Source organism: Phascolarctos cinereus, unplaced genomic scaffold, assembly GCF_003287225.1.
Source record: "Phascolarctos cinereus isolate Bilbo 61053 unplaced genomic scaffold, phaCin_HiC Scaffold_4;HRSCAF=312, whole genome shotgun sequence".
Taxonomy (NCBI): domain Eukaryota; kingdom Metazoa; phylum Chordata; class Mammalia; order Diprotodontia; family Phascolarctidae; genus Phascolarctos; species Phascolarctos cinereus.
In genome coordinates this window covers 344,687,076-344,831,254 of record NW_027555847.1, presented here as the reverse complement: position 1 = coordinate 344,831,254, position 144,179 = coordinate 344,687,076, and the positions used below count along the sequence as shown (strand labels likewise).

The window sequence follows — 144,179 nt, the reverse complement described above, 5'->3', positions numbered from 1 at the left end:
CTTCCAAGCAATCTCTGTTCATTAGTAAATGTGCTCTTGGACACTACTATGGGAAACATTCACAATAATCTTTTCACATGTGGAGAGAGAGGCAGAGGCAGAGGTAGAGACAGACAGACACAGAGACACAGAATAAATCACTTAAAAGTGATCATGGAAGCAATTTTCCTTCTGAATTCAGATATATTCCCCTAGACCCATGATGCTAAAGACAGACAGACAGATAAATAGACATGTATATACATATACACATGCATACATACAGGCAGACATATTCAGAAGAAGAGACAAAATATTTATTAAGTACTGCCTCTATGCCAACTATTGAGTTAAATGATTGGGATACAATACAAGCAAGACAATACAAGAGGGTCCTGTGCCTCAAGAAGCTTCTAACAAGGAAGATCACACATAAAGTGGCATTGGAGACTATCAGAGTGAGGGGAAAAGTGGAAATGGCATGGCAGTGGCATGAAGGCCTGGTCCCCAGAAAGAGAAGGTGAAAACTCACCAGGGAGACCAGGCCGGGGGTAGTGAATTAGTGTGCAGTGGATGGGAGATGAACATGACAGCAAAAGGAATGATATAAGAAATATGAGGAAAGCTAGATTAATTCCCCTTAATAGCACCTCAGTCTCTGGAAAGGGGAGAGATATCAGGTTCACAGCTTAGCTAGGTTACTATATAGCTCAGTCCCACCAAAGCCCCTTTGAGGTTGAGTTCTGGGGACTGTGACATTTTAGGGCTTCCTTGTTTGGCTGGCTAAAATACCCAGGTTGGAATCCTGCCTCCAAGGTCACCATTGTTCAAGTCTGGGTCTGGGACCCTACCGCCTGTGCTTAGAACTGAAAAGCACAAAGAAAACAGCCCAGACCAAAACTCCAGGTAATTTTCTCAGGGCCATAGGGACTTATAAAAAACTGTAGTTCAGTTCACAGTACCCCCAGTGTGACTGTACAGCACCTTTATCACTACCACCATTCTCAACTATGCAGTCAATGAAAAGTGGCTGTTCCTACCTATGTGGTAAGGGAATACAGACTGTCTCCTGGAAGTAGGTTTTTATTATCGTTCATGTGGGTACTACTACGTTAGTTGATCTAGGCATGTACAAAAAAAAACCCCTATTACAAATGTAATGACAAGGGAAATTCTAGGAAGACGGCAGCATGAGGGGATAGCCCCACAAATAAACAAGAAATACAGTCCAAAATGAAACAAAAGCAGCAATGGCAAGAAGAAGAAAATTGAAAGAACCCACCACAAGATAAACCTAATAGAAAAGACCATTTTGGAAGCTCTAAAAGATTGCAGGTTCCCAGACTGTCCCTGAGGGCCTGGCATAAAAAGACATCCAATACTTCAAGAAAGCAGCAATAGATTAGCCAAGACCTTCTGTCTGGAAGTATGGCAGAGCCCAGTCCTAACAATAAGTCCAAAGTCTGAAAGTAGGCTGGAAGAATGAGTGAAAAAAAATTAAAAAGAACATGCCATAATGAGCTATTATAGTGTCAGAGACAATGCTCAGGACATAAATGCAGAAGAAAAGAACAACTCCAAAACATTTACAAGCAATGCCTTGAAGAATAACACAGCTGGGACACAAACTCAACTAGAATTCCCAGAAAAGAGGAAACAAGTGTCCATTAAAAAATAATTTGGGGGCGGAGCCAAAAGGGAGGAGTGAATGAAAGCAGCAACTTGCTTGAGCTCTCCCCCAAACCCCTCCAAAAACCTATAAAAATGGCTCTAAACAAATTCTAAGGCAGCTTAACCCACAAAAAGACAGAGTGAAACAAATTTCCAGCCCAAGACAACCTGGGAGCGGAGCGCAGTGCAGCGTGGGCATGCAGGCCGCAGCAAACCTGGAGCAGGCCTCAGAAGACTGAATCACGGGCAGCTGTGGCGGTTTCCAGACTCTTCAATCCACGAATGCCAAAGACAACTTAGAAGGTCACTGGGAAAAGTCTGTTCCTGTAGTGCTTAGAGAGGAAGGCAGGGTCTCAGATCCATTCCCCAAGAGCATGGCCCTGGGGTGGGCAGCTGCTTCCCGAGCTTCTGGCCCACAGACAGAGGGGGAATCGAGTGGCTGATCAGAGAGGGGTTGCAGGGATCTCTCTGCTGGTGCTGAGGCAGAAAGCTCTTGCTTTGCCTGTGCTTGGATCTGGGTCACAGTTCTGGATGGGGGTCCTGGGTTGAGGAGGAGCACTGGCATGGTGGAGCTTGTAGTGGCTGTGGACAAGAAACCTTCCTCACAGTTCCAGGGCAGAAAGGAGTGCTTATGGTCACTAATAGACCACAACACAGGCCAGGAAAGGAGTAAACACCTCGTCCCTTATCATACAACCTTGCAAGAACTGAAAATTTACGGGTCCCTACAAGTATCTCTGAAAACAGCTATATAAACCCCCGAAGCTTGGGACAGTACATTCTCCACATTAGAAGCAGACTCTTACCTTAACAAAGAGATTAAAACTCAAGTAATAGCCTAACCCAAATGGCAAAAGAGGTCCAAAAAGCCAATGAGGAGAAGAATGCCCTAAAAAGAAAAATTGGCCAAATGAAAAAAGAAATCCAAAAGATTACTGAAGAAAATACTTCCTTAAAAATTAGAATAGAGCAATTGGAAGCTAGTGACTTTATGAGAAATCAAGACACTGTAAAACAAATCCAAAAGAATGAAAAATTAGAAACAATGTGAAATATCTCATTGGAAAAACAACTGACCTGGAAAATAGATCCAGGAGAGAGAATTTAAAAATTATTGGACTATCTGAAAGCCATGATCAAAAAGAAAGCCTACACATCATCTTTCAAGAAATTCTCAAGGAAAACTGCCCTGATATAGTAGAACCAAAGGGCAAAATAGAAATGGAAAGAATCCACAGACCTCCTCCTGAAAGAGATCCCCAAAGGAAAACTTCTAGCAATATTGTAGCCAAATTGCAGGGTTCCCAGGTCAATGAGAAAATATTACAAGCTGCCAAAAAGAAACAATTCAAGTACTGTGGAAACACAATCAGGATAACACAAGATTTAGCAGCTTCTACATTAAAGGACTGCAGGGCATGGAATATAATATTCCAGAGGGCAAAGGAGATAGGATTACAACCAAGAATCACCTACCCAGCAAAACTGAGTATAATCCTTCAGGGGAAAAAATGGTCATTCAGTGAAATAGAGGACTTTCAAGCATTCTTGATGAAAAGACCAGAGCTGAATAGAAAATTTGACTTTCAAATACAAGACTCAAGTGGAACATGAAGAGGTAAACAGGAAAGAGAAATCAAAAGAGATTTATTAAGGTTGAACATTCCTGCATGAAAAGATAATATTTATAACTCATGAGACCTTTGTCAGTATTAGGGTAGTTGGAAGAAAAAAATTATATGTATATATAGGGAGAGAGAGAGAGAGAGAGAGAGAGGGCACAGGGTGAGTTGAAGATTAAGGGGTCATATCCGGAGAATAAAATTAAGGGATGAGAGAGGATTATATTTGAGAAGAAGAAAGGGAGAGGTAGAATGGGGTAAATTATCTCACAAAAAAAAACAGAAAAGAAAATGCTCTTACAGTGGAGGGGAAATGGGGGAAGGTGAGAGGGAATGAGTGAATCTTATTCTCATAGGATTTGGCTTAAGGAGGGAATAACATACACATTCAATTGGGTAGGAAATCTGTCTTACCCTAGGAAAATAGGGGGAGAAGGGACAAGAGACAGGGGGATGATAAGAGGAGGGCAGATTGGGAAAGGGGGTAATCAGAAGCAAATCTTCTGAAGAGGGAGAGAGTAAAAAGAAAGAATAGAATAAATGGGAGAGCAGGATAGGATTAAGGGAAATAAAGTTAGTTTTTCACAACATATCTACTATGGAAGTGTTTTGCATAACTACATGTATACCTATTGAGTTGCTTGCCTTTTCAATGAGGGTGGGTGGGGAGGAGGAAGGGAGAAATTTGAAACCTAAAGTTTTGAAAACATATGTTTAAAAAAAAAGTTTTCACATGCTACTGGGAAATAAGAAATACAGGAAATGGGGTACAGAAGTCTGTCCTGCCCTACAGGAAAATAGAAGGGGAAGGGGATAAGAGAAGGGGGAAAGAGATAGAAGAGAGGGCAGACTACGGGAAGGGATATTCAGAATGCATGCCATCTTGGGGTGGTGGGAGGGGTGAGATGGGGTGAAAATTTGGAACTCAAAATCTTGTGGAAGTAAATATTGAAAACTGAAAATAAGTAAATTTATTTTTAAAAAAAGAAAAGAAAATATGAAAATTTTTCCCAAAAAATAAAGAATTAAATTTTTTTAAATAAAGAGAATGAGAATGCTTGTAGGGGAAAATGGAAAAGAAATGAATTATGAAAGAAAAAATTCAAAAGGGAATTAACAGCTCAATACAATAAGTTCAAAAGATTGTCCAAGCAACAAACTCCCTGAAAATTAGAATGGACTAAAAGAAGCCAATTACTTCATAAGGTAAGAAGAAATATTGAAACAAAGTCAAATGGCTGGGGAAAATGGAGAAAATGTAAAATATCTAAAAAGATAACTGACTTGGAAAAGAAATCCAGGAAAAAAATTAAGAATCACTGGACTGTCTGAACACCATGGCCAAAAAATAAGAATAAAGAGCCTAGACATCCTATTTCTTTTTTATTGTGATTTTTAGGCAATTGAGATTAAGTGATTTGCCCAGGGTCACACAGCTAGTAAGTGTCAAGTGTTTGGTCTGAAGTGCGATTTGAACTCAGGTCCTCCTGACTTCAGAGCTGGTGCTCTTTCCACTGTACCACCTTGCTGCCCCTAATCATTCCATTCCAAGAATTGTTTAAACTACTCAAATCCTTTAGAGGGCAAAGTAGAATAGAAAGAATCCATCCATCACCTATTCAAAGAAACCCCAAGAAAAAGTAAAATATTATGTATTAACTTTTTTAAAAAAAGAAAGTAAGATGAGAGTTGAATTTAAAATTCATATAGTATGTTTCAGAGGACATTGTAATGAAAGACTATATTTAAATATTGTTAAATACTTTTAACGGATGTTGCCAAGAAACCAAGCACATCATTAACTAGAGGACATAATATGTAATTGCTATGACAAACTTTAAATTGCAATAGAAATATCTCTTTGATAGAGAACTCAAATTATTTACAATTATTTTCAATGTCAAATGTTGTAGATTGCAAGAAATTAAAATTTCATGATTTTGAGTATAAAAAAGAAACCTCAAAATGAACACTCCCAGGAAAATTATAGCCAAAATCCAGAATTTCTAGGTTAGAAAAAAAAAATCCTGCAAGCAGCCAGGAAGAAAGAATTCAAGTACTGAGGAACCATAGTTAGCATGACATGCTATTTAGCAGCTACCACTATAAAGCAACAGAGAGCTTGGAATAAAATATTACAGAAGAAATTAATATAGGCTTATAGTCAAGAATATCTTACCTAGCAAAACTGAGTGTAATACTACTACAGGGGGAAAATGGATTTTTAGTGAAACAGAGGCCTTCTAAGCATTCCTGATGAGAAGACTAGAGCTACAAAGAAACACTGACGTTCAAATCTCAGAGTGAAGAGCAACATAAAATTGTATACATTAATAAACAATGGTAAAGGACTAAAAAACAATAAAGTATAAATTCAAATATGGGGAGGTGATGCATGTATCCTGTCTGTATCCTGTCGTCATCCATATTTATTGAGGAAGTCCAATTAGACAATGACTGGGAGTGATTCTGTTATGTTTTGATGAACTTAAGAATGGAAAGAGGAGAAGAGGAATATACTGGGGGCAGGGAAGGAACATTAGGGGAAATTACCTCACATAATCAGAATACACAAGTAGATAGCTATACAAACAAGGATGAGGAGAGTGAGTGACACATTAACCTCACTGTCATGTGAACTAGTCAAAAGAAGGAAGAAAGCACACACACAAAGAGTTGGGTACAAAATCTATTTTATTCAATAGGAAACATGGGAAAGAAAGGGGTGAAGAAAGAAGAGAGAGATCAGAATGAGGGTAGATTAAGTGACAGATTAGTTGTAAGTAAAAAAACTCTAGGGTTGTACAAAAATATAATGTTTTCAGATAGCAAAGAGTAGGAATCTGAGAGAGTGCATGATGGGTTGGGAATAGATGAACAAGTTATGGTATATGAATGTGATGGAATACTAATGTGCCAAATTCTCATCCGTGCAATGACCAACTAGGATTACCAGAAGACTAGTGACGAAACATGCTACCAATCTCCTGATATAGAGGTGAAAGACTCAGAATGCCGAATGACAATTGTTTTTGGACATGGCCAACATGGACATTTGTTTTGATTGGCTATTCATGTTTGTGATGGGTTTTGTTTTTCTCATATTCTCAGTTTGAGGTGTGGGGTGGAAAATGAGAAGGCAGATCTTGACTGACTGAAACAAGTAAAATCCTTTTTAAAAACTTAAAAATTGAGAAAATAGGCAACAGGGTTATAAAGAAAGGGGACAGCCACACTTGGTCTACAGAAAGGAAAGATATATTGGCAAGATACACATTTACAAGGTGGATCTCGTAATAAAAAATCAAAATGTGTAATAAAGACAGATAAAAGCTGACTGAAGAATAATGAAAAATGAATAAAAGACCCATCTCAATGAATAAGTACTTTGCAACAAAGGAAACTTGAGTTAAAATCTCCTAAAGAAAGAGAAAGTAGTACAAAGGATTTGAAAAACCCTTTGAAATGATAATGGAGCTATTCCAAGGATATCTAGAATGGTTCAGAAGGGAAATTAAAGAATTATATGAAAATATTCCAATGGAGCCGTGTTCTCATTGAGCTTGAAGTTTTCTCTTTCAGGACAGGTCACAACCCATCCATGTCTATTTATCTGTGTGTCATTTCTCCATGTCCTCCCATGAATTTACCACAGAAGGACCACCCAACATTCTGGAGATCTTCATAACTTTCTCTTGAAATCTGAAGAGTACAAGTGGAGTACTCTGGTCATGTGACCAGCCCACCTAATCTTATAATTTAATTTTCTAATATCATTACTTCTGTTCTTCAGATTTTCTCATTTGTTAGATATTGAAGCTCCTCCTTGGCCACATGTTGCATCCTGATCACACACACTATGTCCCTCTCCAGTTTTCTCTGCATGATATTCATTTTTAATTCTTGGAAAATTGTTATATTCTGTGTCTTTCTATCATATAGCAATGCCAGTGGAACATTGGTTTTAAAAAAAATATGAGCGACTTCAAATTAACATGGCAGCATGAATAGGAGCAGAACAGTCTAGCATCCTTTCAAGTACTCCAGCAAAGATAAAAAAAAAAGTGCAAAGAGAAATAAAAGTAATTGCCTTCATCCAGCTGCTATCTACACAAGATGAAAGCCTGAAACCTACAAGAGAAGATAAAAAAATGTCTTTTTATGAGAAGCTAGACATCACTAAAGGAGCTTTACAATTTCCCAAAGTCAATTAACTCTCTTTACATCCTGCTCAAATCTAAGTCTATTTCATCATTTATTTGCGCTGTCTCTCTAAGATATTTATTCTGATTGATAAACCCCATAGTTTGTCTATCCAAATATATATCAGAACCTGGGCATTAAGCTTTTTCTATCTTTGTCTTCCCTCAATGCAAAGGAAAGCAAAATTCCAAGTGAAAATCTGATTGATTTTTAAATATTGTTCTTGAATATCTGCTTGTTCAGGCAAACTTCAGAAAAACCTGGACTTACATGAACTGATGCCAAGTGAAGTGAGTAGAATCAGGAGAACATTGCACACGGTAACAGCCATGCTGTGCTGACTTAGCTTTCCTCAGCAATACAAAGATCTAAGACAACTTCTAAAGACTCACAATGGAAAATGCTATTCACATCTAGAAAAAGAACTATGGAGTCTAAATGTAGATTAAACATACTATTTGCTCTCTCTCTTTTTTTTTTGTTTTGTTTCTTCCTTCTTGTGGTTCCTCCCATTGGTTCTAATTCTTCTGTACAACATGACTAATGTGAAAATTAAAAATAAATAAATAAAATAAAATCTGCTTGTTTCCTACCAATTCTTTTATCGTGGTTACCCTCGATTTCTGCATAAATGGCACTCATAAATAGGCTGTAAAGATGACAGAGTATTGATGTCCTGTCCTTATTCATTTTTTTTTTAGTGAGGCAATGGGGTTAAGTGACTTGCCCACAGTCACACAGCTAGTGAGTGCCATGTGTCTGAGACCAGATTTGAACTCAGGTCCTCCTGACTCCAGGGCCAGTGCTCTATCCACTGTGCCATCTAGCTGCCCCTAATGATTTTTTTTAATTAATAAAAAATCCAAGAATGTTTTTCCATGCCTTTGATGTTTTCCCCTCCTTCAAATATATTGATTCCTGAGTTCCCTCATAATTATGTTGCCTCTAGTACAAATCTCTACAGATACTCAGTTCAAATATAGCTGCTTTTCCTGTTCTTTTTAGTAAACCAATTGGACCAAGTCATAGTACCACCAACTTGTCCAGTTCCTATCTTCCCAGAGTGCCTTCATCATTGACCATTCCCAACTTTTGACATCTCAGAATTTCAGGAGCAAAAAATATAAGGACAAAAACAGAAGTAGAGCAACAGCAAGAAATGTATTATTATTTAAGGGAGAAAGATTCTCATTCTTTCATTAGTAAAATAATGTCATTAGTAATGGGATAATACAAGGATAATGAAGCATTTTGGAGACCAGTTTTTGCATGCAAAAGTAAAGTCTTTCAGAGCCTGTGTGCATGAGACTCTTAAAACAGTAATGCTGTTACTGGTCTATGGAAACAGCCCCTGAAAGAAGAAGAGTGATGAGCTCATAAGCTGACAGACGACTGAGGCAGCACTTGCAGATTTAAACTCAGAGGATCTGAAAGCAGGTGGGAAGTTCAACATAGCTTTCTGTTTTGTCCCATCAAGCAAGTGGGAAAGACATAGCACTATTGGAGAAATGAGAGATGTGGTGCCAAGGGAGTTGCAAGGTGCACAGGCAGTAGCTTGGGCTAAACAGCAACCTTGGTTTTGAGGAGCGTCTTCCACCATCTACTATCAAATGGGATATGACTGGGTGGGACCCAAGTGAGAGACACATCTGATTATGCTAAACCTATGCTTCCAAAAGAACTCATGTAAATGGTGAATGGTCTATCTCTCTCTCCTTCTCTCTAATGAAAGGGCAGAAATTAATTGCAAGGTTTTCTTGTTCCTTAAAGTTCATTTACATTTTCTGTTTCAATTAGTAACATTGTTGGCTTAAATAAACATTTGGTTGATTATAACTTTGCATTATTATTTCTGAATGGGAAATTGGAAGGAAAAATAGCTGGCGTCCATGAGAGAGAGACAGAGACAAAAAAAGAGAGACAAAGACAGACAGATGAAATGAAGGAAGAAGAAATATAGGAAGAAATGGACAGTAATAGACTTTACATGATCTAAGGTCTTTTCCAAGCCTAACAATGCTATGATTCTCATATGTGATAACCTTGTTTTAAGGTCCATGCCCGTGTAAAAAGATCATCCTAAATAAAGTGGTATTGGAAAATAAAGTTTGTTCTAGTAATAAAAATATAAAAACATCTAGAATTTAAAAGTTATTGTCCTCTTAGATAGTATCCATAATAAACCTGTATTATACTAAATTTTAATCTAGAAAGGATCATATTTTAGAAACAAGCCAGTGTACCATGATGGTGGATATGTGCATTTCTAGAGCATTCATTTACCAGCGAATTCTCAATCTCTCCACATTAAGACAAACCATTTCATTCTAAAGAATGAAACTGTCTAAAGACAATTTGTGGAAATTCAGTGGATCAAAAGGAGAGGTGTGCTGAACTATTAACACATATTAATGTTTCCACATCATAATATAGTCCTAAATAGTGAGACTTTAGGGGCAACATGTTGTGATATCAAGAGCATTGGACCTGGAAGCATTAGAACCTAGATCCATAGCCCCTGCTCCTCCACTAGGTGTGTGACAATTATGCATTAACCCTTTGTTTGCACATTTGCAAAATGAAAATAATATTAGTACCACCTCTCTTGGGGGCAGCAAGTTGGCACAGTAGATAGAGTGCTGGGCCTGGAGTCAGGAAAAATCATTGTCGTGAGTTTGAATCTGGCCTCAGACACTTACTAGTCTTGTGACCCTGGGCAAGTCACTTAACCCTGTTGCCTCAGTTTCCTCATTTGCAAACTGAGCTGGAGAAGGAAATGGCAAACCGCTCCAGTGTCTTTTCCAAGAAAATCCCAAATGGGGGTCACGAAAAGTCAGACACAACTGAAATGATTGAACAGCAAAACCTCCCATCTCATATCACAAGGTTTTTGTGAGTAAAGCACTTTGTAAACATTAAAACTGTACATGAAATTAAGTTATTCCACTAAATATGTTAGATTTCAAGGTCTATGACTTTCAATATGTCACTTCAGCTCTTGAGGCCTCTGTTCCTTCAACTGCAAAATGGAGGACTTAGGATTAGATGCTACGTTCCCTTGTCACTCTAAACCTATGATCTCAAAATTGTTAAGAAAGAATTAACATATTGAAAATCGATGAATTACACAGTTCTACACATGACATTTTAAAAAACACGTTTTGGAAGAAATAGAATTAATATCATACTTCTATGGTTGTTGAAGTCTTCATATATGCTATGGATATTTAGGGGGGAAGTATATTCAAAAATGCAGAAAAATGGTAATAACTAAGAAAGTTGACTTTTTTTAAACTAGTAGCTAGTGAGCTCCTCAAGGACAGAGACTGTAGCTTATCCACGCCTACCTCTCCTTCTATGCCTGGCACAGTGACTCACACATAGTAGGAGTTCAGTAAATATTTGAAAGAATGAGTGATTGGTTGAATGAATAAATGAATGAATGAAATATGAAATTGTCACAGAAAAAAATTAATATCTACAAAGGGCAAGATGAGCTTAGTAAGATAAACCTAACAAAAGTAGAATAAAATGAAATTCAATAAATACTTTTTGATGTTAAGCTCTTGGATAATGGGACAACATGAGTAAATGATGAGAAATTATGCCAGAGGAATTGGCAAAGGAAAAAAAATCTATTTGATTTTGAGATATCATTTGGTATTATAAGATCTAATCCACTTTGAAGGATTAAAAAAATGGTATATGTATTATGCCTAATTCTCTATCTTATCTTATGTTATAAAGCATGTTGCTGCAATCTCGCTTGATCTTCCCTCCGGGGGGGAAGGAGGCACTCCTGATCTGTGTTGAGATTTGACAGTGTTGTAAAATAATACAAGCCAAAAGGCAAACCCAATTGCTGAGTATCAAAAGGATCAGAGAATGTCAGAGCTAGAAGAGAACTTAGAATTCATGTAGTCAAACACACTTATTTTACAGAAAGGAAAACTGAGGTTCAGAAAAGGAACAAAACTGGTAAAAAATCATAGGTAGTTAAGTGGCAGAGTCAGAATACAAACCTAGATCCTTAATGGTTCTGTGCCATCCTAATTCAGGCAAAGTCAGAGCAGACACTAACAGCAGACTGCCTCTGATGAATTTCCAGGCCATTCAGTAATTACCACTTTGCTTTCTTCATGCTACAGTGTCTAGTAGCTCTCAAGGCTATCAGTATCTGGGAACCAATCATCCACATTAGTCCACTGGATACAATTATGTAGATTTCTAGAGAGTTCACCCTTTTCTTTGAAGTTGATTTACTGGTTTTGTGGTTTTGCAAAGCAAGGGTAATGTAAATCACATGATCTAATCTGATGGGCTTTGTTCCATTATGAGGCAGACAATAATTAAAGAAATTTATCAAGACCATTTCCCATACATCCTTAGACAATTTGGCTGCTAGTGAGAGGTGTTCCTGCCTCCTCAGTGACTGAAAAGACAACATTGTTACTGCTCAACTTTTTGAGAAGGACTAGAGATTTCTGGAACTTCACAGCATTACTAATCTGGGAACTGATTTTTTCTAGTGCTAGGGCTAGTTTAGTCAGGAGATCAACAAGAATGTAACATAAATCCACAGGCTAGGTAGGTGGATGTGTGGATAGAACTGACGAAAAGCATGCCCCATGGGAAAATCGATCAAAGTTACAGGTCATGGAAATTATTTTTTTCTTTTTTTTCTGAGTGTCCTCCTCAACAGCAGATAATAGTTTACCTTCAAGCAATCAACGAGTTATCTGTTTGATATCAATCCTGAGCAATTGTGGGAGATGTTTAAGATGTATATGCTTTTTTCCCCAACAAGGAGTGGTACTTACTATGATCCTAATACCCCATGTATCTACTATTCTTCCATTGACAAACCTGTAAATCTATCAAACACAATTTCATTTATTAAGTATTTACTGTGCACCAGGAACTGTTATGCTGGGGATAGAAAGGAATAGCCAAAACAATCCTTGCCTTCAAAGAGGTTACATTTAAATGGGCCAAACTACATCTACATAAATCAGTACATACAGATGCATTTCTACTGCAATCACTTACTTCTTTAGGTGAATATGCAAAAGATTGAGGGTTGCTATAACACAGGAAAACTCTAGGGTGGGTGCTGTCAACAGCAACAGAGCTTAAAACCTGTTTGTGATTTTGTAAACAAGTCCCAGGCAATTGCTTGAGATTTGTGGGAGATTCAATGATTTGCTCAGGGTCATGGAGCTAGTAATATTCAGAAGCAGGATTTTAATCCAGATTTTCTTGATACTGTTTCTTTATAGCATATTCCTTCTTCCCCTCCTCAGCACCCTTCAAGTTTGGCCTATATTTGCACTTTAGAAGTTCTCCAGTGAATCTGTGCCAAATCTGGTTGCCTTTTCTAGGTCATCTTTCTCTTAGCTGGGGCAGCTAGATGCCATAGTGAATAGAGTTCTGGGCTGGGAGTCAGGAAGACCTGAATTCAAATTATGTGACCATGAGCAAGTCACCTAATGTCTGTTTGCCTCAGTTTACTCATCTATATATATGGGGATAATAATAGGACCTACTTCCAAGGGTCTTTGTGAGAATAAAATGAGATGATAATTATTAAGTGTTTAGAACAGTACCTGGCACATAGTAAGCATTATAAAACTGTGAGCTATTGTTATTGTTAGCTAGCTGGAACAATGGATAGAGTGCTAGGCCTGGAATCAGAAAAAGTCATCTTCCTGAGTTCAAATCCAGCTGTAAACATTTACCAGCTGTGTGACCTTGACAAGTCACTTAACCCTGTTTGCCTCAGTTTCTTCATCTGTAAAGTGAGCTGGAGAAGGAAATGGTAAACCACTCCAATATCTTTGTCAAGAAAACACCAAATGGGGTCATGAAGAGTTGGACATGACTAAAAAATGACTGGACACACAAACATTATTATTATTACTTTGCTGTAACACATTGATTTCCTTCCAGAGTTTCTCCTCTCCCTTGATTTCTAAGGCCACATATCTTTGGTTTTATTGCTTATCTATTTGCAAAGAACACGTTTTTAGAATGTGAAGTTTTAGTAGGATATATATATTTGAGTCAATTTTTCTAGCAGTATGGACTGACTGGGCAGTAAACCACAGCTAGATTAAGAGAGAAATGTGGTGATCAGAGTTGTTCAACCATTCATGTTTTATTCACCCTTTACTATGAGGGTAGCTAGGTGATACTGGGGATAGAGTGCTGGATTTAAAGAAACCGACTTCAAATCTGGCCCCAAATACTTACTAGCTGGGAGACTCTGGGCTCTTAACTTCTCTTAGCCTCAGTTCCCTCACCTGTAAAATGGGGAGAATAATAGCACACAGCTAACAAGCTATTGTGACAATCAAATGAGTAAACACGTTTTCTCTTTTCAGAACTTAAAGTGCTATCTAGCTATTTAACTAACCATTTACTGATATTTTACCCCAACAGGTTTTCTAATATAAATGCTTCCTATTCACTCTGGGAAAGAAGAAAAAAGAATACATTATTTTCTTTACCTTTTTGTCAACTCTGAGAACCCTAGTCAGGAAAAGTATTTTTGACAAAAAAATACTTCATTGCTAGATCTATCTCCTTTTCCTTTTTGGGGGGGAGGGGTAGGTGGTGGTGGTGGTTATTTCACCCTCAATTGCCTCCTCCAAATTGTATTCCTAAGAAGTATATGCTAACTAGCAACGCTGGTGGTTAACACTCTTTATAAAGACAAAGTAAGCATTTAAAACAAAGAAAGATTAAACAGACTTCCCCCATACCCAGAGGAAAAGGCTGCTTGCTCACAAGAAGGATATCTAGGGAAGAAGGTAGATATAACAAACATTACAGCCTTGGGTTTGTGGTGGGATGAGATGGGGCTTTGGCTCCACCGCACTGTGTGTCTCATTGACTGGAGCAATCTTCCTTGTGGACTCTTCAGACCTTTGTTTGGGGAAGCCCATCCAGCAGTTCTACTCTCCCAGCTCTCTCACTTTTCAAACCTAGTGATTCTCCAGCTCCAGGCATTTCTAACTGTCCCCCTGTGAGTTGAATTCCTCTTGAAGTTTCTTTTTTTTCCCCCCTAAATTCAGTGAATTGCTTTTTAAAGGTCACCCTGAGGTTTGGCCTATCATTCATGGTCCTATCATGTTTCTTCCTTTCTGGGTCAGCCAAGTTACTGTGTGTCATAAATGTATCACTTGATATAGCAGCATCTTTCAATCAGTTTAAAATCTGGTTGTCCTTGTTTTTTCAATTAGCTCCTGGGCTTTCAATTTTACAAGATTAACAAGGCCATCTGACAGATTATAGGGCCTGTGGCACAAGCTTGCATTCCAAAGATAGCTAAACAGGGTTGGAACACTGACTGCTCTTTTCCAATCTTTTTTTGTTGGCTAATCTTCCTGGAGTTCCCTAATTATGAACATTCCACAAGTTTGAGTCTTTATTGCCTGATCTTTTCTTTCTCCACTTGTTGAATTAATTCTAACTTCCAGTTTTAACTAACACTGAATTGTAGAACTGATCCATAAAATTTAAAGTTAGTTTGTTGAGAAGACTAACAAAATTTGTGAAGTTTCATTGTTGTTTTTCGTAAGGTGCCCAACCCTTCGGGGCTCCATTTGGTGTTTTCTTGGCAAATGCACTGAAGTAGTTTGTCATTTCCTTCTTCAGCTCATTTTACAGATGAGGAACCTGAGACAAACAGGGTTAAGAGACCTGCCCAGGGTCACACAGCTAGTAAGTATTTGAGGCCTCATTTGAACTCAGGTTTTCCTGACTCCAGGCCCAGTGCTCTATCCACTGTGCCACCACAAACTGAATTTTTAAAAATCAGTGAAAAGAAAATTAACGGTGACATCACAATTGCAAAAACCAGAAGTAATAAAAAAGAAGTACCAGAACTATGTGCAGTTAACAAAACTTAGAACACAAAAAGAGATAAAAGGCAACCTCCAAAAAATATAAAATACCTACCCTAACACCAACTTAAGCTCACCAGAGTTCTTGAGTAATACAATCTTAGAAAAGGAAATAAAATTAGCTGTAAATGAACTATCTAAGGAAAAAAAATTAAGACAAAAATTTCCTGGTATAAATTCTATCAGACTTTTAAAGCATTATTAATACCCATTCAATTTAAATTTTCAATATTAAGAAAACACAGTGTCAAATTCCTTTTATGAGACAAATAAAGTTCTAATACCTAAACCAGGGGTGGACATGTGGCCTTCTAGGTCCTCAAGTGCATCCCTTTGACTGAATCCAAACTTTGAATCAGTCAAAGGGCTTCATTGAGGACCTACAGGGACACATGTGGCTTTGAGGCCGCAGGTTCCCAACCCCTAAGTCCTAAACCAAGGAAGGATAAAGCAAAGAAAGAGAAGTACAGACCATTCATAAGTTTCTGTTCAAAAAATTTTAAATCCTGCCCCCTCAATAAACTATTGCATCCATACTGGTTCTTTATATTGGGTCCCAATTTACTACTTAAGCTACAATATCACAACCTTAGATGCCTGATGGATAGCTCCTCCTGAATGTCCCACAGGCACTGCACTCTCAACATGTCTAAAACTGAAATTTTCCCCTTTCCAACCTCCCAGTTTTTGTTGGTGGCACCATCAGCCTCTTGGGCACTCAGGCTTCAAACCTCAGAAATTCTCATCCACCTTCCCATATCTAATCAGTTGCCTATTCTTGTTAATACTACCTCCTGCCATTTCTCTCTTTCTCTCTCTCTCTCTCTCTCTGTCTCTCCCCCCCCCCCCCCCCCCCCCCCCCGCCACACTGCAATGACTCATGTTCAAGCCAAAATTTGAACTCTTGTAATACAGTGATAACTATCCTCGCCATCTCTGGTGATCAAATGAGAAAATATTTGTAAAGCAGAACAGTGCCTGGCACAAAGTAGGTGCTATATAAATGCTTACTTCACTCCCTCCCAATCCAAACTATTCTTCACACAGCTATCAAAATAATCTCTGTAATGCACAGGTCTGTCCATTTCATTAACCCTTAACTCAAAAATCTTCAGGGGCTTTCTACAGTAGCAATGTTGTATACTGGGGAGAAAAAATCAAAACAAAAAAAAAAAAACAAGGGAAGATCTGGCTCAAATCCCACTATTGACAAATTCATTGGGTGACTGTAGGCAAATCAGGTTTCCTCAACTGTAAAACAGGAACAGGTGGAGCACTTACCTCTTGGGTTACTGTGAGGTTCAAGTGAAATAATATATTTAAAGCATTTTCAAATCATGAAGGGCTGTGTAACTACCAGATATTGTATAGAGGCCAATATACAAACTCCTTAGTCTGGCTTTTAAGGACCTCCATAATCTGACTCTTCTCCTGCATTTCCAGCTTCATTTCATACATTTGATATTATATCCAAAATGGACTACCAGGTCTTCCTGGGATTCATGCTCCTATTGCAGAGGTCTAGGACTTTTGCTAGAATCTCAAGATCACGGTACCGGGCTCTACCTGAAAAAATTCAACTCAAATCTCCTTCAGCCAGAGGAAATGTTTATTAGTGATAAAACACATAGGCCAGGTGACACTCGTAAGGACGAGTAGGCATGAGAGGTTCTCAGCCTTGTGGGCCTGAGATTCTCAGCCCTGAATGAGGGCTGGGGTAGATCTAATATACTCAAGTGACTAGGGAAGGGTCTGGGGAAAGGGTCTGGGTGAGAATTCCCAGAGATTGGAATGTCTAAGAGATTGAATAGACAATGGGAATAGATAATGAAGGAACTGAAAGATATCTGGATGAGATTAAAAGGTAGGCTAAGGCTTTCAAAGGGAGATGAGGGCTGGGGCCTGTAGACATTGGGCCACACCTCATCAGTATCTCCCATCTCCATATATTTACACAATGCTGCCCCTCATCTTTGTCATTTAAAATCATTATCTTTCTTTAAGCTCTAGTTCTGGTACTACCTCCTTCATTACAGTGGTCAAAGTGTTTTCCTAGGGAAAAATATTGTCTCATATCTCAAAATTTCCTAAATTACTCTGTTTGTACTGTAATGCAGAACATTATTTTACCATTTAGGTAGTAGAACACTTTAGGCCATGGAAAGCAGAAGTTGCTGCTTACTCTTGCCCCAGACCTCTTTCCTCCTAAATCTAAACAATAGTGAAATGTACTCTTGCATAGCTCAGGCTCCAGCCCTCAGATCATATCTATGGAAAACTCCAAATTCCTTAGAAAGACCCTTATCTGGCTGCTCAGGCCACAGCCCTCAGATCATATCTCTGGAAGCCTCCATTGTGAGAAAGTTTTTCCTTTGTTGCAGAGCATTATCATGTGTAGACAGAGGGAGAGGGGTGTCCTTGACCACCCCAAAAACTCTTCCTCTTGCCAGACCTCAAAGATCCATCCCCCTCCCTGTCCTGTATACTCCCTATACAAACCCTAGCTCGACCACTGATGGCTGCTGCTTGATTTGGATGTGAATACCCCTGGCAGCCGCGCGTTAATATAATAAAGTCCACAATTTAAATTAGTCTGGGTCAACTCACTAATTTTTCGGTATAACAGTACATTTCCTTTCTCTCTTCCTTCTACCCCTGTCTTGGATTATCTTTATTTCTGAATATTTTGTTCCCCATCCCTAATAGATATTAATTTCCTTGAGAACATGGACTATAATAATATTAATATATATCACAGGCAGATAGCACAAGCCTTGCAGAGATTAGTCAATTAATGAATGTTTGTAAATTAAAGCAAGTTGAATTAAAGTGTCACATCAATCCACTTACAATCTTCGACTTTAGCTACTCATAGATTCTCAGCACTAGAAGGAACCTCTGAGGCTATCTAGCCTAAATTATACCTGAACTAGCGGCAGCTAGGTAGTGCAGTGAATAGAACTCTGGTCTTGGAGTCAGGAGGACCTGAGTTCAAATGAGGTCTCAGATGCACAAAAAAACACACAACACTTACTAGCTGTGTGACCTTGGGCAAGTCACTTAATCTCTGACTGCCTAGCAAAAAAAATATATATATATATGTGTGTGTGTGTGTGTGTGTGTGTGTGTATACCTGAACTAGAATCCTTTCTGTGATATATCCTATAAATGATCATATGATTGCTCTTTATAAAGCTGTAGTGAGGGAGAATCCACTTTGATGAAGCTTAAATCAGGGACTCTAACTTCTGCTCATTGGACCTAGGTTTTCCCTCTTAGGCAGAGTACTATTTTTTTTATGCCTAATCTCTTGTCTAAATGACAATTCTTCACTTGCTTAAAGACAGCTATCATTCACTCTGAATCATATCTTTTCCTGATTAAACTTCACTGTTTCCTTTACCCAGTCCTGATTTGGCATACATATCCTCAAAACCCTTCTCTACACTGGTTACTCTTCTCTGGACGACTTCCATCTTATCAATTTACTTGTTACAGTGTGGCCCCCAGAAGTGATCCCAATACATCAGATGTAGTCAGAACTAGAGAAATTTCACTTCTCTAGTACTAGATGTTATGTTTCTTTTCATGTATCTTAGGATCACAGTAGCTTGGGGGGGCTCCACCTCACACTGTTGACTCATAATGAGCTTACAATCCACTAAGACCCACAGATTTTTTTTAAATTCACAATTTTGTAATCACATCCTTCCCCCTTATCCACAAATACATCCAATACACATCCACATTAGCCTACTATTGCCTCCAACTCAAAATGTCTCAGACTGAACAAATTACCCCCACACACGCCAAAAATTGTTTTCCATTTCTGAGTATTGTTTCACCATCCTTCTGAGCATTCAGGTCTCATCTTTGACTCTTGGTCTTTTCACCTCCAGTCTGACCATCCACTACAACCATTTGCCAATATTCTCTGCTCCATCTTCAGCCCCAGAACAGCACAATATCTCCAAACTGATACATGCTCCCAGTTCTTGAGGGAGCTGTTGCACTTAGTTTTATTACTCTCACCTTTGATTAGAGCTGCCTTGAATAGAGTCCAATATACAACCCTATCTAGCTGGAAAAGGTCATCAAAGGAAAGGGGATACTGTGGAGAAACTGGAGACAAAGAAGATGGGGGAAGGGAAGGTGATTATAGGAAGTGGCATTTGAATGGTGATTGGAAGAGATAGTATTGAGAAAGGAGAGTACCAACAGACTGCATATGCAGGAATGGAGGAGGGGAATGGAATGCTGTGTATGGGAAATATCAAGTATGCTGGTTTGCCTGAAATGTAGAAAGGGAAGCAACTTCTTTTTGTTTATTTCAGCTGCAAGTTAAAAAAAAAACCTAAAAGGATTGGCATTCAACTATGACTTCATTAGCATATTTGACTACTAGGTGAAGAAATCCTCTTTTCCAGTGCAGATGGGCACCTTCACCATTTATAAGCCTAGAGTGACAGTCTACAGCACGGATAAAATGAAGTGACTTGCCCAGGGTTATGTAGTATATATGCCAGTATATAAGGTAACCAGGTCTTCCTCTACATAGTAGACTATATATTTCACTCACCAATAAAAGCAGCTCCAACAAGGATGAGAGTTTCCCAAACTTCAGTGGATTAACCATCCATAGAAACTAGGGGGCATTTGTCAGTTTGGGCATACTCTTCCAAGTGGAGAGAAGTATGCATATCTGTTTGTTACAGTTAGTTTAAAATCTAGTCAGGCCACAGCTTATAAAAGACCGGGTCTCAGCATTGCTAGAAGGGCAGAAAATTCCTTATATAAACAACTAAAGTTCTAAATACTGCACATGATTTCCCCCTATATCGTTTACCACTCTTTGTTGACTTGTGATTAATAACAATGTGATATCCCTGAGAAATTTCAATAAGCAAAAGGATTATGACCTAACAAACAGGAAACCTGAAGGAGGTAATTTGGATTGATTTGAAATCCCTAGGTACAAAAAAAAAAACAACTTTACAATTGCAAGCAATTGTAACAATGAATTATTACTATCACATATCTTTTCTGGTGATTAATCTTATCTATTTTTAGGGAAAATATTCTTGAAAGCTCATTGACTGCTAATAATTATCTGACAATCAGTAACTTTTCCTACTAATTAAATGAGTTCTTTCATGAGTATAAATCTTTTTTTTCCCTAATCATACATCTTTGTGTTCAATTTTTTTTTTATTTTGGAGATTTGGGGTTGTATAGTAGGCAGAGAGACAGCCTTCAGTTAAGAAGACCTGGGTTCAAGACCAGCATATCGGCTGCATAACCCCAAGCTAGTCACCCTCTTGGTGAGGGACAACTCTCTTTAGGACTATAAATTGCTAGAAAAGGTGTCTAACTGCATTGATAAAGAATTTCTTCACCCAAGAGTTCCCTCTGCTAAAGAAACCCCAAGTCCAATGCTTATCCTTTTAGTTTTTTATAACTTGCAAGTGAAATAAAAAGAAGCTTCCCTTTCTACGTTCCAGCTAAACTGGCTTAATTGATGTTATGCATACACAATATTCCATTCCCTTCCTCCCTACCTTTGAATATACTGTTCCCCAGGGCTGAGTGCTACCCCTTTCAAGTCTAGCTTTGTCAACCTCACTTCAAATGCCATCTTCTTAATCTCTCTCTCTCCCCTCCCCCTTGTCTCTGGTTTCTCCTCTGCCATCCCCATTGTTCTGTTCACCTTTTCTACTTGTTCCTTCTTAGAAACCAGGTGTAAAGTCTAAACAATTGTTAAGGTTTTGGCATTCTATTTTAGTCTTTGATATAATCATAAGCATCACTTGAGTCAGAGCAGGCTTAATGATGGAGATTCAAAACCTAAGAGAGAACCTACTAAAACTGATGTCTGAGAACAGAATTTAGATTACTGGACCACAGTTTAATACTTAAGAATAATGGGTTACCATCCAAGGAAGTAGAACATGCAATAATAGCTGGTGAAAATGCACTTTCAGGGCAGCTAGGTAGTGCAAAGGAAAGATCACCGGCCCTGGATTCAGGAGGACCTGAGTTCAAATCTGACCTCAGATACATAACACTTACTAGCTGTGTGACCCTGGGCAAGTCACTTAACCCCATTGCCTAGCCCCCCCAAAAAATGCACTTTCAAATTTTGATCAAGATAACTACCAAAATGGAGGCAGATTGTCCAACTTCCACATAGCTATTCCAGTAAAATCCTGGAATTCTCACCAGATCAAATTATGATCAAGAATTTCAATGAGAAACTACAATCAGCCCAACTTGCAGCCCAACACTGCACTAAATATCAGCCAGAAGTCCACAGGTAATAGGAAAGAGGGCTATCAGCAACACCAGTACAAATTCAGCCAAACAATCCACTAGCCTCCTGGTGAAACAAGTGTCAGGGCAGCTATATCTAGCCTACAAGACTCTGTCTAGAGGCAGCAGGAATGGAGAGAACTCTAGTAAAATCCAAGGGAGGTTTAAAAGTTGCCATTATGGAGACCTTGGCAGCACAGGAAGAGGCAACAACAAGAGCAGCTCAGGAAACAAAGAGAAAGCCCAGGAACCTAGAGGTTTCAAAGTCTTTGGCACTTTAACCTGAAATATCATAGAGGCCTCTAGTGATCTATCACTCTGTGCCTCAAAAATCCAGGGAGGTATTTCACTGGGAAAAGCAAGGGAACCTAGATGACCCAGGATCAACCACCTTACCCAAAAGTGCAGCAGAGAGTAAAGTCTGATCAGGGCACAAAGCCCTAATTTACGAACTAAAGCTAGAGTACATTAAACAAAATACCAACTAGTGTAAAGTATTGACACAGATCTAGAAATCCCCCCCCCCAGATAAGGAGAGATTAATTGTAACAACTGCAAGTAATGATTGGAAGAAAGAAAAAGCAAAGGAAGAAAAGGAAAAAGGAAGGGAAGAAGGAAGGAAGGAAGGAAGGAAGGAAGGAAGGAAGGAAGGAAGGAAGGAAGGAAGGAAGGAAGGAAGGAAGGAAGGAAGGAAGGAAGGAAGGAAGGAAGGAAGGAAGGAAGGGAGGGAGGGAGGGAGGGAGAGAGGGAGGGAGGGAGGGAGGGAAGGAAGGAAGAGAAAACCTGGACTTGGTCTACAAAAGCTGGTAGGAGAAAGGAAGATATTTTTGTTTGTTTGTTTGTTTTAAATGTTTTGCATGATTTCACATGTATAAGGAAGATATTATTTTTAAATGAAATAAAAGTTCTGGAGGAAATAATGAGAAAGAGAAAAATAGGATAGAAAAGAAAGCAGTAAATTTGGTCCAACCAAGTAATAGACTCCCTGAAAATTAAATAGAGGCAAAGGAAATTAGTGACATAAGACAGCAAGAAATAATACGACAAAACCAAAAGATGGAGAAAATATAAGATACCTGATATAAAAAGCTGCTGACCCAAGGAAACAGATCATATTTTCATCTTCCCACCACTCCCCACCCTCATTGTTTTATCCTTAAGTATTCCCAATGCCAAGAGAGAGGTACCTGAGGAATAGTTCTGCTTATTCCCAGAAATGGAAAGGTATAGTCTAGGAAGAATAGCTATACCCCAAAATTTCAAAGGTGAAGCCCAGAAGGAGAAAATACTTCTTTTCACTTTCTTTTTCCACCTTAAATAACCAAAACTTGCCAGAAAGACCTGCTATTTACATTAGATTTGTATTTTCCTCCATTCACTCATTCATTCATTCATTCATTCATTCATTCATTCATTCATTCATTCATGTAGTGAATTAACTTTTTTGGCTGCTATATCACACAAGTGGTGTTTTTTTCCTCACTTCAATTTATTTTTCTTGGGGCAGAGATTACATGATCCTAAAATAAAGTTTTGTAAACTGACAACACAGTTGGATTGAATCTAGACTACTCCACCCAACTTTGAGTTGATTCATCTTCCTGTTAATTAGATATCACATTCTAACACCTGCCTCCAGGGTCTGCGTTTTCTTCATTTTGCAGCAATAGAGGATGTTTTTGCACTTTTGTATTGCCAGTACTTAGTGCAATATCATACACATAGTAGAATATAGGATGAATGTTATATAATGTATAGGTTTTCTCTCCTTTAATAATGCAGAGGTAACCTACATAAGTTCTAAGGTACTTCTGAGAGAGTAAATGACTTGCCCAAGGTCACAAACTCATCGTGTATTAAAGTTAGGACTTAAAGTCATGCTTCCTAACTCCAAACCCAGCTATTTAACTATTATACTGTGTTGTATTTTGAAGTATTAACCATGATGGAGTCAATAGAGGAAATCCAAAAGTCCTGTGTTCAAGTCCTGCCACCAACACATATCAGTGAGACCATCATCAAATCATTTAATCTCTAAGTGGCCCCAAGCAATTATCTAAGACTGTAAATTGTGGAAAAGTTGACAATAATCTTAAGTGGAGGGTTTCATACTAAGATTTTCCCCACACTTATTAAATCAAAGATCTGGATATATGAATCAAACAAAGTTGCAAGTATGGATTAACAGTAATCCATCAACATATTCTGACCAGTGCCAGATCATCCATGGTTGTATTGTCTCTTGCAAGACTCTGAGAAGTTCTCAAGAGTGAAGGACTGTTAAAGATATGAAAATCCAAACACTTTGTCCGTATGATTTTTAAAAACTTAATTGGCTGGTCTTTGTGATGTGTAAGCAGACATGGATAGCTTGCATCCTTCATAAACAAAAATATTACTGCATGTTACAGCAGAAAGAAGTCTAGATGTGATATTATGGGACCTGAGTTCAGATCCTAGTTGTGCTATCTATTATCTCTGTGATCTTGGTCAAATTACTCAATCCTTTTGAGCCTCTGTTTTCTCTTATGAAAACTGGAGTGGTTGGACTAGACAACATCTGATACAAAGATCTAAATCTTACCTATATGAAAACCGAAAATAATCTTTCAGACATTCAGATGCTTTAATGATGGTTAAGCATCTACATGAGATATTTGGAAGATTTGCATAATTGACTGAATTTTTCATTTCATCTGGATATTTGGTGTAATACAAATAGTCAATGAGTTGGTTGAACCCTACCCGTCTTTACTTTGTGTCATGTGAGACATTATATATATTCATTTATACACATTCACTCTAGGAAAATTTGTGGGTTAGACAAAATGAGCTCTAAGGTCCAACTCTACAACTCTGTGATTCTTAGTGGATGATGAAAATGCAATGGATTCATAGCACAATTCCAAGAGGAAAAAATTTAGGAAAAAATGAAGAGGTTATCCTTTCCAGAGTAGGTGTTTACTGTGAATGAAGAAGAAGAGATAGAGCATAGAAGGTAAAAAGTGAGCCATCAGACTGAGGACTTTTAAATCACAGCCAAAATCAATCATTGTTTCTGCGAATACAGTGGCACTTTCAAGAGGTGATTTTGATGGCCTTAATTAAGTAGACAAGACTAGTATGAAGGAGGCTTAAAATAAAAGTACATTTCACTTTTTTTAACTACCAAAGGTTTTTTTTCTTTTTTTCTTCTTTTCTTTTTTTAGGGATAGACATTTGTTTTATTACATCACAATCATATACAACAACTTGTTTAGCCATTCCTCAGTTGAGGACATCTCAATTTCCAATTCTTTGTCACTACTAAAAGAGCTGCTAAATATTTTTTTTGTTTACATTGGTCCCTTTCCTTTTTGGTTTTTATCTCTTTGGGATACATACCTAGTAGTGGCATTGCTAGGTCAAAGGGTATGCATGGCTTTATAGCCCTTTGGACATATTTCCAAATTGCTCTCCTTAATAGTTGGATCAGTATATAACTTCACTAATAGTACATTAGTGTTTTAATTTTCCCATGTCACCTCCAACATTTATCATTTTCCTTTTCTTTCATATTAACCAATCTTACAGGTTTAAGGTAGAAGTTCAGAATTGTCTTAATTCGCATTTCTCTCATCAATAGTGATTTAGAGCATTTTTATGTGACTATAGATAACTTTGATTACTTTGTCTGAAAACTGCCTGTTCATGTCTTTTGACCATTTATCAATTGAGGAATGGTTCTTATTTCTATAAATTTGACTCTGTTTTCTATATTTTTGAGAAATGAAGTTTTTATCACAGAAACTCGCTATAAATTTTTTTTCACAATAGTGATTACCAACTATTATTTCCCTCTATCATATGTTCCCCTTGTTTATCCTACTCTCTCTCTCTCTCTCCTTTTACCCTGTCCATTCTCAAAAGTGTTTTTTTTCTTTTACTCCCCCAAACTGCCCTCCTTTCTATCAGCTACCCCCCCCACCTTCTTTTATTCCCTTTCCCTTCCTACTATCTTATATGGTAAGAATAGATTTCTACACCCAACTGAGTATATATATTATTTCTTCTTTGAGCCAATTCTGATGAGAGTAAGGTTTGCATGCTCCCCTCCCTTATTTCCCCATTTTCCCCTCCACTGTAAAATCTCTTTCAGGACTCTTTTATGCCAGGTAATTTATCCCCTTCTACCTCTCCTTTCCCCTTCCCCTAGTGTATTCTTCTTTCTCATCCCTTAATTACACTTTTTACATAATCACACCATCACATTCAATTCATGCATCTGCTTTCTATCTATGTATACTCCTTCTAACTGCCCTAATAATGAGGAAATTTTAGGAGTTATAAATACAATTTTCCCATGTAGGAATATAAACAATTTTTTCGAATCCCTTCTGATTTCACTTTCCTGTTTACCTTTTATGTTTCTTTTGTATCTTATATTTGAAAGTCAAATTTTCTATTCAGCTCTGGACTTTTCATCAGGAATGCCTCAAAGTTCTCTATTTCATTGAATGTCATTTTTTTCCCCTGGGGCTTTGGATGCAGGAATTTTGACTTCGTAGTCTTCTGAGTGTGTGTTTTGATCTTCCTTGGCACCATAGTAACTTACTATGGTCAGAATGTTTTCTGTTGTTTGCTCATTTTCCTAGCTTATTTCTTGACTTTTAACTCTATACTAAATTAGGGCTCTGCTTCCCAAGTGGAGGGACTACTGTCTTAAGCTTCAAAATTTTTATACAGCCATTTTCAGAGGTAAATCTAGGGACCTGTAAGTTTTTGGCTCTTTCAAGGTGGTATGATCTAGGGAGAGATGTGTTTACTACTCTCCATACTGTGCACTGGCTTGTGAGCAACCACAAACACTCTTTTCACCCTGGAATTATGACCAGGGTTTCTGCTCCCCTATGGCTGCAAGCCCTGCTATGCTAGTACTCCTTGTGCTGGGACTAAGATTTAGGACTGTGACCCAGATCCAAGTACAGGCAATGCAACAGAGTCCTGCCTCTCCTGCCAACAAAGTGACCCCTGTAAATCTCCTTCTGACCCACTGTCTGATCCCCTCATTGTCTGGGCTGAGAGGTCTGGAAACCTCCACTGCTGCCACTGGTTCAGTCATCCCAATACCTACTCCTGGTTTTCTGGGGCCCTATCTGCACTGGCCACTGCATCATGCTCCTTTCTCACCCTGGTTGCAACAGACCTTTCCTGCCAACATTCTAAGCTGCCTTGAGCTGGAAAATTGTTTCACTCTGTCTTTTTGTGTGTTCTGCCACTCTAGAATTTGTTTAGTCATTATTTAAAAGTATTTGGAGGGGCTTGGGGGGAAGCTCAGGCTAGTCCTTGCCTTTACTCAGCCATCTTGGCTCTGCCTCTAGTAGCAAAGTTTTAAAGAAGGAATTAAGTCAAGAAAATTAGTCATCTGTGAATCATTAAACTTGAGTTCTTATTAGACATCTTTTTTACAGTACAATGAACTTTTTCTTGGCAAACATAATTAAAAATTTTGATTAATCACAATACATCATTTTCTTTCCCAATACCATTTTAAAGATACAAAAAAGCATGGAAATCTGTGGGGTTCTGTAAAATAATTCATTGTATGAATGTTTCTTCAGAAAGACCTTGATCAGCCATTGTAGCAGTCTGAGTGTTAATGAAGACATTTAGAACTAAAAGGGGTTATATGATCCTTTACAGACTTTCTTATTAGTATTTTTTTAATTTTTTTTAATTTTTAGGCAATTGGGGTTAAGTGACTTGGTCAGGGTCACACAGCTAGTAAGTGTCAAGTGTTTGGTCCGAGGCCAGATTTGAACTGAGGTCCTCCTGACTTCAGGGCCGGTGCTCTATACACTGTGCCACCTCGCTGCCCCTTATTAGTACTTTTTAAAATTTTTATTTTGTTCATTTAGATCCTGTTATTTGATTTAAAATAATGATGTGCATACAAGGCGGTCAGAGACAGGGGTGCTAGATCCTTCTGTCTTGGTGTGGTCTGGATGGTGATGGTATTGCTAATCCCAAAATCTACCTTGGGGTCTTTGTCTGGAGAAGGGATGAAAGGGAAGAGAGATGTCCAGGAGATCTGGTGTGGAAAGGACATCTTATATCTGATATTCAATTCCAAAGGCTCAGGTAACAACATATTGATTAGGCTGAGTACCTGGTTAGTACTGAATACTCTGTTAGCAGAGAGACCAATGAAAAGAAGTGTTTGGTATGTAAAGAAGGACACACCAAGTGATGGAAACAACTGGATCTGTATGTTATCACGAGAATAAGGAGTCAGAAGCTCCAAGAGCAGCAGGATCCTAAAATAGATTTGCTCCCTCTTAGTTTTCCTCTGGCGTCCAGAGCATAATGAGTGTCACAAGGGAAAGAATATGGGATTTAGATTATAAATCCTGGATTAAATTTTTTACTCCTATGATTTATTTCCTTTATAACCTAAGGCAAACTTTTACTGTATGTGCTGTGTTCTTCTTTGGAATGTCTGCTATGATTTCCTTATTTGTTTTGACACTTTACTTAACACTTAACACTTAGAGTGTTTTGACATTTTATTTGTCTTAAAAGTGGTGCCTGAACAAGATATAGAGAACATTATGAAATGAAAAATGTCATTAATTACATTACATTGAAAATTTTTTGCAAAACAAAGCCAATGCAACCAAGATTAGGAGGGAAGCTTAAAACTAGGAAAGAATTTTTACAACCAGTTTCTTGGATAAAGGACTCATTTCTCAAATATATAGAGAACTGAATCAAATTTATAAGAATACAAGTCATTCCCTAATTGATAAATGGTCAAAGGATATGAACAGACAGTTTTCAGATGAAGAAATTAAAGCTATCTTTAATCATAAGAAAAAATGTTCTAAATCACTATTGATTAGAGAAATGCAAATCAAAATAACTCTTAGGTACCACATCATACCTATCAGATTGGCTAACATGACAAAACAGGAAAATTATAAATGCTGGAGAACATGTGAGACAATGATCCAACCATTCTGGAGAGTGATTAGGAACTATACCCAAAGGGCTATAAAACTGTGACCCAGTTTGACCCAGCAATACCATTTCTAATGCTGTATCCCAAAGAGATCATACAAATGGGCAAAGGACCCACATGTACAAAAATATTTATAGCACCCCTTTTTGTGGTGGCAAAGAATTGGAAATTGAGAGGATGCCCATCAATTGGGGAATGGCTCAACAAGTTGTGGTATATAAATGTGGAATATTATTGTGCTATAAGAAAGGAGGAACAGGTGGACTTCAGAAAAACCTGGAAAGACTTATATGAACTGATGCTGAGTGAAGTGAGCAGAATCAGGAGAATGTTGTACATAGTAACAGCTACATTGTGCAATGACTAACTTTGATAGACTTAGCTCTTCTCAGCAATTCCAAAAGACTTATAATAGAAAATGCTATCCACATCCAGAGAAAGAACTATGGAGTCTGCGTACAGATCAAAACATACTATTTGCTCTCTCTCTTTTTTTGTTGTTTTGTTTTGTTTCTTCTTTCCCATGGTTCCTCCCATTCGTTTTAATTCTTCTTTACAACAGGACTAATATGAAAATATGTTTAATAAGAACGTATATGGGGGCAACTAGGTGACACAGTGGACAGAGCACCAGCTCTGAAGTCAGCAGGACCTAAGTTCAAATCCAGCCTCAGACCAAACACTTGACACTTACTAGCTGTGTGACCCTGGGCAAGTCACTTAACCCCAATTGCTGAAAGAAAGAGAGAAAGAAAGAGAGAAAGAAAGAGAGAAAGAAAGAAAGAAAGAAAGAAAGAAAGAAAGAAAGAAAGAAAGAAAGAAAGAAAAAAAGAAAGAAAGAAAGAAAGAAAGAAAGAAGAAAGAAAGAAAGAAAGAAAGAAAGAAAGAAAGAAAGAAAGAAGGAAGGAAGGAAGGAAAGAAAGAAAGAAAGAAAGAAAGAAAGAAAGAAAGAAAGAAAGAAAGAAAGAAAGAAGAAAGAAAGAAAGAAAGAAAGAAGAAAGAAAGAAGAAAGAAAGAAAGAAAGAAGAAAAGAAAGAAAGAAAGAAGGAAAGAAAGAAAGAAAGAAAGAAAGAAAGAAAGAAAGAATGAATGAAAAAGAATGTATATGTAAAGCTTATATTAGTTGCACACCATCTTGGGGGGAGGGGAGGAAGGAGGAGAAAACTTAAAACTCAAAAGCTTATGGAAGAGAATGTGAAAAACTAAAAATAAATTAATTATTTTTTTTAAAATGTTAAAAAGTGATGCCTGGCACATTCACATTGATTAACTCCCTTTATATTAAAAGTTACAGATGGGGCAGTTAGGTGTCACAGTGGATAGAGCACCGGCCCTGGAGTCAGGAGGACCTGAGTTCAAATCTGACCTCATACACTTGACACTTACCAGCTGTATGACCCTGGGCAAGTCACTTAACCCCATTGTCTAGCTCCCCCCCCCCAAAAAAAAGTTATGGACAATTCATCTCTTAATCGCTGGCATTTTATGCCCTTGTCTGACACCTAAACCAGATGGTATCTTCCCAGCCCCATAGAGCCATATGTGATAGGGGGCTATTTTCTTAGTCCCATGGAACATGGTCAGAACTGTCCTTACTGGTTCTGATCATGTATGGCTCAGGACTAAAGGGATTGCCCTCTGAAATGATGAAGTTTCCCATTTAGATGCTATTAAAAGACCTGATAATGTATTGGTGGATGTACAAAAAGGGTCAATGCACTCTTTCTTACCTCTTCTTTTCCATCTAGCACCTTCTAGACCATGGGTCCCCAGTTGGGAAGATATAATTCCAGTGACAGGTGGAGAAAAACAGATTCTTCTATCTTCTATTACCATGGCCACCAGTCCCCCAGCACGATTTACACTGGAGGCTCCTGGCTGTATTTGTTCCTTCTGTATTTGCTCTTTCCTGATTTTAGGCAAACAAATATGCAAGCATTGACATGTCTGGGATGGGAAGAGACCTGGTGAGTTGAAAAGGTCCAGAAATCCTAGACTGGGCTGAATGACAACAGGACAAGCTATCACATCCAGGAGAACAAAGAGTGCCAAATGAATTGAACCTGGTTCATTTTACCAACAGATATGTAACAGGAATTGATTGAATAGAATCCAACCAATATGAAATACAAAATGCCTAACTAACAAGTCTACACATTATGTTATGGATAAATGAAAGGGAGGGGGGAAATCTCCATTGAAAGATGTTGGTCAAGAACATATCTCAAAACCTAAAAAAGTTTTTCGAAATAATTTTACTGTCTGGCAAAGGAGAGAGCCAGAAAAAGGTGTGGCTCCCCTCAAATCTCTATTAAATCTCACACTATATAGAGTTCAAACAAGAGTATAAGCTGAGGGGCCTGAACACAGACAATTTCCAAAAAAAAAGTGGTTTCCACATGTAGCTAGAGATATACAGGTGTAGTTAAGTATAAACATTCAATAAAATTTGGGCAAAACCAAAACAAAAGCTATATCAAGCAGACCCAAAACATAAGCCCCATCTCACATTCTGGGTTAACCAATATCCAGTCACATAAAGCTAGGTTCAAACAATATTAATAAATAATAAAATATTTTCCCCACTATTTTCTTATTTTGGGCCTTTAAAGCCTATTGTTCTCATGCTATTACAGAAACAGACAGCTGCATTATGGTTTAAAAGAAAAAAGGTCAAAAAAAAATACTGAGTCAGTGGAGTCATGCTCCTCACAACTTATCTAAAGCTTGGTAGAATTCCTTTAAGGAGGGATAGTGGCCAGATTAGTGACAAAAACCTCCCAGTGTCTCATAGTCAGAGAAATCCCAATGAGTAAGCATTAGCGACTATAAGTCAGGAAGCTTAGACTTGCACCAGGAAACAAATGTACTACACAGTACAGGGAGATTTCCCAGGCATTGAAACAATAGCAGAAAAGAATGCATATGGCCATGAGTATTACCAAAAAAAAAAATCATATCCCACAATTCCTTCAATGTCATAAAAATTGCATAAACTTAGTTAGACAGAGTCATAACATAATATACCCCCTAAGGAGACAAACCTCGTTAAACAGACTTTATTGGTAACTAAGTTAGATAACATATTAAACTACATTTAGAGGGCTCACAATGGACTGATCGAGTAAGATTTATATGTTAGTAAAATAACCAAGAAAACTTGGCATCGAGGAAATCTTCTCTTACACAATTAGCTAGGGGAGCTAACAAATAACTAAATCATTTTGGGGAATTCAAACTCCCCTTTGGAACAAAGTCAGACAGTCTTATCTTAACATGATGTAGGTTTTGGACATAGAGGTTAGTGCTGAGAGAAGGAAGGCTTTTATTTAAACAGAAGTTTCAGGAGGAATGTCCCTGATCCTTGAAAAAATAAATAAAAGAAATTTAGGTATACATCTCTTGTAGGAAAACATAAACACCAGGGTATATTCTGACAAGAGTAGTACACTAATGATCATCAATAAAATAACAGTCTCCTTGTTCCTGGCAACCCACTGTAAATGTCCATTTTATCAGTAAATTTCATCTTGAGTCCTTGTTGTTCCACATTGTCTTCTGATCCTTGGAAACATTTCCCTTGGAAATTAAAATGGGCCTCGTTCTCAGGCCAGCTCTGAAGGGGTGCTCTTCCTAGGAGATCCTCATCTCTGGTTCCAAGTTACTTGCAAGAATTGCCTAGATTAAAAAAAAAATTAACTAAAAAAAAAAGAATTACCTAAATAATACTGTTAAAACCTACTAACAAGAAGACTTTAATACAATTTAGTGAGGCCTAACATAACCTCTTAAATTTGGTCGTCCAGTAATTAGTTCATGTGGTAAAAAGTAGCTCAAACCTTATGAAGCTAACTTTACTAACAATAGAGGTATAGGAAGGACATCAAAATTAGGTATTAATAATTCACTTGAAAGTTCAGAGAATTTCAATTTTTACGCGCAGTTTACTTTCTCTGTCTTTACCAGAACTCTGTACCTGATATAAATAATGCCAAATACAGGCTGAAGGAAGAATCTTATAAAGGATCCATGAGGACCTAACCTATTAAACGAGCACTTCTGTCTCTTAATATTATCAAACAGAGACTTCAAAACAGGAAAAGACATGATTTAAAATATTCTTTATAATTATTAACACAATTTCATATGCAAAATATTTAATCCAATTTTAAGAACTTATCACATTTTTATCCTATCCCCCCCTTGATGATATGTGTGTATATCATCACAGCATTTAGAAAAGAAGTGATACTGTGCAGAATTGACGCTACATAAAAATGCATAATCATTCACAAGGAGGTAGAAGGTAAGCCTAAGAACTCATTTACCTATTTGAAACACATAATGACCACAAATTCAGAATCATAAAATTAAAAACAATAAGATCTTTCAAATTTGCATTCCATCATAGTATCTCAGAGATGTTTGAGTATTGCAACAAGATTCATCATATTTTTTTAAAAACCTTCTACAAATCACCTGCCCTGGTTATAGAAATTTACTATGAAAGGAAGGAGGGACCCTTCTGATACCATGGCTATAACAATATCAAGATTTGCCCTTTGAGAGCACAGATTGATCTGACATAAGCATGACAAAGGAAAAATTCCCTTAGCTCTGTTTGATTCCAGACAAGAGTCAAAGTTAACCTTTGTTTTGGAACAGCCAAAGTCCCACATTATTCACAGGGCATAATAGGCAGGCTCAGGATTTACCAGGTAGAAAAATTTTCCTTCTCAGAGAATAAATAGCACTTTGAGAAAATGAGTCAAGAGGCTTCTATTATCACATCCCCTCAACTTTCCCAAGTACCAACAGCTGCCAGATAACACTCCCTTGGAATAGCACATGGCATTTTCCTTGAAAGACAGATTATTGGCTAAATGACAATTTAGACAATAACTGAAATTAAAACTCAAAAAATTATCAAGTTACAGTCACAAGAGATTTTGTCAAATAACATTTTACTAAACACAGTTTAGCGTTAATTTTATTGTTTTCATGTTGTTAAAATAACAGTTAACAATGAGCACATAGAAGGCCTTATCTTATTCATTTTTCTAGTTTAAATCCATCCTAAAGCAGAAATCAATCAAATTAGGAATTAAAAGTAACCATATTCTAGAGTTTCAAATACATGGTGAATACATGATATCTCACTCAAAACCCAGAAAAAATGCTGATTACTGTAAGACCCTAGACTAACAAAAATCTGTATCTGAAGGTATTAGATATTAATCCCTTAAAAAATCATTAAATCTAGGGTCTGTTGATACTAGATTGGCCCCAAAGGTGTAATTTCAATACATACTATTCCTGGTACAATTTCATAATTTTCATAAATGTTGGATAAACAATTTATCAGATTAAAAACTTACTCTTTACTATAACAAACTGGTAGGTCCCTTCATTTTGACTGCGAATGGTACCAGTTTTGCATTAAACCACTTCACTACTTTAGAACTTTACAGAAAGCTGTCAGCAAGGCTGATAAGATCTTATGACCCTTCCTAAATAGAAAGTCACAGGGAACTTCACATTCTGGATTAGGTAAAAAATGAGCATCATATTAATATTTAAAACCCATATAAAATAGACAGGATCAGTGTTCAGAAAAGAACACAAAAAAAGGAAATATTGGTAATATCAAATTAAGTGTAATATATTGTATATTAGAAGGAACAAATCATGTGTGATGGAGCCACACCTTCACATGCAATCCCCAATTATTGGTCTTCTTTCTGTATAGAAATGTTCATGCTTGCTGATGATTTGATAGATCAAGATAAACCTTTTTTGAAACTCAACATTAACTAGGATCCAATATGTCTATTTCTTTTGGTTTGACTAAGCTTATTTGTTATAAGCGAGGGCTGTGGTGGGGAAGAAAGGAGGAGAGCTTACAGTTGCATCAAAGTGAAAAAAAACTGTTGTCTTTGTCTCTATTGATACCATAGTATAATTCATGCCAGCTCTATATCATCATGGTGGGATTAGATGCAAATGCCAGTTTTTGTTGGATTTGATTTCTTGTAGCTCATGAATTTTTTTTTGCTTTATAGGTAGTAAGAATTGGTGCCTTCTGGATCCCTCCAATTCATGGGGTTATCTAGATCTGTAGTCAGCAAGTTGGAATCTTGAAACTTTGGGGCAGACAACCTCAAAAGAAAAGTTTAGGAAACTCGAATTCTTGCAAAAATGAAGACCAAAAATTCTGCAAGGATTCAGAAATCATCTAATGATCTAAGCTTCTCATCTGCAGATGAGTCAACTCCAGATTCAGAGAGTGAAGCTACCTAAGATTGTGTAGTGTCATTGTAGGGACTTGAACCTACATAATCTGACTCCAATGTATTTTTTATCCTCCAAGATTCATGCAACTAACATTTATCAAGTAAGATAGGATGACAAGTTTGGGGGAAGATGATGAAGGAAGGAATGAAATAAACATACCTTCTACATGCCAAGTACTGTGGTAAGTGCTTTACAAATATTACCTCATTTGATCATCACAAGAACCCTGGGAGGTAGGTGCTATTATCCCAATTTAGCAATTGAGGAAACTGAGGCAGATAAAAGTTAAGTGACTTCCCTAGGGTCATACAGCTAGTAAGTGGCTGAAGTTAGTTTTGAACTCAGATCTTTCTGACTCCAAGCCAAGCACTCTGTCCACTAGGGTCACTCAGCTGCTTGAGGCAGGGTCCTCATACCCCTCAAATCATACCTCACATGCAAGAGTGTATTGGTAAATGTTTAACAACTGACTCTCAAAAAAATGTATTCATGACATACTTTTAATTTAATAATAATTTAATAACTTTAAGTTTAATGTGCATTATTAGCATTTTCTCTGTCACTTAAGTTTAAGCAAAACAGTAAGTCAAGTTTTGATTAGTAGCATTTGTTGAATTATGATGTATGAATGCTCGCAGTGAAAATGTAACAGTTCACTCTAGTGAGCCCATTCATCTGGCTCCAGTGCACGTCTGCCCAAATAACTGACTACCATCACAGTAATAGACTTGCCTATTCACAGACTTGCCCTTCATTCTAAGAGACCAAGTAAGCATACTAAGTCAATTTGGAAATACTATGCTAGCTATAAATATACTGGAATAGTATTGTGAGGTAAGAAATTATGAAGGGCACAATTTCACAGAGACCTGGGAAGACTTGTATAAACTACTACAGAGTTAAATGAATAGAACCAGTAGGAAAACAAAAACAATGTTGTGAAGACAAGCAACTTTGAAAGACTTAATCAATGACTTGATCAATGAATGCAATGACCAGTAATGATTGCCAGAGGACTCATGGATAAACATGCTTCCAACCTCCAGACAGAGAGGTGATAGACTTGGTTGAGACTCAGACATTTCTTTGGACATGGCCAATGTTAGAAATTATTTTCCTTGACTATGGATATGTTAGAAGTTTTGTTTTTAAAAAAAAAGTGTTTTTTTCTTTCTTTTTTTTCCAATGGGAGAGAAGTGAGTTTTTGTTAAATGGAAAAATAAATCAAAATTGGTTAGCTTGTTGCTATCATTTCCTCTCTTCTTTGACATTTCCTGAAGCTTTTTCTTAAAATCTACACAGAGACCAAAACGTGATACTGCCCTCCCTGCTGAAAAAGTATCATATGATATCAAGAACATGTGGTCAGCATGATTAATCTGAAAATTACAAGAAAACTAGTTATCCCCCAGGGAATACTTCCAGGTCCCCTTCTCCCAGTATCTGCTGCACAACCTCTCTCTGAGGTTGACTGTCACTTCTCATTCCATTCTTTGCCCTATCCCGGCCTCTCACTAGAAAGAGATTTGTACTAAATAAGTAGAAACTCCATTTTTAAGTGGGAGCCCAGCTGTGCTTGCTGGCTGATGGAGGAACACTTTGTCCAGGGTCTGCATTATCCCAGTGAACAGTACACAGTGTCAGTAATTCCTCTGACAGTGACTAATGAGGACAGAGATTAGTCAGTGTTTCAATGGCCTGAGTGTGCTTAGTTCCATAGATGTGATGTACAGATAGACTTGTCTTTTAATGAGCTTTAGGGAACAACATAACCTCACTGAAATAAAAGCCTATTGTTCCAGGGCACAGCAGGGGTCCAGAGACTGCTTATTAGGTTTGAAATCTGTTTATATAAAACAGTGCCTTCTGAATATGAACACTAACAAATCAGTGAGAGGTGGCTTTGTAGAGCTGGTTGTTTGGCTGGTATGGAAGCAGTCCCTCCCGGTGGAATTTTTCTTTGAAGACAAGGGAGGAAAGATGTTCTTAATGCATTTGAAGTGCTTTTTAAAACTTTTTATTGCACATATGCCTGTTATGTATATATAGGTATATGCCAACACAAGCTGCAATGCTTAAAGGCTTTATGGTTTCTTGTGTGGGCCTTTCTAAGACAGCTAGGTGGTGCCATAGTGCACAGAGTGCTGGGCCTCCAGTCAGAAAGACTCATCTTCTTGGGTTCAAATCTGGCCTCAGACACTTATTAGCTGTATGACCCTAGGCAAGTCACTTAACCCTGTTTGTTCAGTTTCCTCATCTGTAAAATGAGATGGAGAAGGAAATGGAAAATCACCCCAGTATCTTTGCCAAGAAAACCTCAAATGGGGTCTCAAAGAGGTGAATATGACTGAACAAGTGGGTCCTCTTTCCCTCTACCATCCCATATGTTAGATAGATAGTTATCATGAGCTTCTATGGCCAAAAAGATTCACCCACTGCTGGACAGCCTTCTCATGACAAAACTTTCTGCATTTAGCTAGACAGCTTCTTGGAATATGGCCAGCTCATCCTTAGGTCCAACCAGCCTCTGCAAAATGCTGGGAGCTTCCAGAGCTTTTGTTCATCAGCCACAGCCTTTGAGAGCCCCAGGTCAACTCAACACCTAATTTTTTAAAAATTTGGAGTCAGAGGGCCTATGTTCAGATCTCAGCAATGCCACCTATGTGACCTTAGATAAGTCACTTAGTCTCAGTTTCTCCATCTGTAAGATAAGGGAGTTAGAAAAGAAGGCTTTTGAAGTTTCTTCTAATTCTCTAACCCTGTAATCCTGTGAAGCACAAAATACATATATATATGAATTTATATAGGTATACATACACATTATATGTATATATGTATGCATTGTAGACATACACATATGTATATAATCATAGGAGATATGTGTGTATAAGTAACAATAATAAGCAGTGATATCAGGCCCAGAGAGGCTAGGACACTCTTCTCCCTATCGACTAAGGGGTACTTCTCAGCTTTAGACCCATTCCTGCACAGGCTGGGTTTCATCCTGGGTTTCATCCTGGGGGAGCCCAGACTCTGGAAGGAGGCTCTGGGCTCTGTTTCTCAAACTCTCAGGTTTTTTTTATGACCCTTTCCCTTACCCCTCGGGAGAAATTACTTGAAGTTTAATTTTATGGCATCTGGTTTCTTTCCTAAATGAGAGATGGGGCATAGAAACATTTAGTATACAGTAGAGATTAGGAAGACAGCAGCCAATATATTTTCTCCACCTAACATAAAAGACTGACACAAGAAACTCAAAAGCTCAAACTAACAAAGACTCAAACCAGGACCTGGTAACCTGAGAACTACCGTTTCTTTCCCTCTGGGAAGTGGAGAATTAAAAGCATCAAAATGTAAAGTAGTTTGGGAGAATGCTGAATTGGCCTTTCAACTTTACCTTGGTTCTGCACTGTCTAAACAATTCTCTCTAGACCCAAATCTCTTTCCAAAGTAGGCTTATCCTCATACCAGCAGTCATATTCACCAAGAAGAACACAAGTGCAAAACACTCTTCTTCCTGCCAACCATACCTAACTTAAGGATCCAGGACCTCTCAACCCCTCATATTCATCAGGCTACCTCCAAAGCAGGAAATATCTCTCTTTGGTTAAGTACCACAAGAGGGGGGATGTGGCAGCAGGGAATTTTAAAAGGGTAAATATAATTTGTGACTTGGAAAGGAGAGATCGGAGAAAGCTTCAAGGAACAAACGACATTTGAGTAGGTCCTAGAAGGACGGTTGGAATTCAAGAAGGTAGAAAAGGGCTAAGTGTATTCTAGGCATGGAAAATGGCCTGAGAAAAGACAAGAAAGAAAGTAGAAGGACACTTGATACAAATAATATGGCTGGCTTTGATATGATTGGGTCAGTATGGTAGATCTGAAACTAAAAATTCCATCCTACTCAAAAATCTTACAATTTCCAGAAGAAACATTCTTTATTAGAAAATAAATATTAAATGTTTATTTAAACATCTAGTACATATTTGAAACTGTAGCAATATGGACTGGACCTATAATGTCATTGGTTTAGGAAACCTCAAGCTGAGGAAACTCCCTCTCCCAATGCAAGTTTGCCCTTTTTTTTTTCTGTAATGTAGCATTAGAGTTTCCTTCAGCTCTCCAGGGTTAAATGACTTGCCCAGGTTCACACTGTCAATTTTTGACAGAGGCAAAACTTACTCAGTTTTTCCTGGACCAGAGGATAACTCTCTATCTACTACACCATAATGTCTCTCCTTTGACACTGTAATCTACAAAAATTATAAAACAAGGACCTTGTGCATAAGCAACTTATAACTGAGCTACCCCTTTGCTTGCTTCCTCCAATATAATTCCTTTTTTTTTTTTTTGGCAAGGCAAGGCAAGGGGGTTAAGTGACTTGCCCAGGATCACACAGCTAGTAAGTGTCAAATGTCTGGTCTAAGCCTGGATTTGAACTCAGGTCCTCCTGACTCCAGGGTCTAACTGCCCCAATATATTTACTTCTAAGAGAATTTAAGGCAGCTTTCAATTGAGTTGGGAGAAAAAACATTCAAAAGAGTGCATGTTTTTGTGTGTGTGTATGTGTATGTGAGAGAGAGGGTGAAAGACAGAGAGAAAGACATAGGACAGAGATAGAGAGGCAGACAGAAACAGATGGACAGAGACAGAGGAAGAGAGACAGAGACAGAAAAAGAAAATCCACTCTCATTCTTACATCACACCCTTCAATATCATGATGTTTAAAATCATGTCAGATTTTATTAGCATACTTAATATTGTCATTTAGTCATTTCGATCATGTTTGACTCTTCATAACCACATTTGGGCTTTTCATGGCAAAGCTAGTAGGATGGTTTGATATTTCTTTACCTAGCTCATTTTACAGATGAGGAAACTGAGACAAACAGGGTAAAGTGACTTGTTCAGGGTCCCATAATTAGTAATATCTGAGGCTGGATTTGAACTCAGATGTTTCTAACTCCAGGCCCTGCATGCTATCCATTTTGCCACCTAGCTGCCCAGCATACTTAATATTATAGGAATTTTTTTGTAATATTTACAAAATACAGATGCCTTTTCTGAAAAAACATCACATCAAACAGACCTAGTGCCAAATGGGTAGAGAATCTGTGAAAATATCTTTTGGACGATTGTTGGATCCTTATTAACAAAATGGATTCCCTGTGGGTTATTTGTTGGGCCATGGAAGCAGGCCTTCTAATACAGAATTGAACAGCATAATAACATTCATTGAAAAGTAATTCAAAATGCATCCTGTCATGTATATACATATACTCAAACACATACACCATCTCTCAACAGTAAGAAAATTAACAAATTGTACCTATATTGATACTTCACAAATTTAATACTTCATTTCTTTAACTATGGAATCTTTTTTTAATATTGGGTTCTACTGTGGGTAGCTGGGTCTTTTAATTAAGCCCAGGTCTATGAATTGAAATTATCACATCTACTAAGGTCATCAAAATAATATTGGTAGAACCTGAATCACAGTGTGAAAAGACATCAAAAAAAATATAATATCCTGTTTTCTCACTTTAAAGATGATAAAATTGAGATCAAGGGGAGTTGGGTGACCTGCCTCAGATCTTATGACTCCAAATTCACTGTTTTCCCCCACTCCATGTTATCTTCCTTACATCATGTTTTCTCTACCACAAAATGTAGACAATTGAGCTTCATTTTCTTTTTTTCCCCTTTTTCTATTCACAATACTCAAAGTGCCTGTGGTCAGTTTAATTTTTTTTAAATCGTTTGACAACATTGATAGATGATGGAAAATGCTGTCCAAATCCAGAGAAAGAACTATGGTGTCTGAATGCAGATCAAAACATACTATTTTCTCTCTTTTTTTTTCTCTTTCATGTGTTTTTTTTCATTTTGTTCTGATTCTTCTTTCACAACATGACTAATGTGGGAATATGTTTAATATGATTTTATATGTATAGCTCATATCAGATTGCATGCTGTCTTGGGGAGGAGAGAGTGAAGGGAGGGGAAAAAATTTGGAAATCAAAATCATATAAAAGTGAATATTGAAAATTTAAAATAAATTTTAAAAAACCAAAAAAAAGAAAGAAAAAGAGACTAAACCAGGGCATCAACAACCCATGCTATATTCTACTATCTCAATTCTGTCAACAAATGAATTACAAAAACATTAAAAAAAATCATCTGAGAAGCAAAATATCAATATGAGCACAAGATCCCAATTTTCTTATCATTGAGGGATATTAGCTGTTTGAGGGATATTGGTCACATCATAACTTTGGATGTTATTTTAAATATTCTAGAATAATGTGTATTTAGAAAACATGCTATTACTACTGAGAATTCCAGATCTGAGACTATTCACTAAAAATCTGAACCTGAGTAGAAGATAGGGACAGAGAAGTTATTTTATCCATTTTTTTAGGCTTCTACTTGCCTTAGGAAAATCATGAGAACTGGTTCTCAGTCTCAAATTAGCCGAAGATTATCAAAAGACTAGGACAGGTGGCTTAACCTCTCTGCTCTGTTTTTTTAATATACAGAGATAATAACTGCTGGAACTGTTCCATTGTATGTTCTGAACAAAATACAAAATGAAATAGATGTGAAAATCTTTGAAAAAATGTGATACAAAAGCGACTCATTGGCATCATACTCCCTATCTCCTCCACTCAACAACTTGGTCAAAACATGGCTTTTCCCCTAACCAAGGGCATCCCTTCTACTTCTACCACTTATCCTATCCTCTCCAGTTACCTTCATCAGATTGCTTCTACAATCATTACCAAGCTAGCTCTGTCAGTCTCTCCTTTGTCTACTGGTTCTTCCCTTGATGACTACAAACATGCTCATATAACCCCTGTTCCAAAGCCCACATGTATGGGACTATCTCCTTATTGGTGGACATGAAGCCTCTGCCCTACATGAGAGGCTAGGTCCAATTGGCAGGAGTTGAGAGAGCTCCAGTCTTTGCCAGTTGCTTTTGGGACTCTCCAAATTGGACAACTTTTTGAGTCTCTGTCAGAACTCTTCAGGGCCAGTCCTCTTTGAGGACTCTTCAAGCAGAAGCCTCCTTTCAGAACTCCTCAAGCTTCAAGTTTTTAAACATTAAGTTGTTTCTGGCTTCCAGATTCAAGAGAAGAGATAGAAAAGACAAACCCCACTTCAGGTTGCAGAAGGAAAAGATTTACTCTGGGAAGACATGAGAGGAATGAAGCAGTGTCCATCATGTCTCTAGTCCCAACCTGCTATTCTAGAGACTTTCATCAGTTCCCCCTTGGGTGCAATCCAAGAGACTGTCTCTTTATTTGAGCCGAGTTTCCTCATTCCCAATTAGAGAGCTTCTTTATCCTATATTGTCTGGTATATATTCTCCTATGCATACCTTCTCTTATTTTCTGTTTTGCTAATGATTTGGGTAAATGGATTTATTTGCTATTTGCTATTTGTGTTCATTGTGGAGCTGGTATTAGATATAGAAGGAATCAAACCTTGGATATAGAGCTTGAGGTCCCCCCTTCTCTGCAAAATGAAAATGTAATCAGGAGTTATATGGCACCCACTCATAGTCCCTAGAAGAACAATATCTTAGGGGGCAGATAAAGATACATCTAGCCTAGTACTACCTCTCTGAGGGGCCTCTGGACCCCACTTCCTGATTTCCCTCCTGGCAGGAATAAAAGTATCTCTTGGAGAAGGGGGATGTGGAGAAGAGGCTAGAGATGTCTATTCTGCCTCCCTTTGAGTTATATGACAGGCCTCCTCAACACATGTGGAGCCTCACTACACATGTGGGGCCCATTACTGTCAACCCTTACTCTCATTTCTCACTTTTTCTTGAAAAACAAAACAAAATGAAACAAAAAAGCCTCATTTAGCAAAATCATCCTCTCAGTCTGTTGTTCCATAACTCAATTCTCTTTTGCAATTCCTAGAAAAAACTTTCTGTACTCATTGCCTCCACTTACTCTTCTCTCACTCACTTCTCAACCCTTTTTCTCTCTCTCTTCCAGGCTTATCACTCAACTGACATTTCTTTCTCCAAACCTACCAATGATATGTTAATTTCCAAATCCTTTCCTTGACCTCTCACCAGTATTTGATTCTAATGACCACCATTTTCCTTCTTGATATTTTCTTCTCCCCGGGTTTTCATGGTATTACTCTCTCTTAATTCTCCTCCTACCTGTCTAGATACTCCTCAGTCTCTTTTACTAGATCACCATCAGGAGTATGTACCAGGCCTTTTCTCTTCTCTCTAATCCTAGCAGTGACCTCATTAGCTCTGTTGAATTAAATTATCATCTCTTTCCGATGACTCCCCCATCTATATACCTAGCCCTAATCTCTCTTCTTAACTTCAGTCTCCCACCACTAACTCTTAGCCACTTTTCACTAGATGACCTGTTGGCATCTCATTAAACCAGGGATCATGATGCTATACCCCAGCTTACAGAGCTCTAGTGACTCCCAATTATCTTTAGGACAAAATAAAAGACTTCTCTGTTAGGCATTTAAATCCCTTCACAAACTGACTCCAGCCTGCCATTCCAAGTTTATTATACTTTCTGCTGGCAGTCTTCATATACAACATTCCCTCTCTCATTCCTTGCCTTCATACAAGCTGTCCTCCATGACTAGAAGGTACTCCTTTCATCTCTTAGAATCCCTACTCTGAAGCTGTGGTATATGAATGTAATGGAAGACTATTGTGCTATAAGAAATGATGAACAGGCAGATTTCAGAAAAACTTGGAAAGACTTACATGAACTGATGCTGAGTGAAGTGAGTAGAATCAGCACAACATTATACACAGTGACAGGAATATTGTACAATGATCAACTATGATTGACTTAGCTCTTCACAGCAATATACTGATGCAAGACAGTTCCAAAAGACTCATAATGGAAAATGCTATCCACATCCAAACAAAGAACTGATGGAGTCTGAATGCAGATCAAAACATGCTATTGTCACTTTGGGTTGTGTGTGTGTGTGTCTGTGTGTTTCCTTTTGTTCTATTTCTTCTTTCACAACATGATTAATGTGGAAATATGTTTTACATGATTGTACAAGTATAACCTATATCAGTTTGTTCACTGTCTTGGGGATTTGGAAGGGAAGGAGGCAGGGAGAAAAATTTGGAACTCAAAATCTTATACCAAATAAATGTTGAAAATTGTCTTTACGTATTAATTGGGAAAAGATTAAATGCAAAAAAAAAAAAAAGAATCCTTGCTTCCCTTCAAAGCTGGGCTCCATGTCACAAGTTTCTCCCCATTCCAGACCATTCTCTACACACGTAGCAAAGTGATTTTCCTAAAACATAATTATGACCATGTCACCTGAATATTTAGCAAACTCAACTGTTCTTTTACTACTCCTCTGTTTGACATTTGTAATTATTCATAATCTGACCTCTCCCTGGCTCCTCAGTCTTCTCACACATTACTCCTTTCCATGATATTCTATGCTGTAACGATACTGGTCTATTTACTATTCCTGCAACACAATGATTGCTCCATTTCCCATTTATGTGTTTTCACCCTGGTTGTAGGTGGAAGGCTCTCTTTGCTCACATTTGCCTCTTAGGATCTCTGGCTGCCTTTGGCATTTAGCTTAAGGTCAACCTTCTGCAGAAGGCCTTTCCCACTCTCCTGTAGTTGCTAATGCTTTCCCCTTTAAGGCTGTAATACAACTATTCTGTATGTAACTTATATGTTCCTATTTAAATACATGTTGCCTCTCCCATTAGAATGTAAGCTCCTTGAGGGCAGGGATTATTTGTTTTTTCTTTGTATTCCCAATGCTTAGCACAGTCCTTGATACATAGTAAATTTTTAATAAATGTTTGTGATTGACTGATTAATTAAGAGTCACTAAGAGCCAACTCTCCATTAAGCCTTTCTAGATACGCCCAAATGTCTCTATCAAGTTACTTAATATTTACCTTGTACATATTTTGCATTTTTTTCTTTATGTGTTGTTTTCCACATAAACTCCTTGAGATAAGGCACTATTTCATTTTTCCCTTTGTATCTCCAAACCCAGCAAGATCTCTGGCACATTGTAGGCACTTAATAAGTGCTTGTTTTTTATTTGCTAATATACTCAGGAAATTATATTGGGTCTTAGTGGCCTACAAGAGAAAGGGCAACTTTTTTTTTAACTAGCATGAAAAGCCTCATTTGAGATTGGTTTTCTTCCCTATTTCCAACAAAGCACTAGCAAATATAGCTTGCTAGACACAGAGTGAGTAATTGCCTCCTTCTGCCATACTCTGCTTCTCTGCTGTAACTGGACTTATGCCCAGGAGCTGTCTGAAGGGGGTTTCCTGATGCCAAAAGTTGTGTTTTGGACACCAGTCAGTTCACATGCATTGTCAGCACAAAGGTTCTTATCATATTCCCTATACACTGGAGAAGAGATATATGCAGCATATAGCTCTCAGTTACCACTTGCACAGTCCTCAGGAACTTTTGAACCAAGTCTATGTTATGGGGTGAGGGATGAAAAGAAAAATCTAGGAGAAATGTTATGGTCATATGTGTGGCCAATTTCCTATGTGTTCTGGCAAATGTATACATGGGTATATATACATATATACATATGTGTGTATGTGTGTGTGTGTGTGTGTGTGTGTATATATATATATATATATATATATATATATATATATATATATATATACACACACACACACACACACACACACATACATACACACACACACACATCTTGGGGAATTTTAACCTTAAATAAGTCTCCTTTTTTCCTTCAAACACATTAAAAATAAAATTAGAAATGAGTGATAAAGATGATAGAAACTAATGGACAAGATGACTGTGAAGTGATCGTAAGGAAAACAATTCCTATTGAATACTTTTCAGTTTTGCTTAAGACCCATCCTGCCTGTACCAGTCATTATATCTCACAAAATCATAGCTTTAGAGCTTTAAGGGACTTTGGTTCAGTTGTTTTTCAACTGTGTCTAACTCTCTGTGACCCCATTTGGGTTTTCTTGGCAAATATACTGGAGTCTGAGGCAAACAGAGTTAAGTGTCTTACCTAGGGTTACACAGGCAGTTATGTGTCTGAGGGCCAGATTTCAACTCAAGAAGATGATTCTTCCTGACTCCAGGTATGGCAATTCATCCACTGTCATCTACCCAAGACAGGACTTCAGAGTCCATCTAGTCCAATCACCTGAGAAAACTGAGATTCAGAGAGGTAAAATTATAATGTCCAAAGTCATGTGGGCAGTAGCTGACAGAGAAAGGATTTGAATTCAGTTCTTCTGCCTCTAAATCCAGTCTTTATCATACCTGTTTGGCAGAAAAAGTGAAAAGCAGATTAAAAAAAGAACATGATGAAAACAGAATGTTTTTTAAGCTCATTTTAAAAAAGGAAATTTTGAAACATCTTAGTTTTTGCAATAACTATTCAGCTGCGTTGTAGCTCATGCTAATAGTATTGAAAGCATTAACACTGAGATGGTCTGCCATTTTAATAACTAACCATTTGGGCTGAGAAGCTCACTATCTCAGGATAGTGAGAGCTATCCTGAGAGAGTTCTGATTAATCTTTCATCATTGCATTAATTAAAGCCCACTCCTTGGACACAATGGCATGGATACAAATAAAAAAGAATCATCACTTTGAGAGAAATCCCTGTGGTTAAGGGAAGGAACAGGAAAGATAGGCAAACTTCAGCTTGTTTGAAATTGGATGAGCAGCCGAAGTGGCAACTTATTTGAATGGTGATTCATCTGAAGTCCTAAAAGAACATGACCTAAAAAGAAAGGGGCCCTATAGACCATAATATTTAGAAGCAATTTATAAGTGAGCACCTCATTCACACTTGGATCTACAGATTCTCCTCTTCAGTTGCTTCATTGCCATCCTGGAGAAACCTCTGCCCCAAAGGCCTCCTTCCCAGTTGGTGACTGCCTTCCCAATATGATCATTTTAGGAAAGATCTCTGTTACGCTGAGCAAGCTAAGCCATCTGGTCAGCTAGTGGCACATTTGCATATCAGCAGATGACTGCTGGTTCTCTCAAGGATGATGCTGTCCTGCTGGCTCAGGTGCAAACCCCCATGCTTGAGTAGCCTGGTCATGGTGGAGGGAAATTTTGCCTGAAACAAGACATGAATGAAGAAACTAGGAAAGTGAGCAGAAGTGGAGAGGCAGTCCTTTACCCCTTGTGTGTATCCTGTATTTATCAGCTTCAGTGCAGCTGTGCTCTCTCTTCCCTTAATCATAAAAATCCTGGGGGCAACTAGGTAATACAGTGGATAGAACACCGGCCTAAGAGTCAGGAGGACCTGAGTTCAAAACCAGCCTCAGACACATAACACTTACTACCTGTGTGACTCTGGGCAAGTCACTTAACCCCAAATGCCTCACAAAAAAAAAAATCCTGAGTCACCTTTTACTTCCAAGGGGAGGACCTCCTATGTGTGGAATGCATGCCCCTTCCACATGTTAAACAGTGGCGGTCAAAGGGAAGCGTCTTCAACTAGTCCCTGGAGATGGCAGAAATGGAAATAGCCACTTTCTTAACCCATGGATAACATTGCTTTCATATGTTGGGGTGGGAATAGAAATACATAGCTCCTCTATGGCTAACTGTACAACTTTCTGATCATTAAGTGATGTTGTGCCATTAAAAAAAAAAGCCCCTCACTCATTTATTCCTGGACTTTCTCTAGATTTCTCTACCTTCTCCCCTGCTGGCCTTCCTTCTCGAACAACTTCTAGTCCTCTTTCTTGTGTGATCTTCCCCATTAGAATGTAAGCTCTTAAGGGTAGGGACTGTTACCTTGGATTTGTATCCAAATTTAGCACAGTGCCTCATAAAAAATAAATGCCTAATATATGTTTTATCTATTTACCTAAAACAGGACATAATGTAAATATCAAGTGGCAAATGGCCAAAAAAATTGTGGCCCATGAATGTAATAGAATATGAGTATTTTGTAAGAAACAATGTATATGAAGAGGTCAGAGAAGCATGAAAAGACAGATTCTATGACCTGATACAAAGGGAAATGAGAAAAATCAAGAAAACAATATGCACAATGACTGCAACAATATAAATCAAAAGAATAAGAAGATAATTGAAACTGAATGATGTGAAATTATAATGACCATGCTTGGCCCCAAAGAGATGAGATTGTATTTCTCTCCTTTCTTTACAGCGTTGATAAGCAACAATGAATGTGAAATGCTACAAATAATCTCAAATTTAATCAATGTGTTGAGTACTTTTGCTGACTTTCCCCATCCTCCTCTTTGTTGTAAAGAAATGACTGGGAAGAAAAGGAATATATTAGGAAATCTCAAAACAAAAACCTTTAAAAAAATTTTAATGTCACTAAGTGCAAATATGGACTTAAGGGAAGACAATGATCCTGCATCTGAGTTAGATTTTCCACTATGACTTTAACATGATGGTGACATAGTAATAGAACAATACGCTAATAGTTTTGTAATTTAAGGAACAGTGTCTATTTTGATGTTTTTCAGTTGACAATATAAGCATTACATCAATCTTCCCTTTCCATTTTATCACATTTTCATATACTTTTATCTTCCTTTGATGAGAAAAAAATGGAGAATACATCTTTACATATATACATATACATATATATGTGTGTGTATACACATATATACATACATATATATAAGTTCTGCTTTTGGCTTCACTCTGCCTCTTGATTTACATTCATTACATATATGTATAAGATTCATACACACATGTATACACACATACATACATATGTGTATAGTATATATGTGTGTGTTTAGAAGAATGAACCTAAATATGTACCAATGGCAGGAAATTAGGCTAAGAAAAAGCAGAACTTGTGTATGTGTGTGTATGTGTGTGTGTGTGTGTATACATACACATTCTGTTATCTTTCAGTGACTTTAAATCATTCTTACTTTTTTTATTCAGTTTATAATTCGAGTCATCTTGCTCTGACACCTCAGCCAGTCATTTGAACTCACATTCCCTCTTGCCACACACAAATGAGCATCATTAAAGTATCCAAGTGTTCATTAAAGTCCCATGAATATACAATTTTGGTAAAGTCAACATTCTTTGGATTTAAGGAAGTCTTCAGGCAGATATTCTGTAATAGAATACAACCTTACAGACATCATAAGATCAAAGATTTAGATGTGAAAAGGAGGTTATATAATCTAACTCCCTCATTCTGAAGATGAGAAAACTGAGCCTTAAGGAGGTTAAATGATTTGCCCAGAGTCATAACACAGCTCTCATGGAGGGTAGGAGTATTTAAACTCAGTTTCTCTGATATCCACTTAATCTTCAAAAGGGACTCAAGGAGCAGAGGAAGGGGAGAGTGAAGAGAAACAAAAGGAAAGAGAGAAGAGCCATTGATCTCTCAGGAGGAGTTTGGGGAAAATAAATGATTTTTGGCTATTTTCTATTTGCCCATAAGCAGAAAGTAGGACAGCATCTAATGAGTAACACCTTTTATATTGGACTTGGTGTAACATCACCTAAACTGGATATTTTAAAAAGTATTTGTTATCATAATGAAGACAATATCTGAAGATTCTCAATCTACTACGTAAGCTAAATATATTATCTGAAGATTCTCAATCTACTACGTAAGCTAAATATATTTCTACCCAATCTTCACATTGACTTTACTCAATAGGAGCAAAATCAATATTATTGGCAGTTATGAACTTGTCAAGGTAAGAATGAAACCCCAGATAAGCACTACTGCATGACCACTGGTGTTATTCAGAAACAACTAAACAAAAACATTTATCCAGGATCTCTAAGGCAAATTACCCATTTCATGGGAAAACCATGAGCAAGTCACTCATTTCAGGCCAGAATTTTGAAATTTAATCAGCAAGTTGATGGAATCAGTATTCACGTATGTAAAAATGTCAATGAGGTATATTATCAACTAGATTTTTTTTATTTATTTTTGCTCATTGTTGATTTGGAGAGCCTGTTTAAGTAGTAAAAGAAAATTCCAAATAGATCACGTAACCTTTCAAAATCATCTTTGAAATATAACAAAATCTCCCCAACAATGTAAGCTTCTTCAGGATAGGGTCTTTTATTTTTGTCTTTGAATCCACAGTTCCTTGCATACAGCAGACATCAAATAAATGCTTATTGAATTTTAAAAACACAAATTGATTTGTGGTCTCAGCTTGAAACTTTTCTACAGTGATATAGATCACAACTCTTCCTTGCTGCCTATCTTGTAAAACACTTGTCTCCTATCAATGCACTATAGATGGAACTACCCTCATCAGGTGACCAGCCTATCTTCCTTTAAGGTATACAATTTCTTCATAACATCTTTGCAGTTTCTCATTTGATAAGTGTTTTTCAGCCAGTTCACATCCATCATGTGTTGCTCCATTGTACTGATACTCATTCTTAATTCTTTTTTTTTTTAAGGCAATTGGGGTTAAGTGACTTGCCTAGGGTCAGACAGCTAGTAATTGTCAAGTATTTGGTCTAAGGCCATATTTCAACTCAGGTCTTTCTGATTTCAGGGCTGGTGCTCCATCCACTGCGCCATCTAGCTGCCCCCTCATTCTTAATTCTTTTAAAAAAAATTGATATTATGTGCCATAGAAACAGTAGAAAATTGGTACTAATTCCTCGAAGGATATATATACACACACACAGAGATACATATATATACATACACTTATTTATATGTGTATATATGTATATATTATATATAATACACAATACACAGACACACACATATATATATGATATATATATATATATCATATATATACACACACACACACACACACACACACACACACAGAGGTTACCTTGAAACTTGCATAATAGGCCCTATTTTCTGCCCCCTGATGGCTATGCCTATATGTGTGAATGTGTGTGTGTGTGTGCATGTGTGTTAGCACAATATAATCCAATTTACTTTGTGTGCATGTGTATATACATATGTATGTCATATCTATATTGGTTTCCATGTTGAGGGTTACTAAATAAGTTATGGACACTGGATCTGTAAGAGGCCAACACTCTGGATTTGTGAGATGCTAGCTCAGATTTGAACCAATGTTTACTTCTCCTGTTTAGACACCATTAGCCACAGGAGGACAGAAGCATATGTACATCCTGCAGACTTTCATTTTCATTTGTATATGTATCACAGGTATAGGTTACTCACCCCACTTCTCTTGGTTCTTATTCTTTGGGTTCATTAAACCTATACCCATAAAGGTCTAGAGACTTAAGGATTTTAAAATTTATTCTGAATTCTGAATTTCTAAAACTTCTTGGTTTCCACTATTTTGTGTGTGTTTATGTTCTACTTCACTTAGTAAGTGAGGAGTAAAAGATTTAAACATTTTTTGCTGTACTATTAGGACAAAACACTAACTTGTTTTTCAGTTGTTCTGTTGTGTCCGACTCTATGTGACCCCGCGGACCATAACTCATCAATATTTGGAAAAGATTCTGACGTGGTTTGCCATTTCCTTCTCTAGCCTATTTTACAGGTCAGGAAACTGAAAACGAGAATTAAGTGGCTTGCCCAGAGTCACACACTTAGTGTCTGAGGTGGGATTTAAACTCAGCTTTTCCAGGCCCAGCACTCTATCCACTGAGCCACTTAGCTGCCTCTTCCTATTTACCATGTAATCATTGGGTATACTTTTGTTCTGGTTTTGTTATATTTTGCATCTATTCACGACTTACCATGTTTCTGTCTTCTTTGTATTCATTTTTTTTCATATAGTACAATGATATCCTATTACATTTATGTGTCACAATTTCTTTAGTAACTTCCCAATCAACTCTTTTTAGTTCCTTTCTATTACAGAAAATGCTACTGCGATTACTTGGGTGCATATTGGACCTTTCCATCTTTGAGCTGCTTGGGATCTATATCTACCAATGGAACCTCTCAAAATAAAAGTAGTAGACATACATTAGTCCTTCTCAGAATAATTTCAAATTGATTTCTAGAATGGTTGAACTAATTTCACAATTTCACTAATATTATATTAGTGTGTCTACCTTCCCAGCATCCCTCTAACATTGACTATTTCTACCTTTTGAGACCTTTGCCAATTTAGTAGAAATGTGAAACCTCAAGTTATTTTGATTAACCTTTCTCTTATATTAGGGATTTGGGGCAATCTTTCACAGTTATTAGTTTTTTACAAATTCGGATACCTTGGTTACATAAATTTTTAGTTTTAAGTTTCATTTTTTTTCTGATACTACTACTAGTTCCATTACAGTCAATCCATGGCAGACTCTTTCTGCTCAACCCCATGATTCCATTGCACTCTCTGGAGCATGAAGTAAAAAAACAAAAAATCCCTCACTACACACTTGTGTCTTCCTCCAACAAGTTACTTTATACATGTCTTCCATTTAAGTTTTGATGTTCACTTATTTCTGAAAGCTTTGGAATATCATAAAGTTTCCAAACCCAAAAAATACTCCTTCCAAGGACACAGTTTTTGACATTCAGACAGTAGACACAAAGCAAAGTCAAGATTTTCCCGTCACTGGCTAATTTGTTGAAGAGAGACAACCAAACAAAATAAGACTTGAAAATAGGACTTTAGAAGACAAATACTCACTAGCCTGGGCTCTGTGGACAAGGCAATTAAACAACAAGATTATAGCCTTATTTCCTTTGTGATCAGAAATACTTATAGTGTCTATGCAATGAGCTATTTTGTTTGTTTATAACACTAACCTGTTGTTGATGAAGTTATATCAATATCTCAAAAAGGTTTAGTCCATGATGAGGGACTAGATTCCTTTGACCCTGGCCCAAACAATGTATGAAATGATCCTCTGAGAGAAATGTAAAGAGTGAATGGCTGAGTGCCATTGATCTACAAAGTTCATCAATTATCATTCCTGGGGTGTAAGGCAAGGACAAAAGTAGACAAATTACATAGTTCACCCCAGTCCTGCTAGGAAGTCATTTTATCATGATGTACATGTTTCAATAGTCTTTCACTCTTTCAGGAATAAATAAAATGTTTTGTTTCAGTAACATCTATTCAGATGCCTGGATGCTTTTTAGAGATCTTAACCACACATAATGCAAAGAATAGCTTCTAAGCAACAGATTGTTTTTCCTTTTATCAAGAAATTCCAATCATACAAAATATGTTAAATATAAAAAAAAACACTTGGTATAAAATCATCCTGTTTTTAAAACTTTTTTAAAAAAAAGTTTAAATGTACAAACATAAATTAAAACAGGGTGAAATGTAAGACCAATTTCTGCTAATAATTTTCATAGATGGTTACCAAGAACATGTCTACCTGGGTCCTCAAAGGAGATTCCCTAAAAAAATCAAATAATTTTAGGTAATTTTTTAAATCTCCAAAATTTTATAATCCCTTACATCAAATCCATGAAGATAATTATGCGTCATTAATTTTACAATGATTATTCTATTTCTAGGTAGCTCCCTCTTATGAGTAACTCAGTTCATTTATGGGTACATGCTATGCCCATCAAATAAATTAAATAAATAAATAAATAAATGTGAGGGCGAATTGAGAAATTAGAATGTATGCCTATGTAAAAGAAATTATACAACACATGTTTTTGTAGAAAAAAAATAAATGTTTTTAACGGTTTGCCATTGAAATTAGACATTCACACTTTAGCATTTACGAAGAATGATAAATTTTTTAAAACATGTATATACTCCATTTCACATAATAGTGGGTATATAGTACTTAACTTTTACTTAATGTAATTACATATTAGATCTCTCTCATCTCTGTTGCTTGATAAATATTTTGAAACTGATATATTCTGTACTCTTTACACGATACAGTAAGGCACTGATGAGCAATTTTATATGTCCTTGGGGGAGAAGAGAGAAAATAAGGCAATTATCATAAGCCATATCACATTTGAGGAAACATCTTAATAATTTCCATAATTGTAAAAAAAATACAAATATTAATAAACATAACAAATAATATATTGTTTTTACTAAGGCCTTAAACATATTGCTATTGCTTTCCCTTCAGCTTGTAGATATGAAAAAGTGAGTCTTCATCCTGTAGTTTACTAGAGTGAATTTTTAAAATCATGTTTCCTTTAGTAGTCTTTGACTTGGTTAAACTGTATTTGAAGCAAAGAAGTAAAAAAAAAATAGTATTCTCTTATGCAGTGACAGACTACTAAATATTTTTTACCATCCATTTGTTAGAAAAGTGGCAAAATCAGCTATTTAGCTGATTATAGTTTTAAAAGGAATATTGTATTTGGCTGTTTGCTTCCACATGTCTCTCAAGACTGGGCAACAAAGTTTCTAAATTCTCATCATTCTCTAAGGTATTTCAAACCGTTTCCATTCCACAGAGACATGATAACATAAAGATGACCCAGCATGGGTCACATGGTTGCAATGTGGTTATATGCCTTACAAATATTATTACCTATAAAACATATTAATATTCCTAAAATGAACAAAATGGTTAGATTCTGCCCCTTGGGTTATTTCAAATAATGTTTATCTTGTTATTTTATATTTAAATTCAAATCATTAAGTTGCTAAACAAAAATACACAGGCCAGATAACAGCCACATTTGTCAATAACATCCTTGTAATTAGCCCACTTTAAGAAAAGTTGTTAAGGGTGGACCCCTTAGTCATTCAGAAAAATGTATGTATTGACAAATGTTTCATTATTATCTAAGGGGGAAGATTTAATAGCAACTTGATAACTTTAGTTCTTTATTATAACAACAGAATCATAGGTTTAGAGTAAAATATCCTCACTTTACAGGTCAGGAAACTGAGGCTCCAAAAGATTAATACGACTTACTGTCACATGGGTGCTAAGTGGCAGTCATTTCATGATTTAATGGTCATAGAAAAATTTATTCATTCAAGAATGGTACTGTACTGAATTTGGACTTAGGAGGATATGAGTTCTAACTGTGGCTCAGCTAATCACTTTCTGTGACCTCCAGTAAATGAATTCATCTCTTTACATCTTAAGTTTCCCTAACTGCAAAATGAGAGGGCTGGTCTTGATCACCTTCCAGCTCCAGTCACTTGAAATGCTTATTGTATTGCTACTCTATATAAGACACTATGCCATGTAAATATTACAATGTTTGTGCCTACTTCCATTTTGAGATAAGAGGTTCTTTGCTTGCTTATTTAGTGAAAGATTTATTCTTTGTTGTATAAGTAAAAACAAGACAGCTGAATGATAAATACCTAAGCAGAAATCCATACAAGTGACTCTAAAATGAAGAGCCAGAGAAACTGCCAGGAGAACTGATAATTGGTTGTCTTGTTCATATTTTTAATGAACTTGACCAAGAACAGAAAATTCTGCTAGTTTACTCTTATTTCCTTTGAGTCCAAATTTTAAAAAGTAGCCATCTGTATTGTGTCTTTCAAGGCAAGTACCAAGCACAATTGATCACAATGCTACCTATTTGAATACACAGTACTGTAGTACAGAAACATAAATACACAAATCTCACTAATTGAGACCACAGTTGGGAATTTGTGATAGTTCAAACATGAGTCAACCTGAAGTCAATGTTTGCATTCTCGGTAAGGGGAACAAAACAGGATTCTGAAATAAATGAAGAAGAGATTAAAAAGACTTAGGGAAAGATAATTTAAACCATTTAAAGCACTTTAGAACTATCCACACATAAAAAGGGCAAATCAGGAAGATGTCTTGTCATTAAAGGAAGTCTGTAGGAGTTCTGTTTACTCACTAATTTTCATTATGTGCTTATTCTCATAAATAGTACAACCAACATTTCTCTTTGAAAATATTCTGTAGTTGAGACTTTTCTCTAATTCAGACAGAACTCCCTACCAATTAAGCAAAATCAATGACTTTCCATTGAATTTGTACATTACCCTGAAAAGAAATGCCTTTAGATATTTTAGGAAGTATGCCACTGACAAACTTAATGAGGCTTTATTTATTACACTGAGACAGTACACTGTTAGCACAACAAATTTAATGTATTTTTTCCCAAGTGTATGACAACATCATGGAGCAGCTGAAGCACTAGAATCATTTGGCTAGCTCAGTCTCTCATTAGTCAATCCATTTAGCATGTCTAAATGGATTGGCCAGGAAGGTCATTTCTGTTTTCTCTTAAAATATAATCCATTTGAGGAATTGGGAAAAGGTGCAGCTTCACCTTATTATTCAAGGAATATGTTCTATCGATACACATAATTATCCATAAAACTTCTTCCAGGAGGGGAAAAAAGTTAAAGTAAGCAATGCTACTTTTTAAAAATCAATTTACTGTATGAATATTTTAAGCTACTATGAAATAGCAATTTTTCTTCCTTGTAAATTATTTCACACTAAAATGGATGACAGTAAAGGCACAGAGGTAGAGCACAATGTGACTAGATAAGAGAGACAAAGAGCACCAATTATTAACTTGCAGAGCTAAAACTGTTTTAAACTATATCTTCTCAGGACTATTAAACACATCACTTACTTGGACTTAATGAACTGGTCTACTCAGTCAAACAGTTAGCTTGCCTGAGTATTTCCTATGAAGTAACAACTAATAGGTTCTTTAAATAGAATTGATCTAATTGATTAGTTAGGTTGGAAGCAACATAAGTCGATTCAGGACTGAGATAATTCCAAACAACACAAATGCAATGGCATTAGGGGAGTGTCGCATCATGTAGAGGTGGCACTCTCATTTAACAGCGTTGTTCTGTAACGTACATGACTGCAATTAACAAACGTGGAGTCAGGACTGTCACAATTTCTTTAATTGCTCACTAATATCAAGAAATTTTTAAAAACAATGATCGGGCCTATGTGTATTCATTAATCATTTTCACAATCTCATTTCCAAGCCAGGTCAACATTTCCTTCTTTTATTCTACAGTTAATAATTGGCCTTGGTGTGTATATCTGTGTGTTAATTGCTGACCTTCTCCTTAAACTACAGCAGCAATACTGCTGGTATGAGGGGGGCACAAGGATGTCAAACATCCAGGATCTTTAAACACAATCCTAAAGAATTTATGCTTCAGCATGAGTGTTACCACAGATAAGAACATGAATGAGACTTGGCTTCAAATCCTACCGGAGTCACTTACTTGCTCAATTGTCATGGAGAAGTCTCAGAGCCTCAGTTCATCTGGAAATAGGGATAATTATTCTTGCTCTATGACCACATAGGGATTGTGAGGAAAATGTTCTGCAAACTCTAAGGTGCTACAAAATATTGGTACTCATCGTTATTACAAAATTCCTTGCCTTGGGTTCCATTTAGGCAATGGTCATGTGGTACATCCTCTTTTTTTTTTTTTAATTTGCATTTAGTAAGGCAGCAATAAAGCACAAAATACACTAATCTTCTGGCTAACATTACCCTAAAGTAGCTTTGCCAATTAAAGTCACCCAAAGCAACATGTGGATATATTTTTTATTTAATATTTTATTTTTCCCAATTACATGTAAAAACAATTTTAACATTCTTTTTTTATTATTTGAGTTGCAAATTCTCTCCCTCCTCTCTCTCATTGAGAAGGCAAGCATCTGACATAGGTTATACATGTGTAGTCATACAAAACACATTTCCATGTAAGTCGCTCTGTGAAAGAAAACAGACACACACACAAAAAAAGAAAAATAAAGAAAAAGTATCTTTGATCTTCATTCAGGCTTTACCAGTTCTTTCTCTGGAGATGGACAGCACCTTTCATCATAAGTCCTGCAAAATTGTCTTGGATCATTGTATTGCTGAGAATAGCTAAGTTATTCAAAGTTAATCATCATACAATATTGCTGTTACTGTGTACAATGTTCTCCTAGTTCTGCTCATTTCACTTTGCATCAGCTCATGTAAGTCTTTCCATGGTTGGGTTTGTTTTTTTTTTTTTTTTGGAGAGCATCCTGCTCATCATTTCTTAAAGCACAATAATATTCCATCACAATCAGATGCCACTTGTTCAACCATTCCCCAATTGATAGACATCCCCTCAATTTCCAATTCTTTGCCACCACTAAAAGAGCTGCTATAAATATTTTTGTACATACAGGTCCTTTTCCTTTTTGTTTTTTATCTCTTTGGGATACAGACTTAATAATGGTATTACTTGGTCAAAGGGTATGCCCAATTTTATAACCCTTTGGGCATACTTCCAAATTGCCCTCCAGAATAGCTGAATCAGTATCTAACTTCACCAATAGTACATTAGTGTTTTAATTTTCCAACATCACCTCCAAGATTTGTCATTCTCCTTTTCTGTCATATTAACCAATCTGACAGCTGTGAGGTAGTAGCTCAGAGCTCTTAATTTGCATTTCTCTCATCAAAAATGATTTAGAGCACTTTTTCATGATTTCTGATTTTGATTACTTTGTCTAAAACTGCCTGTTCATGTCCTTTGACCATTTATCAATTGAGGAATGGCTCTTATTTCTATAAAGTTGACTCAATTTTCTGTGTTTGAGAAATGAAGTTTTCATCAGAGAAACTCACTGTAATTTTTTTTCACAATAATGATTACCAACGATATAATTCCCTCCATCCTATTTTCCCCCTGTTTATTCTATTTATCCTATTTTCTCTCCTTTTATCCTGTTCATTCTCAAGTGTTTTGGTTCTGACTTTTACCTCCCTAAACTGCCCTCCCTTCTATCACCTCCCTCCCCAACCCCCCCACTCCCAGCCCTTCTCTTATCCCTTTCCCTTCCTACTTTCCTGAATGGTAAGATAGATTGCTATACCCAATTGAGTATGTATATTATTCCCTCTTAGAGCCAATTCTGAAGAGAGTAAGGTTCATGTGCTCCCCCTCCCTGCTTCCCCCATTTTCCTCTCCATTGTAAAATCTCTTCCATAGCTCTTTTAAGTCAGATAATGTATCCTATTCTACCTCTCCCTTTCCCCTTCTCCCAGTGCATTCTTCTTTCTCATCTACATTTTTAAAGCTAGTACATATTCAAGCTAGACTGAGTGACCTGGAGCTCAAGCCAGGTAATACTATCCATGTCTACTACCCACATCTCTCATTCCACAATGCTAAATAGAATCATCAACAACACCATGGTGCACCTTTCTGCTACCCTTTGCTCCCACCTCGATTCTGCAGCAGGCACACCTGGAAGAACCCAAAGAGCAGAATAGAGGTATCATGGCCATGACAAAGTCAAAGTCAGCTACATTCCTTACGTTCTTTTTTTTTTTATCTTGTTAACCATCTTGCCAGGAATCAATGAAATTTATTCATGCTCACATTTGGAATTAAACAAGCTAAATCAGAACAAGTGGTCTTCCTGTTTAACAGATTCAAGCTATTTGTCTAGCATATAGAATGCTTACTGAGAGACTAACTGATAAAAAGACTGTCTCTGGAGAATTATTTTCTTTTTCACAGTATTCAAGGCTAAATAACAGAACAGAATGCAAACTGTATTGATATAAAGTTCGTAGTAATATTTTAACTATACCACATTAAAAAAGAGAGAAATTAGCACTTTTTTGTTGTCAAAAACAGTTGGACAAGACATATAACATACAAAAATAAGCAAAATATTACTTATATATGACTTCAAAATTAAAATCAAAGACACTGGTATTTAAAACATCACATAATCTCATATCCCATTTGATTTGAAGTAAATGGAATAAAAATATTTGGAGATTATATATATATATATGTATACATATACATACACACATACACAAATAGTATCTTCAACAAAAGGATTTTAAACAACAAAAAAATGACAAAAGGTTTTGTTCTTTTTTTTCTTTTAAAGAACATCTCATTCTAAACAAGACAAGAAATAAACTACTTTATGCCCTTAAAAGCATACCAGTTCACTCAGGATGTCATAACTTCTGTCATCCAAAGGAAATACATAGAGTTATATGGAATATGTAACAATTAATGCCTTAGCTTCTTGAGGATGGGATATTTCACTTTTCACTTTTGTGTGCCTGGTTTTTTAACACAGTGCCGATAATACAGAAGGCTCTTAAAAAATGTTTGTAGATGGACTGATCGATTAGCTTTTTAGATTAGTCATTGAAATAAAAAAGGTCAGACAGGCTGGGGAAAATAACACCTAGGGAATTACAATATTTAATTGTGTGAGGTGTAGTAAATAAGATGTGTTCAGTCTCAGTCCTCTGGAGCGAGTCAAGTATGTGGGAAAATCCCAGAATTACATATTAAAAAATGTATAGGAGCAATCATCTCTAAATGTCACATATAGGACCAGGCATCTATGATAGTAATGCTGCATAACAAACCTAATATCGAGTCGCAAAGCCAGTCTCAGTTAGCCAGAGGTGAAGCATAAAACCTCTAGACATCTCCTGTGGGTCCAAGATGATGGTCTTTGAATTTTGAATAGCAAAGTGGCCCCAATGTGAGCAGGTAAAGGAACAGGAAATAACACAAACTGACATTGGTTTGAGGGTGACAAGATATGAATCTAATCAAATGATACAATAAAATTATTTCTTTCCATGCTTACTTATACTAAGATTTACAGGTAAAAGGGTATTTTTTTTTAATGGGAACTAGGCTACAATCATTTACAAAGGAAGAAGGTGTTTCCCAATTAGGGATAGGGATAGGAACCAGACCTATGATTTCACTGGTATAGAGAATTCTGTATTAAGGAAACTCTCTATACCAATGGAATGTTGGCACTTTCTATGCAATTTAAGAGTTTAAAGAGTTGCCTGGACCTCTGAGAAGCTGGGTAACTTAAGTGGGGTCACAGAGCCACTATTCATCAGGGGTAGGAAGGAATTCAACCCTAATCTTCCTGGATTCAAGGCCAATTCTCTAGTTGGTATGATTATGCTGCCTCTCTCAACTTAATAAAATAAATTTTCACTAAGAAAGACCCAGGATCCTTTAAATTATATATATATTTTTTCCAAATGCACATGCTACATTTTGTTATCCCTTCAAAAATATTGCCATATTTTATTAAGACACATGGCAAAGGCTTTCCCTTTAATGATATCTTTGGTTGATTTTTTAAAAAATGTGCAAGTATCTAATAAGGATTTTTGCCAGTATCTGTTTGGTGTGTTCTTTGAAGACTAGCATAAAGCTAAGATTTTCCTAACACTGGGGAATACCCTGCGGAGCATCATTTTACTAAAAAAAAGTGTTAACATCTGCATATCCAAATAGTAAAAATACTTCTGCTTTTCACTAATGTTGTGAAATAATCACAGCATGGAAATATGCCTGCCACCCTGGAATAAGAATACACTATTTATGAAGTAATTTATTGAGCACAGGGATGGCATCATGTTTCTACTGCATTGTATTTCATTCTTTAAAGCAACAACAAGAAGAACCATATGCCCTTAAAAGAATGCACAAACAATCTTGAAATGTGCAACTGTGAACACAGCTTCCCAGGATTCTTCATTACTAAATGATTTTTCTTTTGTTGGCTTGAAATTTCCTGAATTAAATAAAGCATTTTAAATATGATTAATGACATTTTGTTTGACAAGTAGTATTATTACAATGATTCTGTACCATTGAATAAACAGTGCTGGAGGAGGGTGGAGCTCACAAAACTTGCCCAAATGAAGCCCCCTAGACTAAATTCACAAATGTTACCATATAGAAGAAAATATAATCAAAATATAATCAGTAAAGAAATTGGAGCAAAATTGGTGAAAAAATAGTCAGAATGAATTTATTCATTCCTCTCAGCACAAAAAAGAAATATGAAGAGAACTAAGGAGCTTTGATTAAACAGAGGTTATGAATGTGTCACAAAGCAGCAGAAAAAAAGCACAATGAGATCAAGGTGGGAAGAGTGCAAAACAAAATCACCATGATTCACTTTTCAGGGAGGACTACATACTCTTCTATGGAAATAGACATCATGACATTTTCATTTTTCACTAAAATTCATGTTTCCTCTACATAATTTGTTATAAAAAATACAAAAGTGTATTGCAAATTTCTGGGTCTTTTTATGAAGCAAGAAAAATGTGTACATCCATGGTATAGCTAGAAGTTAATTTTACCTTTAACTGGAGCATTAATTGACACTGGCATCACTCTTTCTGTGCCTGGTTCTTTGGTTATTCTTGTGTACTCCATTGTGATCTTCTGATTTTCTGCATGAAATTTAAACAAAAAAAGAAAGACAACCATTATACACTTACTCTATATAACCTATATAAGATCATTTATCATATAAGGACATCATTTAATATTATATAAATAGCATCAAAGCATAAATGAGCCCTCCACAAACTACTTCCACCATGAAATGAAGGTGGTCCAGGCCCCTAAGCTAGACAAGCTTCATTTAATGGCTTGGTGACATTATGTTGACTGAGGACCAGATTGGCTAAATTTACAGTGATGCACAATTTAATAAAGATGGTCTTCACAGCAATTCATTTGACCAATGAAACAGTTTGACATCTGTCTATTGAATACCAAGAAAGTATTTGATTGTATGCCATAAAACACACCGAGAAGTTGTCCTTAAGAACCCTCTTAGGCTCATACTGGAAGATAGAATTTTTCTTCAAACTTCTACAGATCAGACTTTGGCTAGAAAAAGTGTGTTGAGCACATATCAATGGAGAAACCAACAGATACATATTGAGGATTATTCCAATAATTCTGAACTTCTGAAGTGAAACACACTTACTCCAAATACTATGTAGCCAGAGAATTTCTACAAGTGGAAGTTTTATCTTTCAAAGCTGGTAGAGAGAAGAGAAGACGGTAGAAAAGATTATTAGTAGACTCTTACCCCATACCCATTCTGGGTTATGGAATTGTCTTGAGCTCCTTAAGACTGTCTACATGATGAGACCATGGCCACAACTAGTAAACAGTTATGGTCATCTGGAGTTGAGTAGAATAAATCTAGGCAAGTGAATACACATCTTTTGAATTTATTGAATGAACTAGACATTTTAGTGTTGTGAAGATATTATTTTTGGTACAAGCTATCAAAATTTATAATGGTACTAATTATGTGTAATGACCAATATAAGCTAAATATGTATAGATTTCAACACCTCTTCACTAAAATAATTATGGAGGAAAACAGAAAAGTTGTATCATTTTAACTTTTATAGTTTGAATCATTAGCAAAAGAATTATTCAAATTCAAGTTTTATGGGGGTTTTTTTCCCTTGGTTCTTAGATATTGGATCCCTGAATACAATAGTGACAGTTTGGGAGAGATCATGAACCTTCTGTTTATACTGATTAAATATTTATAAAGTAAAAACTGAACTATCACATGTGAAAATTATCATGAGAATTTGTTTACTCAGAAAAAGAGTAAAATAAATAATATTTGGACTCACTATTCTATTCATGTCCATTTTCCATTCTTATTTGTTTCATGAGTTGAACTAACCAATAATTTTAACATTTGTTGGTCAACCTTTGGGTGAAGAGTCTTTAGTGAAGTAGCAATCACATTAAATGCTCACTTTTTTCTCAGCTACATCATTTCATATAACTTCATATTAATACTTACAGCTGTTCGACTTGTTCAAAATCTTTTCCACTTTCTGTGTTAAAAAAAAAAAATTTAAATCTTAGGATTATTTTATGATTTTTTTTTAAGGATCATGTATGATCAGTTTTCTATAAATGGATTTCTCCAAAGTATGTGAGAGCTGATCAACATTTTTCAAGTTATAAATAATTTCAGTTATGATGTTTCACAATTTTCCAATGAAAAGAAAAGGTGTAATTGACAACACTTGACATACAAAAAATTTGTTTTTCAAACTATTTAAGTTCATGTATATACACTATATTTAAAAAGTAAAACTGACATAAAAATTTTTTATTCTCCTAAGTCTTTTACTTAATTAAAAATATGTAACTTAAATAGATTAAGAATGACTGGTTTTCATTTTGCAACATTATGTCATATAGAAGGACCATCACAAAATTCATTGACATATTCTATCGCATATATTTTTATATACCATAAAGTATGTGGCTCATTTAGGGAACAGTGAGGCCAAGTAAAAATAGAAAGTATTCTATAAAATTATAATATATATCACATGTATACACATACATATGTATGCATGTATACACACATATACACATATGTGTGTGTGTATGCTGGTATAGAATAAAAAGCTATTAATGTTTATAATGGCCACTTCTGGGAGTAAAATAAGGGTAATTAAAACTTTTAAAACTTTACTGTGCACTGATGGGACATAACAAAGTATTTTGGAATTACATTCCTACCTGTGGCTGTCTGTCTCCTTTTGGTATATAGCTCATAGAGAAAAATACCAGTCACTAAAATAACAACTTCAGCAGTTACTGCAAGAAATGGTTTGAGTGGCACCAGGAAGGTTAGCACTTTGAGGTTCTGTTTTCCTTCACTCTCTCCTAGGCGGAATATCGCACGGCACCAGTACAGTCCACTTTCTGTTGCTTGAAGATGCTTTATCTTAAGCTTTGTTTCATTATATTTGGATGGTAGAATTTCATACTTGCTTTTCATCGTAATGTCAATGGGTACCTAATATAAGGAGATATTCCAATCACACGTATAAGAATTACGTGGGTAGAATTTTTTGGTTTGAGTGATTATTTTTAAATCAGACCTATGATTTCATCTGGGAAGGGATTTCTAGTGAGGAATTTCCTCTACCAAAGCAGACTGGTACCCACTCTTCAGGTTTAGCTTATTAACTTAGATTGGTCTGGGACCTTAAATGACTTGCCCAGCATCAGACAAATCCTCCCGACTCCAAATCTAGTTCTTTATCAGTTTCATCATACTGCCTCTCACAAAACATATCTACACATATGAACTGTTTGGGTGAGATATTCTCAAGAAAAATATGTTATAGAAAAAAATCAAGTAGCCATCTGAATCTTTCAAAGCAAATGATCCCACTGAAAGCAGGACCATCCCTCCAGTTTCACAAGTTCATAACTTGAGCATAGTCCTGGACTTCTCACTCTCCCTCACCTTATATGTCCAATCAATCATTAAGTCTTATAGTTTCTACCTTCAAAACATCCTTCACTTCTGATCCTTTTTCTCCATTCACAAAACTATCACCTTAGTTCAGGTCCTTATCACAACTTGAATATTGCAATACTCTTATAATTGATTTTTCCTGCCTCATGTGTCTCTTCATTCTAGACCATCCTACATACTGCTACCAAAGTAATTTTGCTCAAGTAGAGATTTGACCATGTCATTCCCCTATTCTAGTGTCTTCCTGTCACCTCTAGAATGAAACACTCTTCACACAGTGCATATAATATAGTCAGCATTTAATACCTGGTTGCTATATATAAAACACTTATCTTGTGTTATTAATGGTCATTTCCAGGACAGCAAAGCAAAAAAATGTAATTCTAAAGAATCATCTTCCAGGTTTTGAAAATTCAACAAGGAGATTTCCCTCTCTAGTCTTCTGTTTCTTTATTATAAAACGAATTTGGATTAATCAGGGATTCTTGATTTGGTTTTTATTGTGGAAACCTTTGTTAGGCTAGTGAAGCCTATGGACCCCTTCTCAGAACAAATATTTTAAGCTGATAAAACAAAATATTAACATATTACAAAGAAAACCAATTATGTTGAAATCTACTTACACATATACACATACCCCTCTATGTCTTTATCTATATATATGAAAACTTCAAGAACCACACATTAAAAACCCTTGAAACTAGACATTCTTCAAATTCATGATCCCATAATCATTATGGGGAAATGGATATGTCTATACTCTTAAATATTCTTAAAATACAACCAAATTGATCCTAATACAGAAGAGTAGCCGTTTAAAATTGTTGGTCAGCCAAAGAAATCTTACTCTAAGCATTCTGCTTAAGGGAGAAAATTCCGAGCCTTGCTACCTGAAGACCCAAGGGCAATTCCTAAATATGATTTCTTTAGCACTCACTGGTAGAGTAGGACTAGAACAGAGATGGTATGTCATCTTGAATAATGGTATATCGGTACACTTAAATCTGGCTCTTTCCTTTTTCTGGATTTTTTTGGATGGGGTAAAAATTCCTAATATCCTCTATATTCTACTTGGTTTCTCAAGGTTTCTCATACTCAGATGCCTCCTAGTTCTGTTATTCAACATAATATAAATCAGTTTACTGGCTGAATTGTCATGAGTATATATCTCAGTTAAAACTATTTCCAAGATCTGATTAAGACCTATTGGCCTGTTCTTTATTATCTGTGAGCAGATTATTCAAACTCAAGACCACCTGCCAGCCCAGAGCCATCTGGGGGCCCCTTCAAGCTGCGACTAGAGAAAAATATGAGCATATATTTATTGTATTCAAAAATACAATAAAAATAGCTTTATATCATTCTTTGTATGACATTCAATCAATATATATAAATACATATATACATATATATACATATATTCAATCACATATACACACGAGGCACCAGGCACTGTCAACTCCTCTTTCCTATCATGTGTATAGATAACTGGCAGTTTGGTTATTAACAGTTTAAATATTGTGGAAACTCCATCATTTAACCAAATTTACTCAAATTAATATTGTCTAATACACATACTGATGGCTGTTTCTTTTCTCTTTGTTACATTAGCAACAAAGACAGGGAGATATGATACGGTAAACTTACCCCTGAATGTTATCAGAGGCCTCACCCCTCTAAAACACTCTACCAAAATCTCCATTGGCTCCACAGTGGTATTGAGAACTGTCTGTTCTAAAATAATGGACTCCCATCCCTCTACGCTCAAAATGCTGAAGCAAGATCAGTTTTGCTTGTTTTGGAACGCCCCATCAGATTTGGAAGCTCAGCACAGCTGCATGCTAGTATTATTATCTGACAAAGCAGTTTGCCTTTGACAAATTTATTTTCAATCCTCATTAGGTGTTACAGCAGTGAAAGAGAGAGAATACAACGGTGACAGAGTACACTTATACTGCCATTATCAAACAAAGTGAAGAGGCTTTGATGAGCATTATTGATTATCTATGTCTTTATAGTAGGTGATTGGAAAATCCACTCTTCTAGATTACTAGAAATTGACTTTCTTTAGCTTCCCTTGGCCACCTGCCATCCCTAGACTTATTTAGCTAGTAAAAGCTATACATCTGATTTAAGGCAGAATAATTGCATGTACAGGTTAAAATAAAAACAACTTAGGAAAACCTGATGTTTTTCTTTTCCAATCAATCTGAGTTTGAGGCAGCTATGTGGTATAAGTGGATAGATTACTGGATGTAATGTTAAAAAGACCTTAGTTAAAATCTCATACACATATTAGCTGTGTGACTAAGTGGGCAAGTCACCTAATGATTAGGTTAGGTCCTAACATCCGCCTGCCTCGTCTCTTCATCAGTAAAATACAGTTAATAATAGTACCTACCTCCCAAGGCTGTTATGAAGATCACAAGAATTAATATTTGTAAGGTACTTAGAAAAGTACCTGGATATAGTAGGTACTTATTCCCTCCCCATCCCTTCTCTCTATATTACAATGGCAGTGAGAGAGGGATAGGGAAAAGAATGACAGATTTCTTTCAAGGGCTGAGAGGGTCTTTAACTGTAATTTTGTTGTGGCTGTCAGGAATTCCCAGTGAAGAAACTTCTTCTCCATTAACGTATACCTGCCATCACTCTAAAACTCTAGAATGTTATATTCATCTGGAGCACTGACAGGTGAAGTGACTTGTCTAGCCTCCCAGAACCAGTATATGCCACAGAAAGAATCTGAACAAAGGTCTGCTTGATTTAGAGACCAGCTCTTTATCTACCAGGCAATCAACTTTCCAGGTAACTACACGGGTTGATAATGAATAAGGTATCTTTCCTCAGGGATATATTTCTACAGATGATTAATTAAAAACGCAAAAGGCTAATGAATTTTCCCTCCTCTCAAAAAACAATGAACAAATTACTAAATCTTCTTTTAAAGTCAGTTTTATGTCTGATTAGAAGCAATTTCTAAACTCTCAATATGCAGATGATAACACATTTGTTGTTGCCATTTGTTTTTTCTAAGAATTCTAACTCAGAGAATAACATGGAGCTCAGAAGTTTAAATAGACCTAGGGTATTGGGTCTATTATTAAAGATGCAACAAAAAGCTTCACTAGTTTTTCTTTTTCTTTGACCAGAAAAATTAAATACTACCTTTTCACTTCCATTACTAGTATACCACATCCACTCCAAAGGGACATAGTTTCTACTGTTACAATTCAAGACAGCAGAATCCCGTTCATAATTCACCAGTGGCTTTTCTTTTGTATAAATTTCAGGAACTAAGGAAAATTAGAAAAAAATATAGTTAGTAAAAATAAATTTAAACAAAATACAAATTTGTGTTTTAAATATTTTCTAAAAGAGTTCTTCTCCCACGTTTCTATGTGATTAATGACCTATAATGTGGAATTTTTGCTTTTTGGTTCCCTATAGCTAGTAAAACAAAGTAATGAAATGCTCATCTACGTTTCAGTTTAACATAGCAAGTTCTAATATAAATCTCATCAATGTTGATCAAGAAAGATTGGAGTAGAATACAGTTCTGAATCAGCATTAGTATGCATTAGATAGAAAAAAGAAATGGAAACTTAAGAACAATGACTAATGAAGTGACCAGTCACTTCCAGAATACTGATGGTAAATCACACTTCCTGCCTTTCAACAAAGAGATGATGGTGCAGAATGCGGCATATATAAACACTGTCTATATGAAGACTGTGCGTAAGGATATAACTATACTTACTTGTTACAACATAAGGTGTTTATCTGAGGGACAGAGTTGGGAGGAGGTAGACGGGAAGTGACAATAAGATACTAAAAAAGCAGAAATGAGAGGAAAGGAGATAAATGAATCAGTAATAATACACAGAAAAGAAAAAAAAGAAGTTCAAAAGGAGACACAGACAAGTAGGTCGGTGTCAGAACTATTTGATTAAACTTGAAATATACAAAACAAAAGCACTCCTTTTTTTCTATTCTTTGTATAGGTAAATGCTTGTCTGCGTCAAGTTAATAATAATAATAAACATAAATTTGAAAACAAAGCAATGGAGAATCAAGAGTTTTGACATTAGGAATAATTTATTCAAAATGATCAGACTTCAAAGAGACCAAGGTTTCTAAATCCTTCCTACTACCTCCAAGCTATCTGTTAATAGGATGAAGACAGGGACATGCTGGTATGAATGTCTGACAACTGGCTCAGTGTAAGGGCGGGTTGGAGTAGGGGATATACAGAATACACTTTTATGTTTAATTTCCATTATTCTTTCCATCACTTTCACAAGTCCAGGCAATCAACAAAACAATGTCAAGCCTTAATTTGTAGCATTTTCCTATTTCTGAGGTGTGAATGAACACACTGAAAATTTAAATAATTGTTCTTGAGACAGGATGAGATGACTCCAACATTCCACTGGATGGAGAAGCAATTAGCCGGGTGAGATCAGTGCACTCTGAGAAGTCTGATTATCTGAATGGTCTTTTTAGTGTGTCCGTATTTGTGTGTTCTACTAGGATGAGATTCATAGGCTGGCTTGAACTAAGGTTTTTAAGGCATAGAGAAGAGATCGGTAGGTAGTGACATGGTTCCATAAAGGCTATTTCACAAAAACAGCAATGTCTGAGAATCTGATTTTGTCCATAGCTATGCAGGTGTGATTCTAAGAATTCTATACACACACACTGACTCACAGTAGTAACTGGCTAGAGATTCATATCAGAATAAAGATGTTGGTGATTCTAGTCACAACAATGAAATGAATCAAGTAGCGTTTAGGGTAGGAAGAACTTCATCAGTTCTCTCTTCACAACGTGTATCTAACTAGAGAGGAGAGGCATCTACATCAGCTTTTTGCATGTGATAAAACAGAAGAAATTAGATTTAATATAGAAATGCCAATCTGTGCACGCATATAATTGAGGATTCTGATGCAAAAGGAGGGAAGAAAATAACACTGGCAAAGACAGAGGCCATAGAACTGAATGCTGAGCTTGCACTTTCAGTTCAAGGAACAATGAAAAGAATCAATCATAACATTATAGGACCATATACTTAAAACTTAAGAGATCTTTGGGCAATCTCACCCAAATCTCTCATTTTGCAGATGAGGAAACAGACCCACAGAAACTAAGTGATTTTCCCAAGGTCATACAGGCAGCAAGGAATGAGGCCAGGAATCTAATGCTGGCCCTTTCATTGCAAATCCAGTACTCTTCCCACTATAGCATCCAGGCTGAAAAATAATGAATCCAAGAAGACTGCCATGATAATTTTATGACAGAAAAGTAAAAAGTATATGTCAATTAAAATTTCTTGAGCATTCACTGCATGAGAAGTTGAACAAGGGGCTAGCTGAAGAGACTTATTCTGATGACATTTGCACAATAGCTAGTATGTTTCTACCTTCTCCCACAGAAGTGAAAATTAGATCTTTCTAAATCAAGGCATTCCTTGACTGCTCCATTGCAATAAAAAGGAATGGAGATGGCAAAAGCTACAGTGGGTCTCAATATCAGCATAGTGCAGAAGAAAAGAAAAGAACACAGGCTAATTTTGACCAGCTGATGTGACCAATAATATTCCAAGAACATGTACCCCATATGCACCGTAAAGGCTAAATTTTAAGCAAGCAGGAACTTCCTATGTCAAGAGATACAATCATTTCTCTCAGATCATCTTTTTCTAATTAATAGAGCACATATTGTGGCAATACAACAGAAAAGGATGTACTTCCCTTACATAATTGCTTGACCCACTTTTGACAAAGGTATTTGTATAGGCTCAGCTCAATTTTCTTCTGCAGTTGCTGTCTGTCAGTTAAAAAGGAATGATTAGTATTGTAGATGGAGGCAACCTGTCAAACTAACATTGGAAGCAGCCTCATGGTCTAAGTGAACAATTTGGCTAAACTGGTACTGGTAATAAAATTCTCTAAAAAATGAGTCAACATAATATGTTTCAGTTTCTTCTTAAGAAACAAGACTAGATGGTTAAAGGTCAAATAGACCCAAGGCCAACACCAGGATGAATCTCAAAACATCTGCAACTATGATGAATTTTATGGAGGTGGAAGCCTTGGGTCACAATGTTCCCTCTTTTGGCACAACGTATGGGGGTGGGGGTGGAAATATTCTAGTCCAGGTGGCATCTTTTGAGCTAAAAGTCATCCCTGGCTCATTAGCAGCTGCATGTTCAGAGTGCATACTTTGGTTATCATTCCCCTTCTGGCATCAACTACCCTCCTGACAGCCAAATACCAAAAGACAGCAGCTTTTTTTGTCATCATACTAATCAGCTAGCAGAGGCCATTTTATAATCTCACAGTAATAAATCATCTCTAGCTTGCACACAGACTGAGACAGTGACATTGTTGCTGAATTGGTCCCAGAACTGAGACTTGTACACTTTGTTTGACTTACACACTTAGTAGCAGACTTCCACTGTCCTATTTAAAACTGAGGTTTCATTAAACGTTCAGGCACAGTACTAGCTCCAACTATTTCAGAAAACGACGTTAAGACCTCTTCTTAGGAGAACTGATGAGTCACATACAATGGGTGTGGAGTAACAAGAAGATTGAGTATTTATAAAATATGCTTTGAAGATCTGATTAAACAACTGCAATATGAATTGTTCTGTGGAAGCCTTTAAATTGTATTCTGATGAAATTAATTGTTTCTTCAGGCAATATTCATTTTTTAAATGACTTGTAGGGCAGGATTCTCTCTTAGGAAAAGAGCTGGAAGGGATACATTTATTAACTTGTCAAATACCTCTAGGATACAGGGTACGCTTAAAGTTGCATTAAAGTTAAATGCACATTAAAAACTAATAAGCCCAATTGAAATGTTTCCATCTAAATTGCAGAAAAGAAAAAAAAAGACACTCTGCTAACAACACTCAGGTATCTTTTTATCCAAAAAACAAAATGCTTGAATAAACCCAATAAACCACAGGGTTTGGGCTGAGGTTCTAGTCAGAAATGGGTATTAATTGAAATAAATCAAAGTGGACAAATAATGAAAAGGTGCCCACTGATATGTAGATATATGTATATGTATATGTGTTTATATATACGTAGCATATGTGCATATAATATATAAACACATATACATATACACACACATACATATACACATTTTATTTGTTGTTTTGGGAAAAACAAGTTTTAAGTATATGGTCCTATAATGTTATGATTGATTCTTTTCATTGTTCCTTGAACTGAGTACTAGAAGATGATGAGATTCAAAGAAAAAAGGGGGGAATTAGTGATCACAAGTAAAAATATCACTTTTAATTATACTACATCATGAATTAGAAATTAGCACTGTCAAAGCAATATTTCTACTTTTTACAAGTGGGACAAAAGCAAGCCTTAATAAAAGAAAAAAGAGGGGCAGCTAGGTGGCACAGTGGATAGAGCACTGGCCTGGAGTCAGGAGGACTTGAGTTCAAATCTAGCATCAGACACATGATACTCACTAGCTGTGTCACCCCGGGCAAGTCACTCAACCCCAATTGCCTCGCCAAAAATAAATAAATAAATGAACTAACAAAAGAAAAAAATAGGTAATGTCTAAATACTTTCTGAACATTTATTCTATTTGTCTCTTTTCTTGAACTTGTTATGATTTATTCCACAAAATCATTTTCTTACATTGTACGTGATTTTTTTTTTAAAGGACAAGGAGGTAGAGAGATCCAGTCACTGTAAGGAATTACTGGTATGAAGATTTTCTCCACCAATATAAGTATTCAACTCTTTTCTAATGAATAGTCCTAGAGTATTTTGTGGGGTACCAAGAAGCTAAATGCCTTGCCCATTGTCATATAGCCAAGATGTATCAAAACCGGAACTTGAATTCAAGTCATCTAAACTCCAAGGCAGGCCCCTTAGTTTGTGTCACTGCCCCCTCATATTAAACATGGTATTTGTGTGTGTATACAACATGTATTTGCATATACATATATAAATACTGTGTGCAGTATATACACAAATATTTGTGTATACATACATACATGTGCATACATATGTAAATTCATTGTGTATATGTCAAATATAATTACATTCTGTTGACTATATCATTTATTCATTAGAAATGTAACAAAACTATGAGGCTTTATAATTCCTAGAACATAATACTGACATGGATAAGTTCTCAGTACTGACCTTTAAAGTGAAATGTGCCTTTTCGTTCCTCTATTGCTTCAAAAACACAAGAATAGTTGTCCATATGCATTTTATCAGTGACTGTTAACCTAGAGAGAATTGAAAGGACGATGTTTGTGCCTTTACACGAAAAATGAAAAGATTTAGGCATAGAATAAAACATAAGCTTAAGCAATGTAAAGATACTATAAAGTGAACGATTAAAGGGGTAAACATAATATTTTGAAATAACAAGTCAACAAAATAATTAAAATTTAGCTAACTTATGCTCATATAACATTTTCTTTCATTTTTTTTTAAAAGTCAAATTATTTGGGAAGGGGAGGGAGAGGGGGAAAATTTTAAACTCAAAAAGCTTATGGAAGTGAATGTTGAAAACTAAAAAATAAACAATTTTTTAAAAAGAAGTCAAATTCTCGTATCACTTACCTGATATGAGCTTGCAGGATATTTTCAAATACTCTCATGCTACTTGTTCTATTGATCTGATCATTACCTTTTGTCCAATATACATTCACATCCGGAGGAGGTCTGGTGGTACTGAAGTTACATTTTAGTTCTATGCTAGTAGGGTTTCCTATTGTCACATTTTTTTCCACTAATGCATCAGATGTTTCTATTAATTAAAAAAGATAAAGGATAAAGATAAAAAAGATAAAAGATAAAGGACAGGTATTGAATACTAAACATTTGTACTAGCTTCAAAATATTGATCACAATTTTATAAGTTTCTTAACAAAACATGGTTTTTCAAGAGTTCTACCACTAAGTTGTTTCATTCACTTTATTTTTCTTTTCAAATTTGAAAGAAATTAATATTAAATTACTAATATGGAAAGTTTAATACAATTGTACATTTATGGAGGGAGGGGGAAATTTTAGAACTCAAAATCTTATAAAAGTGAATGCTGAAAACTAAAAATAAATATATTTTAAAAAAGAAATCAATATTAATAGAAATGCACGGCTATATGCCATAATCCTATAGTACTTATTGCCTTGTTTTCTCAATTAGATTTTAAGCTCTTTGAAGAGGAACACTAAGTTTTGTATTTCCTTTTATATCCATAGCATAATAACTGACACACAGAAGGTGTTCAATAAATATATCTTGCTGGTTGAAGCGTGGTCTCAAAGTATGATTAAAGCAGCATAAAATTTTTCATATAAAGAAAAACTTTAGAGGTGAAACAGAGTTTCTGAATCAATCCCAATAATAGTTTATCTTTTCAACTGCAAAATGGAGATAATAATACTTATTTTAACAACTTTATAGAGTAGTTGGGAAGCTCAAATGAGATGATGTATGAAAAGTGCTAAGCATGATAAAAAATGTTAATTATTACTTCAGCTCTTCTGAATAGTATGAAGTTTGAAACAGAAAACTTACATGTAGCTACATAAGAACTAATTTTTATGATTATTATTGTTAAAGAGAGGCAGGACAAAGTAGTGACTAGAAAGCTGCCCTCAGAAGCAGGAAGAGCAGGGTTCAAAGTTCCTTCTCTGACATTGTATGACCCACTGCATGTTATTTAACCTTTCAATTCTATAGATACCTGTATAAGACAAAAGATGCAGAGAAGGGTCTCCCCTCCACTGGATAATAGGAGTTATGTCAACCAGGAGTTTCCTATATCAATGAAATCCTCATCCTTATTGTTAAAAGTCAGGTCCTTTGAGGGGATGCCCATCAATTGGGGAATGGCTGAACAAGTTGTGATATATGAATGTGATGGAATACTATTGTGCTGTAGGAAATAATGAGCAGGCAGATTTCAGAAAAACCTGTATGAACTGATGCTGAGTGAAGTGAGCAGAACCAGAACAATGTACACAGTAACAGCCACATTGTGCAATGACTGGCTTTGATAGATTTAGCTCCTCTCAGCAACACAAGGATATAAGATAACGTCAAAAGACTCACAACGAAAAATGCTATCCACATCTAGAGAAAGATCTTTGAAGTCTGAATGCAGATCAAACATACTATCTGCTCTCCTTTTCTTTTGTTGTTTTGTTTTGTTTCTTCTTTCTCATGGTTCTTCCCATTATTTCTAATTCTTCTTTACATCATGACTAATGTGAAAATATGCTTAATATGAATGTATAAGTAGAGCCTATATCAGATTGCATGCCATCTTGGTGATGGGGGAGGAGAGAAAAGGGGAGAAAATTTAAAACTCAAAATTTTATGGAAGTGAATATTGAAAACTAAAAAATAAATGAATTAATTATTTTTTAAAAAGGGTCGGGTCCTAAGGGTATGCTATAATCAATGACATTTCTTCTTACATAGATTTTTGAAGCTTTCTGTAATTCTCTGTAAGACTCTCAATTCTCTAAAACACTCTATTCCCCCCCACACACATGCAAATTAACAATAACAATGGACAAGATGTGTGGAAAAGCTGGACAGCAAGTAGCTTTTGTCTAATAGCTTTTAGTGACATCACTTATAAAGACATTTAAAAATTTAAAAAGTGAGAAAATGCTTTCCTGAGCAGCAACCAAGTGTGAAGTTTTAAAAACTGTATGCACAGCTAATTGGAAGTGCTTTGTGGGCAAATGCTTGAAAAAACTGCTTATACAATTCAAAAACAGCTGAATTAAATTTCCTGCTTTAAAAAAGAATGCCTTTGAGTATAAAATAAGGGAGTCCAGAAAGTATCAGACACTAAGAAAAAAATTTGTGGAATCATGATCAATTAAAAACAGAACAGGGACAGCTAAATGTCACAGTAGATAGAGCTCCAGCCTTGGAGTCAGGAGGACCCGAGTTCAAATCCGGCCTCAGACACTTGATACTTACTAGCTGTGCAACCCTGGGCAAGTCACTTAACCCCAGTTGCCTCACCAAAAAAAAAAAGTATATTAACAACTCAATGAATTGGCAAAGATTGCCTATAGTAATTGTCACTTGACCTGTACCTTAAAGAAAGCCAAATCTGTTGGTGTCTGGATAATCTCAAGGATGTAAAGAAACAAGTAATCTTCTATATGATGAAAAATGTTATCCACCTCTAGAAAAAGAACTAAATTTCTTCTAAATGCAGATCAAAGCATACTATTTTTTACTTAGTGTTTTGTGTGCTTTCTTTTTGTCCCTGTTTTCTTTCACAACAGGATTAATGTTTTGCATGACCGCACATGTATAACCTACATCAAATTCCCTGCCTTCTCAATGAGGTGAAAGAGGTGGGAGTAAAAGAATTTGGAAGTCAATTTTTTTAAATGAATGTTAAAAATTTTTTACATGTAATTAGAAAAAATAAAATCCTTTATTTTTTATTTAAAGAATCAAATCAACTAATTGACTTCTGCTCAGCAGGATCACATCAACAAACAAAAGTAATGTTTGAACACTTAACTGTGTATTAAGCATTATGTTTTGGATATAAATGGAAACACCTTCAAAAAGCTCACAATCTAGTTGAGAAAATGAGACTAGAACACATGAATTATTGAATAATGTTATAATTAAGTCTTAAATTTAGTGCTACAAATTAGCTACAAAATCACTCAAGTCCTGAAAAAGACAGATCACTTCTAAAGTAAAAGCAGTTACGTCAAAGTAAAGAGTCCAGGATTTCAAGTGAAAAGGCCTATGTTTTAAGTTGTCTTTCCATTTCATTATAACTAGAAGATCTTGGACAAATGACAAAACTTTTTGGAAGCTCAGTCTCCTTACTTGTAAAACAAGGCTAGTGATACACCCACTTCGTACCTTACATGCATGTAAAATGATATGTAACTGCAAAGTTTTACTTGTGTGGGCTATTATTGTTATCAGTTTTGCTGTTGTAATTCCTAGGATAGAAAGAATAACAAGGGCAGACTAGATCCAAGGATATCAAACTTAAACTGAGCCTTCAAGGATGGGTAGAATTTGGAAAAGTCAAAGTTAGGGATGGGGACATTCAGCATAAATAGCCCATTGGTCCAGAGGCTGGGCATCTTCTGAGTAGTGAAGTGGAACACTAAACATCTGCTCATCAAAAGCAATGGGAAGGGGGCTACCCATGGTAAGAAAAATTATTCCATCATCATCATCCCTTCCCTCAAGCTTTCTTTCCTGACATTCTCCAATGTTTTTTTCATTCCAACAGGAAATGAGAATTTGGGTAGTAATTTTGAGGCAAGATTAAAAATATCTTTTTTTTTCTCCAACAACAATGTCCTTGTATCTGGAGCATTCTCACTCCGAGCCTATTTTCTCTAAAAAGAATTGAAGTGTTAGTTCCGTATAGTAAAATACTCAGTCAAGCACCCACTGGAAAAAGTAGGTTATTAGTGCACAAAAAACCAAACATTCAGAAAGTATACACATAAGACTGAAAGATGAAAAGGCTGTGAAATTGGAAATAGTTATTTTGTAAACTTTGGAAATACAAGGCCTAAAGAACTGAACACAAAGAGGGTGGTACATTATCCTCTTTGGAACAGCTGAATTTCATGGTTTATGGATATAATGGTGTATTATTGTACCATATGAAATGATGAAAGGCAAACTTAGGAAGATTTTTATGACCTGATGCAGAATTAGTAAGCAGAACCAGTAGAACAATTCATATAATGACAAATACACTATAAAGACAAACAACTTTGAAATACTTATAAATTACTATAGTGACTTTGTATTTGACAAGCATAAAGACTTAAGTTTTTAGGATAAAAATTCATTATTTGGCAAAAAATTGTTGGGAAAGCTGGAAAGCAGTCTGGAAGAAACTGGGCATTGAACAAGATCTTGAAGGTCAAAATGGATACATGACCTAGATATAAAGAGAGCTGTTAAAAGAAAATTTGAAGAACAGAAAATGTTAAGGGAACAATTTATGAATAAACAACAGGTCAACAAAATCAAGTCTGATACTAATTTCATATTATCTTCTTCTCTTTTATGTTTTTTTGAATCATTTTAATATTGTTTTAGAGGCAAGAGAGAATCGAAATGCAGAAACCTTCACTGTTATTTTCATAACCATCATTAATGAATATCAAAGGCCTTTACATTTTTCTTTTTTTTAATCTTATTCTAAAATTAAATACTAATTAAAATCATCATTTTTATAAACATTGTAGAACAGAAAAGTAGTGCATGAAATTGCAAACCTATTATGTAGATTTTGTTTTATTTTAAAGTTGAATTATATACTTTAAAATAAATTAAAGTTGATTTATATACTTTAAGATAAGTCTTTAAGTGCTTATTAAGTGCCAGAGATGGTGCTAAGAGGAGAGGATACAAATACAAGCAATTATTATTGTTATTATTATTATTAAACTTAGCAGTGGGAGTCTGTGAGCTGTAATTTCAGAAGTATGGACCCACCAAGGTAAGAACCTGAGGTATCCATCCTCTGGGGGACATGACCAATAAGTGTAAGTAGGAGATAGGTTGCCCCCACCATGCTGCATGTGTAAGTGCTAAGATATATATTACGTGTATATGCACAATATATGTATGTACAAAAGCATATAAATGATATACACAGAAACAGCTACTTATAAAATATATCTAGAATACATGAGAACAACAGCAAAGGTAATATACAAGACACACACAAACTATTTTTCAAATATGCATTTAGCTTTCCTAATGCAAGAAAATCTGGAGAGCTTACATAATGGAGACTACATTTGCAAAATGGTGACTTTTCAGAGAAATTCGGGTTACCTTATAACTATTCAAGTGAAGATTTAAGCCATATTTTTGCTAGAGAAGGTTCTTGGCTCACTGTTTTCCTCTATCTACACTTGTAACAGACATTAAAACATTTTACTCTGTTATTTCTCCATTTTGAAAACTGATTTCAGATGCAAGTATTTTGTCGTTTCGGAGGCAGATGATAAAGTGGTAAACGTTTCTACTTATGTTTTAACAATGTATTTCTACTCTTATTTTCAACAACTGAATAGCAATTGTTAGTGAATGGCAATGAATAATAGCCCAGTTCTTGCACAATCATGTTCCCAGAAAAAAGAACAAAGTAGTATTTCAAATCTTACTGGATCATCAGTTAAAGGGAAGCTGCTGCAATGGTTACACACATTGCCTTAACTCTCATACAAGCTTGCTACTACTATTTTCAAATGATTTTACTAACACAAAGTTAATCCAAACCAATTTAAAAAAAACAACCAGCTAACACAGCCCAGTGCTTAAAGTGAACAGTACGTATTAAATTGAGAGGTTAGACACCTTTTCTCACAGAAGCCCTACTACATTGGTTTACCACACTTTTCCTCAGGACAGGTGAGAAGGGGGCACCAACTTGCTTTCAATTCACCAGGATCCAGACATCCTACAATCATTTTTCTCTAGATTCTCTGCCCACCATCACATCCTGCCTTTTTATTTACCTTTGTTGTTTGCCTTTTTGCCTAATTCTAACAGAAAATGAAGTGGATATGTACTATTGGTTCTAAGTATTATTGATCATATTCCTCTTATAAGCACAAAAGCACTGAGCCTAATATATTTCCTTAGAAGTGATGTTAAACTGGTGTATAGATTATATGCCATACACAGATTCATCCATCTCTTGACATTTGACAAATATTGATTGACTCAGTATATGTATGTGTCTATGTATATATCTATGTATATGTATAGAAGCCACTCTGCTTGGGGCAGTCAAATCAAGATATGGGCCAGTAAAAAAAAAAAATCAAGAGAAATGAGACATATGAATCCATAGGCCTAAACATGAACTTTTTCAAAATGCACGTGTAGATTTCTTTGCTAGCTACTTTGCTCTCCACTCCTCATTCCCCTATTCCAGATAAGTATATGCCTACCTGCCTCCACCTACAGACCCAACTCTACTGTGAGACCAGTTCTAGGCCTAAAGGGGAAGCATAAAAGAAGTCTTTGCTTTACAAAGCCCTTTCTTCACTACAAAGCTCTATTGCCTCTACAACTTCAACATTCCTTTTATTTACACCCTTCACCTATCCCCTAATCTCTTGTTGCTTAGATTATTCTGACTGGATTCCTGATCCCTGAGCACTGCTACCTTAACTACCTGGCCTCTGGACCTCTTGCCTGCTTAGTTGTACAATGGCTGCCTGTCTCTCTCAGGTTTGGCAGATATCCATGGAATTGACTCTTCAACTGCTTAGATACCAACTACTCCTTCCAGTCTTTCATGACCCAGAGCTGCTGGATCTGATATGTCCCATTCAGTTAACACCTTAGTCTTCATTTGATGCATTAGCTATATTGGTAGGTAAGTAGCTGGAAAGAGCTGGTGCTAATTTTGCTGATGAGAGATTGTGCAGGCCGATACATCTGTTTGAAACTCTCAAAAACGGTTTCAACCTAAAGAACCAGCTACCAAATGGCTGGGGTGAGGAGGGGGGCAGGAAGAGAGAAAGAAATTTTTGAAAAGGACAAAGTAAAAATGAAACAACCCTAAAGTAAGTGATTGTTATTATATAAAGAACAATGAGCAGTCAGTCAATAAACATTTATTAAGAACCCATTGCATGAGGGGCAGCTAGGTGGCACAGTGGATAGAGCACCAGCCCCAGAGTCCGGAGGACCAAATCCAGCCTCAGACACATAATACTTCCTAGCTATGTGACTCTGGGCAAAGTCACTTAACCACAATTGCCTCACCAAGAATCTACTGTGTGTCAGCTACTATGCTGACCACTAGAAAAGGAACTCACAGTCTAATGGGGAGAGATGACATGTAAACAACTATGTGCAAACAAGTTATATACAGGATAAATTACAGATAATCCACAGAGGAAAGGCACTAGAAATTAAGCTGGGTCAGGAAAGGTTTCCTATAGAGATGGGATTTTAGTTGGAACTTGAAAGAAGCCAAAGAAGCCAAAAGGCAGAGATGAAAAGGAAGGGTTCTAGGCATAGGGGGACAACCAGTGAAAATGCCCATGGTTCAGAGACAGGGTGTCTTGTGAAGAACAACAAGGAGGCCAGTGTCACTGGATTGCAGAGTATGGAACGAGTGTAAAGGTATAAGAATACCAGAAAGATGGATGCGCAGCAGGTTACGAAGGGATTCACATGCCAGACAGATTTGATATTTGGTCCTGGAAGCAATAAGGTGACAATGAAATTTACTGAATGGGTACAAAAGAGAAGAAATTGTCAGACCAAATACTAAGATAGGAAATTTGCAACCAGCAGCAATTACGTAGTAATAACTACATATGCTATCAAAAATCCGAGTTAAACGATCAGTGATATTTTTATCACTGTGATTTCAGGAAGTGATATCAAGAAGATTATCTGATGTCTATTAAATACATTCAAACAAAATGAAGTAAATAATCAAAATTTGAAAATTTGTCTGACTACATTTAGGTCTCAGCAAATGTAGCTGCTAAAATGGCTTAAACCAATTGGAAGTAACATTTAAAAAAATGCATCACACCATTTGAATATATCAGATAACCAAAACTGCTATTTTTATTTAATGTACTAAAAACCTCTTAAATCCTAATTACTCTTACAGTTAAGAACTGTCATTTTAAAAATTACCCCTGAACAATTAGTCAATAAGCTTTTATTAAACACCTAAAATTATATGCTAGACACAGTGATAGGCATTAGGGATACATAGGAAAAAAAAAGTCCCTGCCCTTACATTCTATTGGGGCAAACAACATGTATACATATAAGTAAATGCAAAAGCTCTACAAAGCAAATTCAATTTAGTTTGGGCAGGGAACACTGACAAGAAGCAATAGCAGCTAGAAGGCTCAGGAAAGGCCTAATGGAGAAAGTGGCACCAGCTCAGCCTTGAAGATATTTTAAAGAATCTGACATTATTGAAATATGGAGACCTAAAGGTTGAAAGAGACAACTACAAGGGAGACGGTGAGGGGGAAAATAATAAATGTGCAATAAATGGTGATATTGTACACTTTGCCCTGTAATTCTGAGAGTTGGAAAGTCTTTTTCAAAGGACCAGAGTTAACTCTCTATGAATACTCTGAGCTATTCAGGTGGTACAGTGCATGGACTTGGAATCAGAAAGATCTGACTTCAAATCCAGCCACAATACTTACTGTGTGACTCCCCCTGCCCATGCAAGTCCCTTAATCTCTCTGTATCTCAGTTTTCTTATCTGTAAAATAAGAGTAATAAGAGAACCTACCTTTTTATGAGGACCAAATGAGTTACTATAGAGGGTGTCCCAAAAGTCTAAGGGCAGTTTTAACCTAGCTTTAATAGTTTAAAACTGCCATAAGACTTTTAGGACACCCTGTATATAAAGTTCTTTACAAACTTAAAGCTTAATATAAATTCTAGCTATTTTTTTTTTGGTCAGTCTGTTCACTTAATGCTTTGATGGATTCAAAGAATCCATGTAGCCAAGACTATAGTACTGAAAATCTGCTTTGCAAAAATGCAGTTGGGCAAAATGTAACCATTTTGCTAGGATAAAAATATGGCTTATAACTCTAGTCATTTCCACTAGAAAAACACAGGGCCAGTGATGTGGCATGGGTTGATTCCCTTATAGGAGTGAAGGTCATCATGGAAGGAAATAAGACACTCAGAGTTTCAGGTGAAAGTGATTGAACTTCTAGTCTTCCCCACCTAAGAAAGAACCGTACGTATTCTTTTAAAAAGTATAAAAATGTTATCTGTAATTCAACTTGAGATTCTTATCAGAAAAAAATAGTACAATGCCACAATGGATGCTAAGTATTTTGAAAACATAAATGCAGCAACATTAATAATTAATCTAATTGCCTATGTTTCATTTTGCCAATGCCAAGTGGATTAAAACTGAAAAAAAAATTACAAAATGTTGTTACATGTACAACACCATATATTTACCTATCACCAACAGGGTCTCTTCCATAGTAATTAACTCTGGGAATGATGAACTTGTCACATTTTCCTCAGCCATTTCTACAGTTCCTTCAGTGACAGCTTGAGCTGTAAAATTTGCATCTATTAGAAATAAGAAAAATATGATTTTGTTAGTCTCCATACCACATGCTGAGATATACCAACTAACTCTGTGAAAAACTGGTTTGTATCAGCTAACACAACACACTGTCTACTACTTAATACACTATGAAGAGGCAGATAGAATGATTAAAAATCGATGTGGGGCAGCTAGGTGGTGCAGTGGATAGAGCACTGGCCTTGGAGTCAGGAGGATCAAATCTGAGTTCAAATCAGGCCTTAGCACTTGACACTTACTAGCTGTGTGACCCTGGGCAAGTCACTTAATCCCAAATGCCTCACCAAAAGAATAACAAATAGCTGTGTTCCTAACAGGCTGGGTTTTGTTTTGTCTAATTCACAGTTAACAAAAATATTTTAAAATAAACTATTTTCCTATAAAAATGATATATATAACTCATCTTAAATAACAACCCTAATTTTTTTTCTGGCCTCCTTGTAGTTATTTCTTTTATTTTTAAATCCTATTGCCTCAATGTAGCCAAGGGTGTGCTGATAAATGTTTAACAATAACTCTATTAAATGAAAATGGTCCAACAAACTTTTAAATTTAATCTGCATTATTAACATTTTCTCCATCATTTTCTGAAATCTAGACAATGAGCAAAAAGAAAATGTATATCAAGCCATGATTTGCAGTATTTGCCTATTTCCCAGGTTTAAATGCTCACATCACAAATTTGACAATTGGCTCAGGTAGAGCTGGCTCCAGCACAAACCTGAACATAACCTACGAACTCAGAATAACAAAACATATTCAGATAATGTTAGGAAGAAAGTAATAAGGAGCAGGAGGGAATAAAGAAAATTGTAGGAGGTAGAAACATTGAGAAGCCAAACAGAGAAAAGGGATTAGAGATCAAATACAAAGTAGAAAAGACTAGCACACCACCAAACTCAGGCCCAACCAAATTAAAATGTAGTTGGGAGATGTTTAACAACAGCAAAAAAAAAAAAATTCTATATTCCCCAGTTGATAAACGATCAAAGGCTAGGAACAGACCGTTTGCAGATGAAGAAATTAAAGCTACATATAATCATATGGAAAATGCTTTAAATCACTATTGATCATAGAGAAATGCACATTAAAACAACTCTGAAGTACCACCTCACCTGTAAGACTGGCTAATATGACAGAAAAGGAAAATGATGATGTTGGAGAAGATGAGGGAAAATTGGGACATTAGCACATTGTGGGGAGAGTTGAGAAGTGATGTGACCATACTGGAAAGCAATTTGGAACTATGCTCAAAGAGCAATCAAATTGTGCATACCCTGTGATGCAGCAATGTCACCGCTAGTTCTATCTCCCAAAGAGATCATAAAAAAGGGGAAAGGGGGGGTAGCTAGGTGGCACAGTGGATAGAGCACTGGCCCTGGATTCAGGAGGACCTGAGTTCAAATCTGGCCTCAGACACATAACACTTACTAGTTGTGTGACCCTGGGCAAGTCACTTAACCTCATTGCCTAGCCAAAAAAAAGGGGGGGGGAAGAACCCACATGTACAAAAACATGTACAGTAGCCCTTTTTGTGGTGGCCAAGAATTGAAAATTGAGAGGATGCCAATCAATTGGGGAATGGCTGAACAAGTTGTGGTATATGAATGTAATGGAATACTGTTGTGCAGGAGAAGTTTCTAACCCCAGAGTGAAGATGTGTCCAGAGCCCACACAACACAGCGACAGCAATAGCAGCTTCAGAAGCTCTCAGCCCAGAGATGGTAAGAGGGCTGGACAACTGCTCCAAAAGAGATTACAGGTGATGGTTCTGGGTATGGCTAGTGCTGATTGGCAACTCTATTGTCCATAAGCAGCTCTGGATTACAGTTCCAAAGCAGGGAGAAATGCCGGTGGTTGGTGACAAAGAAGCAGGGCCCTGGTCACAGTACCAAAGCAGAGAGGAGTGCTAACAAGTACAACTATAGGAGATTGGAAGGCTTCTTGGTAAAGCCAAGAGCACAGACCAGGACCTCTCCTAGGATCACCTCACGTTGGAAACACCAAAAACTTGTAGACGCCTAGAGCTAGCATAGCAACACAAAAAAGCCTGAAGCTTGGCATAGTGCCTCCCCACCCTGAGGTGAGCAGTGCCCAATTTAACATAAAGTTCAAAGTCAAGAAATAGGCAGGCAGGGCAGCTGGGTGGCACAATGGATAGAACACCAGCCCTAGAGTGAGGAGGACCCAAGTTCAAATCTGGCCTCAGACCAGACACTTGACACTACCTGTGTGACCCCAGGCAAGTCACTTGACCCCAGGCAAGTCACTTAACCCCAACTGCCTCTAAGAAAAGAAAAAAGAAAAAGAAATAGGCAGGGAAAAATGAGCACACAACAACAAATTTGACCATAAAAAGCTATTATGGTAGCAGTGAATACCAAGACCAAGACATAAACTCAGAAGAAGATAACAAAGTGCAAATAGCTATAAACAAATCCTCAAAGAAAAATACTAATTTAACCCAAGCCCAACAAAAATTCCTGGAAAAATTAAAGAAATTAGAATAGTAGACGAAAAATTGGGGGGAAGGGGAAAATGAGTGATACAAGAAAAAAAATGATTTTTTTGCCTTTTGGTGAGGCAATCAGGGTTAAGTGACTTGCCCAGGATCACACAGCTAATGTGTCAATTGTCTAAGGCCAGATTTGAACTCAGGTCCTCCTGACTCCAAGGCCAGAGCTCTATCCCCTGCACCATCTAGCTGCCACAATACAAGAAAATTATGAAAAAAGAAATAGCTTGGTAAAAGAGGCATGGAGGATAAGAGTCAAGACAGCAGAGAACAGACATGGACTCACCTGAGCTTTCCCAAATTGCCCTTCAAACAACTTTAAATTATGCCTCAAAACAAATTCTGAAGCAGCAGAGCCCATACAGGGACAAGGTAAAACAATTTTCCAGCACAAGACAAGTTAGAAGGTTGGCAGGAAAGGTCTACTGCATCAGGGTGAATGCAGAACAGGCTGTGCCAGCACAGACCATGTCCCAACAAACCAGAAACTGGCCCTGGGGTGACTTAATCAACCACATCAGCAGCAGCAGCTTCTAGAGCTCTCAGCCCACAGTAGGTAAGGGGGTTGGACATCTGATTAGAAGATTATAGCAGTCCTTTTACTGGCACTGGGTGCAGGACTCTGTTGCACTGCTCATGGTCAGAGCCAGGTTGCAGTCCTGAGTCACAGTCCCAGGATGAGGAGGAGCACTAGCACAGCACAGGTTATGACCCAGGGGAATAGGGACCCTGATCACAGTTCCACAGCAGAAAAGAGAGCCTGTGATCTCTCACAGACTAGAGCACAATTCAGGAGAGTAGTAAACATACCTCTCCTTAGATCATACCACCTTTGAAGAACTAAAAGCTTATTGACCCCCAGAAGTAGCTACTCAAAAAAGCTAAAGCATGGCACAGGGCCCCCTCCAGCCCAGGAGCAAAGCCCTACTTAAATGTAAAGTTAAAAGTCAAGAAATAGGTAGGGAAAATGAGCAAACAACAACAAAAAAGATCTTGACCATAGAAAGTTACTATGGTGACAGGAAAGATCAAAACACAAACTCAGGACAGCCAAAACTGCTACATTTAAAGCCTCAAAGAAAACCACGAATTGGTCTCAGCCCCCACCCAAAAAAAAAAATTTCCTAAAAGAGCTAAAAAATGATTTAACAATAAAATAAGAAAACCCACATAAATCATCAGCATTTCTATATATTACCAACAAAGCCCAACAGCAAGAGATAGAAAGAAAAATCCCATTTAAACTTACTGTAGACATTATAAAATATTTAGGAGTCTACCTCCCGAAACAAACCCAGGAACTCTATGAACACAATTACAAAACACTTTTCACACAAATAAAATTATATCTAAATAATTGGAAAAACATCAGTTGCTCATGGGTAGGCCGAGCTAATATAATAAAAATGACAATCCTACCTAAGCTAATTTACTTATTCAGTGCCATACCAATCAAACTACCAAAAAATTATTTTATAGAGTTAGAAAAAATAACAAGATTCATTTGGAAAAACAAAAGGTTCAGAATATCAAAGTAACTAATGAAAAGAAATGCAGGTGAAGCTGGCCTAGCAATCCCCAGATCTTAAATTGTATTATAAAGCAGCAATCATCAAAACTGCTTGGTACTGGCTAAGAAATAGGGAGGTGGATCAGTGGAATAGATTAAATATGCAAGACACAGTAGTCAATGACTATAGTAATTTATTATTTGATAAACCCAAAGACCCCAGCTTCTGTGATAAGAACCCACTCTTTGAAAAAAACTGCTGGGAAAACTGGAAAAGAGCATGGCAGAAACTAGGCATAGACCCAAATCTCACACCATATACCAAAATAAAGTCAAAATGGGTTCGTGCCGTAGATATAAAGGCTGATACCATAAGTAAACTAGGAGAACAAGGAATAGTTTACCTATCAGATCTATGGAGAACAGAAGAATTCATGACCAAACAGGAGATAGAGAACATTATGAAAAGCAAAATGGATAATTTTGATTACATTAAATTAAAAAGTTTTTGCACAAACAAAGCCAATGCAACTAAGATTAGAAGGAAGGTAGAAAATTGGGAAAGAATTTTTACAACCAGTCTCTCTGATAAAGGCCTCATTTCTAAAATATATAGAGAATTAAGACAAATTTATAAGAACACAAGCCATTCCCCAATTGATAAATGGTCAAAGGATATGAACAGACAGTTCTCAGATGAAGAAATTAAAGCCATCTATAGTCATATGAAAAAATGCTCTAAATCATTATTGATTAGAGAAATGCAAATCAAAACAACTCTGAGGTACCACATCACACCTATCAGATTGGCCAACATGACAAAACAGGAAAATGATAAATGTTGGAGAAGATGTGGGAAAATTGGAACACTAATACATTGTTGGTGGAGTTGTGAAATGATCCAACCATTTTGGAGAACAATTTGGAACTATGCCCAAAGGGCTATAAAAATGTGCATACCCTTTGATCCAGCAATAGCACTTCTAGGGCTATATCCCAAAGAGATCAAACAAATGGGAAAAGGACCCACATGTACAAAAATATTCATAGCAGCTCTTTTTGTAGTGGCAAAGAATTGGAAATTGAGAGGATGCCCATCAATTGGGGAATGGCTAAGCAAGTTGTGGTATATGAATGTAATGGAATACTATCATGCTATAAGAAATGATGAACAGGCTGACTTCAGAAAAACCTGGAAAGACTTATATGTCTGATGCTGAGTGAAGTGAGCAGAACCAAGAGGACTTCGTACACAATAACAGCCATGTTATGTGATGACTAATATTGTTAAACCTAGATCAAATTACTTGCCTTCTCAGCATTACGAGGATCTAAGATATCTCCAGAGGCCTTGGGATGGAAAATACTGTCCACATCCAAAGAAAGAACTATGGAAGTCGAATCGCTATCACTTGTTTTTACCTTCTGTTGAGTTTTGTTTCATCTTTCTGATGGTTCCTCCTATTGGTTTTAATTTTTACTTACAACTTCACTAATGTAAAAATATGTTTAATAGGAATGTAAATGTAAAATCTCTATCAGATTGTGTGCCATCTTGGGGAGGATGGGGCAGAGGAAGGGGGACAAATATTTTCAACTCAAAAGCATATGGAAGTGATTGTTGATAAATCAAAATAAATTAATAAAAATTTTTAAAAAACAACAAAATAAGAAATGTAAAGGGAAGGTTAGGAAAAGAACAAAAGTCAACAACATGGTTAAGGAGGCACAAAAAATACTAAAGAAAATAACACCTTAAAAAAACAAATTGGCCAAATGGCAAAAGAGGCATAAAAAGCCACTGAAAAGAAGATGTCCTTAAAAAGCAGAATTGGCCCCATGAAGAAAAGATGTACAAAAATCTACTGAAAAAAAGGACTCTTTAATAAGCAGAATTGCCAAATAAAAAAAAGGTACAAAATTTCAATGCAGAAAATAATTCTTTAAAAATTAGAATTGAGCAAGTGGAAGCTAATGACTCCATGAGACATCAAGAATAAAACAAAAATCAAAAGAATGAAAAAATAGAAGAAAATGTAAAACATTTCATTGGAAAAATAACTGACCTGGAAACTACATGCAGGACAAATAATTTAAGAATTATTGGTCTCCTTGAAAGCCACAATCAAAAAGACCCTAAACATCATCTTCCAAGTAATTATCAAGGAAAATTGCACTGAGATTTTAGAATCGAAGGTGAAATAGAAATTGAAAGAACCCACCAATCATCTTTTGAAAGAGATCCGAAAATGAAAACTCCCAGGAATATTATAGCCAAATTTATATCAGAGCTCTCAGGTCAAGGAGGAAATAATTACAAGCACTAAGAAAGAAACAATTAAAAAATGATAGAGTCACAATCAGGATAACATAAGATTTAATAACTTCTTCATGCAAAGATCAGAGGGCTTGGGATATGATACTCAGTAGGGCAAAGAGCTGGGATTACAACCAAGAATTACCTACCCAGCAAAATTGAGTTTAATCATTCAAGGGGGGCAGTGGGGGGAGACAAATAGATATTCAATGAAATAAAGAACTTCCAAGCATTCCCCATTTAAAAAAAAAACAGAGCTGAGTATAAATTTTACTTTCAAATACAAGACTCAAGAGAAGCATAAAAAGATAAACAATACAGAAAAATCACAAGGGATTCAATAAGGTTAAACTGTTTACATTCCCCCATGGGAGGAGGATACTTGTAACTCCTAAGAACTGTTTCATTTTTAGGGCAGTTAAAAGAGACAGAAGAAATGGGTGTGAGTTGAATATGATGGGATGATCATCTAAAAAAAAAAAGTAATTAAGGAGTGAGAAGGAGGAATACTCTAGACAAAGGGGGGGAAAGAATAGAATGGGGTAAATTATCTGACATAAATGAGGTATAAAAGAGCTTTTATAGTAGAGGGGAAGATAGGGGAGGTAGATAGGAGAGGTAGAGGGGAGTGAATGAACCTTACTCTCATTGGAACTGGTTCAAAGAGGAACAACATACACAGTCAGCTGGGTAAAGAAATCTATCTTCCCATACAGAAAAGTAGGAAGGAAAGGAGATAAGAGAAAGGGGGCAGGGGTGGTAATAGATGGAAGTTCAGATTGGGGGAGGTAAAAGTCATAAGCAAAACACTTTCGAGCATGAACAGGGTGAAAGGAGAGATAGATTAGGATAAACAGGTTGGGAAATATGATGAAGGGAAATATAATTAATAATAATAATTATGAAAAAATTATAGCAAGTTTCTCAGAGAAAGGCCCAGAGAACTGAGCTAAAGTTATAGAAATGAGAGCCATTTCCCAATAGATATATGAAAAGGCAGTTTTCAAACAAAATAATCAAAACAATCTACAATCATATAAAAATGCTCTAAATCACTAAAATGCAAATTAAAACAACTATGAGATACCACCCCACACATATCAGATTGGTTAAGGTGATAGACAGGAAAGAAAAATAACAAATGTTGGAGGGGATGTGAGAAAATTGAAATACAATGCACTGTTGGTACAATGCCCAAAGAACTATAAAACCATGTATACCCTTTGACCCAGCAATACCACTCCTAGCTCTGTATCCCAGAGAAATGTTTTTTAAAAAAGAGAAAGAAAAAAGACCTATGCATACAAATATATTTATAGCAGGTCTTTTTGTGATGTCAAGGAATTAGAAATTGACATGATGCCCATTAACTAGGGACTGGCTGAATAAACTGTGATATATGATATATGATTGTGAAGGAAAACTACTGTGCTATAAGAAATGATGAGCCAGATGTTCAGAGGAAAACCTGCAAAGATTTACATGAACTGATGCAAAGTAAAATGAGCAAAACCAGGAGAACACTGTATAAAGTAATAACATGATTAACTTTGAATGACTTAGCTATTCTCAGCAATACAAAGATCCAAGCCAATTTTTAAGGACTTATGATGAAAAATGATATCCACCTCCAGAGAGAACTGATGTAGTCTGTATGGAGATTGAAGCATACTTTTTAAATTTTATTTTTCTTGGATTTTTTATAAATTGTTAGTTTATAATTCATAAATTATTATCGTAAAAATATGTTTTGCATGACTGCACATGTATAACCTAGATCAAATTACTTGCCTTCTCAATTAAGGGGTAAGGAAAGAAGGGGAGGAGAGAATTTCAAACTCAATTTTTTAAAAAAAAGTTAAAAATTGTTTTTACATGTAATTGGGGAAAATTTAATATTAAATCATAAAAATTTAATCAAAAGAAAAATAAATTTAAAAAAAGAGATGCAAAAAATGCTGATTAAAATAACATCTTGGTAAAACAGAATTAGCTTCATGGAAAAAGAGGCACAAAATCCCACTGAAAAAAAATCACTCCTTAAAAATTAGAATTGGGCAAGTCAAAGCTAATGATTCCATGGGACATCAATAAAAAACAAAAACAAAGTCAAAAAAAATGAAAGAAAAAAAGAAAATGTGAAATATCTCATTGGCAAACAACTGACCTGGAAAATAGGAAGAGATCATTTAAGAATTATTAGATTACCTGAAAGCCATGACCAAAAAAAGAGCCTCCATAACATTTCAATAAATTATCAAGTAAAACTTCCCCAATATCTTAGATCTAGAGGGTAAAACAGAAATTCAAAGAATCCACCAATAACCTCCAGAAAGAGATCCCAAAACAAAAACTTAAGAATAATATAGCTAAATTCCAGAGCTTCTAAGTCAAAGAGAAAACCTCTCAAGCATCCAGAAAGAAACAATTCAATTATCATGAAGCCACAGTCAGGATCACACCAGATTTAATGGCTTCCATGTAAAAGGAACAGCGGGGTTGGAATATATTCTGGAAGGCAAGAGTTAGGATTACAAATAAAAGTCACTTACTCAAAAAAAACAGTATAATCCTTCAGGGGGGAAATGGATATTAAATGAAATAGAGAACTTTTGAGCATTCCTGATGAAAAGACCAGAGCTGAATAGAAAATATGACTTTCAAATAGAAGACTCAGAGAAGCATAAAAGGTAAACAGGAAAGTAATCATTAAGTGACTCAATAAAGTTAAACTGTTCACATTTCTACATGGGAAGATGATTGTAACTTCTAAGAACTTAACAATTATTAGGGCAGTTAAACAGAGTTTACATAGACAGGAGGTCATGGTTGTAAGTTAATTATGCAGAAATGATCCCCCTCAAAAAAAAATTAAGTGAGGAGAAAGAGGGATACACTGCAAGAAAAAGGAAAGAAGTACAATTGGCATTTTTTCTCACATAAAAGAGGTGTGCAAGGAAGAGTTTTTAGGATGGAGGCAGGAAGGGAACAAGCCATGCTTGAACCTCATTGTCATAAGACTTGGTTCAATGAAGGAAGAAATAGATAAATAAAGAGAGAGAGAGAAAGAGAGAGAGAGAGAGATACTATAGAAATATAAGTTACTCAGTAGGGAGATAGAAAGGGAAGGGGATAAGAAATGGGTGAAGAAAAGGAGAGGGCAGATTAAGGGAAGCAATCATAAAAAGCAAAATAGACTTTTAAAGGGAGACAGAATTAAAACAGACATAGAGAAGAAGAAACAGAAGGCATTGGGATAGGGAAAGACATAATAATTATAGCTATAAATATGAGTGGGATGAGTTCACCTATAAAATGGAAGCAGATAGTTCAACAGATTAGAAAACAGAATCCAACAGTACATTGTTTGCAAAAGACACACTTGAAACAGAAAGACAAACACAGAGTTAAAGAGCTGGAGCAGAATCTAATATGCTTCAGCTGAAGCAAAAAAGGTAGGGGTAGGATTCATGATCTCAGACAAAGCAAAAGCTCTAAAAATAGACCTAATTAAAAGAGATAATCAGGTAAAGTACATTTTGCTAAGTTACCATAGACAATGAAGTAATATAAAAAAAAGTTTACAGCAATTTTTTCTGATAAAGACCTCATTTTTCAAATATATACCAAGTATAGAACTGAGTCAAATTTATAAAAATTAGAGCCATTTCCCCAATTGATCAATGGTCAAAGGATATAAACAGGCATTTTTCAAAAGAAATCAAAGATATTCATAGTCACATGAAAAAAAATACTCTAAATCACTATTCATTATAGAAATGCAAATTAAAACAACTCTGAGGCACCACCTCACACCTTTTAGAAATGACAAATGTTCAAGAGGATGAGGGGGGAAATGGGACACTAAAAGTATTGGTGGACTGCAATACCACTACTAGGTCTGTATCCCAGAGAGATTAAAGAAAAAAAAAAGGAAAAGGACCTATATGTGCAAAAATATTTATAGCAACTCTTCTTCTGGTGGTAAAGAATTGGAAATCTAGAGGATGCTCAACAATTGGGAAATGGCTAAACAAGTTGTGGCATACAATAGTGATGAAGTACTATTGTGCTATAAAGAAATCATGAGAGGGTTGGTTTCAGAAAAAAAAAGGGAGTGAAGAACAAAAATTCATCTGCTTCATCATCCACAGCAACAGTGCAAAGAGTTGAATTTCCCCTGAAAACAATCTGCCTTAAAACATTGTTAAGGCACAATGCCATACAGGAAAGCTGCTATAATGTTATGTTAAAATGAGAGGATTCAAGTCTTACCATGGTGTATCTTGAGATTTAAAATAAACATAATACATACACACATGAATATTCCTTCAAATTAATGAAGACAACATACTTTCCAAAGAGATTACAACTGGCATAGGGTTGATTTATCAAAGATTCTAACTGATATCAATGGCCAAAATTAGCAAAAGATCCTGACAGCTGTAAGCTACCAAAAAACTCTGGCTGAGAAGGAAGGAAGGAAGGAAGGAAGGAAGGAAGGAAGGAAGAAAGAAAGAAAGAAAGAAAGAAAGAAAGAAAGAAAGAAAGAAAGAAAGAAAGAAAGAAAGAAAGAAAGAAAGAAAGAAAGAAAGAAAGAAAGAAAGAAAGAAAGAAAGAAAGAAAGAAAGAAAGGAGAAAAGGAAGATTGAAAATGACAAGATAAGAGAGTACTAAACTTTTACACTAACTCTTCCAATAAAATTATCTATTTTGAATTTCCAAATAGATGATGCCTAGCATAGACTTTTGACACTATTTATTAAACTAGATTACATTAAGGAAAAAAACCCTAAAAACTCAGGGAAGTTTGCTTTAGTTACTACTTAATGATATTTCCTAGATTAGCAATTAGTCCTCTAAAATTGGAAAACAGTATAGCCAAAACTAGGTATAGAGTTTATACTGTATAGACCAACATCTCACAGGATATACCAAGATAAGATCAAAATGGGTATATGATTTACATATAAAGGGTGATGCCATAAGCAAATTAGGAGAGCATGGAATAGTTTGTCCATCTGATCTACAAATAAAGGCATAATTTAGGACTAAACAAGATACACAGAGCATTTCAAAATGTAAAATAGATAATTTTGATTGCATTTAATTAAAAAGATTTTGCACAAACAAAACCAATACAACCAAGATTAGAAGGAAAGCAGAAAGTTGGGGAACAATTTTTACAGCAAACATTTCTGATAAAAGCCTCATTTCTCAAATATATGGAGAACTGAGTCAAATTTGTAAGATAAGTCATTCCCCAAATGACAAATGGTCAAAGGATATGAAGAAAATAAAATTACGGACAGTCATGTGAAAAAAATGCTTTAAGTCACTATTGATCAGAGAAATGCAAATTAAGACTTACATGAACTGATGCTAAGTGAAGCAATACAATGAGACAATTCCGAAAGACTCATGATGAAAAATGCCATCTACCTCCAGAGAAAGAGCTATGGAGTCTGAATGCAGATTGAAGCATACTATTTTCACTTTTTTTGGTTTGGTTTTGTTTTTGTGTGGTTTTTCCCCTTTCATTCTGTTTCTTCTTTCACAACATGACTAATACGGAAATACGTTTAACATGATTGCACATGTGTAACCTATATCAGATTGCTTGCTGTCTTGGAAAAGGGGGAGGTGAGGAAGAGAGAAAAATTTTGAACCCAAAATTTTATAAAAATGAATCCTAGAAGCTATCTTTATATGTAATTGGCAAAAATATTTACCAAAAAAAATTTATTTGAATTTGAACAGGCAGTTTTCAGAAGAAGAAATCAAAGTTGTCTATAACCATATGAAAACAAATGCTCTGAATCACTATTTATTAGAGAAATGAAAATTAAAACAACTCTGAGGTACCACCTTACACCTATCTGATTGGCTAATATGACAAAAAAGGATAATGATAAATGCTGGAGCGGATGAGGAAAAATTGGGACACTAATGCACTGCTGGAGTTATGAACTGATCTAACCATTCTGGAAAGCAATTTGAAACTGTGCCCCAAAGGCTATAAAACTATGCAATACCACTGCTAGGTCTGTATCTTAAAGAGATCACAAAAAATGGAAAAGGACCTATTTGTACAAAAATATTTATTTTGTGATGGCAAAGAATTAGAAATCAAGGGGATGCTCATCAATTGGGAAATGGCTGAACAGCTGTGGTATATATGACTGTGATGGAATACTATTATGCTAAAGGAAATGACAGGCAGGATGATTTCAGTAAAATCTGGAAAGACTTACCTTAACTAATGCAAAGTGAAGTGAGAAGGACCAGAAGAACATTGTACACAGTAACAGCAAAATTGTATAATGAAGAATTGTGAATGACTTAGCTATTCTCAGAAATACAATGATCCAAGATGATTCCAAGATGATGAAGCATGCTATCCACCTTGTGAGAAAGAACTGATATTGCCTGAATACAGACTGAAGCATGCCATTTTTTGTTTTCTTTCTCTATTTTTGTCCAAATATTCTTGTACAAAATTACTAATATGAAAATGTTTTACATGATTGCACATGTATAACCTACATGAGATTGCTTACTGTCTCAGGGAGGGGGAGGGAAGAGAAGGAAGGATAGAATTTGGAACTCAAAACTTTGAAAAAAAAACTTTAACATGTAATGGGAGGGAGGAATAAAGTATTACTTTAAAACATCAGTCCTCTAGGACCTCATTCTCACTTTAAAAAGAAATACCTTTGCTGGAAAGTCTCAATATGGCAAATCTTTTATAGAGCAACACTGAGAGTATCATGAAATACTAATGTAACATTACAATAATTAGCTTGCTTTAAGTCTACAGGCAATATAATGGCCTCTTAGGTCCACAGTATTCTGTCCTTGGCTGCTTTAGGTATTTTTTATTAGATGATTTTATTAACTCTAGCTAACCCCTGTTACTTTTGTGATTGAGTCAAAAAACATTTTACCAGAAACATTTGTGTAAGGAAGCAGAATTTGTAAAGAGAATAGACTTTTTCTTGGAACTTCCTTCAGTCTTTGGTGAGGTAGGGATAACTGGTGACATCAGCCTAAATCTTCAACCCCTACATTTTTATTGGGCTTATGGCTTTCCTCAATCTTTGCCTTCTTTACCATGGTTCAATCCTATTTTTTCTTTCTCCTTTCTCAAGTTTCCCTTATACTATCAATCCTTTCTGACTCAGCTCTTGATGGGTCCACACCTTCCTATCTTTTGCCAGAATCTCAATAAATTTTTAAGGCTAATATGAGCTAAAAGACTCATGATGGAAAATGCTATCCACCTCCAGAGAAAGAATTATAGAGTCTGAATGCAGATCAAAGCATACTATTTTCACTTTTTTTTCTTTCTCATGGTTTTTCCCTTTTATTCTGATTCTTCTTTCACAACATGACTAATGTGGAAATATGTTTAACATGACTGCACATTTATAATCTATATCAGATTTGCTTGCTGTCTTGGGGAGAGGGGAGGGAGAAAAATTTGGAACTCAAAATCTTATAAAAAATGAATGCTAAAAACTATCTTTACATGTAATTGAAAAAAAAATACTCTCTACAAAAAAAGAGATAGAGTCTTACTAGATGTAAAATAGCCAAGTTTGATAGCATTAAATTTAAAATGTTATGAATAAACAAAATTAATGCAACCAAGATTAGAAAGAAAGCAGAGAAGCTGGGAAATTTTTTTTACAGCAGATGACTCTTAGAAAGGCCTCATTTCTTAATAAAGAATTGAGTTAAATTTATAAAAATAAAAGCCATTCCCCAATTGGTAAACGTTCAAAGGATATAAATGGGCAGTTTTCAGATGAAGAAATCAAAGCTATCTATAGTCATATAAAAACAATATTACAAATCACTATAGATTAGAGAAATGCAAATTAAAACAACTGAGCTACTACCTCATGCCTATCAAATTGGCTAATATCACAGAAAAGGAAAATGATAAATGCTGGAGGGGATATGGGAAAATTGGGACACTAATCCACTGTTGGTGGAGTTGGGAACTGATCAAACCATTCTTGAATGCAATTTGAAACTATGCCCAAAAGCCTATAAAACTTTGCACATCCCTTGACCTGGCAATAACACTACTTGGTCTGTAACTCAAAGAGATTTTTTTAAAGGGGGAAAGGACCTAGTTGTACAAACTATTTATAATGGCTCTTTTCATGGCAAACAATTGGAAATTAAGGGGATTCCCATCCATCGTAGAATGGCTAAACAAGTTGTGTTATATGGTTGGGATGGAATATGTACTATTGTGTTATAAGAAATGATAAGCAAGATGATTTCAGAAAAACCTGAAAAGACTTAGATGAACTGATGCAAAGTAAATTTAGCAGGAGCAGGAGAACATTGTACACAGTAACAACAATATTGTATGATCATCTGTGAATGACTTAGCTATTCTCAGAAATACAATGATCCCAAGACAATTCCACAGGACTACCCACCTCCAGAAAAAGAACTGCTGGAGTGAGAATGCAGATCAAAGCAATACTGTGTTTCATTTTATTTTCTTCATGGTTTGCTGTTTTGTCTGTGTCTTCTTTCACAACTTGACTAATATGGAAACGTTTTACACGAATGCACGTGTATAACCTATATCAAACTGCTTACCATCTTGGGAGAGGAGTGTTGGGAAGGAGAAAATTTGAAACTCAAAATTTCAAAAAAATGAATGTTGAAAATTGTCTTTACATATAATTGGGAAGCATTTTTTTTTAAAGAAGAGAGTAAGAGATGTCAAATGCAAGTTTAATTCATTTTGTGAATGTTCTCCCAGATGACCCCTCTCCCAGACTGACTTTCAGAAACTCTCATTTTGACTTGTCTCCTAGTTCCCCATAGAGAAGTTATGGAAGTTGTTATGCCTTTGGATACAAGTATAACTTCTGTCTCTAAGTAGGGAGAAAACTCAATCCTCCCATTAAGGTATTTTTATTATTTAAATAGCTAGGTAGAGAGGCAGGATGGAGTAGTACACAGGGAACTGACCTACAAACCAGAAACAGGTAGTTTCAAGTCTTTCGCTGGCTCATACTGGCTGGTAGGACCACAGGCAAGTCAATTAACTTCTAGGCAACTAAGACTATAATTTGCAGACATGTGTTCATATACAGTAAGTAGGGAGAATGCCTCACTGGGAACACATAATGCTGATGAAATCACAGATATGACTAAAAAAAAAAGCAAATTAACTGAAATCTCTTCCTTAGCATAGGGCTACTACAACAAAGTATTGCTCCAAAGGTTGGTTTGGGAATCAATGAAGATACAGTATGGCCAGAGATGGCCAGATTCTACAGAGCTGATATTCGGTATGAAGAATGATGAGAAGAAAGAAAAGAAACAAGCAATTAATTTATCAAGCCTACTACAGACCAGACAGTATGCTAAGCACTTTAAAATATCTCGTTTGATCCTACCTACCATAAGAGGTAGTTGCTATGATTTTCCAAATTTTACAGTTGAGGAAACTGAGGCAAACAGAGATTAATTCACTTGCCAAGGGTCATATAACTAGTGAGTATCCAAAGTCACATTTGAATCCAAGTCTTTCTGACTCTGGATCTAGCAGCACTCCATCCACTTTGACACCTAGTTGCCTCCTCATGTGATACTGACCATGATTAAATAATATACTATAATGACTTGAGAGGAAAAAGTCTACTCGCCTAATCTGTGTAGATGAAATTTTGGATCCTTTTCCAAAAGAAAGGTTTTCTCTCAAATAACAAGTTTCATGTGTGTTGAATCTCCTGTCTTAGATGGCAAGCCTTGGAGTCTAACCATATTCAACTTATCTTACATATTATCACGGCATCATCAGACATAATACTCAAACTAAAACCAGCATTTAATTTATTAAATATATACTATGGGCCAAGCAATGTTCTAAGCACTTTATAAATATAGCCTCATTGATCGTTTATAAATACTTTATTTGATACTCAATAAAGATTGGAATATTTGGTGATGAAGACTGACAAAATAAACAATTTTTTTAAAAAACTTCTGAAATTTTAATTTTTTTTCATAGAATTGTGAAATACTATAGAAATCAACTTGGCACATTTTCTGTTAAGAAAAAAAATGTTCTCCTGAAGTTTCTGCATCTAGTATTTTGACATTATTGTTGTTTTTATGTACATCTTCTTACTATTTTTTCTATCTTCAGATCATAAAATTTTATAGTAGAAAGGAACTTTAGACATCATCGACTATTTAACCTTCCTATTTTACAGAAGAGGACACTGAAACCCAGAATAGTAAAGAGGCTTGCCAACATCACAGAGCTGATGTGAGTTGAGCCTAGAATCAACATCTCCTCCTGACCAGTGATCTTTGTGCAACATGTGGCTTTGTTAGGGGAAAAATATAAGCCTCCAAAACAGATCTCACAGTACAGCTATTTATTACGAAGTAAGTCACAGCTCAGAGAAAGTGAGTAGCCAAACGGAAAGGTAAAAAAGAGAGGGGAGTTGTTGCCCAACTGGAACTGGCCAGAATCACAGAGCTAGTAAGTGTCCAGGTCCCATTTGAACTCAAAGAAGATGAGTCTCCAGGCCTAACGCTATTTACTAAGCCACCTAGCTGTCCCTTGCATATAGGAGACATTAGTAAGGGGGAGAGAAAGGAGGGGACAATACTACATTCAATTTATCACTTCTTTTATAGATGAGGAAAATGAAGATTGAAGAAAACACTAAGTCAACATGAAGAAGTCTGGATCCTTCTAACCATATATTCTTTGTCCTTATCAAAGCCTACAATTCCCAAGGACCTGGGATGCAGTAAGAGGTAGGGCTAACTTACAACATACCACCCAAATCCCTGTGTTCTAAGTGCTTCATCCAGCAAAGAAGTGGACAAAACAGACCTGGAAGGATTGATTAAACACACATACCCCACACACCAGGATATCAAGTAAACACTCAATCCAGATAATGGAACCCAGGGCACATCCCTCCCTTCCTCCATAATTCTACTGGGATGCTCATAGCCCTTTTACAACTCTATTTTTTCTTTAAAAGCCTTCCTTTGATATTCATTCTAACTTAATTTCACCTATAAGGTGGGAAATGGGAGACAAAGGGAGGATTTCACAGAGCCCAGGATCTCAGACCACAACCTCCCTTCTCCAGGCATTCTTTTTCCACTAGTTTCCCTTGATATTCACCTTAGTTTAATTTCCCCAATAAAAATGGTGATTACATACATTCTTTCGACTGACCCCAGGAGGAGAAGTTACTGGTACCAAGAAATGGAAGCCATTGTTGTGGAAATGGGATGAGGAAGATTTTTTTGGGGGGGGGAGTGAACATCAGACTGTTAATCAAATGGGGGTAGAAGAAAAGACGGTAGCAGAATGAGATTGCTAGCAAAGGCACACCTAAAAGTGGGCCCCAAACTGAAACGGACGCAAAGGGTTCTTTATAGGTATGCAATGGTTGGTAGCCAGAGAATATTAAACATATTCCAAAGTATAGAAGCATAGAAGATGCTTTGAGTTCATAAAAATGAGGCCTTTGGTTCTGTGCTATTTACAATAATTTTGTTTAACAATTTCGTTTTATATGTAAAAGTATTCTTCTACTAGGTATATTCGTTTTTATGACTCTAGAGATGCTAACACAGAACTTTTTGCCAGTTCAGTTTAATGTGATAGTGTCAGGTGAGTTTAATCATCCATAAGATAAAATGGCAACTTTACTATTGGATTTTGGTAACAAGCCTGTACCTGTACAGATAGATGCCTGCCTTTCCCAAGTTTCTAGGACACAGAAGGAAACCTTTTTGAAAAATCCAGAGAAAGGAAGAATATACTCCAGTTTTCTTTTAGAGCTCATGAGTCTGGAGTCTGAAATTCAACTCGGAAAATGCGGAAGAAGCACTTTCTTCGAGCGGTGCACTAACCAGCAAGAAAGGAGCTGTTATTCGTCCTCCAATCAATACGGGGAGGGGAAGAGGGGTAAGGGGTTGTCACTGCTCTCAGCTTCCCTAGGTGTCTCTAGCAGCACTAAAAACAAGCCCAAATCTACTAAGACCCAGACTCCAAAAGGAGTCTGTATTCGCCCAAAGAAGAGATGTGGCGATACCAGAGCAGAGACACCATGTTTCTCCACTTACTCATTTAGCTCAATATCAGACCCACAAGCCAACAGGAAAGCGACGTAAACCCTAGCTCTCCACCCATCTTGGACAGGGCATCCACGATTTCTACTGTCGCCTTCTTCCCCTGCGCTGGGCATAAGCTTCCTTTTGGGGATGCTAAGTGGAACAGACAAGCAGTAGGTACCTCTGGTCCGCACACAGCACCCCCTATAGTCCTCTCCTCCCCGTCCCCCTTGTCCCCACCTCTTCTAGGCTGTCTCCGCCCTGAGGACAGAATGAAGAACCTCAAAGATGCTGCAGAGAAGAACCTTTCTTTTACCTGTGATAGTGCCTTTCGAAAAACATGGGGCAGCCACGAAAAGGAGGATACTGAGCGACAGAGGGAACCCACGAGCCCCCAGAGAGGAGCGCATGGTGCTGGTTAACGCTCTGCAGAGTACCCTTAATGAGACCCGGGAGGCAGGCGAGGCTGCGCTCCTCACTTCTGCCGGCCCGGCTGGACTGGAGGGTATCACTCGCTAGGGCCCCTGCACTCACGGAACGGGACTGGTCAGCAGTTTGTCCAAGGAGGAAGTGTAGATGTGGGTGGGGAGAGGAGTAGCTTAGAGAAAAGCTAGGTGGGAGGGGCGAGGCTAACCTTTCCTCCTCCCCCAGAAACCCTTCCTTTCCCACCCCCACCCCAACCCCCGGAACAGTCTTGAATAGTACATGATGCCTCCATCTATTATTCAGCCTGTCACTTCCAGCTGGTTTATCTCCACTGTGAAGTGGCTACCAACCCCACCTCAACATCCTTTCTCAACCTAAGAGCTTAAGAAAAACTAAACAAAATTGGCCTTACAGATTCCAATAACTGTGACCTGGGAAGGTGCTGAAGTTGTTAGGCAGCTTGCACCCAATTATTTTGATTACGCACATAGGAAGAAGAAAAGGTAACTTTCTCCCCAAGTGTCTTTATTTTAGAGGCTTCTTTTTTCATTTACCGGCCAATATTTGCCTCAGTATCTTCATTTCTCACATGAGGGGGCTTGAACTAAATGATCCCTAAGATCCCTTTCAGCTGTGACATTCTATGAGATCCTTTAATGAAGCAAGCCGGTTTCACAATGGATTAAACTTTCGTCCCCTCTCTGCTTACCATAAAATCTCAAGAGGCCTGTTCTCTGAAGGTTAAGGTTGGCAATCTCCCGCCTCCCACGGAGAGACTATGTGTTTTCCTTTGTTTAGCAAAGATACACTTTGAAATAGTTGCATAGAGCCTGAGTGGGGGAAAAAAAAACAAAAAAACCAACCTAAAATAGAGTAAATATACTGTACATTGTTCTCACTCAAGCACATTCCGGGGAGTGTGGGGGAGGGGAAGACAGGTAACTAACCTGTGGTACAATGGCTTGGAATGTCCAATGCTCAATAAAAAATAAAACAAATAAAATGTATTCAGTGCAGTTACAGCATTACAATATTAAAGGGTAATAATAATAGGTGATATTATTGGACTATATATTTTTTTCCATTAAAAATTGCAAGGTTTTTTTTTTCTCTCAAAGCTGGAATCCTTCCTTTATTAATGTGGAACACAAAATTTCAGAGACATGAAATGGCACAGGGACACAGTCTCTGCCAGCAGGTCATACAGTTTCGAACAGAAAATGAGCAGTTGAGTTCTAACAATTTATATAATACTGTGATAATCAACATTTAAAATGCTCCATCACAGTTCATTTCCATGTCATCTCCATCTTAACTCTTTGATGCAGGGGGAGGAAGAGTGAAGCTGGAATCACAGAACTTCTGAGTTCAAATCCCCATTGTGATACTGACTATGACTTTAGGCAAGTTATTAACTTTTCTGGACCTCAGTTTCCTCATCTATAAAAACTGAGAGGCTGTATTAGACAACCTCTAAGGTCCCTCTCATCTCTAATTCTATGATTCATTTCAGATAGAATTAAAAGAGGGAGTAATTAGCAGTATATGGAAGCTTTAAACAGAACAAAAGCCATATTCTTTTCTGCTACTGTTATGTGGAGGAGAAGTTGTCAATTATATAAATATCAGTATATTTCATATCATATAACCACAAACTTGGAAAGTAATTTAGTGGAGCTCTCGAAATTGGATAGTTACAAAATATGGATCAAGTATCTTCCTACAATTAATTTTATAGAGAATATGGTGGTTGTGTTCAAAACAGTCTTTAGAGAAAAAATAGTTTGTAAAATTATTAATCAGAGAAAAGCTTTTTAATATCAAGAAAAATGATCAATTCACTATATTGTTTGCTTTGGTGAACAGTATAAGGTATGGGTGATAATCCCAGGTATTTGGGGTACAAGTCACATTGAAGAGTTATCACTCTTCCTATGTGCCCTTATGTAATATGAGGTCAATGTGACTTCAACCCTCTGATTATATTTTCTTGAGCTTTTTTTTTCCTATGGAAAATGAGTCATTCAAGTGTTGAACCAAATGGACTGTGTTACTGAAGTCATTTGTCTGTATTACTAATATAGTTCAAATGAGTTTTTAAATTGCAAGTGTGAAAACAAATGAGCAATGAGTTAATGAATGACTAATGAATAAGTAAATTTTAATTAACAGGTCACAGAGCCAAACCTGTGACTTCATGACCTGAAAAGCAAATTGGTAGACTTGAATATGCCTGAATTGGGAGTAGGTGAGAAAAATTTCTATCAGCATATTCTAATATTAAGTTCATGTCTTGGAGAGCTGAAAATAGGATAAAAGAATGAAAAACATTTATTAAGTTCCATATGACAGGTACTATGCTCATATGTCTTTGTAGATATGCTGTAACATATAGAATGTGATAAAAATTCATTATAAAATTAAATATAGCATGGTAGAGAGGAAAGAATGCTTAATTTGTTGTCAGAGGACTTAGCTTTGAATCTCACTTCGGTTGCTCACAAGTTGTGTGATCTCAGGTAAGTCACCCTAACCTCTATGGAATTCATTTTCTTTGAGGAAGCTAGGGGCTTCACTCACAAGGCCTTACTCAGCAAAGAAAGATGTAAGTCAATCTGTAGATCCTTCAGATTTGGAGCAGGAGGTAGCCTGAACAACATGAACAAAGACAATTTTTAAAATTAATAGTTTAGCTTTACCAAGACATTAATCAATTAAAAAAAAAATTTACCATGCAACAACAACTACAACAACAAATGTTCCAGGCACTGTGCTAAGCACTGGGGATACAAAAACAGACAAAAGATAGTCCCTGCCCTCATGGAACTTGCAATCTTTTGAGGGAGATAAAGTGCAAACAAGTGTATACTAAGCAAGCTGTACACAGGATAAAACTCTTAGAGATCCCATTTGGGTTCTTTCAGTTTTCCTGCTCAGTGCTCTATCCACTGCACCATAATTAATAGAGGGAAGGGACTAGAAGTAAAAGATTAGGAAAGGCTTCCTATAGATATAAAAGATGGACTTAATTTGGACGTAAAGGAATCCAGGGAAGTCAATAAACTGAGATGAAGAAGATAAGCATTCCAGGTACGCCCAGATCTGGGAGGTAGATTGTCTTTTCAAGGAACAACCAGGAAGTCAGTGATACTGGATCAAAGAGTATGTGATAGAAGACTGAAAAGGGGGAGGCAGGTGGGGAACATGCTAGCTTATGGAAGGCTTTGAATGCCTTTTGTATTTGATCATGGAGGCAATAGGGAGCCATTGTAGATTATTGAGTAATAGGGTATCATGGTCAGGCCTACACTTTAGGAAAATCATTTTAATGGCTGAATGGAAAATAGATTGGAGTGAAGAGAGACTTATGACAGGCAAACCCACTCTCAAGTTATTGCAATAGTGAGGTGATGAGGGCCTGCACTAGACTGGTGGCCCAGTGGTCAGCAGAGAAGGGCATTATGGAAATGATGTAAAAGTGAGATCTTTCTTTGATAAGAGTGAACCTAAACTAGTTCCTGCTAATTCCCTTCCAGAATTTGTAGCACACTGAGCTAGACTAATATGGATAGAATGTTGAACTTTGAGTCAGGAAGAGTTGGATTAAAATCCCCCATTCTCTTCCTTGGTTCATCAACTATGTGGCCTTGGGCAAACTATCTATGGGAAGGGGGGACAGGCAGAACCTACTACCTCTAAACCACATTTTGCCTTCTAGGTCCTTGCCTGTGGCTTTTTGACCGAGTCCAAGTTTTATAGAACAAATCCTTTTATTAAGGGGATTTGTTCTGTGAAGTTTGGATACAGTCAAAAGGCCACATTTGAGGACCTAGAGGGCCACATGTGACCTTGAGGCTACAGATTCCCCACCCCTGACTTCTAACCTTTATGAACTCCCCCCACAAATTCCTCTAGACACATATGGCTATATAGTTCTATCCTTGTCTTGTGTCTGGCCAATCCCTGAAGGGAGCCTAGCTGGTCAAGGAGCCTAACTTCTGAAATTGCCCCTGATCACACATGTACACACCCAATCAACCACACATTGTCATGCTTGAGAGTAAATAGGGAGTTGCTAACACATACACTTATGCCCTTGCCTTCCTGTGGAGACATTAACCAAGTAAAGCACGCTAACCTCTCCCAAGCAGCATATTCATTAATACCACTCATTCAATTGCCATTGTAAATACTCAGAGTAAGTTGAAGTATTTTAGGGTCAAACATTACAAAAACAGTATTTTGGGGGAAAAAATATCTGGTAGTTCTAAAAGAAAAAAAAGGCAGGTGGTATTTTGGCTAAGCTAGGTGGCATAGTGGATAGACTGTCAGGAAGACATCTTCCCAAGTTCAAATCTGGCCTCAGATACTTACTATCTGTGTCACCCTGAGCAAGTCATTTAGTGTTTGCCTCAGTTTCCTTATCTGTAAAATGATCTGGAGAAGGAAATGACAAACAACCCCAGTGTCTTTGCCAAGAAAACCCTAAACGGGGTCACAAAGAATTGGACACAACTGAACAACAACCCCTTCTGAAATCTCCTTAACCACAAATAAGATGTGATTTGGTTCACAAGACAAAGGTAAGACAGTCCCAATGAGGAAGTGGGTTGTGTCATCTCAGCTCCTCCCTATTACATTATTCGGAGATGAGACTGGTTCTCAGGTAAAGGGAGTATTTCTGAGACATGGGAATAGTCTACAGGAGATGGGAGTTACTACAACAGTTTAGATTGAGGACACTGACCTTTAACAAATTTCTCTGGAATATGGGTGGTGGATTAAGTTCCAAAGAAGGAGATGTAAGTTTCAACACAAAATGGAGGTATTGTTACAAGACAAGAATTGTGAAACAAGTGACCTGAGGTTACCTGAGTAAAATGTATGCCCAAGGGGAATATTAAAGCTAGCCTGATTAAGTCTTAACAAAATAGAATTAAAAGTCAATTTTCAATTTCTCAATTCACCCCTTTGATTTTTGGGAAGCCATGCCTCCCATTAATGACTTAGCCTGATTAAAGTTATAAATCAACGTATAACAAAAATCAATGTCTATCAGTCTATAATTTCAGTAAAACTCAAGTAATGACTGCAGAAACAAAAATGCTGTGAATAAGAAATTTGTGTCATTGTGAACCATCATGTGTTTCTTAAGAATCAATTCATCAAAACCAAAAAGCAATTATGAGGCCTACAGCTAGGAGAGCCCTACAGCATAGCACAGGCCCTTCAGTGGCCTCACATATAGTTTGGGCTAGTGTCTCTGCTTGTTCTAATACTGTATCTCCAATATATAATGGAATAGGGACTATTTTAGCCCAGAGACTCTACTTCAATGGAACTAATTTGAGACATGGTGGCCCCAAAACCATCAGGCTTAATCTTATAATACTTTCACCCCTTTGTCTTTGAGACCACCCAGGACTGGCACATTGACAAACTCTACTGAGGGCAGCCCCTCTTCGGTAAGCAGGTCTTAGAGAAAGAACAATACATGGGGAAGGAAGGAAAGGAAAGGGTAAACATTAAGTCTTTTCCTAGTAACTCATTCCCAATGTCCATTTCATTAGCGCATCATGTCTTAGGGCTTAGATGTCTCAAGCAGGCATCTGGTTTCTGAAAACATCTCCTCTTGGACATTCTGGAGCAGAGCTGTCCTCAGAGCAACTCTGAAGGGAGGGGCTTCTCTTAGATCTGCTTCTCTGGTTCAGGTTACTTGCAAAGATTCTTAGATGTTTCTGCTATAAATTTTGCAAAATAGGCCTCAATTCTATTTAATACATCCTCATTTGATATTCCAATAACTAGCTCAAGCCGCAGGAACCCATAATTAACCCAAAACTTCAAAGAGTTTAAGTTTTTACTTCTCACTTGTGGTTACCTAAACCTTGTGCCTGATAGGGACACTTCTATCAACAGATAGAATCTTAAAAAGAAATCCATGAGGGCCTGACTTGCATGATGAGCCTTTCTAGGGAAAAATTACTATTTACCTAATTAAGTAAGCTAGGGTGCATAAAAGGAAAACCTTCAGTTTATTATATATAATTGCTTTGTGATATAAATTAGCAAATTATTACGCTATTCAGAAAAAAAACTAGACATTTTAAAATATCAAAGAAGGCAAAGGTCTAAAACTCTTTGAGTTAAGCTTTAAAAATAAACCTTCCACTCCATTCAATTTTGAAAATCTTTACATTAAATCTGTCTAAATCTAAATCTAACTCCTGCTCAAGAGAATGTTATCATTATATAATCTTGAAAGAATGAGATATTTCAAAAAACCTATTCTCATACATGAACATACTTTTAAGGGGGCGGCAAGCTCAAAAAACCTCTTCAATTTGGTTATTTAGGATATGGGCTTGATATTACCTACTGGCATCTTGGTGGTGTAGTGGATAGAGTGCTGGACCTGAAGTCAGGAAGACCCATCTTCTTGAGTTCAAATTGGGCCTCAGACACTTAATAGCTGTGTTATCCTGAACAAGTCACTTAACCTTATTTGCCTCAGTACCTCATCTGGAAAATGAGCTGTAGAAGGAAATGGCAAGCCACTCCATTGTCTTTGCCAATAAAACCCCAAATGGGATCATGGAGAATCAGACACTACTGAATAAAGAAACAACAATTGGCATCTTAATGTTTTTAATATGAGCCTGCAGTAACTCAGATGCCTTAGTGTTTAACACTTAATAATAAAAGTCCCCAACTGGCCAACTAATTTTAAGGACAGTGAGTCTTAATTCCCTCCTTAGGAGGAAATTATCCCTATATTATCAAAAACAGCAGGGATACGTATAGTGCCAATTAGTGAAATATAAGTTAAAGAGTAACCATCAAAGACAACAGTTTGAAAGGCATGTTAGTTAAATGCCTAATACATGTTACCTGGTAATAGAAACCCTGGGGAGGAGTAGGCTACCTTCAGGAGTTCCTAGACCCCAGAGGCATTGTAGACAGGAAAAAAGAGTTCTCAGGAATAAAGAGCCATTGGGGAAGCATGAAATTGTGGTGAAATAAGATTTCAGCATGAGGAGAAAAGAGTGCTTCACTGGGAGAGGGTCAACAGTGACCCTAGCAAGTGGATGCTGAGCAGAAAATCCTGCTTACAATATTCAGATGTTTCCATTTTAATAAATATATAAATAGATTTGGCACTGGTACAAATGGGCACTATGGGTCACCTGCTTTGAGTGTAGAAATTTGCTGTGAAAGGAAAAAGGAGGGACATAATTGTAACAATCTTAAGACTATAGATACCCTAAGTGGCACAGAGTGATTTGATATATGCCTTAACAGGGAAAAACTCCCTTAGCTCTGTTTGATTCCTAGGCATGAGTTATATTTAACAGTTAATTATGTAGCAAGGTTTCACCTATATACACAAGGTATTCTGTAACCAGGCTCAGAATTAACTAGGTGGAAAAGGTTCCCTTTCAGAAAAAAAAAACAGCATGATGGGGAAACTGATTCAAATGGATCCTACCTTTGCCCATGACAATATTGCTAATACAATGGTTTGCCAAATTTATGTTAGGCACTATGTTATGCAATTTGTAGTCATATTATTTGGTCCTCCCAATAACCTGGGGGATAAGTGCTACTTTTATCCACTTTACAAGTTGATAAACTGAGATAAACAGATGAATTTTGTGTCTAAAGTCACATAATCAATAAATTTCTTGATGCCAAATAGAAATTACAGTTTGTATTAAGTTCTAATCTACAACATTTGCCCTAATAGAGAAATATATCTCACCTTAAATTAGTTTTAAGATAAACCATAATCAAGTAAAATTACCTCTGATTTTACAATCACAGATGATACAAAGTCATAATCTTAATATACACAGGGCCATTGGATACCAGCACTTTAAGCTTATTGTTATCAATAATCAATCATTTTCTAAAATTTCTGGAGTCATTTTTCACATTTCTACAAACCTTGTTTTTATTCTCATCTAAATCACTCAAAAAGCTGAATCCATTCCTTCATGTTCTTAAAGTAGACTTACTTTATATTTAAGAGGGTGGCCTCATGTCACCCAAAAGCATTTTTCCTTTTCTGCAGTACTAACCTTGGAAAGGGGGGTTTTGAGGACAGAGTGCTGTCTATCTAAAACCGCTAACAGGAAAAGTTTTCTCAATTCTCACCTGTCTAATTTCTCAATCACATCCCACATTATCTATTTAACTAGAACTTTTCCTTTGCATTTTCAGTACTCATCAATTAATTATTTTCAAAATTAGTCTCTTGACATTCAGTGTCAACTAGCTCATATAGTTAATAAAACAATATTGTGCTTCAGATCTGAGTTATACAATTTTATCTACTTAAATAAATTGACTAATAAAATTCTGACCTAAAGTGGTATATGGGCCTTTATGGGTTTAAAGAAAATTAGAAAATCAAGAATAAGTGTAAAGTGCTATTGCAATAAACAATGCTAGAGAGGCTAGCAGTGCATACTACCTACTAAAACAAACTAACCCCTTTTGGTGAACCATATTCAGTACCTTCCAAATCTAAATAAAATATTTTATTTAAATAAATTCTAAAAACATTTATTGTGATTTCTAACAATATGTTAAGTGGCCGGTTTACTAATGACCAGAAAAGGCACTCTTGCTTAAGTAAAGAACTTAATATAACTTCTATTTAATAAGTTATTCATGACCCCATAGACCATAACACGTGAGGTCCTTCTGTCCTGCACTATCTCCTGAAGTCTGTCCAAGCTCATGTGATTGGCTTCCATGGCACTACCTATCCATTTCATCCTCATCAGACAGCTAAACAGAGTAGGCTAGAAACAGGAGAGTCAGGAATCAAACAAAAGTTTCATGTCAAACTGAGGGAAACAGCTTGCAAGCAATGAGGCAGATTAGACACAGGTGCTGCACGCCCCACCCCCTCCATGTGCTGGGGGGAGACCCAAGGCAATATGGGGAGATCTCAGTACTTATACCAATGCCTACACAGTGAGCTATAGCCCTGACAATGAGGGGGAACAGCATCAGAGAGACAAGTTTGACCCATAGCAGGGCTTCATGACCAGACAATAATTATATGAAAGAATTCTTGGATTTTGCTGCGGCTGAGATCATCCAGAGGGTTATCATAAAGGATTGTTGTTATGCCAAGCTCAGGGCACAGCCTGCTTGCTGGGCCCTAGCTCTGGAAAGCAGGGTGTCTTCTAATAGTATCTTGATAAAATACATATATCTGCTTGTCCAAATTATGAATTGATTGTGTTTATAGATGTTGTGTCTTTGTGGTACCTGAAAACTGTAGTTTGTTTTAGGAGAAGAAAAGATTACAAACAGATTGCTTTATTGTTTTAGGGAGGGAGGTTTTTCACTCTAGTTTTAAAAGTCATCTTCAATAAGCTTTTAAAGGCAGTTTACAATTTGAATTTTCTTCTTAACCATGAAAGGAGAGGAGTTTGTTTAAATCAAGGAGAGACGTGAGGGTGAGTAAAACTTAATCCTACTTTTAAGTAGCTTAAGTAAAATTGATTTTAAATATTAGAAATTATAAATCCATATTTAATTGAGTTCTGAAATGGAATTTTGTAGATTATGGCCACTTGTGTTATCCATCCCAGAATTTGGAATATTTTTCAATTTCAAGAAGAATCACTTTTTTTTAAGATATATTTTTTAATATTTTATTTCTTCTAATTACCTGTAATAATAATTTTTCACATTCTTTTTTCTTTAATTTTGAGTTCCGACTTCTCTCCCTCCCTCCCAACATTCCCTTTTTGCTAAGGAGGCAAGTAATTGGATATAGGTTATATATGGGTAGTCATGCAAAACATATTGCCATATTTGTCATGTTGTGAAATAAAACAACCCCCCCAATAAAAAAAAATAAAGTAAGAAGTAGTGTGCTTCAGTCTGCATTCAGATTCCAGCAGTTCTTTCTCTGGAGGTGGATAGCATTTTTCATCATAAGTCCTTTGGAATTGCCTTGGATCTTTGTATTGCTGAGAACAGCTAAGACATTCACAGTTGTTCATCATACATTACTGCTGTTACTATGTACAGTGTTCTCCTGCTTTTGCTCACTTTACTCTGCATCAATTTGCATAAGTATTTCCAGGTTTTTCTGAGAGCATCCTGCTCATTATTTCTTATACCACAATAGTATTCCTTCACAATCATACACCACAACTTGTTCATCCACTCCCCAAATGATGGCATACATACACACACACACATATATATGTGCATAGAGATTCCCCTCTTTTCTTAATCTCTTTGGGATACAAACCTAGTTTGTATTGCTGGGTCATGCAGTATGTACAGTTTTATAGTCCCTTGGGCATATTAATGCTTTAAAAGAAATAGGTTGTGCAAAGATGCTAAGCATTAAGCAAGTCTAAATACAAGTGATCCATGTGATGCTTGAATTTCTTATGTTGTTATTATAAAACCATCATGTAAGAAATGTTGTTAAGAAGTGAAAACTTCAACTCTCTTGATTTGGAAATTACAGAATATTATCTGAGTATTTTAAAGAAAAGAGGTGAATATTGAGGTGTATCTTCTAATTGTCCAGAAAGAAAAAAAGAAACCCTCTGACATTACTTTGATATTACAATTGTTTGGACATCCCCTTCTAAAACCTCCTTAACCACATCTCTGGAGAGAGGTCTTGCTAAGCCCATTTCAGGGCTACTCATCCTTTTGGTATCTATCTGGCATCCAACTCTCACCTGTGGCTTCAAGAAACTATACCGTCTACAGGGGTCACACCTGGTAAAACCTTCTGAGTATACAGGCTAAACCAGGTTGAGGGTAATCAGGTAACTGATAAGCCTCAAACTCATCGGTGACTTAGGGGATATCTACCCCAAGCACATGAAGACTTCCTCAGAGGAATGGGTAGATGAGAATAATTTGTTCCCAAGGTCATAAGGTGGCTAAAGCAGATAGGGTACCTACAGCTTGATCAGACATCAAAAATGCCAAGATCATCTACTGAATCCCGGGGCACTGCTGGTCAACTTGACTTTTGTCCTGTTCTTGGACTTTGATGACTCTGGAAGAAAGTCTGACGACTTTGTGCAGCTATGCCTTACTTCAATTCATGAGCATCGAGACTTTACTGATGTCATTTGTCCTCTTCAGAAAGGGAGGACAAAGAACATCCACCACCAACAAGACATGTGATCTGGGTCACAAGACAAAGGTAAGACAATTTCAGTTGATAGATACTTAAATGAAGAGGTGAGATACGTGTCATCTCATTCAGGTGTTTCAGTCCTGTCTCACTTTTCATGACCCATTTGGGGTTTTCTTGGCAGAGATACTGGAGCAGTTTGCCGTTTCCTTCTCCAACTCATTTTATAGTTAAGGAACTGAAGCAAACAGGGTTAAGTGATTTGCCCAGGGTCACACAGCTGGTAAGTGTCTGAGGCCAGATTTGAACTCAGGAAGATAAGGCTTCCTAACTCCAAGTCCAGAACTCTATTCACTGTGCCATCTAACTGCCCAAGTGTCATCTCAGCTCCTCCCCACCATTGGGAGATCAATTTTCAGGGCATAGTCTTCAAATAGCAGGATTAGTCTGCAGGTGATAGGATTAGTCTGCAGGCAATGGAAATTGCTACAACAGTTTGCATAGGTTCCCAAAGTAACCCTTGGGGGGTGCTGGATCAATCCAGGGGGGCCTACAGAAATAAGGGGGCAGTAGAAGCATAAAGAAAGAAGAGAAAAAAATTTCAAAAAGCCATTCATACAAGTTTTATCTGTTGTGTAACAGAGTTAAAGTTGTAGTGAATTAAATTATTTTCCAAATAAACTTACAAAATGCAAGTTATAATCAATCAGCAGTCAAAGCCAAAAGGTCTTAACAGGCAACTATTGGCAGAAGAGCATGTAGCATTGATTGTCAGGAAGTCCAGCATGCATTGGCAGGAATATGTGCATGTAATGACTTGTTTACAATATAATACTATATGTACATGATGCAACATTGCATCATCAAAATTTCAATGCAGGAAAAAACCCCACACATTTACAATAAATTATTAAATTTAAGATGTGTCATTTAAAGAATTTTTTTTTAATTTGCATCATTTCAAAAAAAATGTTAAAGAGTTGAAGTAAATAGATTTCTGGAGGGGGGTGCTAAGTAATTTTTTTTAAAGGGGGCAGTAGACCAAATAAGTTTTGGAACCCGTGGTTTAGATTGATGACACTGCTCTTTAAGCAATTTTCTCTGGAATGTAGGTGGTAGGCAAAATTACAAAGGTAACTTTAATATGAGGGTGGAGGTACTAGGTACAAGATAAGAATTGTGAGACAAATGACCTAAGGTTACGTAAGTAAAACTTAAAATGAAGGGGAATAGTAAATCTAGCTTGATTAAGTCTCAAAAAAAATTGGAATTAAAAATCAATTTTCAATTTCACAGTTTGGAGGAGAATTAATACAGAAGTGGGTATGAATGAAATATGTAGTCTATGTATCATCCCTTTAATACCTCCAACTTTACTATGTATTTCCTTATTGAATTAATTTGGGGGGTATTTAAAAATAATATCCTGAATGAAAACGGATAAATGAAGCAACACCAGGGGAAAGATGAACAAAGATCATGATCACTTAGTGGGGATCAAGACAGAAAATGGATAAAACATACTCCTATAACATTAAGATGTTGGGTGAGTCAATCCAATGATTGATTGACAGCCTGGATCAATGGGGGGGGCTACAGAATTAAGGGGGCAGTAGAAACATAAAGAAAGAAGAGAAGAAAATTTCAAAAAGCCATTCATACAAGTTATATCTGTTGTGTAACTGAGTTAAAGTTGTAGTGTATTACATTATTTTCCAAATAAACTCACAAAACGCAAATTATAATCAATCAGTGGTCAAAGCCAAAAGGTTTTAACAGGCAAGTACTGTACAACCCTCTTTATTTCCTTTGAAAAAAGCACACCTATTCATTACACTATTCCAGGCATGAGTTATGTAACACCAAGTTTCATTAATATTTATGAGTTCAAATTTGTCTTCTTGAGTTAAAATACTGAGTTCGCATTATGTTTTACCAAACTCTGCCCACTAATATGCAGACACATGTGTCCATTAGTATTATTATTGTGGCCTTCCTTCTCAAATATTGTCTCTGATGAATTAGTGTACTTTTCCATTGTTTTTCTTCTTCCTGTGTTGTACCTGTTGTATCAAGCTTAGTAGACACATGTGGCCAGCACTCTACCTCCCCTCCCCATTTTCAAATTAAAACCATCTTGAAAAGAATGGCAAGTCTCCAGGCAAATATATTCTTCCAGGACTTCATTAGAAGTACTATCTTTTGCCAAGAATATATTACCAAAGCCAGGTCTGGAAATCCAAATCCTGTTTTCCAGCACCATCTAATTTACCAGATGGTCCCTGAGTCAGTACAGACGAGCAGGTGATTACTAGGAAGCTAAGAACTGAAGGCACAAGGTCTAGAAAGTGACTGTTTTATGGGTTCTCTAAATACTTATAGGACCAGAGTATTTTTTTATCTTAAATTTTAAAATTTACTTTTTCCTTTAGGCGAATAATAGGCAGATTGTAGGCTACTGTATGGAGTGTTTAGTCTTACAGAGAATGGAGGTAGGAGTAAAAGTTTGGGATGGGGTGAGCTTGTTTTTAACTGTTTTTGAACTGTATTTTGTTTTCTCCTATCAAGATAAAAAGGTTGCTTTTAAAAAGGTTTACTGGAAGGAGCAGAGAGGGAAAAAAAGAATTTGTAAACCCCGTGGGCTATAGGAATATGGGAACATATGGGGGAAGACTCAAGAATCTCAAAGGAAACACCTCCAGTGTGCAGTGATCTCAATTCTAGAAAGATTCTATGAAGATTTAGAGTTTCCTGAGCTACACTACAGATATGAAAATGCTTTAGGGTAAACTTTAATTAGATTTCTGGATGATTTGGGGCTTACCCTAATAAAAAACCTGTATTCTTGAGGATGTGCCAGGACAAGATCAGACTTTGGGAAAATATGATATGAAGTAGAATTCAGCAATACATATTTTCCAAGTTATTATGCGCAATGCACTGTATGAGGTGCTCAGAATAGAAATATTAACAATCACACAACTGATGACATCAAAAAATATTAGACTTGGGGATAGGAAGACCTGGTTTCAAATGCTGCCTCTGACATTTATTAACTGTATGTATGGGGGATGTCACAACCTACAAGTGTCAGACTCCTCATCTGTTTAAAAAAAAAAAAGGAAGATTGAACTAAATGGCCTCTAATGTCCCTTCTAACTCTAAATCAGATAGGAGGATAGAATAGATAAACAGGGAAGTATGAAACAGGGAAGAACATAATATAGGAAAAGAAAAGGGCTAATATAAATTGCCATAAAAAAATTGGAGAAATGCTACATCCATTTGGAAAGATTTGAGATTTCTAGGAGAATAAGGCATATAATTTAGGCCTTGGAGAAAGAGAAGGATTGAAATATGTAGAGAGTTACAGAGGGGATATTTCAGACATGGTAGTCTGCATACATACACTGAAATAGGACAAGACAACCAAGATCAGAAGTTGTAATACTCATAGCAGATGTGGTGACGGAAGTAATAGAAGTAGTGGTGCTGGTGGTGGTGGTGGTGGTGGTGGTGGTAGTAGTAGTAGTAGTAGTAGTAATAGTAGAAAAAGTAGTAGAAAAAGAGTTTGGCTAGAACATAGAGTATATGAATGGAAGTGGTATGAAATATATCTGGAAAAGAAGGTTTAAGCCAGATTGTCAAGGACCCATTGAATGCCAAGCTAGAGTATTTTTATTTTATCCAGTAGGCAGTAGGAAGTCATTGAAAAATTTTTTGAGTAAGCACATGACATCATGGTCAGACTTGTGCATAAAGATTATTTGAGCAGCCATATGAAGAATGAATTGAGCCAAAGAGAGACTGGAGCTAGAAAGAACAACTAGGTTAAAATACTTTTTCCAGGTCAGATGTAATTTAGACCTAAACTAAGGTGGTAGCAGCATAAGTGAGAACAGTACTTTGCCTGATTCCATTCTTCTTAATGTAATGTTCAAGTTACAAATATAAATAAGAAATGCGGGGAAGGAGGGCGAATAAAGAGAAAGAAATGACTTACAAAGAAATATTGCTGTGAATCTTGAATAGCAAAGAAAGTAAAGAATAGGAAGCTGAAATACAGGATGAGGTTGGGAAGAGGGGAAGAAAAGATTTGAAATTAGGCTTTTGAGAGTCAACAAGTAAGTATTTTTGTTATTGTTGTTCAGTCATGTCCTATTCTTCATGACCTCATTTTGGTCATGACTATTATGAGTCCTGATCTTGGTCTTCTTGTCCCATTTCAGTGTATTTATGAAGACTGCCTTGTCTGAAATATCCCCTAGGTTGCTTCTAGGCATACATTAAGCACAAGCATGGTATGAATTTGAAAAAGTTTGGTACATATGCAAATAACGGCAAATTATCCATTTTTGTTGAAGTGTAGAATATGGTAAGGGACTTAGTATGAGGTAAGAATGGAAAGATTGGATAGCATGTGATTTTGGAGGATCCTAAATGACAGGCTAAGAAAAAATTTGTTCAGTTAGCTTACCCTTTGACCCAGTGATACTACTGTAAGAGCTGTTTCCCAATGAGAAGAAAGAAGGAAAGTTCAATTTTTTTATTATTTCATGCAAGTCTTCCTTATCCACAGTGTTCAAAACTTCTCCATTTGCTGTAACCAATGGTTCCACATATGGATGGTATGTTGCTGGCTGATAGAGTATCTGTGCTTTCTTAATGTTAATTGTTGGGCCAAAATTAGCACAAGAAGCAGAGAATCAATCCATACTTTGTTGCATCTCAGGTTCAGAGGCTGCACTGAGTGCACAGTCATCTGCAAACAGAAAGTCATGCACCAACACTCCCTCCACTTTAGACTTGGCTCATAGCCTCTTTATGCTGAGGAATTCACCATCAGTACAGTAGATGACCTTGATGTCATGTTTGTCCTTGACAGTATACTTTCTAGAGATGTACACATTGATAATGAGGTACACACATTGCCAGAGCTAGCTCTGTGTTTGGGAGGCTCCGTAGGAAAGTGTAGGAGAGCAGAGGTATTAGACTAACTACCAAACTGAAGGTCTACAGAGATGTGCTGACATCATTGTTGTATGCCTGTGAAACCTGCAAGGTATACTAGTGCCATGCCAAGAAACTGAACCACTTCCATTTGAATTGTCTTAGGAAGATACTGAAAATCACCTGGCAGGATAAGATACCAGACACGGAGGTCCTTTTTCAAACTAATCTGTAAAGCATTCAAACTCTACTGTTAAGAGTGCAACTCCAACGGGCTGGCCACATTGTTCAAATGCCAAACACATGCTTGTGAAAAAGACTATTTTACACCAGCCTTACACAGGGCGAGCGCTTATATGGTGGCCAGAAAAAGCAATACAAGGACACTCTCAAGGTCTCTCTTAGGAACTTTGGAATTGATTGTGACGTGGGAGACTCTGGCACAGGACCTTTCAGCACAGCATGCCCACATCTGAGAAGGTGCTGTGCTCAACGAGCAAAGCAGAATTGAAATAGCTCAAAAGAGATGCACAAATTTAGAGAATCCACCCCAAATGTTCACGTGGACTATTTGTGCCTGACCTGTGGTTGAGCATTCCAAGCTCATATTCTGATCAGCCACAGTCAGACACACTGTAACTTGACTTCAATATAATAATGTCATTTTGGTCCTCTTTGAGAACAAAGTACAACAAACCAACCAACCAACAAGTCTTCCTAAGTTTCTCTGAAACAGTTCATTTTACCATTTCTTACGGCACAGTAGAATACCATTACATTCATATGCAAAAATTTGCTTAGCCATTACCCAGTTGATTGATATTCCCGTAATTTCCAGTTCTTTGCTGCTATGAAGAATTGCTATAAATATTTTTGTACATGTGTATTATTTTCCTTTTTCTTTGAAGGTAAATCTTTAAGGGTCCTGCAACTCAACAACAGTTGTTTTTCCAGAATGGCCAGCCCAACTTGGAACTCACCCAAGAGTGTATTCATTATGGTTGCCTGTCTTCCTGTAGCCCCTCCTGATAATTGTCATTTTCATTTTTCCTTCCTTATCTTTCCTAATATGATATATATGATGAGGAAAGTCTGAGTTAAATTTAATTTGATTTCTATAATTACCAGTGATTTGGAGCATTTTTTTTCACATGTCACTTGATAGCTTGGGCTCCTTTCTTTCAAAATGGAATAAGAATCCTTTCTACAGTAGACCTAGTGGACATCATCCTTCTGTTAAAGACCTTACGTGAAGAACTTAATGTTATCTACACTAAAGCTGTTTATTTCATTCTGGAGCAGTTCTATTTTTTAGAAAGCTGGGTTTTTTTTGTCCTTGACATCCAGATGAAATCTTCCTCAGCAGATGCAAAGATAAATGATATGTAACCTCTGCCCACAAAAAAAAAGTAACCTGGCATCTGGGGAGATGCAGAAATAACGTATAAACCATAAGTATATGAGAATTGCAGAAAATGCCATAAATTCCATTTTGCTTTGCTCTTTTATGATCAATCAATATTCTTTAATCAAGTCATTCTTATTATTGTTTTCCTTTCAGACATTTGGCAATAGTTTATTTCCCTGTTTTTTTCTTTACTTTTTTTGTTTTGTTTTTCTTGCTTATTCAAATTTTTATTCAGATCTTAACTTACTATTCAGATATCACTACTTTTCCCTCTTGCCTTACATCAAAGGGACATATTCTTGTGTTTTTATAATAACCCATAAATACCTTTCATTCAAACAAAAAATACATATATCCATTTTCTTTCTTTAAAGAGGTGGGAGAGCAGCGATGGGAAATAGTATATGTGTTTTCAGATAGGATAATCTTGTAGATTGGCTTTACTTAACTGTTTTTCTTTGCTATTGTGCCTGGATGAGACAGGAGGGAGGAGGGGGAAAGTGCATATGTGATATAAAAACAGAAGTCATAAATAAAACATTGAAAAAAACTTTAAGGGGCAGCTAGGTGGTGCAGTAGATAGAGCACCAATCTTGGAGTCAGGAGGACCTGAGTTCAAATACGGCCTCAGACACTTGACAAACACTAGCTATGTGACCCTCGGGAATCACTTACCCCAATTGCCTCACAAAAAAAAAATTAAAAACAGCAACATCTATGATGACCATGCTAACTACTGCGAAGCAGGCTTGCATTCAGGAGAACTATATTCTGGCTCTGGCTCTTTCACAAACTAACGACCGGCCCTTGACAAAGGTGCAGGTGACAAAGCAGCCTTTGCTCATCTGGCTAATGCAAGGGTTGGACTTCAGGGGTGGGGAACTTGCAGCCTCGAGGTCACATATGGCCTTCTAGGTCCTTGGATGTGGTCCTTTGCTTGAGTCCAAGTTTTACAGAAAAAATCCTTTTATTAAGGGGATTTATTCTGTGAAGTTTAGATTCAGCTAAAGGGCCACACTCGACTTAGAGGGCCATCTGGCCTCAAGACCACAGGTTCCCTACCCCGAACTATGTGCCATCAGCACTGATATTCCTATGTTGGAATCTCAAATCTAGCCCATCCATCCATCGCTTATAACACACACAGAAAAGGACATCAACAAACTGAAATTAACAAGAACTTCATTTTAGAGTTCTGAGTATCAATGAGGAACTTTAAATATATGCTTTGTGAAGGGCATGACTCACAGGTGTACCAAGAGGAAAAGAAATTTTCAGTGCTTGTGCTTGGACTCTGTTCTGGTGCTTAGCCTTCTCATCACTGTATCACAATGAAAAATTCAGGGAACAACACTAGTCTCAATTTATTTAGCACAGTTCTTTTGACTTTTAGTAAAAGAAAAAAATTATGGCTTTTTGCCTAACTCACTAAACTACTGTGAAGAGGATTAAAAAACACATTTCACCTGCCTTTCAAAACAATGAAATAATTACTATACAAAAATAGAAAATTTTCAAAACCCTTCACAAATTGCCCCTACCCCCTTTTAGTTTTCTTATACCTTACACCTTCTTCTGCCCTTTAATCCAGGGACACTAGCCTCCTGGCTGTTCTTCACTCAAGATAGCCTACCTTTTGGCTCCAGGAATTTTGACTGGTTTTCTCCCATACTTCCTTGGAATGCTCTCCCTCCTCACATCTCCCTCCTGGATTCCTTAACTTTCTTCAAGTCCTAGGTAAAATTCTACCTTTTGCAGAAAGATTTTCCCAGTCCTCCTTAATTGTAATGTGTTGCTTCTGTGGATTATCTCTAATTCATCACACACACACACACACACACACACACACACACACACACACACATTTGTTTGTATGTTGTCTCCCCAATTAGGCTGTAATGTAAGCTTCTTGAGAGCAGGGACCACCATCATCTTTCTTTGAGTGGATAATGCTTAACACAGTAACAGACACATAGCAAGTAGGTATTAGTTATTTACTGCCTGATTGCTTACATTCAGAACACTTACAAGCTTATGTTATTTTCTCACTGTGGCAACTCCTTTCATTGACATAGATCATAAACTGTTCATGCTTTCTCCCATCATGTGATACTTACACCCAAGTTTTACTATATGTTATCCCAACATTCCATCTCCCACAAATATGCCTTTGCACAAATGACTAGAATGCACTCCCACCTCAACTCTGCCACTTGGAATCCCCAGTTTCTTTTAAATTACAGATCAGTTTGCTATTTCCTTACATGATGGTTCCCCCCCCCAATCCAAGCTACTTATTAACACTCATCTTTTTGAAATTTCCTGTTTAATAATCTGTTGGGGGTTTTTTTCAGAGATAAACGCCTTGACACATAAAGGTTTAGCCTTGATGGAAGGGGAAAAAAATATTAATAATTAGAGCTACCTAATAGTGAATAGGTTTCCTTTAGAGGCTGACCTCGCTAGAGACTGCCAAGCAATACCTGAATTCCTTGGGAATATTGGCACATCCTTGGATTTTTCTTCAATTAATGATTAGACTGGATGACTTTGAAGATTCCTTCCAACTCTCAGATGCAGCAATTCTGTGACATTCTGCCATTTTCTGAAATCAACATTATGAACATTGCAGTAAAATTTGTCAACTTTCAATTATCTGTCACATTCCAACTGACTTAAAATTTACTGACTCTAGTTCCATGTTAAAAATTTCAGAAATATTTCAGTACACTGAGATATTATCCACCTGGCTATAGAAACTTGAAATTATTTACAATCAGTAGGTATTCTTTTGTCTTATTTTCCTATTTTAAGATTAAATTGCTTCTACTACATTTGTCCTATACTTTCTATAGTAATGGTTGTCCTCCCTCATGAAGTAAATGCAGCAAACCACCCCCCCCGCCACACACACACACACACACACACACACATACAAAACCAGTTTAGTAGCAGGGTTTTTTTTGTCAACTATATATGTTTGTTTGTTTTAATATTTCACTGGATATTGAATGAATGAATGCTGAATGGGTAAAACAGTAAGCCTATCCTTTACTCATTCATCCTCTTTCATTTCTTTCAAATCTTCATTTTTTATCTCATTAAATAAGATATTAGTAAAGGTCTTAGCGTGGCACATATTAGATATTTAATGAATGCTTACTCCCTTCCCTTTCCCTTTTTGAACAAACATAACAAATTCTTAATCATTTCATTTAGGTTTTTTTGCACACATAAGCTCATTCTTTGCTTTCTTGTTCTTAGGAATTTTGCCTACAAATTTCTCTAAATATATATTTTTTTAATTTCCCTTTGCTTATAAGTTCTTCCTTCCATCATTTGTACATACATTAAGATGAATATGAGAATATGAGAGAACTTCCTGCAGGACTAGGTTGATTTTTTAAGATGCTTCCTGATTTTCTTCCTCATTGAGGTTGCTCTGCCTTATAACAAAGGCAATCTGCAAGCACTTTCTCAAATTTAGATACTTAATGAAGGTATTTGCAAAGGAATACACAAGAAGGAATCAAACAGACATTAAAGTTGATGCAAAAAACAAACACTCACAATGTACTTCCTTGTGACATAAGCAAATGAAAAATTCTAGAAAGACTGAGACATTAGGAGTTGGTTTTCTTTAATATGGTATTTCACATGGATATTGGTACTCAAAGAATTATTATTGTTATTATTAACCAATATTCTAACATACCCAGGCCTTATGTATAAAACAAACATTTTGAGAAACAATTTAGTAGTGCATAAACATGCAGGGTGTGTGTGTGTGTGTGTGTGTGTGTGTGTATCACACTATAACTGTTTGTTTATAAAAGTTTTGCTACTTTTTTCCAACAAATATGTTTATATACATTTTATATGTCTGTTATGGTGCAGTGTAAGAGGAGGGATTTTTCTGGATGAGTGGTGGGGGAAATATTTCAAACTAAAATATTTTTATTTAAAAGAAAAAGAAAAGAAAAAAGTTTGAATGAATTCTTTTAAATTTTTGATTCAAAACTCAAGTTTAAATAAAGAGGTATCTGTGTAAAAATGCAAATAATTGGCTTTATGTAGCTTTTGCAGAAGTCAGTGAAGATTGCCTTTGTGGTGTAAAGTTATGCTGTGAATGGCATAATGTCCATGTCTAAGAGAGAGATAATATCTTCTCAGAAGGTAAGGAGATGTAAATTAGGGGCCATCACAAGAGCAGCAATTGTAATAAGGGCTTCCTGGGTTCAAGGAAAAGGTTTTTTTAATGGAGTCCATGCAGGCATAGCTTCTCCTACTCATTTGAATTCCTATATTTAGTTTCACACGCCTCTCAAATGATGACAATATGATGAGCCAAGCATCTGCTCTAAGAGGTAAAAAAAGAAGCCCATACATAAGACTGACCTGTCCAAAAGAAATGTATTACAGGATATTCTTTACAGCAGCTAGCAACAGCAATAGGAAACTGCAAGTATCCACATTTTCAGGCAGACTAGGGCTACATAAAATTGTGTATGCATGTATATTTATATGGATTCTTTTACATTCCTTTGAGTAAGGAGTAAATCCATATCTTTCCTTAACACCTGCGTGGTGTGTCTTAAGGGGTAGACTTCTCACTAGTGTGCTTACACTAATGTGCTTTACACAAAACTGCCATTCACAATGATATCACCATTGGATCTCAAATATAAGCATTGTCATAACAATAAGGCAAATCCAACAACTGGCCTTGAGGAAATCAGAGATTGAATGTTTCACTATGTTGGCCAAAACTGGCTTATATCACTACGGTGGTAACAGCATTGAATTGGATACAGCATGTGGGAAGTACTATAGAGTATATATGTTGTCTATCATTGATCCAGGTGATTCTGATACCATTAGAAGTATGCCAGAACAGACCAGTGAAAAGTAAACTGCACAAAAGTATGCTTAATAAACTGGCCAAAGCTTGTAAAAAATTTAGGCAAATCAGTAATACTGTCATAGGTATTCTTTATATATGGCAACTAAGTGTTGCAGTGGATATATAGAGTGCTGTCCCTGAGGTCAGGAAAATTCATCTTTCTGAGTTTAAAAATCTGGGCTCATGGGGCAGCTAAGTGGCACAGTAGATAGAACATGGGCCTTGAAGTCAAGATGACCTAAGTTCAAATCTGGCCTCAGACCAAACACTTGACACTAGCCGTGTGACCCTGGGCGAGTCACTTAACCCCAATTGCCTAAAAAAAGATAAAAATAATAAAAATCTGGTCTCAGACACTTACTACCTGTGTGATCCTGGGCAAATCACCTAATCCTTTTTTGCCTTGGTTCCTCATCTGTAAAATGGGCTGAAGAAAGAAATGGCAAACCACTCCAGTATCTTTTTTTAAATTAATTTATTTTAAACTTAAATACTAAAAAAGTACACAAAAGAAAAAGAAACATATTATAAACTTAAATACAAATAAGAAAAGAATAAAAAAAAGCATTGCCATGTGCACAGCAGAACATGAGAGGATTCAACATAAATAGCAATAAATTTCAATTTCAAGAAAGCCTATTTAATAAATACTACTCATTGTGTTCAGAGCTATCCATCCTTTTTTTTTTGCTTCCTTGTATTTTTTTTGCTCTCTGCTATGCACTCTTCATTTTGTTCTTTTTTTCCCCAACCACTTCAGTATCTTTGCCAAGAAAACCCCAAATGGGGTCATGAAGAATCAGACTGAACTGAAATGACTGAAGAGCAACAACTCATTATAAAGAAGGTGCAAGAATAATCAGTCTATCATTTCTGGATATAAACCTAGATCACATTCACCCAACCAACGTGTGCAGTATCAGCAGGGGAAAGTGGGCGCATATTGAAAAGAAAATTCCTAACAAGGAAGTACGTGAGTAAGAAAACCTACGTGCTCCGAGTAACTCATACCTCTAAACTTCAGGCCTTGATGTCATTGGTCCATTTATAAACGTTAAAACCATAAGAAGCTGCTTCAGCACTATATGAGGCAGTTAAGAAGCATAGTGGATGGAGTGCTGTGCCTGGAGTCAGGAAGATCTGAGTTCAAATTCAACCTCAGATATCTACTAGTTGCGTGAACCTGAATAAGTCATTAACCTCTATCCTTTTCAGTTTCTTTAACAGTAAAATGAGAATAACAATAATAGCACCTACCTCACAGGGCTGTTGTAAGGACCAAATGAGGTAATAGAAGTAAAGTACTTAGCACAGTGCCAGACATTAAGTATGCCCTTAATGAATATTTATATCATCTTTCTTCCCTTGCATTTCTCCTGGTCTTTGACACTATTCTGCTATATAAATCTCTTATATTTTCCTCTTAAATAATAAAACATCTAAACTCATAATCACTCTTAGAAGGGCATTGAGAAGGTATTTTGCTATTATACAGGCAAGCAGTACCCCTTTAAATCAAAACTATGGGCTATGCAAAAAACCTGTAACCAGATCTCCATTTACTAGTGTTCTGTATCATCCACTCAACTAATTTTCCAACAACAAATCAGCTGCAAATTCAGTATTTCTTCTTTCACACCAGTGGGTTCTGTAGAGAGCAAGACACTTCAAAGAGGCTTTACCTTTCTCAAAGTGTAGGTGGCAGTAGAGGGTAACTCATCTATCTTCCAACGAACTTCATCCTTTATCCAGGTAAACAGAAACTATCAGCTGAAGCCTTCCTATAAGCTGCCATCTTCTCCTGCTGGTTTCTTCACACAGCTCCATCAGAAGTTGCTTTCCCACCCCTGGTGAATTCTTCTCACTCCTATTGGTTCTTCACTCCTTGAACTTTAAATGACTCAAATGCTAGTCGGGCAGTGCTCAGTGATACCTTTCCTCTATGAGGTAAAAACTCATGAACTCCCCATTTCTATTAGTTATAAAACCACCAGGTATTAGTTAATCATTCTTGTGTTTTAAATAGTTATCTGATATACAATTTTATGTTTTAACAACTTACATGTTTTAAAAAATTTACATGAAAATGATCAAACAGGAAACCAAAATGGCTGCAGCCCCAGCTATTTCTCAGTCAGAAAACTGTAATATTAACATTTACATTTTATAAAGGTTTTATAATACATAAAAGTCATTTTTGTCTCCTTTAGCCACCAAACTCTTCACATACAAAAAAAAGGTAACACTTTGCATCCTGTATAAGGTGATTAATCCTTTATTTAAATAAATATTCATTTTATGTACCATTTGGTAAGTCAACTGCTCACTTCTTATCCAAAAACTGTTTCTTAACACGAGGATCTGGGAGATAAGCAAAGATGGTAGAATTGGAAGATGCTAACACCCACACAACTACTTAAAAAAATTAAAGAACACCTGACTGATCAATGATCTAGAAATCTAAGGAGAAACAACAATAAGTCATTTTTTCCTATTCCAAGAATGCAAATTCATTATATAGTCAAGTGACCTCATTATCCACGGAACAGGGGTTGACCTGAAACTGTATTGCTTTGATTCCAGAATGAGATCAGACCTAGAACCACATCAGGAGTAGGCTGGCTGCGCTGTGGCTTTCAGCCTTCAGAACCTTCCAGCTAGCTGACAAGATCTAGCAAGGCTGGGGAACCTGTAGCAACAGAACCTGGGGGAATACAAATTAGTACCAAAGAAAAACCTGATATTCTCTCCAGAAGGGTACAGATACCCCCCTTAACACAAAGTCCCAATCTAGGAGATAAGGCTAGAATAATGAATAAACTTTAAAAAGACTCCCATGAAAAGGCGCTGTTATTGTGCAAAGGATTCCTAAGAGCTAAACCTAAAATAAGATAATAACTCCAAAATTCTTGCAAGCAAATCCTCAAAGAAAAACTCAAATTGCCAACAGAATCAATTAGAATGCTTAGAAGAAATTTAAAAATGATTTTAAATGACAGTATAAATGAAATTGGAGTGCTAAAATTCACATGTAAATCCATGTATTACAAATTTGAAAAGAAATGAATTATACAAGAAAGCCTTAGGAGAACTGTTTAACATAATAGGTATAAAATCTTATCCAAGTAAAAATGATCCTTAAAAAATTAGAATGGACTAAACATAGTTTAGTGGATCCATGAGACAATAAGAAATATTAAAACAAAATCAAAATATTTTTAATGGTGGAAAATGTATGGTTTGTCTTATTAAACTATATTTCTGGGAGATAAGCAAAGATGATAGAATTGGAAGAAGCTAACCTACACAACTACCTTTAAAAAGTTAAAGAACACCAGACTGATCAATAATCTAGAAATTTAAGGAAAAACAATAGTAGGTCATTTTTGGAAAATAGATTAAGGAGAGATAATTTAAGAATCGTGGAATTATGCCGAGAGGGAGAGAGAGAGAGAGAGAGAGAGAGAGAGAGAGAGAGAGAGAGAGAGAGAGAGAGAGAGAGAGAGAGAGAGAGAGAGAGAGAGAGAGACTGGAATATGATAATATTTGATGATAATATATAATAATAATATTATTTCAAGAAATCATGAAAGAAAACTGCCCAGACCTATTAGAACAAGAAAACAAAATGAAAATAGAAAAAAGACACTGGTTTCTAAAAAGAAACCCCAAAAATAAAATTCCCAGGAATGACACGCCCAAAATCCAGAGGTTCCAGGTTAAAGTTTTGAAGAGCCACAGTCAGGATTATACAAGATTTAGAAGCTACCACTTAAGGAGTGGAGAATTTGGAATACAATATTCCAAAAAAAAAAAAAGCCCTTTGAATTTACCAGAATTTGTCCAAATGAGAAGTCAGTCTATTAGAGAAGGCAACAAAGCAGAGGATTGACAACAGCAATTGTCTGGAAGGGATTGTTCAGCACTTCTAACTTTTGCAAAGCTAACATTGGGAATTAAGTTTATGAGATAACCGGATGTAAGTTGTAATTCCAAGTTTCCTATATGATTAGTTTTTACTGTGGAACCCAAATTGTCTGTGTGTACTAGACTTCAGCGGACCCAAAGTAGAAATAAAGAATGCTGGCCATCAAAGGTTGCAAAGAGGGGAGGAAAATCCACTCTAGCAAAGAGATTGGGGGAGAGAAAACTCTTAAATCCTTTTCATTCATTCATTCATTCATTTTGTATAGGCATTGCAAATTGGTTTTGCTTAACTTAGAGGTTTGGGGTTGCTGTTTTATCAGTTTAATGAAAACACCTGAGATTTTGATCCATGTGATGGTAATATCTAGTCTATTTTTTTCCCCCATAGCTGATTGTTATCATGTCTGTATCTTGTGGTCACAGCCTGAAGCAGCACAACGGCTCAGGTGAGTAAAACAAAGATTGTCATCTAGTACCTTATCCCTTCTCAGGCTAACTGAGGAAAGGGACAGGCAGGCCACCAGAGCATACATATTTCAGATGCTTCTGACAATGCAGCTTTACCAGGGATGGGGTTGGTGACTAAAACTTTTCCTTTTCTTTTTTTTACTTTTTTTTTCCATTGGGGAAGGGGAGGAAGAGAAAAGAAATGCTTGTTAATTATTTTTAACTAATATATTTTTAAAGCAAGTTTGGTCACCACAGAAAGCAATACATTTTAGTAAAGACTGTCACATCAAGAATGAGCTGATGTAACAAAAGTTTATTAAAAATTAAAAGTTCAGTGCAAGTATTCATGTTAAGTATCATCTAGGGAGAGTCCAAAAGCCCAAGGTGTAATTATGTAGTAGGCCATTGTGTGTAGAGACTTTCTGTGACTATAAGGGAAATTCTGTCTTTAAGGTCTCCACAGTTTATATAAGTTCTTAGGCATTTCTTCCCCTTCCCTAATTTAATCAATTTTTTAAAAGAATCATCGAAGCATACACTTTGTGATTATAAAGGATTTCAGAGGCCCCTTAGTTTAATTTCCTCATTTTCCAGATGAGAAAACTGAGGCCCAGGAAATTTGTGACCAGTACAAGGTCAAATAGATAATAAATGTCTGTAGAATTTGAACCCAGGTCCTCTGACTCCCACAGTCAACATTTTATAGCACTATGTATTAACCCCCATAAAAGAAAAAACACATAAATACATATATATGCATACATTTTTGTATATGTATATGTGGTTTTTGTATCTAAGTTTGTTTTCTAGTCAGATACAAAAGTAAGATGGTCACTTAAGCCAGGAAATAAGTTAAAATACCTCTGTGATAAATCTAACCGGGCCCTTGTTCAATCAATGTGCACTGCATAGAATAAGCATCCCGGAAAAGGACTCAATTATAGTATGGGGCTGAATAAAGAAAGTGATTTACAAGCAACATATAATGGCTGATGATTTACTTTTATTAATTTCAATGCCAGCATATGCTTTTAGCCAGGCATTTTCATTTATCAATGCTGATTACCACTATGGATTTTTATAAATAGAACAAGCAAGGAGGCACTGTCATGTGTATGTGATGAGTACATTTCTCAGAATTTAAATTTCAAATTATTTTCTTGGAACAGATATGAGTCAAAAGCCATTAAGCTTTACCCTTAGATTACACAGGTAGAAAGTTAAATATGCTGCCCAATAACACACACTACACTATTTATAGGAGTACATAACTCAATAAATACAAATTAATTGGGGGAAAAGAACAGTTAGCTAACTCTTGCCTTCATTCTGGTCGATTTTTTTTCCTGCTAAAGTAACTATAAATATACTTAAGTCAACTAATTTAATATTCTCCCAGACTGTTGGGGTAAAAGTGTATTTTTTTTCTTATTACTGTCTATACTTCTACCACCACAGCTTCATCACAGTAGGAGGAAAGGTGATATGTGACTAAATCAAGATTAAAATCCTGCTGCTACAGTACCCAAAGAGGAAAATTAATTACTTCCTGCACTGTTTGCACAAAAAATAATTAAAGACGCGGTCTTTGATGGAAATACTTGACCTATTGTCATACTTTTTGTTCAAAGCTACAGATTCAGTCCTATGAACACACTGGTACCTGATTGAAACTGTACTTAACTATTCTAGATAGGTTTTGCTCTTTGGTCTTTAGTTGTTTGTTTTGTTTTCTCAGATTGCCTTCAATAATATCTTCTAAAGTCTAGAGTTGAACAGTCCTAGAGGGGAGTTGAATGGGATGAGAATATCATGGTATAATTTATTATACAATACAATGTTACATAATTTAGAGACAACTAGGCAAGAAAAGAATCAATTTGAAAGGAGATACATGAAGTCTATTAGACTACTACTTTGTCAATACCTCAAAAAGATCAAAGAAAGAGGAAAAGGACCTATATATCTGGTAGCCTTTTTTGTAGTAGCGAAAAACTTCCAGGGCAGTTTTCAGACCTAGACTTTAGAATATATTCTCCCACATAACGAATAATATTCACTTTTTAAAAAATGTTCGTTCTTATTGTTACACTAGCTCAAACGGTAATTATTAATATTTTAATGACTTTCGTAATTCCGAGTTGCTTTCCAAAATGGATGTCAGCCAGTCAATAAGCATTTATTGAGTACCTACTATGTATCCAGCAATGTGCTAAGAATTGAGGATACAGAGAAAGGAAAAAGATAATCCCTGGCCTCAAGGAGTTTACAATCTGATTTACAACTCCATTAACAATGCACCAGTATGCATATTTTCCCACAACCCCTCCATTATTGAAAATTCCCATCTTTTTTCATGTTTGCCTTTAGGGAGTGAGGTTAAAACTATGAGCTGTTTTTGCATTTCTCTTATTAGTAGTAATTTGAAGCATTCTTTCATGTGGTTGTTAATAGTTTGCGATTCTACTTTTGAGAATTATTTGATCATATCCTTTGACTACCTACCTATTGGGAAATAGCTTTTAGTCATATATGTATATATATGCACACACCACACACACACATATGTATATGTTTCCTCCAGACTTCTTTCCAATTTTCCAACAGTATTTATTAAATAGTAAGTTCTTTCTTAAGTAATATATGTTTTCTAGTTTATCAAGCACTGGATTATTGATTTCCATGGATTCTGTTTCTCCTCATCTAGTCTGTTCCACTGATTTACTTTTCTATTTTTTAACCAATTCTAGATGGTATTGATGACTACTGTTTTATAATATAATTTGAGTTCTGGAAATGGCATTTTTTCATCATCCATACTTCTCATTATTTCCATTAATACTCTTTTTAAATTATTTTATCAAGTTCTATAAAGTATTTCTTTGATGATTTTGTTGGTATAGCATTAATAATTTACTTTGACAGTATTGCCATTTGTATTATAGTGGCATGACCCAGCTACGAGCACTGACTATTCCTCTAGCTTTTTAATTTTTTTAAAATTACTCTAAGGAACATTTTTTTAATTTAACCTACAAAAGTATTTTCTGTCCCTTAGTAGATTTCTCCCCACATATTTTATATATCTTGTAGCTATTTGGAATGTCATTTCCCTTTATATTGTCTTTTTGATTTAGAATATAGATATAGAATTAAAATACAAATTTAATATATAGAAATTCTGTTGATTTCTGCAAGTTTACTCTGTAACCTGCAATTTTGCTGAAATTATTTCTTTAAGTTAATATCTTTGTTGATTGCCTAGAATTTTTTAAGTAAATAATCATACTATCAGCAAGCAGGGATAGTTTTATCTCCTATTGATTCATCTTTACAACTTGAATTTCTTTACCTTGTCTTATTGCTATTGGTAACACTTCAAGAAGTATACCAAATAAGGAGAATAGGTATCCTTGATTTATTCCTGTATGTATTGGAAAAGGTTCTATTGTATATGGTGCTAACTTTTGGTTTTACATGGATATTGTTTTTGATATTTAAAATGCCCCTCTGTGCCTATGTTTTGTCAAATTTTTAGTACAAATTAGTTGTATTTTGTCAGAGGCTTTTTCTGTATCTGTCAACATATAATTTGACATATTATATACTTGCTTTTAAACATATGTTTGGGTTTTTTAAAAAAAATATGATTATTGATATTGATTTCCCAATGTTGAGCCATCCTTGCATCCCTGGTATAAATCTGATTTGGTCATGATAAATGTTTTCGTGGGTAAGTCATTGTAGTCTATTTTATTTTAAAATTTTGAGTCAATATTCATTAATGATATTGGTCTACTTCCCTGATTTAGGTATTAGAAACCTATTTGTCTCATAAAAGTGATTTGATAGGGTGTTGTTTCCTTAATTTTTGAGAATAATTTATTTAATATTGGGATCACTTGTTCTTTAAATATTTGATAAAATTCTTTTGGGAATCTATCAGGACTAAGAATTTGTTTCCCATTCCAACCTTTACAGTTAGTTCTGTTTCTTTTTCTGAAATCAAATTATTTAACATTTCTATTTTAGTCCTCTGTCTATTTGGGTACTTTATATTTTTGAAAGTATTCCTCCTTTTGTGTTCTGTGTTTTGTTGTCTTATAACTGTACATAGTAAGTTCTGATAATTCTTTCTATTTCCTCAGGTTTTGGTGTGGGTTTCATGTTGTTTACTTGTTCTTTTTCTGATTTTCTTCCATCTTTTAAAAATCAAATTGCCTAAAGGTTTATCAATCTTATTAGTAATTTCAAAGAATTAGTTTTTCATGTACAGATTATATGTGGTAAGAGGATTGGATAACTGGTCATAAAAGATTGTAGAGGTTCTCTATGTTGGTGCTGAGAGCGAGACTAGGTACTGTTTGGCAACTTCAATGCCATTATCCATTTCCAGAATGGAGAGGAGCACTTTCAGTTAAAAGGGAGCAGGGACACTGGAGAGAAGTGCCAGTATTTGCCATTAGAGGAGAGCAGGGTCCCTTCCTGGGTAAGGACTAAAGTGCAGACAAGGAAAGCAGTGACCACACTTTTCCCTGTATCACATTACCTTGAAAAAACTGAAAATTTGCAAACCCCCACAACTGTGAAGACATCATGGGGAAAAAGCATGAATCTTGGGAGACTGACCCATCCCCCCAACCAAGTGAGTAGAACATAACTATAATATAAGATTAGAAATAAGGTGGGAACAACAAAAAAAGAATCTGACCATAAAAAAGTTACTATGGTTACAGGGAAGCTCAAGGCACAAATTCAGAAGAAAACAATGATATGAAAACATCTACAAGCAAAGCCTCAATGAAAAATGCAAATTGAATACAAGCCCAATAAGAATTACTACAATAGCTAAAGAAACAGAGAGAAAAGGAAAAAAAAACATTTTAAAAATCATAGTGGTAGAGGAAAATTAAAAAAAAAATGAGATAATTGGTTAAAGATGTATAAAACTTCACCAATGAAAAAAATGCCTTAAGGGGCAGCTAGGTGGTGCAGTAGATAGAGCACCAGCCTTGCAGTCAGGAGGACCTGAGTTCAAATCCGGCCTCAGACCAAACACTTGACTCTAGCTGTATGACCCTGGGCAAGTCACTTCACCCCAATTGCCAAAAAAAAAAAAGAAACAAATGCATTAAAAAACAGAATTATCCAAATGCTAAAAGAGGTACAAGACTTCATGATAAGAATAGCTCCATAAAAAGCATAATTATCTAAATGGGAAAAAAGTATGAAATCTCATTGAAGAAAATAATTCCTTAAAAATTAACATTGATCAAATGGAAGCTAATGTCTTTATGAGACATCAAAAAAAAAAAAAACAGTCAAAAGAATGAAAAAAAAATAGAAGAAAATGTGAAATATCTCATTGGAAAGACAAGTGACCTGGAAAATAAATCAAGGAAAGATAATTTAAGAATTACTGGATTATCTGAAAGCCATGTTCAAAAAATAGTTCAAGAAATTATATCTTTAAATCAATATCTTTAAAATGGAAGGCAAAATCTACCAGTCACATGTTAAAGGAGATCCCAAAATTAAAACTTTCAGGAATATCACATTTCTATTAGTTTTATGAAATACTGAGAGAAGGATATTGAAATCTTTTGGCATTATTGCATTATCAATTGTGTCTTCTTGTGGTTTAGTTAATTTTTTCCTTATGAACTTAGATGTTAAAGTATTTGGGTACATAAATTTAATAATGGTGTTAGTTTGTTTTCCATATGTCCTTTCATATTAGTGAAAGGAATAATAGAATAGAAAAGGAAAATTAAAAGGATTAAGAAGTTTTCTTCTTTATTCCTTACACTGTGAATGTTTGCTTTTGTAGTGTGTGAGAGCGTGATCACAATTTCTGCTTTTTTAAAAATTATTCACCAGATGTATAGAATTTTTTTTCTCAAATCCATATTTATATTGTGAATATTTTGAGTTTTGAATATTTTTATAAGCAAAAGGTTGTGGTATTTTGTTTGCTTATCCAATCTCTCACTTTTTTATTTTATTGGATTATTTAAGCCATTTAAGTTTGTGAGAACTGGGTTTATATTTTCCTCCATTTTTATCTTCCATTTTTTTATAAGTTAAGATTTTCCCCTTCTAACTCTATATACATAATACTTTGTCTCTTCAGTTATTTAACATAATCTATTTTAAGTCAGCCCTTTCTCCACGGATACTCTTCCTCTCATCCTCAAACTTTCCAGAGAAGCTCTAGCCATTGTTCAAATAGCACCTGAATGGAAGGAGAGATGTACAGTGAATGTAAGTTGCTGTATATTGCCTGAAATGGGTAGCATGTGAGAATACAGCAGGTATATAACAAATGCTTGTGATCAACTGATAAAAGTTGCTGTCAAAGGTAGATTTGACTGAGAAAGAATGCTGGCTAGTCTTGTTGGAAGAATAGGGGATACCAGATGGATAGTCTGAGTGCTATATCAGTATGTACCCATTTAAAAAAAAAGAATCAGTGTAATATCTCATGAACAATAGCCAGAGTCTTTCTGAAAAGTTTATAGACATTAAAAGACAAGAATCACATAGGACGAGAAGACATAAAGGGGCTTCATAGTATACCAGTGGAGGAAGTACCCATATCAATAAGATCACAGTCATAAAATTTTCAAAATAAGTATTTTTGGCTCATATTCCCCACGAAGAAAATTTTCTCTTTAAATTAAATAGATTTCAAAGATTCTTGAGGAATTAAAATATTAGACATCTGTCTTTTCACTGGTGTTTCTAATCAATTCTGGTTTATAGATGGGGAGACAGATACTATGGCTTATCCAAAAAGGAGGAGACAGGCGAGAACTCTTATCTCTGGCCAATCTGCTACAGAAGAAATTCAAGTTTCATTTGTACTCTTGAGAGATCAGCAATTCTGTTCTATTTATTTAGGTTTTTTAATATGATTCTTCTAAAGATTAGTGGCTCTCTATATATCTTAGTGACTGACAGCAATAGGAGATAGTAGCTCTGAAAATTTAAGGTGGTTACTATAGTTCCCAACATCAAAAAAAATCTCCCTTAAAACCCTGAGTAGGTATGAATGTGTGCATACATATAATGCATATATACAAATGCATACATATGTATATGAATGGGCATATTGCATATACACTTGCATGTCTATGTTACAATACATATATGTGTGTGTGTGTGTGTTTGCACATATGAGTGTGTTCATGTGTGTGTGCAAGGTGTTCCAGAAGTCTTAGTTCAGTTTTAAGGTAGGAAAATTTCAGGACACTAAGTATTTACATACATACAGGGAGACAGAGAGAGACAGAGAGACAGAGATCGAAACAGACAAATGGAGTAAAATTATATTACAGAGCTTCAGTACCTGCCTCACAAAGTTATTGGGAAGATTAAACGTGGTAATGCATGTAAAATACCTTGCAATCCTTGTCAATCTGCCTCTGAAGAAAGTTCAATTTCATTGGGATTCTTTAGAGATCAGTAATTCTACTCACTTTGAGTTACTATATAAATATATGTTTAATTACATATTTGCATATACGTATATAGATGTAAATGTACACACATATTCCATTAGTCACTAGTAAGGCTTTCAATGGATGGAATCAAAGTCTATACATCACAAATCTATCCAGTAAATATGAGTGGTATAGACAAAAGGATAATTCGTGTGAATTTTGCTTTTCTACTTTTATTACCACTCCTATTCACTAGGTAGTTGTACTTCACTTTGCTCTAAAGATATTCTTCACCATTTTTTGAGTGATGGACCCCTTTAAGTGCAGAAAATAAAATACACAGGATTTAAAAGTAAACCAATTATATAGTTATAAAAATAAATATATTTTTAAAGTTAATGGGACCCTTCTTCAGAACTTCTAATCTATAGAATCTATAGTGCATAGCCCTGGCCTACAAATGAAGTGAGTATGATATCTGCTCCTCCACTTCCACCCAGTGGGCAGTTTCAGTAAGATCACACCAGTAACAAACAGGCCATTTGGGCAGGAGATGCTCCATTGTATTATCTTTCATCCAAGCTATTCTGAACCAGTAGCCAGAGATGAAAGCTTTTACTCTTGAAAGGATTGGTTCTGTTTATAATATTTGGGTTTTATTTTCTCATTTGTATCAATTCAACCTCAGGAAGATAGAACTTTACAAGGAAATGTTTAATTCTAATACTCTGTAGGGGCTGGTAGGCTTTGGTATAAAAATATGTTTGAAAATTTTTTTAAACCCTCAGTTTTAACCAAAATATTCTTTATGAGTAGTAGTGTGTTCAGATAAGTCAAAAATTGCAGTATCTCAGTCTCTGAATTGGGAGGAACCTTAGCAGTCATTTAGTTCAACCCTTTCTTGACCAAGAATCCCTTCCACAATCTGCAAAAGAGTCATCATCCAGGATTTGCTTGAAGCACTGGGCCTAGCATCAAGACATGGGTGTTTCATTCAGAGAAAGAACTGATGGAGTCTGAATGCAGATCGAAGCATACTATTTTTACTTTATTTTTTTTTCATGGTTCTTTTCCTTTTGCTCAGTTTCTTCTTATATGACGTGACTAATATGGAAATATGTTTTACGTTATTACACATATGAAACTTATATCAAATTGCTTACCATCTTAGAGAGGAGAGAGAGAGAGAGTAAAAATTTAGGACTTAAAATTTCATTTTAAAATGAATTTTAAAAATTGTCTTTACATGTAATTAGGGGAAAAACACTATACAAATGTTTAAGAAAAAGAGAGAGAGAGGTGTTTGAGTCTTGGCTCTAGTATTTGTTATTTTTGGGACCATGAGCAAGTCACTTAACTTCTACTAATCCCAGACTCTGCAACCATAAAATAGGGATAACAACATTTTTAGGATGTACTACACAGTGATTGTTATAAAGAAAGCACTTCGTGAACTCTGTGTGTGTGTGTGTGTTTATTTATGGAAGCTAAGTGGCATAGTGGGTAGAGGCTGGGCCTAGAGTCAGGAAACCTGAGTTCAAATCTGGCCTCAGACACTTCCTAGCTGTGTGAACCTGGGCAAGTCACTTAACCCTGTTTACCCCAGTTTCCCCATCTGTAAAACGAGGTGGAGAAAGAAATGACAAACCACTCCAGTATCTTTGCCAAAAAAAAAAAAAAGCAAACCTACATGGGGTCATGAAGAATCAGATACAGCTTAAACAACAAACACACACGCACTTGTATACTTATTTTGTTGTCTTTGTCTCACTGCGACTTCTCCATTGTTCGTCCATAGTGGTATAAACTATATTTGCGAGTGAATAAAAATGCCATTTTGTGCAGCAGTTAAATAATAATAATTAACAATAATAAATAACATTTGTAAAGTACTTTAAAGTTTACAATGTGCTTTATGGACGTTATTACAGTTGATCCTCACAGTAATTTTATGAGGCAAGAATATAAATCTAGGTAAAAATAATACTAATTTCTAAGAGATAAATAATTAAAAATAGTAGTTTAAACAATTTTTTTTGGTTTTTTGTTTTTTAGTGAGGCAATTGGGGTTAAATGATTTGTCCAGAGTCATACAGCTAGGAAGTACTATGTGTCTGAGGGCAGATTTGAACTCAGGTCCTCCTGACTCCAAGGCCAGTCAGTGCTCTATCCACTGTGCCACCTTGCTGCCCCTAAATAAATTTTAAGTCAATCATTTCTTGGAAGGCTCTCTTATTACAATACGTATTAAAAGTATAGAATCCAATTAACATTTTAGAATAATTATGCATTGGATATAGTATTTAAATTTTTTGTTATTGTGTAAAACATTAATGATAATCAATAAATTCTGGTTATGTATCCAGAAAAGACAGATTTAACTCTTTGCATCCTAATATCAATCCTTAATGCATTCCAATCCCTAATTTCTCTCCCTAGAATACCTCCCCCCAACAATGACACTATCAGAATGACATAATGATGAATTATTGGCATTGGTTGGTATTCCACTATAGAATTGCAAACCATAAAAAATAACAAAAATTTAAACAATAACTAAGAGGTGTGTATTTGATTCAGTAAGCTTTTATTGGGTAGCTCTATGTGCCAGATATTGGACAGGTGCTGGTGATCAAAAAAAAAATGACCCCTGTCTTCATGAGGTTTCCATCTGTGGGGAGAAAACAATGCATATACAGATAAGTAAATAGAGAATAGAGAGAGAGTAATTGAGGAAACAGGTATATGAAAAGCAATTGGGTAACAATGAAATAGGGGATACAGAGGCCAGAAAGAAGGATAGGCTAGATTGGGATAAGGACAATGGAACAATGGCTCTAACACAGATTTTTCTGATGAAGCATGTCTGAGAAGAAATCTTTTGGCCTAGTATTCTACCACTCAGAATTATAGGGCTGCTGAGTAGAACCATATATTGTTATACTTCTCATAGCACCAATGATAATGCTGCTTTCATTATTAATCATTAAGCAAGAAGTTGAAAGCTCGGGGTGGGCATGAACCACATGGCAGGCATGTAAATGACTTTATGGTCCTACCTTATATTAAATCAGGGTGGGTAGACGACTGAAAACTAGCTGAGGTATGTTTGAGGTACTCACCATGCAGTTTGCAGCCCCTGAATTCAACTAAATTCCACCAACATTGCACGGTGCATAGAGGGCTGGATCTGAAGTAAGGAAGAATCTGGCCTCAAACACTTACTCACTGTGTGACCCTGGACAAATCACTTAATCCTGTTTGCTTCAGTTTACTCATCTGCAAAATGAGCTGGAGAAGGAAACGGCAAACTGTTCCGTTATCTTTGACAAGAAAACCTCGAACGGAGTCACAAAGAGTCAGACACAACTGAAAAAATGACTGAACAACAAAACTAAATAATAATAATAGCTATATGTTAATAGGTAATAATTTGTCAATCACTTTAAGATTTGCAAATGGATTTTCAAATATACGTTATCAATAGTTCAACCAAACAAATTTTGCATAATTTTGAGGAGCTGTACTAGAATCTGATGGTACAAAGACAGAGTAAAAATAGTCCCTGCCCTACAAGACTTTACATTCTACTGTAGTATCTCCTTTTATCCTCCACAGTGACTGTAAGAGATAGATATTGTTATCATCATTTTACAAAAATTAACCCCAGGCCTAGAGAGGTTATGACTTACCCATAGTTACAGAGCTAGTAAGTGTTATGAGCACGATTAGAACCCAAGTATCTTCATGCTGTACACAATTCAATATTGATCTTGGAATCTGCTATGGATTTATACCCTGCACAGTTATTGTCAGTCATAGTAGAAAGGATCTAGGGTCCAAAATAATTAACAACGTGCGCTACACTTCTCTGTCCCAGTTGAAGCCAGTTATAAGAAACTGGTTTAAAATGAACTTCAGGGGCAGCTTTAAAAAGTAAAGTGAGGGGGCAGCTAGGTGATGCAGTGGATAGAGCACCGGCCCTGAAGTCAGGAGCATCTGAGTTCAAATCCAGCTTCAGACCAAACACTTGACACTTACTAGCTATGTGACCCTGGGCAAGTCACTTAACCCCAATTGCCTCACCAAAAAAAAAAAGTCTGGTCAAATTGTTATACTTAAAGAACAGTCATTCAAGGTTTGATGTCAATTTAGAAAGAGATCTCAAATGCAGTGCCCTAGGGATCCATGCTTGGCCCTGTGATTTTTACAATTTTTGTTAATGAATTTGATAAAGGCATAGATGATATGATGGTAAAATTCACTGGTGACATAAGGCTCATAGGGGCAGCTAACACTGGATGGTAGAGCCAGGAGCCAAAAGGATCTTGATGGGCTAAAAACAAAATTAGACTGAGTCTATTAAGATGAAATTTAATAAACAAAGCTATCAATTAATAAAAAAAATTGTCAACCCCTATGATAGAACAGATACTGTGCTATGTGCTGTGGATACAAAGAAAAAAAAAGGTGCAGTCTCTGCCCTCAAGGAGCTTACATTCTCTTGAGGGAATATAACATTTAATGGTAATCAAACATAGAATATAATTGAAATTAAAAGACAGTGATTTGGGTCAGAAAAGTTCTCTTGAAGGAAGAAGGTGGCATTTAAACTGATCCTTGAAGGGAACTATATTTTCCAAGAATAACTGTCACCTCTTTCCTACACATGTATGTGTATACATATACATATATGTATATGTATACACATATATATATTTAAAGTGTGTGTATACATATGTGTATGTATCTATGGACATGGCAGCCAAAAACAATTAATACAATTTTATGCAGCATTAAGAAACATAGTTTTCTGGATTAAGGTCTCATGGTACTCTCCTCTGTTCATATCACTTCTGGAGTACTGCCTTCAGTTCTGGGCACCACAGTTTAGAAAGGATATTGATAAACTGGAGAGTATGCAAAGCAGGGTAAACCAGATAGTGATGAGCCTGGAAACAAGCATAAGGATTAGTTAAATGAACTGAGGCCAATTTTCTGGAGAGGAGAAGACCTACAGTGACATGATAGCTGTCTTCAAGTATTTGAAATGCTGCCATGTTGAAGGAGTATTAATTTATTTTCTGCTTGGCCCTGAAGTGCAGAACTAGGTGTAATGGGTAGAAATTGAAAGAGGCAAATTTAAGATTGAAAAATACAAAATTTCCTATAGACGTATCTCTAGGTGGAATGTGCTACCCAGGGAGTTAGCAGGTTCTTGCTCCCTAGAGATTTTTAAGCAAAGCCTAGTTGAACACTCACTAGGTATGTTGTAGCAGGGATCCTCTTTCAGGTATAAGTTGAGCTAGATGACTTCAAAAGTTCATTCCAATCTGAGATTCTGTGATTCTGTGAAACAGTCAAAGTTAAACCAAAGGTTTCAAACAAAGGAGACCTGCTATCACAAATAGAAGGAGGAGCAAGTTTAGGAGAAAGAGAATAACCTTGTTCTGGGTCATGTTGAGCATAAGGTGACAGTAGGAAATCCAGGTGGAGGTGTCCTGTGCACAAGTGAGATTCAGAAGTCATCTGTGAGGAAGACATAATTGAAATGAATCAATAAGATGACCCAGAAAGAAAGGGGGAGAAGAAGAACAAGAAGAGCAGACAGCCCTTTGATCCAGATTGTTTTGATAATTATTTATTAAGCACTTACTGTATTCTAATCATTGAACTGCTTGCTAGGTAGATAAAAATGAAGATGAAATAAACCTTCTCTTCATGGAATTTATTTTCCATTGATGAGAAACAACAGCTACATAATGAAGAAAGTACAAAACATATAAAGAAAATTGAGGGGAGGGAGCACTAAGGACTTAGGAAGTCCTGAAAGGCCCTCTATAGGAGGTGACACTTACAGCGAACCTCAAAGGCAAGTGAGGATTCCAAGAGACAGAGGAGAGACAAGAGAGCATTACAGGCTCTAAAGGCATCAAGACAGGACACGGAATGTTGTGTATGGGAAACAGCAAGTGAGCCAGTTTTTTTCTGATCCTTGTTGAAAACCCATGTTTCTAAGTGAGTTAAAAGGCAGTAGAGACAAAAGAGAAGTGTGTAGAGAGATAGGAGAACCATGAAAACATGATGTCTCTAATGCCAAAGGAAGACAAAGTATCTAGAAAAAAAGGAAGGGTCACATGTTAAAAGCTCCAGAAAACTCAAGAAGTTTGCAAAATGAATAGGTTTTAGTCAGGACATGGAGTCTGGTGATTAGGAAGCCATAAGTGGCCTTGGAGAGAACAATTTCTCTATGTGTGTGATAGAGGCAAGAGCCAGATACCAAAGAGTTAAGGAGGATTTGGATAGTGAAGAAATTCATTTCTGCACTCTCTCAGTATTGCAGAGCAAACCATTATGAGACATAAACACATTATTTTCTCTTCTTCATTGGTTCCTGAGGTAATTTAAGATGAAATATCCCAAAATATGCCACACTCCCGATCTTGTCTCTTCTTTCTTTCATTTTCTTCTTCCTCAGAGTTCCAGCAAACATGCTAGATTGGCCTGTTTATTTGATTTTTATGGGAAACTCTCACACTTTGGCTCCTCTTGATCATTCATTCTGCTTCAGAAAAGATTGCCTCACTTTTTAAATTTCTCAACACACTACATTTACTTTACTGTCTTTAAATTACTTTTTTATGAACCACTCATTAGATTACTAAATCAATTGCTGTCTCTTTTTAATGGTTTATAACCAAGTATAGGATTTCCTAAGACATAACTGATGCTAAAAATAATTTTAATGAGCATATCTGAGGTAAAAAATCTAAATAATGTAAAAAGTACAAATGAGAAGTCTAGGCAAAATGTTATGAGAATTTTGAGGAAGGCACTATGTATTTCCACTTATAATTGAGATAAACATGAAGTCATATGACTTAGCGGGAAGAGCATTGAATTTGGAGTAACTGGACCTTAGTTTGAATCCCAGATCTGCGGCTTACTGCATGATTGACTAAGAAAATCACTTCAGTCGTACACAGTAACAGCCACGTTGTGTGATGACTAATATTGATAGACTTAACCCTTGTCAGCAATACTAGCATCTAAGACATCTCCAAAGGCCTCATGATGGAAAATGCTATCCCCAACCAAAGAAAGAATTATGGAGTTTGATTACAGATCGAAGCAAACTATTTGCAGGTTTTTTTTTCTTCTGTTGTGTTTTGTTTCCTCTTTCTAGTGGTTCCTCCTTTTGGTTCTAATTCTTACTTACAACATCACTAATGTGAAAATATGCTTAATAGAAATGTATAGCCTATATCAGATTGGGGAGGGAGGGGCAAAGGAGAGGGAGAAAAATTTAAAGCTCAAAAGCTTATGGAAGTGATTGTTGATAAATAAAAATAAATTAATTTTTAAAAAAAAGAAAAAAAGAAAATCACTTCATATGTCTGGGCCACAGTTATCTGTAAAAGGCCAAGTTTGGACTAAAAGACTTCTAAGGCCTCATCCAGTTCCAGATTTTGTGATCAAAAGGCTTTTTTTTCCAAATCCTTTTCATTTTAACTTTAAATATTTTTGTTTTATTAATTGATAGATAGAATATAGGGTCTTTGAGTACTGGGACCATTTTTATTTCTATCTTTGCATCCCCAACACCTAGCACAATGTCTGGCACATGGTAGGCATCTGACAAATGCTTATCAAAGTGAATTGAATGAAATCAAATTGAGCATGGAGGGGAAATAGGGGAGCAAAGGCAGTGAAGAAAGCAAAGGCTTCATGTAGTCAACATCATTTGAATTGGACATTGAATGAAATGGGATATTTAAAAAGAGAGATAGAAGTGGTCCATTATTTGCATGGGAGTGTGTTAGCAAAGTTATGGAGATAGGAAATGAAATTAATGTGGGATAGGGAGAAGTATAGATAAGCTGGAATACTAAG

At 36.2% G+C, this 144,179-nt stretch overlaps 1 protein-coding gene across 3 annotated transcripts; it reads right to left on the bottom strand.

The window, feature by feature from the left end:
* Positions 1-57,451: 57,451 nt before the first annotated feature.
* EMB (embigin) lies at positions 57,452-102,228 on the bottom strand. Of its 3 annotated transcripts, none has more exons than XM_020996741.2 (9): positions 101,960-102,228; positions 83,043-83,159; positions 73,646-73,832; positions 73,217-73,305; positions 68,196-68,323; positions 64,280-64,559; positions 63,546-63,579; positions 62,062-62,154; positions 57,452-61,484 (listed from the first exon to the last, which is right to left on the bottom strand). In XM_020996741.2, the coding sequence occupies exons 1-8, from the start codon at positions 102,051-102,053 to the stop codon at positions 62,076-62,078; spliced, it is 1,008 nt and encodes a 335-aa protein (XP_020852400.1). In that variant the 5' UTR covers positions 102,054-102,228; the 3' UTR covers positions 57,452-61,484; positions 62,062-62,075. The 3 variants fall into 3 exon arrangements, with proteins under 3 accessions (XP_020852400.1, XP_020852407.1, XP_020852415.1); XM_020996748.2 differs by having other exon boundaries at positions 57,452-57,753; XM_020996756.2 differs by having other exon boundaries at positions 57,452-57,633.
* Positions 102,229-144,179: the final 41,951 nt, after the last annotated feature.

Coding starts and splice junctions, on each gene's coding strand:
- EMB (XM_020996741.2), bottom strand. CDS start 102,053: ATGCGCTCCTCTCTGGGGGCTCGTGGGTTCCCTCTGTCGCTCAGTATC. Junction 83,160..101,959: donor TTCGAAAGGCACTATCACAG/GTAAAAGAAAGG, acceptor TATTTCTAATAG/ATGCAAATTTTACAGCTCAA. Junction 62,155..63,545: donor TTTGAACAAGTCGAACAGCT/GTAAGTATTAAT, acceptor AATTTCATGCAG/AAAATCAGAAGATCACAATG.